This window comes from Glycine max, chromosome 20 (assembly GCF_000004515.6).
Source record: "Glycine max cultivar Williams 82 chromosome 20, Glycine_max_v4.0, whole genome shotgun sequence".
Classification (NCBI taxonomy): domain Eukaryota; kingdom Viridiplantae; phylum Streptophyta; class Magnoliopsida; order Fabales; family Fabaceae; genus Glycine; species Glycine max.
This window is the reverse complement of record NC_038256.2, coordinates 38,566,077-38,710,255: the sequence shown is the minus strand read 5'-3', so window position 1 is coordinate 38,710,255 and position 144,179 is coordinate 38,566,077. Positions and strand designations below refer to the sequence as shown.

Below are 144,179 nucleotides of genomic sequence, written 5' to 3'. Positions count from 1 at the left end.
CATAAAATTTGAATATAAAACTTTATTTTAAAAATTAATTTTAATTTTACTCAAATCAACGAACTGTTGATATAAATATTTGAATTTCATTGTATGCAATGTATTCTAACTATATTTTTTTTGGTCAGCAGTATTCCAACTATATTATTTTCCTCTCTTTTCTCTTGTAATGCCATGAGCCTTTGTTTGAACGAAATAAAAAAAAAAAAGAATGAACATATGTGTACAATGTTTTACTTCATAAAGTTGAACTATAATATTTTTCTGTTAATTCACTAAACCTATTCAAATTAATTAAATAAAAAAATCTCATAGCTTTGTCTCTTTTGACACATATAATAAAACACGCATCCAAATATCCCTTTTCATCATATCATCGTTGAATCCAAAATCGTTGGTTATGGTTAGATACCATAATGAAGATGCTATTGCATCTTCTAGGTTGTCAATACTCAAAGATAGAAGGAAGATAGATAGGTGAAGTTGATCGTGAAGAGTTCGCACATTCTAAAATGCGGGACCACTTCTTTTTTCTCTTTAAATATGCAATTACTATATATGCCCCAATTCTCTTTCATCAATGCAACAATTCTCTCCTTTACCAGTTTATTTGGATTATTCAATCTCTTCCTTATTGTCTCTTAAATCATTCACCCACAGGCCACATTCAACGATGCATAAACATAACCATGCTGCACAATTCCTACATAAAGCAAAAGCAGAGCCATCACCTATATTATACTCTCAAAGTAAGATTAGAATTAGATTAATCAATACAACAGTCTAATTTAATTTAATTGATTAAACATGATATGTATTTTATTGTAAGTCTTTAATATTATCTTTAATTTCTACCAATAAAAAAAATAGTTAACCAAAACTTCATTATATTGTTTGCATACAGGACAAATATTTGTTTTGAGATTTACTTGAAATGATGTTACCATACAGAAGTTTATTACAAAACTAAATATTTGAGCATATTGCTAATATAGTACTAGTACTTACTTTGCAAAAGAAATACACCAGTAAGTTATAATTTTATATTTATTGAGTATCTTGCTAATATATTTTTTTCTAAACAAATAATATATTTTTTCTAAACAAATTGAAGTGTATTACCGTTCATGATTATGTATTGGCATGTCCCACGAAATATTGTTTTTTTTTCCTTCCATTTATATAACCTTTTAATAAAATAAGATTATGCTTTTCTGATTAGATAACCTTGATTTGATAACTATGGGAGTCTACCCATTATTAATGTCTTTGAGAAATTCACAAGGCAGGGAATTGCAAATGGCCTTCCCCCAGTTGCCTTAATTTTCCTGTCTGCTACGACCTATACCTTGTATGCATCTTTCGCATTATTTATAATTTGTTACCCAGATTTGAATTTGATTAGACCCATTTTGTTTGATTTGTTCCCACCATAGTATTACTGTTCTTGCATCAGTCCCAAAATTCTGAAATTGAGAAATTCAATTCAAACTTAGTGGTGGAGAGTTTTGTTATACCTTTGACCCTATTACTCGTGTCTATTTTTGCAGGCTGCACTGCAGCAGCTGATTTTGTTTTGGCCTTACTTTTCTTTCTTCATGTCAGAAAAGTTCAACCATTTTTATTTGGATTGGACCTGCTTTTAATTATTATAGTTAACACATACAGATATGCTTAGAGTTAGTGGAGTTAAGTTAGTAATGTTTTTCTGATTTTTTAAAGTTAATTTATCTAAAAAGTAAAATAATAATAATAATAAGCAAGGTCTACACATCTTTAAATTTTAATGACTTTATATCACTATATGCACTAAATTAAATTAAAAGCGCATAGTTTTTGCAGTTCCTAAATAAGTTCAATTTAGAAAAACTTCATCCTTTTATTTTGTAGGGTGGACTTGGATGATGAAATGCCTCCTTTTCCTTGATAATAATAATAATATGTCTTCAGTTGCAGTATTGCTGTATCAACTTAATACATTTTCTATTTTATATCAAAACAGTTTTGACTAATAAGAGATACTTGAGAGGCCCAATAATTAGTGAAAGAAGGAAAAAGATTGGTGGCCAGTGGGGCTATGGCCTCAACCTTTGACGAGCTTATTCAAGAGACATGATAATTTTTAAAACTGATATAACTCTATATATGACTTTTATAGAAAATATAAAAAAAAGTCAATTTTAAATCTGTTAGTCTTAGATTCCAAAATAAAATTCCTAACTATTATAATTATTCGAGAGGAGATTCAAGAATAAGAAAAAAAGACATGGGTAAAAAAAAGAATTCAAACCAGGGAGCCAAAGCCAAAAGGTAATTTTGTTTTGGAAATTGGTATAATTTTCTTAAAGAGATATTGATTATTGTCGGTTTAACTTAATTGGTTCAATAGGATATATGATTTATTCGAATCTTTTAGTACTGTTTTGTATGATTAATGAAGGTCTTAGGAAATCAAAGGAAACAATAAAGTGAAACCCCCGAGTGATGGAAGACTGGAAGCTCCTAATGAATGGTTTTTTTACTCGAAAGTCTAATAATCACAAGACCAGTGAACACCGCGAGGGGAAAGGGGAGAAAGGAAGCCACAACACCACAAAATTGGGTGAGTTGCCATTGTATCCAAAGACATTCCAAGTCTAGCTAGGACAGAGCCGAAAGGGCCTCAAAGTTGCTTGGCAACACGCCATTATTCAGTGGCACTACACCTATGGAATCAAACGTCAACATTGCTCCATATAAAATATCTTTGTCACATAACATGGCAAATCAAATCTAAGAAAGACAAAAATTAATTTTTGAAATTGAAAGGATTCATTCGCGTGCCCAAAAATGAGACGCTTGTTTTCATTATTGTAGGGGCTTACAAGTTATAAGCCATGACACCACACGTCTACACCAGTTTACTATTACTTTCTCTTCCAAACATTCTTTGTCCAATAATTGAATACAATACTATAACATAATAACATACACAACACAAGGCCTTTATCTTCTTTTTTTTTTTTTTCTTCTCTTTCTTTAACTGCTTTTGCTTTAATTGGAAGACCAAAAAACTGGAAGAAGAGTGCAGGCATAGGAATAGTGTTAGATCTCACATAACAGTTAACAGTTCACATCCTCTATTCGCTTTGCTGACCAAGGGCAGCTTTGATGAGCTGACCGGGTCGTTTTATGCAGAAGCCTTAAAGCAAAAAAAACTACCTGCCCGTTGCCCCCTTGTCTTGAGCTAAGGTTGTCACTAAAAAAATGTTATTTAATACTACTAATAAAGCTCTTCTATGCTCTCTCTTTTACTGCGCTTTATTCTGTTCAAATTCGATACTTTGTTTTGTTTCCTGTGGTTGCAGAGAACGAGGAGTCTCTCTCTCTATATGCTTGCTGCTGCATTGTCTTGTTCTACTACTTCAGAATCTCTTCTCACTTCCACGCATTAAAGTGTTGTCTCTCTCTCTTTGAGTTGGTGGCGCTTTCTTTCATATTTATCGGAGTTTGCTTCCATGTTCTTACACTTTCTACTATACTAGTGTGGCAAGAGCACATGCAGCACCAGAAGAGGAAAGCAAGCAAAAACACTTAAGGCATTTCGCTCTGTTTTGTTGAGCTTCTCGTGTTTCTCTGGAATTGAGAAACAGAACAGCAAATGAGCCTGGTCTTGTTTCTCAGCTCTGAAACATAGATAGGTAGTGTGGAGATTGGAGAAGGGGTTTCCAAAGCAATGATATTTTGCTCTTTGAAATTCTGAGAAGTTTTGGATATATAAGCATACTTCTAAGCCGCAGAGAAATATCAGAGAGCTTGAGGAGCTGTATGAAGTAGAAGTGTGCAAAAATGAGAGATGAGAATTCCAAGAAAAGCAAGGTTTTGCCAATTTCCTTTAATACAAAGATGAATTCAGTTTCCGTTTTTGTTTTGTTTTTTTTTTTCCTTTTGTTTTTCCAGGGGAATGAAATTCAACATTTTGAGTGTGTTGGTGTTTGCATATTGCAAGCTGTTGACTGTTTGTCTTTCTGTTGCTTGATGAAGCTCTCATGGTCAAAGAAAATGGTCAGAAAGTTCTTTAATATCAAAAGCAAGACTGAGGATTCCCAAGAAAATGGTGTTGCTTATGGAGGTTGGTATCTTGGTTTTCTCCAAAGCTCTTTCTACTAGTGATCACTTTCTAAGGGAGCAACAAGCCTAGAATTAAATCCCATGAGAGATTTGTGATGATAGCACTGTCCAGTCTGATGCCTTAAACAATTTGAGGTTCTAGTTGGGCACCGGAGAAACCGAAGGAAGTAGATTAGTAACATCATTTGGAAAGAAAATTGAAGCCTAGGATCAATCGTCATGCTCTGTCAAATTTAGTTGTTATCTAGTGCAAAAGATTAAGCTATGCAAATACTATATTAGCTTTTCCTGAGGCAAAGATGTCTTTGTCTGAAGTTTTATGTTCTCACCAATTTTGTTTGTGGCTACAATTTCTTGGCATCCAAACAAAGTGCAAGCATACATACTTTGAACTCTGAAATACATGTCCATCAAATCCATTTGTTTTTTTTCTTCCATTTTTTTTCCTGATATAAAATCAGTTACTATAGTTTTTTTTGGTTGATGCATCAACATTGATTTCCTTCTTCAGGAGGTGACACGGAATATAGAGGTAGGAATAGCTTCTCTGAGAGAGAGCCATGCACGATCAAAAAGAGCAAAACAGGTATAGAATTACTCCCATTCCATTTCTTGAACCAAGTCCATTTAAAGATATTGGTGTTGTTTAAAATTCTGACTTTTCGCACAAAATCTTCATTGTAATAAACAGAAAAGTTTGGCAGGAGCGCAGATCAGGTGAGGCGAGCAAGAATGAATCTTGACCATCCTCGAATTATAGATGTGCAGAATTATAGGTATACTGCTTCTCTGATTTTACCTTCTTTATGGGAAAAAAGAGCGTTGTTCAGATTTTCATTAGTGTCCCTTTTCTCTGTAAACAGCATTTTCGTAGCTACATGGAATGTAGCTGGAAGATCCCCACCAAGTACCTTGAATTTAGATGATTGGCTTCATTCTTCACCACCGGCTGATATTTATGTTCTTGGGTAGGAATTGGTACTTGTCAACATTGTCTTCAATCAAAAGTAGCATTAATAGTAACCAGTAACATATTTCTACTTGTCTCTTCCAGATTTCAAGAGATAGTTCCCTTGAATGCTGGTAATATCTTGGGAGCAGAAGACAACGGCCCTGCCAAAAAATGGTTGGCTCTCATCAGAAAGACTTTAAACAATCTTCCTGGCACCAGTGGAAGTAGTGGATGCTATACACCGTCTCCCATACCACAACCAGTTGTAGAGCTAAATGCAGATTTTGAGGGATCAGCCAGGCAGAAGAACTCATCTTTCTTCCATAGGCGATCGTTCCAGACAACTTCTAGTGGTTGGGGAATGGACAATGATCCTTCAGTTGTGCAGCCACGACTAGATCGAAGATACAGTGTCTGTGATAGAGTAATTTTTGGTCACAGGCCAAGTGACTTCGATCCCAGTTTTAGATGGGGTTATAGGCCTAGTGACTATTCCAGGGCAAGTGACTACTCAAGATGGGGTTCATCTGATGATGACAATGGCCTTGGGGATTCACCAAGTACAGTCTTATTTTCACCAATGTCTTGTGGTGGTGCTGGACCTGCCTTTAATGAAGATGGATATGCCATACCAGGACACTCAAGGTACTGCCTTGTTGCAAGTAAGCAAATGGTGGGGATATATCTTACCATATGGGTGAGAAGTGAACTGAAGGATCAGGTTCAAAATATGAAAGTGTCTTGTGTTGGCAGAGGATTGATGGGTTATCTTGGAAATAAGGTGAATTTTTAGTCAGTCTTATTTCCAATTTTTGTTTTTCCTTAGATTAATTCATGGCAACCACGATTGTTACTTGAAATTGGCTTAAATAGAGGAGTTACTTTGGCTTTTATTTGCAGGGATCCATCTCAATTAGTATGTCTGTGCATGAAACTAGCTTTTGCTTTATCTGTAGCCATTTAACCTCAGGACAGAAAGAAGGTGATGAACTAAGAAGAAATTCTGATGTGATGGAGATTCTTAAAAAGACAAGGTTTCCTCGTGTTCAAGGTGTGGACAATGAGAATTCTCCACAGACAATCCTCGAGCATGAGTAAGAATCTGCTCACATTCATCTAAGATTTAATATTTAAAAAAATGTGAAGTGATTTTAGGCCCCCTTGCTAATATATCACCTTCTCCCTGTGTCTTAAGTAGAATGCACACTTCTGTTTCCCTATGATTGTTTTTTCTTTCCATTAACTGAAATTTTGCATTTTCTTAATTTGATTCCATTAATATAGTCGAATTATATGGCTTGGAGATTTGAATTATCGGATTGCACTCTCCTACCGATCTGCTAAGGCACTCGTTGAGATGCAAAACTGGAGAGCATTGTTAGAGAATGACCAAGTATGTCTGCTCACCCTCATAAATAATTCCATGTTTATTGCTTAACTTCAAGTGTATTATCACTGTAAAATAGACATAATGAGTCTCAATTATTGACATTCCTGGCAGTTGAGAATAGAGCAGAAAAGAGGCCGTGCGTTTGTGGGATGGAATGAAGGGAAGATATATTTTCCTCCAACTTACAAGTATTCAACTAATTCAGATAGATATGCTGGAGATGATATGCACCCCAAAGAGAAAAGGAGAACTCCAGCTTGGTAAAATTATCATTTATCACATCACCTACTAGGAATTTAGAAGAAACTCAGTATAAATGCTAAAAGAGGAAGTAAAATGATATGAAGATAAAAAATTAGATGATCTAAAACGAAGCATAAAGCACCATTCATAGTTTATGATTTATTTTTGTCAAGTTGTGCTACTTATGCTGATATGAATTTTTTCTTTCATAGGTGTGACCGAATTTTGTGGTACGGAGAAGGTCTCCATCAGTTATCATATGTCCGCGGAGAATCAAAGTTTTCAGACCACAGACCTGTTTATGGCATATTTTGTGCTGAGGTTGAGTCAACTCATGGCAGATTGAAGAAAACTATGAGTTGTTCTCGTTCCAGAATTGAGGTGGAGGAACTTCTGCCATATTCTGGTGGATACACTGAGCTGAGTTTTTTCTAAAGGAAGAAAGGTTGGATATACGTATCCATTCACATTCAGTTACACTATCTATCCCTTATGCACTTCCACAATCATGCTTGTGTTGTGAGATAGTGGAACTTAGGTATCTGAGTGATTTTTCTTTTTTCTTCTTAAGTTCATACAAATAGATAAAACTAAAAAACACGTGCAGGGCTCTTAGCAAACCTGATCATGCCCCATTGGCCCAAAGGGTGGCCTCAACTTTTTCTTTTTTCTTATTTTCTTGTTGGCTAGACCAAAAGTACTAGATTCCGAAGCTGTAAATGATATATATGGGGTTGAACATAATAGAGTGGAACCTGCTAGTGCAATCAAAACATAGAGTCTAAAAGAATATACTAAAATGATGTTGGGCATTAGGTGTATCTTGCTTTACTAGATATGCAAATTGATTTCATGAATTCGGAAGTCAATACAAACAGAATATGTTCACAGAATAATAATCTGAAAAGTATATATCTCAAATCTTTTTCTGCTTTGAAGTCCTTTGGTTCTTTTCTTATTGTCAATACAATTATTCTTTTCTCCTGAATTAGAAATCTTACATCCACCTATTACTGTTCAGCAATTGGTCCCCCATTACCAAGCTGGAATTACTTTGAAGAAAACTCATTCATGGAGGGAGATAGGGACAACCCATTTCCCACATACCCAAAAAGGTTAATTTTCTTCTCTTTCATGCTTTTCTCTGTGCTGCTTTTGGCCTGCTTCTTTGTCTAATTTTACCTTTACTTTATCTTTGTCAGTTTATAATCTGTAGTTTTGGGCTACAGTCATGCTTTGCCTAACACATGATCAGTACAGTACATCATCATCTTGGTAGCTATTCACATTTTTGCTTCAGTAATGTGCATAGTTTGATACCCAACTAACAAACACACAACCTTCCATTGTCTCAGCCCAATTTGAGTATTAACAGTCCTTCATTGTCATCAGGTACTACATAATTTTTTTATGCATAAAAAATTATTATTAAGCATGTACATCGGTGTTAATTCGTTAAAAATATGCTTATTTATAGTTACCAATGTATGCTTATTAATAATGATCAATGCTTTTTCCTTGTGCAGGAAGTTGATGAATTGAAGACGATTTTTTGATTCAGGATTTTTTAATTATTTTTGGAGAATATTTATGATGACTGAATGAAGGTGGAAGCTTGTCAGAATAATCACTTGGGCACTAACATTTTTTTAATGCGAAGAAATGAGTTTTTATTTATTTATTTTTTTAATCCTGAAAAAAATGAGTGTTTTGATGTATAGTGATTGCCAAAGTAATTGAGAAAAATATGTGAACAAACAAAAAAAGATTGATGTTCATGATAGAATTCCAGGGCCTCTCTTAATCAGTCCATGATTAAAATTATACCGATAAAGGTGGCTTGGTTTTGACATCAAAATTAAATAGTACTACTCTACAACATTCATTCCCGTGGCTCGTCTTTTCACTGATGTGGAACAGTATTAAAGTACAAAACTAAAGAGTGTTTTTGCGGGGTTTGGCAGGAATATTGGGGGTTTTAATCCGGGGTACTATTGAAAGATGCTATTTACATGCCCATCAATTGCTGTTTACTTTTGACTTGGTGGACTTTAGCCACTTTTTTACCTTATACCTGTTTTTATGTATGTGTATCCATTTAGGATCACTAATAAGTTGAAACAACAAATTTCAAAACTAGGGTGTTGGAGAAAAAGACTAATGCTAAATCGTTAGTTGTGTAATAATGCCGTTTTAAAAGGGAATGTAAATTTTGTGGCTTATCTTTGCCCATGTCGACTATTAAGAATTTGGGGTCTGACTCATTCCTTCGTGAGATCTCAACGGTTGAATGTCTTTGTCGCTGTGGCTGTTGGAGAGTCACTTCATGGAGATGTGTCACTCAGATGCAAATATATACTTGGTTGAAAATTTTTAGTACTGTACTCGTCTCAATGCCGAGTGAAAAACACGTCGCATGTGAGTAATCTATTGCTCCATGACAATAATAATAGTAGTAATAGTGGTAGAAAAATCTGATGAGACTGTGCAAGCTGTAGCTTAGTACATGATTCTTTTCACATCATGGGATATGGAGAAAGTCAGCCGTATTGTTTGCTGCTGTTACTAAATCTATTGATCTCATCAAGTTGCATTCAACAACTAATAGTGTATTTGTTTTATGTCTTGAGATAGATAAGCCTATCAACTTGTCAAATAATATTTAATAAATAAGAATTATTGTTTCGACAAAGAGTTGTACAATAATTAATAAATATCACATATTTTTATTATCTAAATTACAAATAAATAATGGTGATTTGAACATAACATTTAACAATAAAGATAAATCAAAACAAAACTATAAATTATGAGATTTTTAATAACAACCCAATAAAACGATATGAATTTTAAATGATAAATATTGTCAATGTTAGATATCACTGAATCAAACTCTTTTTACATTAAAACATGATATTCAACTTATAATCCAACGTTAATATCAATCACAATTTAAAAATAATATTCTAATTCCTAATTTCTTAGATGAAAGACCTATGTTTTTCTATTAAATATCAATTACTTGTATATTTAAATGTCAAGGTTGTTTTTTATTACTCTAAAATTTCAATTAAACGTCAATGATCATAAAACAAAACTTAGTGTTTTTTTGGAGTTGACAATCTCCAAACCATGGTTTAAGTAAAAGTTAGATAGAAGAGACAAGCTTTTGTCTAAACCTTAATTTGAGACTTTCTTAACCATAATTCAGACACTCGTCTTTAGAAGCATGTTGGCAACGTAAGTATATATAGAACATGTTTGGATTATCGTTTGAGAGGCACCAAACGTCCGTTTGCGTGTTCCAATGCATAAAACAGAGAAGTAACAACACCCTTGGATAAAAAAAACATGGGTTACATTTAACAGTACGGTAACCCAAAACACATAATTTATGCAAAATCACCTCACTTTTAGAGAAAAACGCATAAGCTACTCTTGGTAGCATCTAATTGGACACAGATCAGGTCTCACAAACGAGAATCTAAACACACTCTAAGGCTTTGTTTGTTTATGTGTTTAGTGAAATAGTTTTGAGACTCATACAAACACATACTGATATCTGATTGTTTTGTATTCCTGACTCCCTTTAGCTTAAAAGTGGGTTTGTGAAATCTTGTGATCATATTTCCTGTTCCCATATCGCATCCTTCAGCAATAGAGCTGAAATGATTATCTATTAATATCACATGCGTGAGTTAAAAAAAAATAAAAATAAAAGTTTCATGGGATTTTCATTTTACGGTTCCAGTTTCACAACTAATCAAATGTGTTGTTGAAGAAGCAAAACGGCATAATGACAGAGGCTTGTCTCTACTTCCATTTGACCTTGTTCCTTGTTTTGTTTGTATGCCAACTAGTCCCTGATTTTGGCCTTGCTAGTGGGGAACCACTTCAAAGGATTTCATCTTTGGAGTTCTGATAGAGATTTTGCACGCCATATGAATTGTTAAAGCACATTGGTGTCCTATGACTTTTCTTGATGCTCCTGCAACAGTGCTTCAACCAATGACAATTTTGTTAGACCTTTGCTTCTGCCATCCAATTATCCATTGCATTATATTACTCTCTTTTGATCTATTTTATGATTCCTATGACTTGTTTAGGTCTCTAGGACCACACCTTTTTTGTTTGAAGTTCATCATCCTCTTGCCTCAGTTGACATAATTAACCAAGTTGGTGTGCTGACACCAGCATTTCCAGTTCTTCATAATGGCTGGGAATCATTATTCCTCTGTGAATTCTGATCCAACTATTTCTAGAAATGATTGTTTATAACTCAACTCAGAGAATGTCTGCATTATCCCACAAAAAATCATAATGTAAGCAGAGAGTGTTGACAGGTAATCTGTAAAATGTTTCTTTGTGCTATTTAACAATTATAGGAACTCTATCAGTGAGTTGTTAATGTTAACTTTCATCTAAATAAATTGGAAGTTGAATTCATGTTTTTAATTGACAAATTAATAGCAGGGAGAAAGGAATTGAACCCCTTATATTTTCCATTAGTGAGGTCACGGAAAGATTAAATTAGTTACTGTGAATGAATTAGTTGAATAACTCAAAAAGCAGAAAGTTAATTTCACGCATATGAAAATTGACACTTCTAGTCTGGGGTGAGTGATTCAAGACTCAATTGAAGTCCTAAACAGAAGAAAACTAATTTGAAATTAGAATTGAGATGATGTAACTTGTTGGGGTATACACAAATTTAAACACAATAATCTTTTGGTGTCGGCAGGTTCCTCCTAGATCAAATATTTTTTGCTATATGGAAGTACAAAATCCCCATAAAAGGCCAAATGAAGGTCTCATCTTCCTGAACTAATAATACTCTCTCTCTGCTCGTGTGTGTGTATTGTCCGTGAAATGTATCTTGAGATATTTGAACATGTGATGTGAGGGCCTGCTTCACTCCAGGAAAAATTTTGATTGATTGAAAATTGAAAGTATTTGATGTTTGATGCTATCACATTTTAATTTTTTTAAACTAGTTTTAAATATTTTTCCAACTCAAAGTAGAAAGGAAAATGATGGGTGAACACCTCACATATTACTTGACATCTAGAGAAATACAAAAGATAAAAGAAAGAAAATGGTGTACCCAAAAGTGAAATCGTAACTATTCCAAGAGTGATACTACCACCTTCTCATAACTAATCTCTAAGGTTAATGTACATTGATTACGGCTTTATACTTAGCAAACAAACTTACAGTCAACCATAGTTACTGGGTTCCACCTTGGTTGGCATGTGATAATCTTCATGATACCGGTCTAAAATTCATTATGATTTTCTCGGCAACACCAAGATAGTTCCATAATTAAAACTCGTGTTTGATGTGTTGTCACTTGGCAATTGGCATGTATATATGGCTTTTTTTTGTTGGGTGGACGGCATCTATATGGCTAATTTGAGATAATGTAACAGCACAAGTGTACTTTGGGTCCCTCCGTGCCCAATAGACTAATAAGCCAATGGGTTCAGTTTCATTGGGCTTCGTCCTAATCTCTCAATCCCAAGATGTCTATTTCTCCACGAATCATTACATAACATTTTTATATACTCATCAAGAAATATTTTTCATTTTTTTCGATACTGACGATCATTCTTCTTAAAAGTGGGCAAGTTTCTCTTTGGAAAGACGAATAAGCATTCTTGTTTCTTCGGAATATTATTTTTAAATTATACACTTGAAATGACAGCTGGTTTGACAGGATTTGTAATTGTAACATAAACCCACATCAACATTTTGGGCAGAACCAATAGGCGGAACTAGTTGGGCTTGAAGATATAAACCCACGTCAAATTTTTTGCTGTTTCTTCCTGCACCACTAGTGCTTCTTGTACCCGCTTTTTGGGTTCTGGAATGCACCCGTTTTTTTTTCTTCTTGAATTTGAAATGTGATTGGTAAGTTTATAAGTTAGTTTGATTAGTATGAGACAATTTATTCAGCTAGTGTTAAGCAGTACTAAATTACCCTGATAGATGAAGATTCTCTAAAGTTTAAGAATTAAATACGTGATTTACAGCCCTCTGACTCACAGTTTTTATCAAACAAAATAGCCAGGTGATTTGTAAGGACTAACATTAAAACACACTAATTTTATATGAACTAAAAATATATTTAAGACATATTATTATTAAATCAAAAGGCTACTCATAAATTTTCTTAATTACAGTATTAATTTTTTCATTAGTTTAATTATCTACTTGTGAAAAGACTAGTATTACTGTGTTTGTTTGTTTGCATTTTTATTTTTGGAATTGGATATGTTACCTCTACTGTTGGTTTTTTTTATATTAATTTAATTAACACAAGAGATTGATACAAAATAGTGAGGTGATTTGTGATTTTAAAAAGTCTAAAAAAATTACATATCAAACAGGGATATGCTCTTTATTTTTGTTATTGCAAATTATTTTTTCTAGTCCTTTAAAAAAAATCAATTAGAGTTTTGTCTTTTTTATATATGAATTAATTTAGAATGTCTCTTGCATTATATTTTTTCTTAAAAAATACTCTTAATTATTAGTTATTTTTATTAGTTCAATAGGTAGTGATATGATCACGATAATGATTTTGATGACAAAAAGGATGGTTGTGGCACGATTTTTTCCTTCTTTTATTTGAGATAAGAAAAAAAAATATAGCAAAGCATTAATGTTATTTCTTAATAGAAATAATATAATTTTTTTTAAAACAACACATAAGTAATATAATCTATCATTATTTCTATAATTAATTTGTATAAATTAAATATTTTTTAATCTATGTAATAAAACCCTTAAAGAAATAAAATATGTGTAAGTAAACTTCGATTGTTTGATATCAACAAAGTAGAGAAGATTTTTTTTAAAAAAAAAAAATTGGTTTCTAAGTACAAATTTTTATACTCAAACAAAAAAGACCTAAAAATGAAAAGCTTTAACAAAACAATTATCTTTTTAACATGACGTAGTATACATAATCAATTATTTTTAACACAATCGATCATGTATAGATACGTAATATATATATAGTTATGTTACTTGTAGGTTATAAATGATAATCAGTATGTGTTGAAAAAAAAACTTCTACAACAAAAATCTGAAAATTACTTTTAAGGATAAAATAATATTTTTATTAATAATTTTGTCCGTTTCTTTCAAACTAAAAACCTCATAATCTTATTTTCTTTATTTCTTTTAAACTAAACAATCAATATTTCCATCATATTTTTCAATTATTTCTATTTTATTCTTTTCCCACCTACTTGTTTTCATTCTCTCAATTTCTCTCCATACACCTTAAATAACATACAGTACTCCTAGTAACAGTGGTTAACAAAACCGAATTTTTATGTATACGCAGACCCCAGTCATTGCTTGCCATGAACCTACCTTGTTATCTTTCATTTCCCAGCATGTACAGTTCACATTACCAAATGAGTGAAATGACATAATGATGACACAATTGTTTTTATTTTGGAGCCATCATTCAACGTCAAAAGAGTCATATACACCAAAATTCAAGGCTTCGGGCCTAATTGCTTCAATTCAAATATACAGAACCCAATAGCCGTTGTAAGTGCTGCGCATGGTGATTAGATGCAAGTTCCGAATAAGATGATCTACATGTTGTGGTACAAATCAATAAGAAATTAAAAGAATTATGCAACTGGTAAGATTGATTTGATACTTGAACTTAATTTGTGATCGTCCTGCAACCGTTGCTGATCTGATGCTTGCGCTGATCACTTGCCGCATCTTGTAAGTGAAATTACATAGAAAAATCCTAAGAAAACTGAAAGAACATACATATGATATGTATATATAGAGTAGCAATCACTGGGTCTGGGAGAATTAACTAAATATTTTCTACTGTGAATGAAGATTGAAGAACTTGCAATTCTTTCCATCTTTATTGTAGTTTGTAGTACTTTCGAAAATTATAATGAACACACTAATCCTATTTAATAGAGTCTAAATTGTAATTTTAATTCCTTATAATTTTAAATTTGTGATTTTGATCTCCTATTATTATTAAATGAAGATATTTAGTCTCTTTAAATTTATAATTTTTGAACAATTTTTCTCGTAAGCATTTGAAATCTTCTTCTTTTAACTTCTGCTAATAAAAAATTGTAAAGATATTAATTTATTTATTATTTAATTAAAAACAACAATAAAGTAAAAAAATTATTATCATTCTTAATTAAAATTGACTGTCAAATTAACTCAAATTTAGCAGTTATCAATGTGTCAGTGATTGGACATAATGACATAACACTTTGTCTATCACATCATCACTTAACGGAAGACAACTAATGAAAAATAGTAAAATGAAACTAAATTTTTTTTCTGAAAGGTATTTGCCAAAAAATGAATTTTTAGTAATATAAAAACGACCTATTTTTCAGGTATGAAAAACTTATTTAAACCATACATAATTGGTGTTTTGCGATCTATGATAATGTACACATGTAACATATTATGCCTTCTCTCACTTTTCTCTGGATCCAAAATATATATCTCACATTTGATCTTGTTGGTTCTCTTTTAATTTTGTTCAGATATTAAATGTACAAATCTTAACTTTTTAATTTCACCTTTAATACTATCTTATTCATATAGTTCAGTTGATTAAACATGATAAAATGATAAGTTAGTTATTATAAATTTCAAATAATATTTTTTTAATTCCTACTAATAAAAATATCTTATTTATTTAATGTATTTTTTTATTTTGAATGAGAGATTATCTTAAAAAAAGAAATAGGATAAAGTTTTTTAAGTTTATATAAAAGTAAATTACATATATGTTCATCAAGTTATTTTAATTAATTTTTAATTTTTTTACAAGTTTACAAATATTTAATCAAATAAAAGTGTTTAAAAATGATTTTTTCTTATGGACTTATAAGATTTTCTTTTAAACATAACTTAAATTTATGAATACCATTTTTATTTTCAATAAAATTTATCATTTATTATTTTATATGAAATTAAATTATTTATTTTGATAAAACTCTTCCTTATCATTTGTTAACCAAAAAATTATTTTTCATATTAGTTTAATTAAATTTTTCATACTTGAAAATGGACTGTTTTTAGATTATTACCTAAAAATTTATTTTTTGTCAAATAATTATCTAAATTTTTTTACTGCATGTCATTAGTCTCTTTCTGTTAAGTGATGATGTGACAGATGAAGTGTCATGTCATCACACCCAATCATTAACACATCATTATCACGTCAGTGAAGGGAATGATGTGACAATGAGGTGTCTGTGACAAGACGTGGTGGCATAAAATTCTATCTATAATGTCATCACTTAACGGAAGATGACTAAGACCATATCATAAAATTAAATAGAAATTTTTTGAGGTACTTCGTTGAAAAAAAAATGTTAAATAATAATATGAAAACGACCTATATTCCATGTATAAAAAACTTAGTTAAGTTATTTTTATTATAGGTTAGATATTACAAATGTTCTCTAATTTACTAAATGAGAATCTAATTCTTCTCGTAATATGTAACCGGATCCAAGACAATTTTGCTATAAAAAAATAAAATCTTACACACTATTTTGATAATCCTATAAGTTTTTTTAATTATTCTTATTGAATTGATTCCTTGTGCACTTTCTCTAATATTTGCTATTAAAATAAATTTAAGTCGGATCTCAAAGAATATATCAGTAACATTTTTCAAATTGTTGTATACATTAGTTGTAGAAACAATATTACTGTTTCATTTTCTTATACAATTCGAGCTTTGCTGTGATATTTTTATAATATATAGTTCATGGTGCATGCAGTTATCGGAAAAGATTTCGTTCATTAAAATCTTCCGGGAGAGCCAGCTGCCCATGAAAAGCGTCGTAAGATCGAGTAAAACTTGGGCTTTGCTAGTGTTAAAGGACACATATGGTATGGTGTCCTATACCTAGCTGGGGGGTTCATTATATTATTCATTTAATAGTACAATTGTAATCGGAATATCATTAAAATATGGAGGAAAACCGATTTATAGATTTGAAGCTTGAGCAGTTGGTCGAGGTAGTAAAGTAGGATGTGAAGTGAAAATCAGGCTATATCATATAGACGATATCATTTGCATGCAACTGAGCCAAATACAATCTATGTTACCTAACCCCTGCTACGAAATTTAGAAAGTAATTATCAAGCCCGTATATTAATCTCTTGCGAGCTAGAACTAGCTTTTGAACAACGTGTAATTCTTGGTTTTTCTAATACAGGTGCGAATAAAAAATATACGAGGAAACGGAGGAAAATAATTAAATTCTAATATACTGTATTATACAATAACGATATTAACAGAAAAATTTAAAATATTAATTAAATAGTTTAATAAGTTCAACTATTAATATATGTATTATAGGTTTATATTAATACTATAATACACTATTCAAACAGTAGGATGCATTGATTATATATCAATTTCTTTTATAAACAAAATTAGTATAAGCATCATAGTTTTAGAATAAACTTGTAATATTTGTACTAATAATTTAACATGTTAAATAAAGAGTATACCGATAAAAATAAGTAATACCTAATTGTTAGTACATATTTTTTTAATGATACATGATTAATTTTGATAAATTACACTACTAGAAAACATATTTTCTATGTCGGTTCTATAGTATATTCTATGACAGTTCAAAAACCTTTTTTAAAGCTAGTATCATTTCAATTTTTATGTCAATTTTCTTTAAAATCGTCTTAGAATATATTTTTTAAAATGTTAAAAAATTAATCTTTCTAAGACGGTTGTCTGGAAAAAAATCTTCTTAGAAAGTGTTTTTTTTTCCAGCATACCACTCCCTCTCAATCACTCTTGCCACGAGGTCCAGGTCTAGATCTGGGACTAGGAAATCGAGAGAACTGAAGCCGCAAGTGACCAGACTCAGGATTGACTTAATCAACTTTATAACCTGTGCCATCCAACCACAATGTCAACAAACACTGAAATTTAGGTACATAAAGAGGGGACTCGAGTAAGCCCAATAAAATACAAGTAGAGCATGCCAAGAAGTTTAGAATTTAAGTACTTGTAATAAGTTGGGAATAAGTCTTGCATAGAAAGTTGGAGTTGGAACCCCTCCCTATTCAACTATTTTGGCAAATGTTGTAGGCAATAATGTTTGATTCATATGAAGTTGAGGTTATGTTAACTACATCCATGAAGATATCAGTGCACCCTGCACCCACGCCGCAAATCAAATTAATGGTTGTCTCACTATTAGAAGTTCCATTGACATAACAATATGTCACGCCACTTATTAGAAATTTCATGTTCGAGAGATGGATAGTATCAACGAGTCTGCAAAGGTTATTACCTTTTGTGCGGTGTCGTTTTGTTCGCGCTCACCGCAACCACCGCTATCAGAGAAGGAAGCCTTACTTCTTTGGCAATGGCGGTGCATGACAAAGACAACCTCACAAAACCCCAAAACCCAAATATGGTTGGCTAAGGTGGCGCGCGACGAAGTCAACACCCTCACTCGCCATCAACGCTAAAGTCGAGTACAACAATGACAACAAGCACGAAAGCGAAGACGAGGGAGACCGCGAGATCGACGACGAGGGAGATTGCGAGAGCGATGGTGAAGGACATCGCGAGAGTGGCAACAAGGGACAACACTAGCTAGGTTAAGTTGAAAGTAATGAGGGTGTGAGTGAGAGGGAAAATAAACACGCTGTAGGTAAAAAATGAGAAAGCATTCCTAAACGGTTTTGTCGAAAACGATTTTGTAGATCGATATAACATGACAGTTTTGACGAAATTGATGTCGCCACATGCCAATTATTTACAAAATTACCACTAGATCTTCGTTTATGACGATTTTATCAGAACTGACGTTGATGGAACGTCATGGAATGAGTGTTTTGCAGTATTGTTGTTAAATTATGTAATTTTATACTAATTAAAAATACATAATTTAAAAATATTTTTTAGGGGAACCCAGCTTTGTATTGCCCTGTTTGTATATACAAATTATACTTATATATATTAGTAACTATTGCTTATTGTCATAATTTTTTCAACTCTCTTTTTGGTTTCAAGCAGGGGAGGTGACTTTGCTCCCTTGTTTCATATGGGGTATAATCGCTTTTTGTAATCTGTACCCGTTGTACACCATTTGCTCTATATATTTCAATATATGCATATAATTTCGCCTTTTAAAAAAATAGTAACTATTGCTTATAATAAAAAACTTATTAGTAACTACATTATAACAATAACAATAAAATATGTTTTGTTCATTAAGAAGAGTCATTTGCATCATAAAACAGAACTAATGTTCCACTCCAAATTAATTACTATATATGTAGAGAAATTATTGATGTTTAGGCCATTTTCAATGATTTTAATAGTTTGTCTAGGTTATTCATTTACTAATTGAATTATTTGATAAATCTGTTTTGTAAAGTAATTAAGTGATCATAGCTAAAAGCTTAAGTAAGCTAATTATATTTTGAATCATTTATTGTTTGTCATATGTTCGATTTTCTCAACTAATAAAAAATAACAATACTAATAATTAATATTTGTCGATAAAAAAGGGTTAAAATATATTTGTAATTTTTAATAAAAATCCAAATTTTACATTTATTTCTTAATATATATTTTTCTTTTTTCCAATGATAAAACAAATAATTTATTTTTAGTCTTTGATACTTTTTTTAGTCTCTTATAAATTAGTAAATTTTATGTTTATTAATTTTTTTTATTTATTAATAGTCCCTTTGAAAAATACTAATAAAAAATAAAAATTTATTATAAAACAAATACAAAATTTTTTAATTTATCATAATTAGAAAAAGTATTAAGGATTAAAAAATAAAATTATTATTTTATCAAGAATCCAATGTAAATTTTTATATTAGAAAGTAAATATAAAATTTAAATATTTATTAAGGATAAAAATATTTTTTAACCTAAAAAAATATTAGTTTTAAATATTTTTATACGATTACATCAATTTTGGCTACGTGGGTAAGATAAGATAAACAAGATTTATTGAAGCCGGGTTTACGTGAGGTAGTATGCAAGAATACTGCGAAAAATAATAATAATAATAACGTGGCTAGCTAGCATAGATACAACGCAGCAAAAGGTAGCTTCTAAGAAGGAGACTTGGATCACTCGTGGTATGGTTTGATTTTATTTCTAGATAAAATGTTATATGAATTAAACATAAAATAAAATTATCATTCAGTTTACATATAATATTAAATCTATTTTTAATCTTACATAATTATTACATGATTATTATATATGTTATATAATTTTAAAAATAAATTTATTTTTATTAAATTTTGTTTAACATATTTAGTATTAATATGAAATAATATTATTAACTCTTTTTAATATAATAATAATTTATGTATTACTTGATATTTAATATTATATTTTAATAATATTAATATATCTTTTTTGATATAAAAAATAAAATATATATTTTGATTATAAAGCAAATGATAAATAATAAATTATTTAATATTTATTATCAGTTATCACAATAAAAATTAATATAATTATAATATATGGTTTATTTTATTTAATTTGATTTTTTATATTAAGAACTGAAAATTGAACTAAATCGTAAAAAACATGTCATTTTTTTTAAAAAAAATTGTTTTCATCATTTTCAGTTTAAGTGATTTTTGATTTTTTTTTATTCATTAGATGATTTATAAACTATTTGGTTTGAATTTAAATGTGCTAGAAAGGAGATGGATTTTGCCATGAAATAATATCAAAATTTTCTTTACATATTAGTTAATCAAAATTAGAGGAATTTGCTTTGCTGAATATGATAGTATATGATTTGTCGTGGAGGTATTAGTAAGTTAGTCACTGTTTCTTTCTCTCTCATATAAGGAACAAAATTCACATGTAAATATGACGCAATCGGTTTCTGTTTTTCTGAGAGAACCTACAGAAACCAATTAAAGCTGCAGAAATCGTACAACTACTACTACTACCTCATGTTGTGTCATCTCTGTAGAAACTCTCTCCTGATTCTCACTCTCTCGAGGTTTTTATAATCATGACTGTGCTTTTTCAAAGCAAATCATTCTCTCTAATCCATATCCCTTCCCTACTCTCTCAAGGTTATATTATGACCGTGCGTCTGCATTTTCTTTCAATCAGCGTCTTCAGAAAATTTTAATGAACATATACCTGCTTTCTCTGTGGAATAACTGTATAATTTATATAGTGAAAATTGTATAATTTTTGTGTGTGTAACAAAACAACATGCACAGCCGAATAGAAAAAGAAAAATGTAACAAGATTAATTATGTCACAAAAAAGATACAAGGAAAAGAGAAAAAATATGATATAACTCTTAATGGTTATGTCTTATGATCATGTGCTATATATTTATAATTTCTGTGGGTAAATTGATCAAGTTTAGCTTCTTCTCTATTTAAGTTGTAACCGGTAGAGTACACACACTACAGTGTTTCACTCTTTTGTGCATGACACGCATTTCCAAGTCATTTGCTCTGATCATATCATGTTTCTCTCCTGGTATGTTATTTGTGTCAACATGAGCTTCTTTCTTTCTGTTTCATAGTTATTAGTCCCTGCAAAATACTTGCACCATTTCTTGTTTTTTTTGCATGATATATACCTTTCATGCCATTTCTGTATCTCCTGCTATAAGGTGCATGGTTCTCTACCTGTGCGAGTCACTACCTTCATTCTATATTGGGTGATTAAAGAGGAAACAACCATAAAGAAAAGAAAAGCCCTTTGTGAATCCGTTTTGCCACTGAGCAAATTTTAAGCCAGTGATTTAATTTCTGACATTAAGAGTGAGGAACAAGTCACAGATTATTAGAAAAAGATTTTCTGATATTGAGTAGAAGCAATTATATATATTTAAAAATGTCTCTCTCTTGGATTATGTCACTCTGTATAATCTCCACCATAGTAAAATTGCGTGTCTTGATCTCTTTAATTTGTTACACATCAACGTGAAGTACACAAGAATGATCGAGCAGGCAACATGATAGCGAGACATAAAATTTCTCTGGGTAAGAATCATTTACCTTTTAGTTTTCTCTTTTTCTGGGCTTTCTAGAATTTCTGATGGATCGAAAATTTTATCTCCCGATTGTAACATTTATTTATTCGTTTGAAATTTAGTTACTTTCTCTGAATGATGTAACCGTGGCCTCCGGTGCTGGCAACCTTACTATTCCAAATGAATTGGAATCGCATCTTCTTGGTAAGTCCCATCTAAAATCTTTCTTCGTAATTTCACTGTGATGTCTATACATTTTTTGTTTTACTTAATATTAAAAACATCAAACTTTTCTAGAATCTTAATTATCCCCTCTTTATTTTATTATAGTTGGGTACAACTCTATTGTTATTTTGATTTTGCTTGAGTAGTTCTTTTAAATGAGAATTTGCAAATCATAAATGCAAGCGTAAAAAGTAGAAGCATGAAAATAAAATACTGATCAAACCGATTTCAAGTCGAAAACACAGTTTGCATGGCCCATGGCAAAACCATGATCAGTTGTACGTACTAGTTCATTTTGCTAACGGACGTCCTGGTGTTCCTCCCAAGAAAATAGAAAATGAAAACTAATATATGTCACTCTGTGCTGTGAGACCGATAGTTTGATAAAGAAATGGAAGCACTAATTAAGTTTCTGATTGTCTTGATATAAATATAAATTTTTTATACAAACAGTTTGAATAAATTGCTTAACCACTACTAATAATAAAATAAAATAAGTAAAAAAGTTCAAATTTCTTGTATAAATTAAAAATAACTTGCACAAGTTTTTAATAACTCTTTCATTCGTTTCCTGCATAAATTATAATATTTTAGCCCTTAAAAAAAAATCAACAAATCAACTCCTATTTTTAAAATTATAAGAAAATTATTGACTTATCTTATATTTATCTTACGTGTGGACCCTTTCAAAAAAAAAAAAAATCTTACATGTATGACTTTTGATGTAACAAGAGTAAATGATAAGGACTCATTTTAGAATACTGTATCAATCTGTTTGACTTTTAAACCAACTTAAATATATCTAATAATAAATAATAAATTTACCTATTTGCATATTTATTTATCATTATATTAAAGAGGCATAAAATTATTTATGGGTCACCATATTATTTAATATAAATACACTTTTAAACCATAGGCTAAGAAATGATATTCATTACAAGTGTCCGTGAGTCAAAACGTCAAAGCTCAAAGCTCATAAAGCTTAAAGAAGCGGCAATGAGCTGATAAACCAAACATAGAATTGATAAGATAAGACCCGGAGAAGGTATGAGATTAGGCTGAGATCCAAGTAGCTGGTGATGATTACTTTGGCAATAGGTAGTTCGGTACCTGCGTGCCCATTCGGGCAACATCATTCCTACTCAGTCTCTAATCTCTATGCACAATACATTTTTTAAAAACATTTATTTTATTGAAATTTATAAGTTATAACTTTAGTATATTTAATGAGTCTCTTTTTTATTATAATTTTTAATCAAATTTAATCAATGATAGAATGTAAGTTATAATTAACGTCTTATTAACACTCTTCTGTTCACCTAAATGAAATTTCTCACGCTTTATAATGACTTTAATCATAATTCTTTTTTTTTTTTTATAGACAGACAGATAATTTTATCGTAAAAAAACAGGTGTTAAGTACAATATATACTCAACCAGTATGACTTTAAGGAGACGTTGAAAGTAATAAGTTTTTTAATTTTCTTAGAACCTTGAATTGAGGATTTCAAATTGAAAATTTTAACTTTTTTATGATTCCTATTTTTTTAAAAAAATAAAATTTTCAGGAAAAATAAATGAATGTATAAATTAATTAAAAATTAGATAAAAAGTAAGAGGTATAATTAAGAAAAAAATTATTTAATGTGATATTAAATTTTGTAAATAACAGATAAATAAAAATATTTTTTGAGGGTTAAATAATTAAAAAAATGAAAAAAAGAATAAAAATATTATGTTGCTTTTTAATTTTATAAAATTTTCTTAAAATTTAGTGTTGAATTGAAAATTACTTTTACATAGATTATAGATACAAAATTTTATATTAATTATATATATATATATATATATATTTTAAAATCAACATAATATAAACTTTTTAAAATATATTAAAATATAAATAATTTGATTATATATTTATTGGTATTCAATTTTGATTAAAATAATTTTAATAATATATAAATATAATTTAATAATTAGATGAATAAAAATCATATTTTATATGAAGTTGTTAAATGGTGTAAAAGTTATTTAAATTATACTTGTATAATTTGATATATATATATATATATATATATATATATATATAATTTGATAATATTTTCTTAAATTCATCATTAGATTTAAAGTATTTTTCATAAAGATCATACATATAAAATTTTATATTAATTTAAAATTATTTAATATCTCATTTATATATAAAAATTAAAATTGATGTAAGATAAATTTTTAAAATATACTAAAATATGAATTATTTAATTTTTTTTTAAAAATGATAATCTTGATAATATTAAATATAATTTATCAGTCAGATGAATAAAACTAAATTTCATATTAAGTTATAAAATAATATAATAATTATTTAAATTTATTGAATGACACGATTAACACCGGCCATTCTAGTCTATAAAATCATTAAATTGCTTCAGTTTAGCTTGTTTTTTACTCCTCCAGAATCGAAGGTGATCTTATTTGTCCGCAAGTACTCCTATTCAAGAGTCCCAATTGCCAACCTTGTGCGGACTTTTCTTAAGTTTGGTTCTTAATGTTCACTGTTCAAATAACACATATGCCCCTAGATTTAACGACAAGAATCTTGTATTCAGATAGCAATCTTATTTGACAACTAATGTTTTTCTTACCCAACCCGAGATATGAAACCGATCGAATATTCTATGATGAAAAAATAATGGAGGCAGGATAGCCTAATATCTCTGTTTAGGGCGTCAGAAAAATGTTTTTATTTATTAAAAATATTTTTAAAAAATTACTTAATAAACAATATTAACTTATTACGAGTAAATAGTATATTTTTCTCTCTCTTAAAAGTAGCCCCCTCATCCTACTTGTTATGACTCTCCTTTCTCATAAAAAATGTCTATTTGTCGCTTACAATTTTATGAAAGTTTGAAGCATAAATATCAAATAAAGTTATAATATTAGTAAAAACAAATATATTTATAATAATTTTTATTATTGTAAAAAGGGCTTATTTAAAGTTCATTTTTATACATAAATAAATATTCGGGTAGTCCTAAATGCAGGTGGTGAAGTTCTTAAGTTATCACTTGAAACTTGTCAACCTTTATTTATCTGCGTCGTAACTTAATTCTTTTGGCTAATTTGAGGTTATTATCGAGTTTCCAGCTGATCATTCACCAATTCGACCTAAATACCTTTGAATTTTAGTTGGCATGAAATCTTCACGTACTTCATGTCCAAGGATTAGTACTACTCCTACTTATATCTTGAAATCACCATTTAGAGCCAGTGACTGATTTCCAACTTTACAAAATTTAATTCCATTGTCATTAGTTCCATATAATCTTCACTATGGTTATTGAAGTCCGATTACATGTAATTAATACTAAGAGTTAATGGCTCTATTATTGGACGTTGACGGCAATGCTCCTTTTGCCTTATTTAATTTGTTCTAGGTATTAAAAGCTAGGCAAGTGCTAGCTCTAGTCTCTTTCTTGATGGCAGTTGCAACGTGCTATTAAGACATGTCATTTTGGGTGAAAGGGCTAACACTATCGATGTGAGACAGTGAGAGATTAGCAAAATATTGCGTAAACATCTTCCAAATATATTGTCGGCATGATATTTTTCTCTTACCGAAAAAGGATGGATCAAGTTTGTTCTTTCCATTTTGCCTAATAGTCCTAGTAAGAGGCCAGTAATTCCTAGGCATTTTAACTTTTTGATTTTGTCTCCATTATATATCTTTTTGGTTTATTGGTTCCTTATGACTTGGAATAGAAGTCTTGTTAAAAATGCTATAGATTTGACTTCCTTCTGCATGGTTAATTAAGAGATGATCTTCAATGTTATATGCAATTAATTGAATATGCATGAAACTCAGGGAAAAGTGCCCAGTAGACTTGTACTAAGCCACTAGACTTGTACTAAGCCACACTTCTCTGAAATAATGCTATAGATTTAACAAATCTAACACACTAAAGTTGTTCAGTGAGAGCTTGAAAGAGATGAATAAGAATTCAAACTTAATTAGACTATATTTATTAATTGTGATAGTGAAATTTGTAATCTGTTAGTTAAAGACGATCAACTAACATGAGCCAATGTGTATGAGGCAATCCTAGGAGGGTTTGATAAAGAGATTCTCTTGTTTTAAGTAAGGGTGTGAAAATGAGTTGCCTGACTTAGGTATAACTTTATAAGCATAATTTTATTGTAGGTTCCACTCGTTAAAAATGTAAGCCTTTTTTTTTTCTTAATAAGCTTAATTTGGTTCACTTTTAAATCAAATGATAACAGTTTTTTTTTAATTTTTATATATTTTAATTAAAGTAGTACACACATAAAAAGTGTGATTGAGAGCTCTTAAATATAGGTTTGAACATAACTAAGCATAATTTTTTTAATAGATTTATATATTATCTTAGAGTTTTTGAATTTAAATCAATCTTATAAAATTAATTTATAAGATAAGAATTATTTTTTAACTTTATATATATATATATATATATATATATATATATATATATTAACATTATTTTTAACTGACTTAAATTTTTTTCAATACTAAACTTACCATATAATTAACTCATAAGCTTAGCCTATCGAGAGCTATTAATGATTTAAGTTGGGGAACATTTGAATGACTTGACTGACTTCCAACCTTCTAATTCAAAACACATTATTGATTCGATATTTTTATACTCCAATAAAACAATTTCCCAGGATGTCGATCTCTGCGAAAGACTGCTAGTTTTGACTAGCAGATTACATACATCTGCACCTTGAAGTCCTACTACAAAGAGTTGCAAGTCAGAATCATAATATATATATATATATATATATATATATATATAACGTTTGGTTTTTTGTTTTACAAACTTAATGGGTTATAATTAAGCTTTTTTACGTTTTTAACTCTAGTTAAAACGCTGTTTTATATATGAATTTTATTTTTATCTAGCTCAACTTTGAAACATGTTGATTGTTGTACTTCATTATTTCCTTTCGAGTTTTTCCCTTTTGTTTCGGTGGCTGGATGCTTATCCCGGTTAAGTAATTGAACTAGGTTATTAACTGCCGATAGCTTGGCTCTTAAAATGAGTTTCTAGAATTTGTTAGTTTTGGCCCATTGATCATTTACAAAATATAAATTTTGTTTGTCATGATAAAAGAAAAGAAAAACTCACACGAGACATTGCTAGTTAAGCACAGGTGATTTTACTTTGGTTATACGAAACATTTAGACCATGGTAGTACGTATAGTTGCTTGGGCTTTACAAAGTAACGGATAGGGTAGGTAAATTTGAACCACTCCACCCGGCATCTGTCATATGGGGAGTGAGTTAGTTAATGCTTGGACTGTGTTTGACTGTGTTTTGGGGACCAACTGTGGGACGGATTTATACAATGGAAAATGATGCATGAACATGTCATATTAGTATGCATTTAAAGAGGAGAAAAAGTAGAAGAAAAATGTAGAAGTGATATATAGGTGACATAAGATAATCCTAAATCATAATGATAAACATACACTCTATATGGGTGGAAATAAGAGAGAGATTGAGAAGAAAAATTAAAGGGAGAGAATGATAGATATAACAAATATGTGATGGTGAATGAAGAGAGAAATACAAAGAAAAATAAAATAAAAGTGAGATGAAAAACTGTTTGTTCTAACAAAAACAAAATAAATGGAAACATTTTTATGGCAAAATCATATTCTCTACAACAAGTTTTGTCTGTAGCCAATTATGCAGCCAAATCGCAACTATGGAATGTTAGTATACAATAATCTAAGGAAGAGAGAGAATGTACGTAATGAATGGTTCAAATAATAAACGCAGAGAACATGGTGCTAGAGAGACAGTAGAGAATTCTGACTGATTTTTCTATTCAACTGCATTTTTCTTTCTTATATATTAAGTATTTACCGTAATAAAAAGAGGGAAAAAAAGATAAATACGTACCAATAGAGTGTTTCCCCTAATGAAATATTAAAAAATATTACTCTTATAAAATTTACTATTTTTGTTCTTTTTTAATTGTCTTTATGTAGAAATTAAATAAAAAATGTACAAATTTTCTTGATCTATTAAAATAGTTACATAATTTCCTATTTTATTCTTTTTCATTTCTATTCTACAATAACTGTATATTAGTTTTTATTTCTCTCACATTTCCACTATAAATGTGTAAATTAATTAGCGAATAAAAATAGCAATTCACAAAAGAATAATTAATGTTATCTTAAACTTTGAAAATAAATAAAACATTTTTTCTTTCTAAAAGTTCAGCACTTGAAAAGATACAGAGGGAATAACAATTAATTCAGGAGTTCAGTTTCACAATTATCAGTGTCTGCATTGAAGCCGCTCGTTTCACACTTACAAACACATTAGTTTGTTGGTGTTTGAAAATAATATTAGCATAAAAAAATAAATTGTTTTTGAAATGTTGATATGTTGGCTTTAACTCGATCGCGAGTGTTTGTCAGTAGAACATATATGAGGAAGGGACGAACCAATTGAATCTCTGTGGGGTTGGAGATGTAAGGTAACTAAAGAAATTTCCTTTTGGAAATGGGGCATGAATGGGGAAAAAATTAAGCGTGGGTTTCCACTTCCAGTTCTGGAGGAAGAAGAATTGGAAGAAAAGAAGTTCTGGGCGTGCATAAGACGTTTAAAATTAGAGGTAACATTTTTTCCTGTGTTTTTCAATTCCTTCCTCTGGTTTCCACTTAAGAGCTTCATTTAATGTTAAAATTAGAGGTTTGAGGCTTGACCTTAGACATTAATCAGATACATTAGAAATCTTAGAGATTAATTTGAGTGGTATTTATTATACATGTTTCAAAATTCTTAAAACATTACCATATATATTTTTTATAATGAACATTACCATATTTTTATAGGAATTGAATAAATATACCGTTGATATTTCGCATGCAGAATTATTGTATCAAACGATAGGGACTTGGTTGTAACAGTGAGTGCCCCAACTGGGAGGGGTCTGGATTAAGAAGCATGATCAGACATATAGGAAGGTGCATTAGAGAGGTATTATATATACATATTCTAGGAAAGAAGACGCTTTTATGCTAAGAGAACACTCGGTCAATATTTGCGTACGCGTATAGCACGAGAGTTCACTACTACTGTCGTACTATGGAACTCAATCTGCTGTTAGAGCATTTATATCTCATTTCTTCTTCCTGTCAAAACCGCAGTGTTGAACATGACAGATCCTTAGGAACTCTAGAATTAAAGGTCACTGGGGTACCGATACCATACATGTGGAGATTAATATCAAGTTCCTCCATATTGATTATTTTAATATCTAAAGAATAAATGTAATATTTTCTTGCCCTTCGAAATAAAATAAAAACGTTTATATTCAAATCAGCTATATTTATAATTTTATTTTATTTTATTTTTCGGCTCCCTTTCATGAGTGATTCTTTGTTTTTTTTTTCTTATCATTTCTGGATTTATCAGTTCTTTTATATAGAGCAAACTTGTATTTTTTTTTATTTGAACTAAAACAATATGTTCGTATTATACAGGTAATTGAAATATCCGAAGGCTTTAACGAAGAAAAGAATTGTTTTATAGAAATACCCTTTGGATTGTGTTCTTTTATCTGATTCCTGTCATTAATTGCAATTCATCCGTTAATAAATAAATATACATACGAAGGATCGCAAAAATAAAGTATGAAAACTGACTTCTAAGTAACTTTAAGACAACTAAGTTCCAAAAGTAGGGGGAATATGCAACTAGGTGTGCACTAGAAATAGAATTCAACCACTGCCACTTGAATTATTTAGTACAGCTCACCATGATTAGACACAATTCTTGTACTGAAAAATTTATTTGATTAATTTAATATCATATATGCATCTAATAATAATAATAATAATAATAATAAACTAAGAGTAACGTTAGTTAAATTTATAAATTTTGAATAGTTAGTAAAATATTAATACATTCTTTCTCCTAAATAAAAACTTGGAATTTAAAATTATTAAGAATGAATTAGACATTTACAATTGGAGTTTTTCTATAACAAAATGCCATTAAAATGTTTTTATTAATAAAATGTTAATGAAAATTAAAATTTTGAATTTATAAGTAATACAAATGTAAATTTGATGTTGTTTGATCTCTAGTACAATGACATTATTAGGTCATCGTATTTGAGGTGGTGTTTTTTTTAGTGCTTAGATGTAGTGAATTTAACAATGTTAATGAACTTAAAGTTGAATCTTTGGTGCTAGAAGGAAGGCTTAGACCATTCTTGTTCCTTAGTTTTGATTAAGAGACTTGTTTGGATATGTCAATATTATCACACTACTTAAAAGTTGAGGTCAATAGTAGTTTATTAATATTATCTTTCATAAGTCCATTGACACAATTTTTAAGAACAAAATCATGATGGGTCATCCAAAACCAAATCGAACAATACCTTTATTAAGCATGATACAACAACAATAAAGTCTTATCAACATTTTTTTAGGTCAAAACACAAGAAGTCATTTAGATCGGTTAAAGCTAAATTTTGAGGAATATTATTAGGTCCAAGATCTCCCTTGATGATTTTTTCTAACAATGTTTTTTTATTTGCTTCTTCCCCTTCTCACAAGGACTAAAAATTATGCAATATAGTATTTTAATTTAACTGACATCTCTTGTGACCTTTTTATGTTCATGCCCATATAACCTTAACCGATTTTATGCTATCCTTTAATTTTTCAGTGGCTTTACACCAATCTCTTATCATATATATTCATTTGGTATTCTATACTTTCTTATTTGACTACAAATCCATTTTAACATTTTCATTTTTGTTATTTTCATTTTTCTCTCATGTTATCTCTTTAGAGTCTAATATATTCATTACCATATAATATAATTAAATGTATAGTTGTTTGATAAAACTTGCTTTTCTGCGTTATAGGCAATTTGTGATCACAAATATATTTTTTTTTATTTCTTTCTCCATTTAAGTAATCCCACTTGTATTCTAAGTGTGACATCTTCATTAATTTTTTCATAATTTTATTATGATATTGATTCCTGATATTTAAAATTAGAAACATGTGGTATGAGATCTACTATTATTTTTACCTCTGACACAAAATCATCTTGTCTCTTGCTAAAATTGCAAGGCATATACTCTTTCTTGTTCTTAAGCGAAAAATCTGTATTTTCAAAGTCTGCCTCCAATGTTTAAGTTTATTGTTAATTGTTTCTCTAGATTCCTCAATCAATACCATCATTCACAGAAAGCATGTAATTAGGGATAATCTTTTATAAGTTCTTGATAAGCAGGATTAAACAAATAAGAAATTAAAGTTGAACCTTGATGTAATCTTATCCCAATAGAAAAATTCTTAGTTTCACCTCTTGAAATTTTCACATTAATAATTATTCTTTCATACATGTCTTATATAACAAAGATATAAGTCATGCACACACCTTTTTCCTACAAAGTCTTTCAACATTTTTCTTAGTATACAGAGTAATAAGTTTTTTGCAAGTCAATAAAAATCATTATTAAGCATGCAAGATACATGATATTAAAAGTCTTGATATGCTTAACAGTTTTAATTTATTTTAATCTTCATTGTTTGGTTAAATTTGTTATACACTATTTGGCATACGCTTTAAATAATATATATAATTTTTTTTACACTTTTATTTTTATCGCGCAAATAAACTTATTTTTCCCATAAAAAAATGTATAAATCTGTGAGAGGTTGAGAATGAAATAAAATAGAGATAATTTGCAACGAACGTTAAAAAGTTAAATAGTTTTAAAGGGCGGAGACCAAATATGACATTCATGAGAGAGTGGGGGAGTTACAGGTGATATAATATTGAAAAGAAAATGTAATAGTTCAGTGATATTTTTTTAGGCAAAGTGATATTATTATTATTATTCTGTGTATTTTATTATTTTAGCCCTGAACACATGATATTTTAGTAAGATTTAATCAATACAGAACTTTAAAAGTAAAATATGATAGAACTAATTACTGCTGATATCACACTAGTTCATCATTAATATTAATATAACGCATGGCCTTTGTAGTTAAACGTCAATTCAATGACTACTGATATCACAATAAACCTTTATTGATACTTGTAATAAGTCTGGCTTTTTAATGCCATCCCATTATTTTTATTTTTCTTTATAAAATAATGTAGAATTCAATCAGTACAACCTCTTCTTTTTAATAAATATGTATTTCTTTTCAAACTATGATAAATTCCACTAAACATTTGTACCCAAGGAAAACAAAACCCATCAAACAAGAAGTATTGGACCGTAGAGAATGTCTCGGATTTGGACTTTGGAAAAATAAAAAAGGATGGAAAGGCAAAATTTATTTCTAATAAATATTCACTACTTTAATAATTTATTAAGTAAAAAAAATAAAAAAAAACTAGAATAAATTTAATATCCCAATTTTTATTTAAAAATGAATAAATATTCAAGACATTATAAAAATAGAACAATTTGTCTTTTATTGTCCTTTCCTTCTAAATTCTACTCAAACATATCACACTATCTTAGATTTAACCAATGTTTTGTTATAAAATGCCGAAACGAGGTATTGGTATTGAGAAATGCTTGTAGCCCTCCGTCAACGCCAAGTTAACGTACACAAACTAGGCGTCAGTATTCAGAAATCAGTACCGTTGCATCTCTTTTATTATTAAATGTTGGGACTTAAAACCCCTAACTTAGTTGTGATTTTAATCTTTGAAGCGATAACAAGAGTTTTAAAGTTTTTATATTTTATTTTTGGTATATAAAGTTTAAGAGAGAAAAGTCAGTTCAAGTCTTAACTCATAAGACAACTTGTGACGATTCACAGAGAGTGTATGCAGTACGTATGTTTAGTAGTAAATGATTGTAGGAATCAAAGCAAACACTTTTATTTCAACCTTATTTATTCTTTTCTTTGTCATTTAATTCAACCTTATTCGTTAGTGGTTTTTAAGTTAAACTGAAAATTTTGACAGTTAATTTATAGGGTTCAGAATTTAGAAGAATGTATACTTAGAATAGGATTTAAAAAACTAAGGAAATATATAGTGAGAAAGTAAGGATATATTTGTCATTAATTTAATTCAAATCAAGATTAAATATCTTACGTATTATTTTTGTATATCTTCTTGTTTAAAGGAGCTAAATTAATTTCGTATGGGAAATGCACAGAAAAAGATGGGATGTGAAAAGTGAAAACTGAGTCTACTGCTTGCAGGATGACCAAGACAGCAAGAATCCCTACATTAGCAGAACAACAGAAAACATGCACCTAACAAAACAAGCCTGTACTAAAGCATCGAATCTAAGAAAAATTAATGGGTCAGTTGTAATTTATATATTGGTGTAACCCTTGAATTACTTTCATTTTCATAATTAGGGCCTCTGATATTGTCGTGCCTTACATTGGAGATGACATCAAAATATGGAAAATTCCAAATTGGTATATCTTCAAAATGAAGGAGCGCAAATTAAACATATACAATCCAACATTCAGTATGCTTGCTTATGATTATGTACATCATCAAATCTGTTTCTTTTTCCCTAAAACCAGCTCATTGAGCTTTAGGTTCAAGAAGACATTATATAGAATCAATTTATAAGTGACTTGTTAACTCAACCACTGGAAAGCTTGGTTTGTTTGTAAGCTGCCACAATTAAAGCTGTAGAATAGTGACAAGGTTCAAATTAAACACAAGAAGGAAAGATAAATGTATCTCTTGTAACAATATTGAGCATGTATAAATAATACCAGTTTGTAGGAAGGCACAGAATTATAATTACACTGGATTTCCATCCACCTGGGTGCATCGTTCAAGTGATTGTGATGGGTATGGAATTTTGATAGATGTCATAAGTTCAAGTTGTGGTAGCAACTCTTTGATACATCAAAATAATAATTGCACAGGGTATCAAAAGCTTAAAAAACTGTAAAAGATCATTAGGTCATCAATCATTACACCATCAGATTTCTCAGAAATTGTGTTGGCAAATATATTAAACAGTCATGCTCCAGTCAGAACATCAGTAACCTGCTGATCCATGCATGTTTCCATATCTTGTACAATAAACCTAATATAAAGTGGAGGCATAAAAATGAAAAGGAAAACAGGAACTCTATAGAGTCGAAGTGAACATCAGTTGTAATATAGATTGTATATATAGCAATAACAATTTGAGTGCATGAATTCATAAGTTCTAAACATCCATTTTGTTCTCTGCTCAGAAACTTGCAAATATAGTTACCAAAATCTGGAATGCGGTATCAAAACATCTTGGTGATCCAATGGATTGTAGCCATCTATCTATGACCTCTGAAAAGATATCAAAAGATCCATCCCTTTGAATTGAATAAACTTGGCAAGGAAATAATATGGATACAGTTATCATTCATAAGTATCAGAAAGCTAAAATTTCAAATCAATGCTTGGCATGCTAACATTGGAACATAATTAACATTTTGTTACCCATAATATTGCCTTAAGATATAAGGGTTAAAATTTTCAATAACTATATATACCAAATTACCAAAACAAGAAATCAATAGTTAATTCATTGTATGTTCTGTGGTTATAAAATTAACATATTTATGTTAGAAATAATAATAGTAATTAAAAAATAAAGAATTGTGAGTTATTATTAGTAGGTGAATGGGTGTGAGTTAATAGAAATTAAGGAATATTATTTTTTTGTAACTACTATGTATTGAAAGGGTTATGACATTGTGTCAATTTAGTGTCTTAATTGAATAGTTATGTAATGTCTACAGGTTGTTCTATTGTAAATAGAATATCAAACTATGTAGTATAGTGTGTCAAATAAAAGAAAATCTTTTCTATAATCTCTTGTCTCTTCATCTCTTTTTCTAACAATTTATGATTTTCGCAGAGAATGTAAATTAGCAAGATCCCCAACATCTAAAAGATTAACTGCAGTTTTAGCACCAAAAAATAAAAAACAAGGTTAACAGCAGACAAAAGCTGAATTTTTTTAGTTTTATCCTGATCCTTCTAAACCCTTATCCTGATCACCAAAAGTACATCAATAAAAAAATCCCCAACATCTACAAGGTTAACTGCAGTTTTAGCACCAAAAAATAAAAACAAGGTTAACTGCAGACAAGCTGAATTTTTTTAGTTTTATCCTGATCCTTGTAAACCCCTATCCTGATCACCACTGAAGACTACCCAATTACATCAATAAAAAAAATAAAAGCGTGAATAAAGCTGCTAGCGAGTTACATCATGACTTTTGATAATACATGCTAAATCAAACTTTAAATATTGGACAGATATAATACACGCAGGACGCAGGAAACCTTTATGCGAACTTTGACATGCCATTGGCTGATTATCAGTACAAACATTGTAAAATGGGAATATAGGGCAGAAAAAGTTGCTGATAGAGAGAAGAAACACAGAACTGTGAGATGATGTTGATTACAAGGCAAAGCACACTCGAGGATTTGATTCTGATCAGATTTTACCGAAAACTAGAACATTTTAGTGTCGACTCTGATTGATGCACTCGCCCCAAGAATTTTCCAAAGATTTTGAATGAAGCTCTACAAATCTGGACGCAGAAATCACTAAAACATCAACACAAGTTGAAAAAACCTGAAGCAGTTATTAAAATTAAGAAGAAATAAAAATTTAAAACTTACCACGGGTTCATGAAACATGTAGATAGATTCATCGTGCTTATTCCACCAAAGTTAACGGCCCCATTAGTACTATCCCAGTTTGGAGTAGTACTGGAATAGGGTAATAGGGGGAACTCATTGTTGTTGAAACTTGCATCCCTAGGGATCACAAGGTTTTGGTGAGATGAAGGCTTCATGTTCCTTTTTATCATAATAGATTCTTCGATGACGTTAAAGCCATTTCTTGGTGCTTCATTATCAATGAAATAAGGGTTATTATAATAAGGCTGAACCCATCTTGCACGAGGTTGATCTTCAAGTTCAGGCTGAATGGAAGACCTCAATTGGTGTAGCATTTGAGTGTTTGTAGTTGCAGGGAACCTTTCATCAGAGTCCTTCTGCTGCACCCTTCTACTACAGCTACACATCTTGTAACAAGTCCTTTCTCTTGCCCTTGCCCTTGCCCTTTCCCTTGACTCTTTTTTGTTCTGAACACAAACATCATCCCTCTGTGCCCATTTCAACTTCCTCCCTCGGGAAGCATCACCACCATCCACCAATGATTTGTTGTTGTTGTTTGAATCCACAGACGGGTAGCGGGAATACTTAATGTCACCCCGACTAACACTGCCGCTATGCTTACTTCGGGCTAGTTCTTTGATTGCATTCTCAGACTTTGTGAAGAGCCAATCGAAGGTGTTACTTGGTTTGTCAAACTCTAACATGTCCTGAAGATCAAAGAACTTGCGGGCTATTTCGCTTGATAATCTCACCCTCCGGTCCCTCAAACCCTGAGATGTGTGAATCTTACTGTGCCTGTCTTTTTTGGCTGTGGCTGCAGCAGGTTTCTGGGTGAGAAAATTGGAAACGCTGCTACCATAGTGGGAACCATAGTTAGTGTTTGCTGCATCGTGTTCAAGCATGGCGGCAGTGCAGTCAGCTGCAACTGCAAAATTGGCAACGGTTTCTTCAGGGAGTAATGGAGGATCATGTATGAGGCCGGCGGGAACAACAAGAGGGTGGTCATCAAGAAGGGTGTGGCTTGCAAAATCATTTTCAGGATCAATGAGAAAAGGAAGGATAGGGTAAGAAGACGAAGGGAAGTTAGGGAAAAGGTTAGAGGAGTCATATGTGGAAGAGGACATCTGCAGATTGAAACCAATTTCAGTGGGGTGAAAACCCTAGCTATTGTTCAGTGAGTAAAAAGTTCACAATTATAACACAGAGGTAGCTTCTCTGCTCCTACTTAACGGTCCAAGTACAGTTCTACTACACTTATATAATCATTTCCCGGTATTCCCCATCTCTATCTTTGAAAGGATCTCTATCTTTGAAAGGAGACTAGCTGCTATGTACTAATTATAAGTACTACTACTATAATGACCATTAAAGACTTATTATTTATTATTATTATTATTATTATTATTATTATTTTGTTTTTTAAAGTAAGAGAGAGAGAGAAGTGTGTGTTGTTGAGGAAAGTGAGGACAGGAGAAAGGGAGATTTAGTTTAGGCCAATAAAGTACTTTGATCATAATTTCATTTATTTTGTGAATACAACTACATTATTACCAATCTGGGTTAGGGCAGAAGGAGAAAATCCGGCTCAAGTATCACGACAGCACATCGATCAAAAGGACACAATAATTTTTTGTTTTGTGCCATATTCCAATAGCATATCCAAGGCCATCAACTGCTAGAAGAATATTATACAGAAATTAAGTACTTTGTGGATCTAGTTTAGATGGGTTTTATCCGAAAGGTAACCAACTTTTGAAGTTGCAGCCGTACAGGAAGTGTAAAAGAAAAGGTTGGTGAGAGGTTGTAATAGCTTCTCAGCTGTTTGTTCTGTAAAAACTAAACCGCAAATATACAAACTCGTCAGGAAAAATTAAAATTACATTTTTCATTTTCTGAAAAGTTGAAAGTAGTATAAATTGACTAAAAAATTTGGTGTTCTTTTTTAATGCGCCCACATAACTTCATTTCAATCCCGAAAAAAGCTCATTCATCTCTGACAGCGATTTCAGCTTCCCTGGGATACATATATGTACGTTATAGTATTTAGTATATGAATACGTAGGTGCTTAAATAAAACATTTAGTTATTTACATGCATATTACAATTTTATCTGTCTCTTTAATTAATTCGTCAAAAATTGATTTCATTCGCTAGACTTTTTAACGGTCTAGAAATCTTGTACAATATTCTAATTTTAATACGGAAAACTGAATGATATAAGTAAAATATAATATGCAAATTGGATATTTTACTACAAAATATAAGCCAGTACTACTGATATGCAACCTTGTTTGTCAAATTAAGAATAGAAATTGTTTTTTTTAACTACAATAAAATTACGTTGTAGCGTATCAGCTGGACTACTAGATATTTTATGCATGATACGAGGTTTTGCCTTAACAAGGCATTGCCAATGGGTGTTTTGGAGCCAAACATAAGTGCATGTGAAATTGCTGTATGGTTGTTGACTCATTGGCAAAGTCTATGATAAGCATTATATTTATTCAAGAGTTTACATGTTTTAGTTGGATGAACATGAGAGCACGAAGGACTATGTCAATTTAATTTGTTGACACACAATATCCACGTTATATATTGCTAAATTGTAAAATTACAATTAAGGTAGTATAATTTATGACATATTTCAAAACGAGTAACATCAATATAAGTATAACGTTGTGCTATATAAAATAGTATTCATCAAATTAAGAAATTTTATAATTAAAATTATGTTTTATAAAAGAATACAGAAAAATTAAAACCAAAGTTAGATAACGCAAAGGTATAATAACTGGAACTCGATCATTTTTAAAATATATTACATTTAATTTCTAAAACTCAAATACATCAAAATTAACTTTGATTTAGACTGGATTAGTGAGACAAAATGTGTCATAAACACTCTTAAAGTGTGTGTGTGTGAATATAAAATTTCTAAATAAAAATATTTAAAATCAATAAAGGTAAGCAAATAAAATCTTAACAAACTACTAAGGGTGGAATCTCTTAAATGAGTGCAATCTAATATATAACTAGATTTTTTTTTATAGAGACCATGCACGGTATCCTCCAACGACTCACATAATTAGAGATTAATTTTGTTTGCAATATATGACTGCTCTTAATTTAAGAAAAATTATATACGGAGAGAATGAGACACACATTGTTTCATTAAATAGATTATTTTCTTAAATGTGATGCAACAATATCTTGCATCACTGCGTCAACTCATTAGCTTCTAATATACAACTAGATGCATAGTAAGAAACAAATATTCGTTGAGATTCAGAAATTGAGTTATTCTGAATATTTTAGAATAAAACTATTTAAAATTAAGTTATGTTTTTAAGAAAGTATTTTTATTTGTTAAATTGATAATTGTATTGTTCATTTGTAATAAAAAGAACATTGAATTTTTAGCATGAATGGGACATGAAACCCACATCTTATCTCGTTGTGGCCATGAAAAATTACAAATAGTTTATCTAGCTAATATTATCATTTTCGAATCGATGATTAATACTCACTTAAAGCATTAGGTCATTTCAAGATTACATTGTACAAATTGAAATAAATTTTAAAAAAAATAAAAAATGTATAACATGTAAATTTTACACTTAAAAGTTTGTAAGATTCGTACTATATATCTTTAAAAATTCCAAAAAATTACAACACACCCATTCATCCAACCTGCCGAACACCAATTCATTTGGACTAATATGAGCTGCCAAATCACAGATCTCTAATTCAACAACGAGTCTCCAAGTTAAATTAGTTTGACCGGCCTCTCCAAGTTAATTTGTCTAACCATGTCTAGGTGGTAATTGCAAAAGTAAGAGTGCAAATAGATTGGGTCGAATAAAGTTTTTTTTTTAATATTCTCAATTATTTAATTGAAGTTTATTTTTTTAAAAAAGAGTTTGATTTATTTAGTAAAATCAACATTCAAGTTAGCCTAATACTTGTCAAATACTTTTAATTAAGCGTGATTTGAGCTTTTTGAAAACTTGACTTAGCTTATTAACCTACTTAGTTTTATATTAAAGCTTTTAGATATGTATAATTATATCTAAATAAATTAACCGATTAATAGGCCATTGGAAAAAATCCTATGTAAAAGTACTCCAGTTCTTTTTATAAGATCCAAATTCAACGAGACAAATAAAAAAATTTGGTTAATTTAGTTAATAATATTAAATTTATCCTAAATTTATGTTTTTTTAAAAATTATCTATAACATTAATGAGATATAATTTTATTATTTTTTAAAATATTTTATTAGTTTAAATTATTTTAATTAATTCTCTCATCATTAATATATCTATTGTTTTATTCTTATTGGTTATGCATGCCATTTTCTTAGCCGACTTCTTTCTTGGTCGTTACATTGAAGGTGTAAATCCTGTAAGTTGGAGTAATAGGAATATAAATTATGAAAACAACCAAAGGGAATATAAATTATGAAAACTAAAACCACTACTATTCAAGCCATGGAATATGAGAGAAAATATGTTGATTAAATCTGATAAGAATCAACCTTAATTTATTTATGTGATATAAGCTTAAATTTAATGTCTAATATGGCATTCATGATATTAGAAGTTTATTTTGCATTAACGCCTCTAGATAGGGCATATAAAAAATTTTCTTTCAATAGGATTATAGGCTTGATTCTATATTTAGCTCAAATGCTTAATATTTAAAAAGATAAATTAACATATAATTAACATATTATAGAAAGTTAATATAATAATAATATTAACAAAAGATTATTATTTATATTTACTTAATTATAAATTGACCAGACTGTTGAGTTTAAAAGACTTCTTAAATAGTGAATCTGGTTCAAATTGGTGGTAGAAAACTTCAACTCGTTCAGCTTCAAGAATAATGAATTTGGGGCTTTGCTGAAAAATTGTACGTAGATTGAACATTTAATTTATTCAAAACTTTAGTGTTAAGTTTGTCCATAGACATGGCTAAGTGAGTCACTATACACTAGTTAAGACATCTAGATTGTTTGCTAGTTCACAAGTTTTTAATTCAGTTCCACAATGTACATATTAAGTATGTTCTTAAAGTTGAAATAATATGAGATGCTTTCCTTAAAAAAAAGATTTTTAAATGATCTAAAATCTAATTTTTTTTAATCAAATAGGCCTTTTAAAAAGTCTCAGTCTAGTTTATTTAATAAATTAAAAAGTCTACGCTTAACGAAGATCCTACGGAGTAGCCTGGCATATTTTCACTTCTAATTTCATGTTATCGCTAATGTTTAGAACTTTCAAAACCAAATCAAACTAATTAGCTGAACCTGTCAACTGTTAGATTTGAGTAAATAACAGAAATGACCTAGAGAAAAATGGGTCAAAACTGATAAATATAATTTTTTCATAGCAAGTCAATACAAAAAAATTAGTATAACATTATTTTTATTTTTTAAAATAATCTAAAGTATTTATCATAATTTTTATTTTAGATGTTAACGTGTTATTGTTAATCAATAAATGTTGTTATGTGTTATTGAAACTTATTATGATATATTTTATTTCAATTTGTATGTACATTTAATGTTAAAACCTTATAAAAATATGTTTTACTTTTATTTTTTTAGTATTATAAAGTTATAGCATTACGTTTCTTTGATTTTTTTGGTCTGTACGTTTCTTTGATATTATTTTGTGTCTTACTTTTATTTAGTTATTGTTGTTATTATTAACCATAATTGAATCATTAAATTTTAAATTAGTACTATAATGAGTTCAATGACTATTCTGATTTTAACACACCGCTAATAACTCAAATTTTATGTTATATCTTAAAGTATAAACAAAGCATTCTATATTCTATATACTTGTTTGCAAACTGTAGTTGCTCTCTGAATACAATCTGGATTATTTTCATGTTTGGTTGTCAGATTTCAAAATTAATTAGAAATGAGAATTTGTTACTCATGCCAACAGTGATTTTAATAGTTTGACGACTTTGAGTTATTAAATACAATATTCATATTATCTTTATAAAAAAAACACAATAATCATAATTAAATTCAATTGATCATAAATTCAACAATTACTTCTCTATATGCATTTCTTTTTTAAGAAGAAGAAGCGCGCCAACTAAACCCTGCAAGAGTTTACTTATATACTGGGACCGCTAACCACTTTGCCCGGAATTTGTACGGAATCTAAATTAATAAAGTGTTGCGAGGAGATGTAAAAAACATTATTCTTTTAAGATTTTGCCAAGTTATCTAAAAAAGGGAAATGGATGGACCATGCATGTTGGGTGATACAAACCTCACAATAAGAGCTATGCACCCTACTGTCTCATAGTGGACCGGCTAGTTAACATAGCAATAATTGCATTGATAGCTAAACAACGTACAGTTGGCATCCAATCCATCAACAAAGAAACTAAACGTTTAATTTGATCTTTCTTTAATGTGCGTGTGAATTCACTACACTGAATATCTTTCTCATCTTTTATTTTGAATAAAAAATTGTGACATTAACATCTAAATCCGAAGTACAATTGGTCAATTGGGTCACCCGATCTGGTTCCGTCTGGATTTGTTGGGTCAGTGTAAATTTGAATCAGGTTAGGTTATCTTGTCTTTAATTTCTTGTATGTTACAAATTTGATGATCTAGTATAGCTTTATATCAAACTATATATATATATATATATATATATATATATAATATGTTTTAAGTGGAAAAAAGTGAAACTAATAAACAAGTTTGATTTGTGGCACCATAAGGAAGTCTTGCTTATTCATAATGGTTATTTATAGGTATATTTTTGGATTAAATAATATAAAAATTTATTATTTTTCTCTTCTATTTCTTTCTTTTGTGTAAATAATTATTATTTTAACACTATTTAAATTTTTGTGCAGAAAATATTAAAAATTGATAAATTTATGATACTTAAGTGAGTAAAGTAAAGTTCAAAAGAACAAATTGGAAATATGAAGAAGCACGCTTAGCAGGTCTAGGCGCTTGTTTGTACTTAAATTATTGCAAACCCAATTTTTAAACAATTGAAAGAAATAGAAGAGATACAAAATTGTGAGTGTGAAATTCAAGGACGCAAGTAAAAGATAAGAAAACAAGAAAAAATAACACTAATTTGAATGCAAAACATGAATTTAAAATGCAATTGCGTTGGAGCCTAACATACCAAAATTACTTGTGATGCAATGTTAATAATTTTTCTCTATCTAATGTTATCCTAGTTTTCACCTACATCTACTATGATATTTTATCTTTAATTTCCAGCATGAAGAGCCTAATTTATCTATTTTTCTCTCTCAAATTTCTTTACAAAGATAAAAACAATAAATTGTATTAAGATTAAAGAGGCATAAAATAGACTAAACAAATATCACTCTATTCTTAGCAATGATTTCATTTAGATGCTCTTTCCCAATTCTTAAAAAATAACCATTTTTCAATGCATTACCTCCTAAACAATACATGAACATGAGTGATCAGACCATAATCACTATACAATAAAGCACAGAAAAGAGCAATAAAAATTAGATTACATTAAATAGATAATAGGAAAGAATTATATTACAAGAGTTAGCCTGTCAGACTCCCAACAATGGGGGTTTAGCCTTTCATTGTCATGAGAGACTTTACACTTTAGGAGCTGATGTAGATAGAAGAATGAAAGGGATGAATAAAAGAAAAGAAGGGAAGAATGACCAGAGAATGAGGGTTTCCCTTATGAGAGATGCTCAGGCTTTGGATATATTCAATAAAGAGCTCTGAGACTCCGTGTGTCTTTCCCTTCTATTTTCTACTCCTTTTATAGGCCTAAGGTAGCTTAAAATTCACGCGACCTCGCTCTGAGTGTCACTTATGGGCTTAGCGGGAATGACGGTGTCATCACGCGCTGAGCGCAACAATGTCTGGGCTTAGTGAGCATGACGACGATCACGCGCTTAGCTTGAGCTAGTCGTTAAGCAAGGAGATGCACAGGGTCTGTCTCGTGCGTTAAGTGAGCTATCCCAATCTTAAATTTTTCTTTAAGTTTTTGCATCAATTTTCCGCCAAAGCACTTGAAATTTTCATAGTAAAGTAAAGAAATTCTAATCATTCTTAGCCAAAATTGACTTTCAATTAAACCTAAATTTCGCAGTTATTAACGCTCAATGTGAGGCACAAACTTAGCGGGAACAACACGCTTAGCGTCAGGAAGATAATTCTGGGAAGTGAAGGCTAATTGAGGCAAGCAGACTGATTTAGGAAAGAGTTGTGCTTAGCGCAAGGATGACCGCCATACTCGCTAAGCACAACAAGCGTGCTCAGTGCGAAGGTTGCGTAAAAACTAAGCCGATCTACACCTATAAAAGAAGGAGAGAGAAGAAGGAAAAACACACATAGAAAATCCAAGAGAATAAAATTTCTTATAGAAGGCAAATGCTAGAAGAAAGAAGAAGCAAACATTAGGAGTTATTCCTTTCCTCTATCATTAGTAGTAGCAATGATGATAGAAATACCAATGGTGATAACGATAGTGGTAGTGGAGGTGACATTGGTGGTGGTGGCGATGCCGATGGCGATAACAATGATAATATGATGGTGGTAGTGACAACAAGTGGTGATGATGATAGAGGTGGTGGTGGCGGCAACGCACGATAGCAATGCCAATGGTGTTAGTGGCGATGATGGTGGCAGTGACAATGATGAATGGTGGTGGTAGTGGTGTTGGTCGTGACAACAAGTGGTGGTGATGGTGGTTGCAACAATGTTGGTGGTGGTTGTGGTGACAATGACGATGAAGAAGGTGATATTGTTGATAGTGGTGGTGATAATGACGATGAGGACAACATTGATGATGATGGTGGTGGTAGTAATGTCGTTGGTGATGTCAGATGGCAACTATGGTGAGAGTGACAATGATGATAGTATGATGGTGGTTGCAACGACGTTGGTGGAGATTGTGATGTTATTTGTGGCGGTGACATTGATGGTGGTGGTGATGAAGTCGATTGCGATAGTGGTGGTGGTAACAACCAATTATGACCGTGACAATAATGGTGTTGGTAGTGACAATGGTGACAATGATGATGGTGATGACAATGATGGAGATGGTAATGACAATGATGAAGATGGTAATGATAGTGATAACAGAAAATATCAAATGTGAGATATGTGTGTTTTTAAACTAAAAATCAAGTTCAAAAAATCTTTTTTCTTGATTTTTAAAATAATTGTAAAAAATATTTTAAAAATCAATTCAACCCCATTTTTATCAAATACCTTTTATTTTAAAAATTATATTTAAATCAAAAATAAAAAACTTATGATCACTCCAACCTAACTTTAGATTTTCTTTCTTTTGACTCATGTCTTCTTAGGTCTTATCAACACAATTGAATAGTCTTTTGATTTAAGTTTTCCTTTTCTTTTTCAAATCTTTCCTTGATCTTCATCGCTTAATTAAAAGAAAGTAATTATTTTTTAGAGCTATTCATCAAAATTATAAAAAAAACATTTGTAATTAATTACTTAGTTAGTTAGTTACCAAACCCATGCTTATATAAAATGCATTAAATGATGAGATAAAAAAAATGCACGTGAAGCTCAATTGATGTCATTCACGCAGCTGTCTTTTCAATTTTTTTGGCCACATATTATTCGGGTTCTGTGACCTTTTCAAAATGACTGCTATTACCTCCTGACCTTGCTATTACATCTTGACCATCACTAGGCATTTAAAAGTATTAGTCATAGTCACATATTACTACAAAGCGAGATTGATCTCTCTAATCTAATGGGTGGGAAAACACTTATAATATATGATTCAAGAAAAGAAAGTAAATAAAACAATTTTATTATATAAAGACTATTAGGATAAAAAAAACCTTAAAAGTGCTTGGATTTGGACCAGACTTGAATTTTAATTTAATGATATTATAATATGTGAATATATTTTTGAGACAATTGTAAATTTCAGATAAAAAAATAATGTAATTAAAATTGTAATAACTATATCGTATACTTAATTAATTATTAAATGTGACAAAAAAGATATACATCAAAACTTAATGTTTCATGACTTTTTTTTTAATGTGTGTCCTAAATAGAAATTAAAAATAAAAATTATTATATCCAAATGAAAAAAACATTTAATACGTATTATTTAAGAAATAACAATATATTTATATTTTAATATGTATTCACATGTAAATTTAAAAACAAAAACAAAATTTCTCTTTTATTGATTAATTAAAATAATTTTATAACTACATTTATTTTCTATTATTATCAATTTTCTTCTGTTTTTTTATTTGGCATATATACCTAGACAAGTCAAAAAATGACTATTCTTTAATAATCAATCATTATTCTTACATATTGTTCGAACTACGAGTTATGAAGTGTCAATTGCACCTTAGTGTTTTGATAGGCCTCCATTTGCCGCTCATTAATTAATTTGATAACAGCCGTACCGATCAATTACTTATGCTTCTTCCATCGTAATTATATGCATGTCGGTTCTTTTAATCTTGGTACTCTCGAATGCCACCACAACACTGACTAGTCTCTTGGATCATGAGAAAAAGCCAAAGAACAAAAAAGACAACATAAAGAGTATCCTTTGCAAAAAAATGTCTAAGTTCATAAAATACAAACAAAAACGCAATCACACACAGTGGACCCAAAAGCCATGCACAACAACACGTACTCACCAAGGTGCAATCGTGCTGCCCAAAAACATTCACCAACTCAATCCATGATGAGCCCACACATTTGTTGTTTGTAACCAAATCTCAAACGCGGTGTTCTCTTTGGAAAGCAACCATATCAGCATATCACACTATCTAGTCTCTTGGATCATGCATGCGCAACCAAAAGACAACACATAAAGTATCCTTTCGAAAGCAATGTCCAAGTCCATCAAATAAAATTGAGACAAAATGCAACCTCACCCCACTTCACTATCCATGGCTGATCAAGATCGCCGCGTCCATGTAGGTCTAAATGCCATGCACATCAACACGTACTCAACATGCAGCCCAAATTGCTCACCATCGCTCAACACATTTCTTGTTAATTTCTAAGTACACTGCCTATGCGACTCTAACTCGATCACAACCATCTTCCGTCACATCAATTTTGTTCAATTCAACACCCGTCAACTTGCATGCCACCCCATGCATGCAAGTTAACAAGAGCTATATCTCTTCTATGACTATAAATACCCGCAATCTCGGTCCAGGTTTTCATCATCGAGAACTAGTTCAATATCCTAGTATACCTTAATAAATAATTTAAGATACTATGATGAGAGCACGGTTCCCATTACTGTTGCTGGGACTTGTTTTCCTGGCTTCAGTTTCTGTCTCATTTGGCATTGCTTACTGGGAAAAAGAGAACCCCAAACACAACAAGTGTCTCCAGAGTTGCAATAGCGAGAGAGACTCGTACAGGAACCAAGCATGCCACGCTCGTTGCAACCTCCTTAAGGTGGAGAAAGAAGAATGTGAAGAAGGTGAAATTCCACGACCACGACCACGACCACAACACCCGGAGAGGGAACCTCAGCAACCCGGTGAGAAGGAGGAAGACGAAGATGAGCAACCACGTCCAATCCCATTCCCACGCCCACAACCTCGTCAAGAAGAAGAGCACGAGCAGAGAGAGGAACAGGAATGGCCTCGCAAGGAGGAAAAACGCGGAGAAAAGGGAAGTGAAGAGGAAGATGAGGATGAGGATGAGGAACAAGATGAACGTCAATTCCCATTCCCACGCCCACCTCATCAGAAGGAAGAGCGAAAGCAAGAGGAAGATGAGGATGAGGAGCAGCAGCGAGAGAGCGAAGAAAGTGAAGATTCTGAGTTACGAAGACATAAGAATAAGAACCCTTTTCTCTTCGGCTCTAACAGGTTCGAAACTCTCTTCAAAAACCAATATGGTCGCATTCGCGTCCTCCAGAGGTTCAACCAACGCTCCCCACAACTTCAGAATCTCCGAGACTACCGCATTTTGGAGTTCAACTCCAAACCCAACACCCTCCTTCTCCCCAACCATGCTGACGCTGATTACCTCATCGTTATCCTTAACGGTGAGTATTATTTACTTAATAAACATCATCACTTGCTTCTGCTTCTTGTAAAATTATGATGATGAATTTGTTCTGTTAATTACAGGGACTGCCATTCTTTCCTTGGTGAACAACGACGACAGAGACTCCTACAGACTTCAATCTGGTGATGCCCTGAGAGTCCCCTCAGGAACCACATACTATGTGGTCAACCCTGACAACAACGAAAATCTCAGATTAATAACACTCGCCATACCCGTTAACAAGCCTGGTAGATTTGAGGTACTGCCCTTTCTTTATAAATAATTAATTATTCTTCTAATTTGTTTCCAAATTTGAAGATCAATCTTCCTTTTTTTCCCCTGTAGAGTTTCTTCCTATCTAGCACTGAAGCTCAACAATCCTACTTGCAAGGATTCAGCAGGAACATTTTAGAGGCCTCCTACGATGTAAGAAACCAACACACCATCTAATTTTCATTACCATTTAGTAGTTTATCCAACTGTCACACTACACTGGCTAATTAAATATTATCGTTATCCTTATATATTTGTTTCCGTGCTTGATTTTACAGACCAAATTCGAGGAGATAAACAAGGTTCTGTTTAGTAGAGAGGAAGGGCAGCAGCAAGGGGAGCAGAGGCTGCAAGAGAGCGTGATTGTGGAAATCTCGAAGGAACAGATTCGGGCACTGAGCAAACGTGCCAAATCTAGTTCAAGGAAAACCATTTCTTCTGAAGATAAACCTTTTAACTTGAGAAGCCGCGACCCCATCTACTCCAACAAGCTTGGCAAGTTCTTTGAGATCACCCCAGAGAAAAACCCCCAGCTTCGGGACTTGGATATCTTCCTCAGTATTGTGGATATGAACGAGGTAAGCAGAAAAACCATGTAGACAAACTGAACAGGACAATTGAGTTCTACTATTCACTCTCTTCTTAGTTAGAGAAGCCTATTATTGAGACTTTAAATAATGATTTACTTTTTTCTTTGTTCACAAATATAGGGAGCTCTTCTTCTACCACACTTCAATTCAAAGGCGATAGTGATACTGGTAATTAATGAAGGAGATGCAAACATTGAACTTGTTGGCCTAAAAGAACAACAACAGGAGCAGCAACAGGAAGAGCAACCTTTGGAAGTGCGGAAATATAGAGCCGAATTGTCTGAACAAGATATATTTGTAATCCCAGCAGGTTATCCAGTTGTGGTCAACGCTACCTCAAATCTGAATTTCTTTGCTATTGGTATTAATGCCGAGAACAACCAGAGGAACTTCCTCGCAGGTATATAATTTATATATCACAATCAAATAGAATATTGTTGTTACTTTTTTGTTTTATTGCATGTGAAACATAGCCGCCTGAGTTATTTCAAACCTAAACTTGGTGATTGAAAACTTGAAGGTTCGCAAGACAATGTGATAAGCCAGATACCTAGTCAAGTGCAGGAGCTTGCATTCCCTGGGTCTGCACAAGCTGTTGAGAAGCTATTAAAGAACCAAAGAGAATCCTACTTTGTGGATGCTCAGCCTAAGAAGAAAGAGGAGGGGAATAAGGGAAGAAAGGGTCCTTTGTCTTCAATTTTGAGGGCTTTTTACTGAATAAGTATGTACTAAAATGTATGCTGTAATAGCTCATAGTGAGCGAGGAAAGTATCGGGCTATGTAACTATGACTAGAGCTTCAACTATGAATAAATAAATCGACAGCATATGATGCTTTTGTTTTGTGTCCTTCAACTGTCTGCTTAGCTAATTTGATATGGTTGGCACCTATAATTATAAATACGCAGAAGTAATTTACTCTGAAGCTAAATTATCCGGATTATGATGATTGTATTATCTAAAAAATGACATTAAATCAGATATATATATATATATATATATATATATATCTTCGACAAAGTGTCTAGGACTACTTGAAAAGAAATTTATCTTGTTATTGAGTCTGTCAGATTGATAAGATCTGAAGTCTAAATAATTTTAAGAGGCATCATGTAAAATTTGAGTTTAATTGATAGTTAATTTTGGTTAAGAATGATTAGAATTTTTTCACTTTAACATTGTTTTTAATAAAATAATAAAGAATTTAATATCATTGTAATTTTTTACCAGTAGGATTTAAAAGAAGAAAATTTCAAGTGATTTGGAAGAAAATTGATGCAAAAACTTGAAGAAAAAAGTTGAAAATTAAAACAGTTCGCTTAGCGCACAAGACATAATCAATGCATCTCCTTGCTTAATGGTCAGCTCACGCTTGACACGAAGAAGATTGATGTGAAAGTACAAAGGCACACTTAGCATGAATCTCACGCTAAACACGTGATCATCGCCATACTCGTTAAGCCCAAAAGACCCATTTAACACGAGGTTGCGTGAATTTTAAGCTACCCTAGACCTATAAAAAGAGTAAGAAGCAAAGGAGAAACACACCCCGAGATTCAGAGCTCTCTAATGAATACCTACTGATCTCAACAAGGAGAAACCTTCTATCTATGTCCATTATCCCCTTCTCTTTATCCATCCATTCCCTTCTCTTCCTTTAGCCATACTGGCTAAGCCCAAAAGGCCCATTTAGCACGAGGTTGCGTGAATTTTTTAAGTTATCCTAGGCCTATGAAAAGAGTAAGAAGCAAAGGAGAAACACACCCCAAGATTCAGAGCTCTCTAATGAATACCTGCTGATCTCAACTAGGGGAAACCTTCTATCTATGTCCATTATCTCCTTCTCTTCCTTTATCCATCCATTCCCTTCTTCTATCCATATTAGTCCTTAAAGTGTAAAGTCTTTCACGGAAATGAAAGGCTAAACTCCATTGTAGGGAGCCAGTTATGTCCTATTATCTATCTAATGCAATCTCGTTTTTATTGCTCTTTTATGTGTTTTATTGATTATGGTCTAATCACCCATGCTCATATATTGTTTAGGGGGTAATGCATTGAAAAATGATTATTTTCTAAGAATTGGAAAAGGGCATCTAAATGAAATCATTGCTAAAAATAGATTGATATTTTTTAGTCTATTCTATGCATCCTTAATCTTAATGTAATTTATTGTTTTTTTCTTTACAAAGAAATTTGGAGTAAAAAATAGACAAATTAGGCTCTTCATGCGGGAAACTAAAGATAGAGTATCATAATAGATGTGGGTGGAAACTAAGATAACGTTAGATAGAGAAGATCATTAACATTGCATCACAAGTAGTTTTAGCATGATAGGCCCCAAATATTCTGAATTCATTTTTTTATCATTATCTTTATCTATTACTTTTCTTATCTTTTACATTAAAATCTCGTATCTATTTTATCTTCTACTTTTTTATCTTTAAATCTCTCATCTCTTTAGATTTTTATCTTATCTCCTAATATTTTATTTTAAATTTTTTTTATCATTCTTATCTTTTACTTTATTTGAATTTTACAATTTTTCATTCCTTATCTCTTCTATTGCTTGAAAATTGAGTTTGCATCAACCCAAGTACAAACAAAGTTCATATGCACTCGACACTCTGACTTTCATTTTACTTTATTACTTGTGACAATTTGAAGCATTTGTCAATGAGTTAACATGTTTGTACTTAGGTAGATGAATATTTGATTAGTAAAAGAAGTTAAAGAAAATTTATTTGAGAAGGTTATGAGAAAAATAGTAATTTAAATTGACATTAAATTAAATCAAACAAGAGAAGAAATTAAACAAGAATTTAAATTAAAAGACATAAAGATTAGAGAACCCAATAATATTGTAGAAGTAAATTCAGAAGATGAAAATGTTGGAAACTTAGCCTACAGAGCTACTTTTTGATGAAATGTTAATGATTTTTCTCTATTTATCATTATTCAAATTTACATCTACATCTATTAATATAATTTAACTTTGGTCCTCTGCATGAAAGAGCCTAATTTATCTATTTTCTCTCCCAAATTCCTATACAGAGCTAAAATAATAAATTACAATAAGAATAGAGATGTATAGCAGACTAAACAAAAATCAACATATCCTTAGTGATGACTTTATTTAGATACCATTTCTTAGTTCTATTAAAAAAAATGTTTTCCAACGCTACCCTTAAAACTTAACATGCAAATGGGTGATTAAGCCACAAGCAATGATATTAAGCACAAGAAAAGATAATGCAAATGTAATATTTATAAATAGATAGGAAGAGAAATTACATCAAGAATAGTTGACTGCCAAGTTTTCAACAAATGGGGTTTATCCTCTCATTGTCATGAAGACTTTACAATTGCAAGATGAGAATATTTAGTAAAGGGGGAAAAGATAAGAAAGGAAATGAAGGGAAGGAATGACTCTCAATGTTTACTTCTCCTTCTTCTAGCCTTTGCCTTCCATAAGGAATTGTATTCTCTTGAAACGTCCACAGACAATTTTGTGGCCAACATAGAGAATAATCCTAAGGAGGAGTGCAATGTAATTTTCATTAGGAGCCAGAGGATTGAAGATACTGAGAGAGAAAAGAGATCTAAGGGAGTATTGGAGTATGTGAGTAATGAGGAAGGAGAGAATAAAAAGAGAGAAGAGGGTTAATAAGAGAAAAATAAGAGTAAGGAGAGAGGTGATGAATCTTGCCTATTAAGACCAAAAGTCAGTTGGCCATGAAGACTAGAAAAGAGATACCCTCAGTCCCAATGAAGGACATCTCATATCCCTTGGTGCCATCAAAGAAAGACAAGAAACGATATTTTGTTCGGTTTCTTGACATTTTCAATAAGTTGGGGATCACCATTCCCTTTAGAGAGGCCTTACAGCAGATGCCTTTGTATACCAAATTTCTAAAGGACTTCCTCGCAAAGAAAGGAAAATATATCAACGATGAGAACATAATGGTGGAAGGAAACTGCAGTGTTATGATCCAAAGAATTTTACCTTAGAAATTCGAGGACACGGGGGATATAACCTTACAAATGACAAGTGTCTTGGTAAAAGTGTTTGAATTTTGAAGACACGGGAGATGTAACCTTACAATGATATTGAATTCTTTATTATTTCATTAAAAACAATGTTAAGGTGAAGAAATTCTAATTATTTTTAACCAAAATTAACTATCAATTAAACTCAAATTTTACATGATACCTCTTAAAATTATTTAGACTTCAGATCTTATCAATTTGAAAGACTCAATAACAAGACAAATTTCTTTTCAAGTAGTCCTAGACACTTTGTCGAAGATATATATATATATATATATCTGATTTAATGTCATTTTTTAGATAATACAATCATCATAATCCGGATAATTTAGCTTCAGAGTAAAGTATTTATAATTATAGGTGCCAACCATATCAAATTAGCTAAGCAGACAGTTGAAGAACACAAAACAAAAGCATCATATGCTGTCCTGTCGATTTATTTATTCATAGTTGAAGCTCTAGTCATAGTTACATAGCCCGATACTTTCCTCGCTCACTATGAGCTATTACAGCATACATTTTAGTACATACTTATTCAGTAAAAAGCCCTCAAAATTGAAGACAAAGGACCCTTTCTTCCCTTATTCCCCTCCTCTTTCTTCTTAGGCTGAGCATCCACAAAGTAGGATTCTCTTTGGTTCTTTAATAGCTTCTCAACAGCTTGTGCAGACCCAGGGAATGCAAGCTCCTGCACTTGACTAGGTATCTGGCTTATCACATTGTCTTGCGAACCTTCAAGTTTTCAATCACCAAGTTTAGGTTTGAAATAACTCAGGCGGCTATGTTTCACATGCAATAAAACAAAAAAGTAACAACAATATTCTATTTGATTGTGATATATAAATTATATACCTGCGAGGAAGTTCCTCTGGTTGTTCTCGGCATTAATACCAATAGCAAAGAAATTCAGATTTGAGGTAGCGTTGACCACAACTGGATAACCTGCTGGGATTACAAATATATCTTGTTCAGACAATTCGGCTCTATATTTCCGCACTTCCAAAGGTTGCTCTTCCTGTTGCTGCTCCTGTTGTTGTTCTTTTAGGCCAACAAGTTCAATGTTTGCATCTCCTTCATTAATTACCAGTATCACTATCGCCTTTGAATTGAAGTGTGGTAGAAGAAGAGCTCCCTATATTTGTGAACAAAGAAAAAAGTAAATCATTATTTAAAGTCTCAATAATAGGCTTCTCTAACTAAGAAGAGAGTGAATAGTAGAACTCAATTGTCCTGTTCAGTTTGTCTACATGGTTTTTCTGCTTACCTCGTTCATATCCACAATACTGAGGAAGATATCCAAGTCCCGAAGCTGGGGGTTTTTCTCTGGGGTGATCTCAAAGAACTTGCCAAGCTTGTTGGAGTAGATGGGGTCGCGGCTTCTCAAGTTAAAAGGTTTATCTTCAGAAGAAATGGTTTTCCTTGAACTAGATTTGGCACGTTTGCTCAGTGCCCGAATCTGTTCCTTCGAGATTTCCACAATCACGCTCTCTTGCAGCCTCTGCTCCCCTTGCTGCTGCCCTTCCTCTCTACTAAACAGAACCTTGTTTATCTCCTCGAATTTGGTCTGTAAAATCAAGCACGGAAACAAATATATAAGGATAACGATAATATTTAATTAGCCAGTGTAGTGTGACAGTTGGATAAACTACTAAATGGTAATGAAAATTAGATGGTGTGTTGGTTTCTTACATCGTAGGAGGCCTCTAAAATGTTCCTGCTGAATCCTTGCAAGTAGGATTGTTGAGCTTCAGTGCTAGATAGGAAGAAACTCTACAGGGGAAAAAAAGGAAGATTGATCTTCAAATTTGGAAACAAATTAGAAGAATAATTAATTATTTATAAAGAAAGGGCAGTACCTCAAATCTACCAGGCTTGTTAACGGGTATGGCGAGTGTTATTAATCTGAGATTTTCGTTGTTGTCAGGGTTGACCACATAGTATGTGGTTCCTGAGGGGACTCTCAGGGCATCACCAGATTGAAGTCTGTAGGAGTCTCTGTCGTCGTTGTTCACCAAGGAAAGAATGGCAGTCCCTGTAATTAACAGAACAAATTCATCATCATAATTTTACAAGAAGCAGAAGCAAGTGATGATGTTTATTAAGTAAATAATACTCACCGTTAAGGATAACGATGAGGTAATCAGCGTCAGCATGGTTGGGGAGAAGGAGGGTGTTGGGTTTGGAGTTGAACTCCAAAATGCGGTAGTCTCGGAGATTCTGAAGTTGTGGGGAGCGTTGGTTGAACCTCTGGAGGACGCGAATGCGACCATATTGGTTTTTGAAGAGAGTTTCGAACCTGTTAGAGCCGAAGAGAAAAGGGTTCTTATTCTTATGTCTTCGTAACTCAGAATCTTCACTTTCTTCGCTCTCTCGCTGCTGCTCCTCATCCTCATCTTCCTCTTGCTTTCGCTCTTCCTTCTGATGAGGTGGGCGTGGGAATGGGAATTGACGTTCATCTTGTTCCTCATCCTCATCCTCATCTTCCTCTTCACTTCCCTTTTCTCCGCGTTTTTCCTCCTTGCGAGGCCATTCCTGTTCCTCTCTCTGCTCGTGCTCTTCTTCTTGACGAGGTTGTGGGCGTGGGAATGGGATTGGACGTGGTTGCTCATCTTCGTCTTCCTCCTTCTCACCGGGTTGCTGAGGTTCCCTCTCCGGGTGTTGTGGTCGTGGTCGTGGTCGTGGAATTTCACCTTCTTCACATTCTTCTTTCTCCACCTTAAGGAGGTTGCAACGAGCGTGGCATGCTTGGTTCCTGTACGAGTCTCTCTCGCTATTGCAACTCTGGAGACACTTGTTGTGTTTGGGGTTCTCTTTTTCCCAGTAAGCAATGCCAAATGAGACAGAAACTGAAGCCAGGAAAACAAGTCCCAGCAACAGTAATGGGAACCGTGCTCTCATCATAGTATCTTAAATTATTTATTAAGGTATACTAGGATATTGAACTAGTTCTCGATGATGAAAACCTGGACCGAGATTGCGGGTATTTATAGTCATAGAAGAGATATAGCTCTTGTTAACTTGCATGCATGGGGTGGCATGCAAGTTGACGGGTGTTGAATTGAACAAAATTGATGTGACGGAAGATGGTTGTGATCGAGTTAGAGTCGCATAGGCAGTGTACTTAGAAATTAACAAGAAATGTGTTGAGCGATGGTGAGCAATTTGGGCTGCATGTTGAGTACGTGTTGATGTGCATGGCATTTAGACCTACATGGACGCGGCGATCTTGATCAGCCATGGATAGTGAAGTGGGGTGAGGTTGCATTTTGTCTCAATTTTATTTGATGGACTTGGACATTGCTTTCGAAAGGATACTTTATGTGTTGTCTTTTGGTTGCGCATGCATGATCCAAGAGACTAGATAGTGTGATATGCTGATATGGTTGCTTTCCAAAGAGAACACCGCGTTTGAGATTTGGTTACAAACAACAAATGTGTGGGCTCATCATGGATTGAGTTGGTGAATGTTTTTGGGCAGCACGATTGCACCTTGGTGAGTACGTGTTGTTGTGCATGGCTTTTGGGTCCACTGTGTGTGATTGCGTTTTTGTTTGTATTTTATGAACTTAGACATTTTTTTGCAAAGGATACTCTTTATGTTGTCTTTTTTGTTCTTTGGCTTTTTCTCATGATCCAAGAGACTAGTCAGTGTTGTGGTGGCATTCGAGAGTACCAAGATTAAAAGAACCGACATGCATATAATTACGATGGAAGAAGCATAAGTAATTGATCGGTACGGCTGTTATCAAATTAATTAATGAGCGGCAAATGGAGGCCTATCAAAACACTAAGGTGCAATTGACACTTCATAACTCGTAGTTCGAACAATATGTAAGAATAATGATTGATTATTAAAGAATAGTCATTTTTTGACTTGTCTAGGTATATATGCCAAATAAAAAAACAGAAGAAAATTGATAATAATAGAAAATAAATGTAGTTATAAAATTATTTTAATTAATCAATAAAAGAGAAATTTTGTTTTTGTTTTTAAATTTACATGTGAATACATATTAAAATATAAATATATTGTTATTTCTTAAATAATACGTATTAAATGTTTTTTTCATTTGGATATAATAATTTTTATTTTTAATTTCTATTTAGGACACACATTAAAAAAAAAGTCATGAAACATTAAGTTTTGATGTATATCTTTTTTGTCACATTTAATAATTAATTAAGTATACGATATAGTTATTACAATTTTAATTACATTATTTTTTTATCTGAAATTTACAATTGTCTCAAAAATATATTCACATATTATAATATCATTAAATTAAAATTCAAGTCTGGTCCAAATCCAAGCACTTTTAAGGTTTTTTTTATCCTAATAGTCTTTATATAATAAAATTGTTTTATTTACTTTCTTTTCTTGAATCATATATTATAAGTGTTTTCCCACCCATTAGATTAGAGAGATCAATCTCGCTTTGTAGTAATATGTGACTATGACTAATACTTTTAAATGCCTAGTGATGGTCAAGATGTAATAGCAAGGTCAGGAGGTAATAGCAGTCATTTTGAAAAGGTCACAGAACCCGAATAATATGTGGCCAAAAAAATTGAAAAGACAGCTGCGTGAATGACATCAATTGAGCTTCACGTGCATTTTTTTTATCTCATCATTTAATGCATTTTATATAAGCATGGGTTTGGTAACTAACTAACTAAGTAATTAATTACAAATGTTTTTTTTATAATTTTGATGAATAGCTCTAAAAAATAATTACTTTCTTTTAATTAAGCGATGAAGATCAAGGAAAGATTTGAAAAAGAAAAGGAAAACTTAAATCAAAAGACTATTCAATTGTGTTGATAAGACCTAAGAAGACATGAGTCAAAAGAAAGAAAATCTAAAGTTAGGTTGGAGTGATCATAAGTTTTTTATTTTTGATTTAAATATAATTTTTAAAATAAAAGGTATTTGATAAAAATGGGGTTGAATTGATTTTTAAAATATTTTTACAGTTATTTTAAAAATCAAGAAAAAAGATTTTTTGAATTTGATTTTTAGTTTAAAAACACACATATCTCATATTTGATATTTTCTGTTATCACTATCATTACTATCTCCATCATTGTCATCACCATCATCATTGTCATCATTGTCACTACCAACACTATTATTGTCACGGCCATAATTGGTTGTGACCATCACCACTATCGCAATCGACTTCATCACCACCATCATCAATGTCACCGCTACAAATAACATCACAATCTCCACCAACGTCGTTGTAACTACCATCACACTGTCATTGTCATCATTGTTGCCATCTCACATCACCAACGACATTGCTACCACCAACAATGTTATTTTCATCATCATTGTCACCACCACTACCAATAATATCACCTTTGTCATCGTCACCGCCACCACAACCACCACCAACATTGATGCAACCACCACCACCACCACTTGTTGCCACCAACAACACCACTACCACCATCACTCACCACTGTCACTATCACCACCGACATTACTATCATGCATTCCCGGCCGTCGCCACCACCTCTGTCATCGTCACCACTTACTGTCACTACCACCACCATATTACCACTGTCACCACCATCGGCATCACCACCGCCACCAATGTCACCTCCAATGCCACTATCGTTACCACCATTGATATTTCTATCATCACTGCTACTACTGACATTACCATTATCACCATCGTTGCCATCACCACACTAAAACACTTTTAAATTAATCTTAATATGATATGAATTTTTCAAAATGAGTTTATTTGAAGTTAATCATATTGTAAAAATTAGTTTAAATTTTTTTAAAAACTATAACTAAAACCTGGTTGTTATTTTAAAATTTTCAAAACTCAAAATTAAAAATCACCCCAAACAGTACCTAAGTTTTGTGAATTTGGTTTAGTTTTTAAAAACACATTCTAACCATCATCACCATACTACTACCATTGCCCCCACCACTGTCGCCACCACCACATTATCAATGATGTCTCCTCCACCACCACCAATCTACCACAACCATTCCACCATCGTGGTTGTGCTTGCGTGGTCTTTCTGCGATGTTATTTGGCAAGTGCACCGAGTCGTGCAAGTAATATAAAACGGTAAGAACCGAGTATTGTATCCACAGGGAACTTGTTTCACTCAGAAAATGTATGTTCAGTGAGCAAACATTTATACACAACCAAAAGCGAAGTAAATATCAAGTTGAGATTTTGTGTGAAAATCTAGGTAACTATAAACTAAATATCTACAGTTTGAGAAGTAAAAACAGTCAAGTGAAAAAGCGTTGGGTCGTTCTACTGAATCTACCTTGATGTTGTTATATATTTTTCTCTATTTAATGTTATCTTAGTGTTCTTATGCCGAAAAATTACCCAAACCAAGATCCCTCGAGTGAATGAACCTAACTCTATTTAAATCTCATCCTTGATCCCTCAACAAACTCAGCCTAAAAAAGTTGCATTAAGTCTACAACATAATATGGACTAGATCGCTGCACTTCATTCCTAGACATACAGTTTTCTAGTTTGCTCTATCAAGTTCTAAGACTTTAAAGCACTTTCGAATGCTAAAAATTCTAACTATACATACAAATGGGTGATCAAGCCAAAAGTATGTAAAAATAAGCATGGATAGAAGCAATGAACACATAAAAACAACATTAAATAGATAGTGAATGAATATTACATCAAAGATTCAGTAGAACTCTCCAACCAAGAAATTTAGCCTTCTATTACAAGTAATGAGCTTTCAATACAAATGATAGATTTTGAGGGAAGAAAATGGCTAAGAATGGTTGAGGATGTCTCCTTCAACATCTACAACCCTAATCTCACTCCTCTAACCTAGACTCTCTTGGTGGCTTCGTTTCTATCGCTAGCTCTAGCTTCTCCCTTGGTTCTGTTTTTCGACTCCTCCCTTTAGTTTCCGCCAACTTCAGTGTTTTAAAGACCCCTTGACGTTTCAGATTCTGAAGGCTCGCTTATCGAGGTTGGCTCACTAAGCGAGAGTAAGTGAATTTTGGCTTAGCGAGCTGGGCGCGTTGAGCGCGAGAAGAGACAAACGACTCGCTGGGCGAGCTTGCAATTGTAAAGTCTCCTATGACAATGAGAGGTTAAACTCCTTTGTTGGGAACTTAGCATCCAACTGGTCTTGATGTAATTTCTCTTCCTATCTATTATGAATATTACTTTTGCATTATTTTTTTGTGTGCTTAATTTTATTGTTTATGGTTTGATTACCCATTTGCATGATAAGTTTTAGGGGTAGTGTTGGGAAATATTATTTTCTAATAGAACTGGGAAATGGTATCTAAATAACTTCATCACTAGGAATTGGTTGATTTTATTTAGTCTGTTATACATCTCTATTCTTAATGCAATTTAACTATTTTATCTCTTAAGGGGATTTAGGAGAGTAGATAAGTTAAGCTCTTTCACTTGAGGGATCTTGGTTAGAGTATATAAGTAGATGCAGGTGTAAATTGGACTAATCACTAATAGAGAAAAATAATTAATAGGATTTTTCTCATGTTTTCTGTTTTTAAATAATTAATAGGATTTTTCTCATGTTTTCTCAAGATAGCTCTGGTAGGTTAAGTTTGCAACATTACTTTTATGTTTGTGTTTTCTTTCTTGTTAATTTTAATTTACTTTATGTCAATTTATTGTACTGTTTTCTTCACAACCTTTTAAACCAATGTATTTATTGCTTGAAAAAAATTTATATATTCACATATTTAAATACAAACAAAGTTCCTATGAATTCGACATTCGAACTTCCGTTTTAATTTTATTACCTGAAATAATTTGGTGCACTTGTCAATCGTCAACATTGGTATTGTTGGAAATTGTTTTCTTGGCATCAATTTCTGTCTCATTTGGCATTACACAGAAGCAGCGATGCCTACAGAGTTGCAAGAGCGGGCAGGATCCATACAAGCTACAACAATGTAAGATTCGTTGCAGGCTTGTTCCTGAGCATGAGGAGCAACAAGAAGAAAGAGAAAATCAGTAACCACACAAGGAGAGGGAACGGAAAGAAAAGGGACGCCAGGAGGGTGAAAAGGCGAAAAAAGAACAAGACAAGCGTGAGCAACCTCGTCCATTTCCACGTCCTCAAAAAAAAGCATGAGCATGAGGAAGAGCACAAATGACCTCATGGAAACCCTGAAGAATGTGAAGGCTTGGATGAGTCAGAGTCACAAAAACAAAACAACCCTTATCACTTCAGCTTTAACAGCTTCCACACTCTCTTCAAGAACCAATATGGTCACATTCGTCTACTCCAGAGGTTCAACCAACGTTCTCCACAACTTCAGAATCTTCTAGACTACTGTGTTTTGGTGTTCAAGTTCAATGCCAACGCCCTATTTCTCCCCCACCATACTGACTCTAAATTCCTCCTCATTGTCATTTATGGTAATTACTACTAATTGAACATCATCATAACTGTTTCAATTCTTCTTGTATAAATAACAACGGTAATGAATAATTTGTTTTTTGATTACAGGGAGAGCCTTACTTATTAATAATTTGTTTTTAAAAACAACGCTAAAGACTCCTACAACCTTCAGCCTGGTGATGCCCTGAGAATCCCTGCTGGAACCACTTACTATTTGGTTAACCCCCATGACAATGAAACACTCAGAGTAGTAACACTCGTCATACTCGTTAACAAACCTGGAAGATTTGAGGTACCGCCTTTTCTAATTCCTAATTAATTAATTATTTTTCAAATTTGTTTTCAATTGTGAATTTGTCTTTTCTTTGTAGAGTTTCTTCTTGTCTAGCACTCAAGACCAACGATCCTACTTGTAAGGGTTTAACGAGAATATTCTATAAGCCTCCTTCAAGGTAAGCTAGCAACACATCATCTAATTTACATTTCCATTTAGTGGTTTGGCTAAACGTCACACTAACTAAAAAATATCGTTATATTTGCTTAATTTTATAGATTGAATTCGAGGAGATAAACAAGGTTCTAATTATGAGTATATTTTGGGATTAAATTATATCGAAATTTGTAATTTTTCTTTCCTAATTTTTTCTTTTTGAACAAATAGTTGTTAAATTAATATCATTTAAGTTTTTGTATAGAGAATATTAAAAGTTATGAATTTATGATGCTTAGTGAGAAAAATAAAGCTAATTAAGGAAAGAAAGTTAATTAAGGAAGGCAAGTTAATTGAGGAAAACATGGCTAATAAAGAAAAGAAGAAAAAAAATAAAACTAATTAAGGAAAGAAGACTAATTAAGGAAATGAGGCTCGTTAAGGAAAGAAAACTAATTAAGAAAAACAAATTAATTCAGAAACCCACTAATTTGTGCACCTATAAAAGAAGAAAAAAGAAAAAGAAAAAGACACACATAAATTCCAACAAAATACATTTCCTTATGGAAGACAAAGGCTAGAAGAAGGAGAGACAAGCATTGGGAACTTGGCAACTAACTACTCTTGATGTAAAGCCTTTCTTATCTTTTCCCCCTTTACTAAATATTCTCCTTTTGCAATTGTAAAGCCTCCATGACAATGAAAGGCTAAATTCCCTTTGTTGGAAACTTGACAGTCAATTATTCTTGATGTAATTTCTCTTCCTATCTATTTATGAATATTACATTTGCATTATCTTTTCCTTTGTTTTATCTTGTGACTTGATCATTCATTTGCATGGTAAGTTTTAGGAGTAACATTGGGAAACATTATTTTCTAATAGAACTGGAAAATGATATCTAAATAAAGTCATCACTAGGGATAGTTTGATATTTATTTAGCCTGTTATACATCTCTATTTTTAATGTAACTTACTATTTTAGCTTCGCAAAGGAATTTGGGAGAGAAAATAGATAAATTAGACTCTTTCATGCGAGGGACCAAAGTTAGAGTATACTAATAGATGCAAGTGTAAATTGAAATAATTATAAATAGAGTAAAATTATTAGCATTACATCAAGAGTAGTTCTGGTAGGTTAAGTTTCCAACATTCTCATCTTCTGAATTTCCTTTTACAATAATATTATATTTTCTCATCTTTTCTGTCTTTAATTAATTAATTTACATTATTGTTTTTTTTTCTCGTAACATTTTCAAATCAATTTTCTTTAATTTCTTTTACTAATAAAATATTCATCTACCTAAGTACAAACAAAGTCCATGTGGATACGATACTCAGACTTTCGTTTTAACTTTACTACTTGGGATGAATTGGTACACTTGTCAATTCATCAAAGAGAGGAAGGGCAACAACAAGGCGAGCAAAGGCAACAAGAAAGAGTGATTGTGAAACTGTCAAATAGATCCAAGAACTTGGCAGACATGCCAAATCAAGTTCAAGGAAAACCATTTCCTCCGAAGACGAACCATTCAACTTGAGAAGCCGCAAACCTATCCATTCCAACAAGTTTGGCAAGTTCCATGAGATCACCCTAGGAAAAAAACCCACAACTTCGGGAGTTGGATACCTTCCTCAGTTTTGTGGATATCAATGAAGTAAGCAAAAAGAAATACCCAAATTGAAGTGGACAATTGAGTTCAATACACTTTCCTCTTAGTTAGAGAACCTAACTATTGAGACTTTTAAATAATGATTTACTTTTTTTGTTCACAGATTTAGGGAGCTCTTCTTCTACCACACTTCAATTCAAAGGCCATAGTGATACTCATTATTAATGAAGGAGAAGCAAACATTAAACTTGTGGGCCTTGGTAACTTCAAAATTTGGGTTTAATTAATAGTCAATTTTGACTAAGAATGATTAAAATTCCTTTACTTTACTGTTGTTTTTAATGAAATAATGAGGAATTTAATATCATGTTAAATTTTTACCAGTAGGATTCAAAAGAAGAAAATTACAAGTGCTTTGAAGGAAAATTAATGGAAAAACTTGAAGATTAGAATAGCTAGCTTAGCGCACAAGATAGGCTCAGCGCATCGCCTCGCCTAACAGTCATCCCAAATTTAGCGCGAAGAAAGCCCACGAAGAAGCCCAAAGACACGATTAGAATGAATCTGGCGCTAAACGCGTGATCACCACCATACTCGTTAAGCCTAGAAGACCTGCTTATCGCGAGGTCGCGTAAATTTTAAGTTACCTTAGACTTATAAAAGGAGTAGAAAGCAAAGGAATAAGACACACCGAAACTCAGAGCTCTCTAATGAATACATCATATGTCTGAGTATCTCAAATAAGAGAAATCTTTTTTTTTATATCCATTATCCCCTTCTCCTCTTCTATACATCTCTCTTCTTCTTCTATCGCCATCAACCCTAAAGCGTAAAACCTCTCATGACTATGAGAGGCTAAACCTCATTGTTGGGAGCCTAGTAGACTAAACTCTTGTAATATAATTCTTCCTTACTGTGTATTTAATGCAATTCGAGTTTTTATTGTTCTTTTATGTGTCTTATTGTTATTGATTGTGGAAAATGGCTATTTTCTAGAGAACTAGGAAAGGACATCTAAATGAAATCATGTTAGGAATAGATTGATGTTGTTTAGCCTATTTTATGAATCTTTAGTCTTAATGCAATTTACTATTTCATCTTTGCAAAAGAATTTGAGAGAGAAAATAAATAATTTGACTATTCATACTAGGAACTAAAGACATAGTACCATAGTAGATGCAGATAAAAAACTAGGATAACATTAAATAGAGAAAAATTATTAACATTGTATTACTAGTAGTTTTGGTATGTTAGGTTCCAACATATTTGCATTCTGAATTCGTCCTTCGCATTTAAAGTATTGTTTCTTTTTCTTGTCTTTTTGCCTTTTACTTTCCCCTTTAATTTCTCACTTACAATTCCTTATCCCTTCTAATCCTTCTAATCGCTTAAAAATTGAGTTTGCACCAGTCTAAATACAAATAAAGTCCATGTGAATTTGACATTCGGACTTCCGTTTTACTTTACTACTTTGACAAATTGATACACTTGTCAATGTTAACATGCCTTAAGGAACACGAGCAGAAAGAAGCAGCAATAGGAAGAACAACCTTTGGAATTGCGAAGGTACAGAGCTGAATTGTCTGAAGACGGTATATTTGTAATCCCAGCAGCTTATCCATTTGTCGTCAATGCTACCTCAAATCTCAATTTCCTTGCTTTTGGTATTAATGCTGAGAACAACCAGAGGAACTTCCTTGCAGGTAAATATATTATACCTCAAAATCAAATTGAATATACTGTTGTTACGTTTTTCTTTTATGGCATGTGAATTGTAGCTGATTGTGTTATTTCCAATCCTCTTGTGATTGAAAATTTAATGGTTCGAAAGACAATGTGATAAGCCAGATACAGAGACAGAGACAAGTGCAGGAGCTTGCGTTCCCTGGGTCTGCTCAAGTTGTTGAGAAGCTAATAAAGAACCAAAGGGAATCATACTGTGTGGATGCACAGCCTCAATAGAAGGAGGAAGGGAGAAAGGGTTCTCTGTCTTCAATTTTGGGTGCATTCTACTGAATAACTATGCACTAAAATGTATGATGTAAGAGCTCAGAGTGAGCGTGGTATGTATCGGCCATGTAACTATAATGACTTCAGCTCCACCTTGTGTTTTGTGTCCTTCGACTGTCTAATTTTATATGGTTGGCACGTACCAATATAAAGTATTTTACTTTGAAGCTAAATTATCTGAATTATGACGTGTATTAAATGAAAAAAGACATAAAATTAGATACATCTTCGACAAAGTGTTACGGTCTACCAGAAAAGCTATTGACTTTGTTTTCAAGTCTTCGAGACTGAAAAGATGTTAAGTCTAAATAACTATAACTCGTATTATTTTTTAACATTCAATTGGAAATTTTGTTTGAAATCTGACTTTCTTCTTTTAAAATGTTTGTTTTCTTCTTTTATTCTACTTATAATTTTCTTTTATCAATATCTTTATTAGGTGAGACCACTTATACATTCGACTTGAGCTTTTCTCTTCCATTGCATTTACCCTTTTTTTTTGTCAGCTTTGTACCTCCTGGGGCCCATGGTAGAAACATATGTCAGGTGGTTTTTAATCTGCATCTTCATTCTTCTCCTTAATATCAAGTTTCTTCAAAAACACGCGCATTTATGGTCTATTTTGGATTCTAATCCTTCCTTTTTGTCGTTTCCATTTTTAGTTTGTTTCTCCCTCATCAAATCTAAGGCATGCCTTTCATTTAAACTTTAATCACTTCTATATTTTTTGTATCTTTATTAATCTCATAAATGTTATGCTCGAACAACACTTTATATAGCCTTTCTCCCATAGTTGGGCATCACTCTAAAGATTTTAATCAATTTCAAACTTGCTAGCTTTTAATTGCAACTATTCTTTTACCTTTTACTGCAATGTATATGCTTTATTTCCATCTTTAACTTTGAAAAATAGCACTAGTTTTCTGAAGAGCTCTCTATCATAAATCATATGGTTTTACAAGTTCTATCGATAAGCCAAACTTTTAAAGCATGGCATTTCAAGTACTCCCTCCATCTGTTTTTTAGTAGTAGACTATTTTCTTATTGCCCCTTTAATTTGAAATTAATAAGTCAAGGTAAGAATATATCATTTTGATGTTACATGTAAGTTTCTGATTTTATTTTTCCATTATCAGCATCGGTTCTTCAAATCATGGAGTGTGATATTTCAGTGTACTTAAATATAAGTTACATTCAATTAAATTACACACTTCTGCAGTACTACAAAACAAACTCAGTCATGTTGCTTCCTTGCTCTGCTACAAAAATATAGCAATGCATATTACAGAGGAACAGAGACATGGCTGCTTCTCTGTACCAATAATCCTTCTTATTCTATTGTGATTGGTGATTTAGTTATTAAAATTATTTAGTTGGCTAATTTAACTGGAAGCAGCTCACCAAATTCATTTCATATCATTTATTAGTCACATGGACTAGCCATGACAAAGTAATCAGATTCAAAGAAAGAAATGAAACTCATTAGAGACCACGCCTTTTTGTCAGAATCTCTAATATTAGGCAAGTTCCTCAGTGCTTATAGGACTCTTGTATTAGGACTGTTTGGGCAAATTTATCCGGAATCAACTCTAGAAGAACGAAATAAGAAAAAAAAATATAAAATAAGTTTCTCCATAAATTAAAATGAGTCAACCATTAATTAATCATTAACCAATTTGTAAATGTCCTTTTCATTTTTTAAAAAGTTATATATGAGAGTTTTTACAAAATAACTAATAATGAGCTAATGAAGAGATCACTTTAACTTATGAAAAAATTCAAATTACTTTTTTTATTTTCTTTTGTTGAAAGTGTTTTAAACAATCTTATCCAAATACATCCTTATTCTCAATCATCATCATCGTCTTATTCTTAAAAGTGCTTAACCCAAACAACATTAATTTTCCTCGCCCTACTCCAGCCAAATAGTATTCTACTCACTGAAAATCAATCCTTAACAAACAATTATAATAAAAAGCAAAAGCTGAAGCAAACAATGAAAGAAAACATTAAAAAAGTAAAAGAAGGAAAAAGAATACCTCTCTTTGGTATAAACGACAGCGTTAACGAGTGGAGTGGGGCGGAGAGTGCGTTCTTGAATATCTGAAAACTCTTGCAGGCCCTGAGATGCAAAACCTGAGAAGCACAATGCACAACCAAATTGAACATTAGGTTAGTTTAAAAAAGAAAAGCAATTAGAGAGAGGTCAAGAATTCAGGCAGAAAAAGGAAAAAAGAAAGAGAGAGAACTTGCCCTAGTGAGAATGGCGGGTGAGTGAGGAGTGAAGAAATTGAAGAATGGCGCATTATATTCAAAACATTAAACATCCGAGGTTGCATTGACAAATTCCCTTACATTTGAAACACAACCCCGAGCAAGTTAAGAGAGCTTCTTGCTATGTTTGGTGGATAAAACAATACACACTGATACACCTAAAAGAGATAGATTTGCGCATAATAACCCGATTGAAAATGTTATTTATTGCATGTGACTCAAAATTTGTTGTTCAGTCCGATGGTTCGGTCTGATGAGGATTGTATGTTGTAATTAGATTGAGGAAAGTCTTATGTTCAATCAGATGAAACAGTTTGTTTCATTAATCTAATATACATTAAACTATTGAACATTTTTTGTTAGGTTTATGATGTTAAGTCTTTGTGACTTTGGGATCTATAAATAAAGGTCAAGAAATCTTTGTGTAAGTGTAATTATCGGTAATCAGAAGTGTGAGAGGTACTAAGATTTGTGAAAAACATGAGGAAACATTGGGTCCATAAGAAAGAAAGAGAAACAGAGCATGAGGCTTGGGTTCTTGTGGAAAGTTGTTCTTGAATTCAAGGGGCAGAATCAAGGGAGTTCTTAGTTTCATAGTGGAGTTGATGTCGGCCATATTGATTGAACCAGTAATTGCATTATATTCTCATTTTACGTTCTTGTTTTTTGATTTTGCATTTTCTTTCTTGTTACATTTTCTGGGTTTATTGTTTTTGGTTTAATTGTGTGCTTTCTTAGTAGTTTATATTTCTTTATTTTTATTGGTATTAGAATCAATATTGTTAATGATCTACCACCATAAATGACTACACCGATTTGAAGACTTTTTTTTTATCAAATTAGGATGATTTTGCTCTTAATATCAATGGTAATTATTATTGGAGGACGAGCCCTGGTGTAGCGGTAAAGTTGTGTTTTGGTGACTTGTTGGTCATGGGTTCGAATCCGAAAACAGTCTATTTGCATATGCAAGGGTAAGACTGCGTACAATATCCCTCCCCCATACCTTCGCATAGTGAACAACCTCTGGGCAATAGGATACGAAGTTTTTTATACTTTATCATGGATGTCAGAAGTTAAAATCAAATGACAATATATTTTTGAAATCACTTAATTTAATATATAATTTTACGAAACCATCTCATTTGATAACAAAATCCGAATCCAAAACCTTTACCCTCAATACTTAATTTCTTTCCTGTAGATCAATACTTAAATGTTGTACATAGTAAAAAGAAAATTAAGAAAACAATTTAAAAGCAACCTATTATATAATTGTATATTTAAACTAAGTTCAAACAACTCAATATGTCCTTTCCTCAGTTATACAAAAGAAAACAAAACAAGGTACAAATCAATCAGATTTCAATTTGCTTATTTTGTTTCAACTCAATATTTAGTTTTTAATAATTAACTAAGGTTTTTATATTATGTTTAGAATTTTTTTTCTCCTTTTATTTTATTTGCATGTATATTAGGAGTTGTCCAATGATAATTATTCTTTAATAATGAATCATTAGTCTTACATCATTAATTTGATACACATGTATCAGATGTCCACTCCATGTGTTCTTGTTAATTTGATGGGCATCCATTACTTATCAACCATCCGCCATAGTTATCTGGTTGTGTATTTTGTTATCTGTTGGTACTCTGGAGTAGCATGCATAACGCTATATTTTTATTTCTAGGATCATGCATATACGCGCAAACCAAAGAACAGAGACCGATGTAAAGACAAAACATAGAGTATCCTTTCCAAAACAACGTCCAAGTTCAAAAAATTGAGACGAAATGCAAGCACAGCACACATAAGTGGATGATCAAGATGGGCTCGTCCATGCCACGCACACCAACACACGTCAAGCAGCAAGCCCTCCCGTGGCCAAATGTGCATGCATACATGTTAACAAGAGCTAGCTTCTCTTGCATAACTATAAATAGCCCTAATCTCACTCCATGTTTCATCGTCCAATAATATATATACTATGATGAGAGTGCGGTTTCCTTTGTTGGTGTTGCTGGGAACTGTTTTCCTGGCATCAGTTTGTGTCTCATTAAAGGTGAGAGAGGATGAGAATAACCCTTTCTACTTGAGAAGCTCTAACAGCTTCCAAACTCTCTTTGAGAACCAAAACGGTCGCATTCGTCTCCTCCAGAGATTCAACAAACGCTCCCCACAACTTGAGAACCTTCGAGACTACCGGATTGTCCAGTTTCAGTCAAAACCCAACACAATCCTTCTCCCCCACCATGCTGACGCCGATTTCCTCCTCTTTGTCCTTAGCGGTTTGTATTTACTCAAATGTTGATCAGTAGTGTTTTTAGGACATTGATTAAGAAACCCAAAAAATAATTATTTTTATTGAAACGCATAAATTTATACTAGCCGTGACTGTTTTTATGTCCTTATATGATCTTCGCAATATATATTTTCTATTATAAGTTTCTTAACCAATGCACTAACTTACTGTTAACAAGACCTTATTATTAAACATCATCTATCACTTGGTTAATTGTATTCATTTGATGCATGGTAATGCATTACATATATACAGGGAGAGCCATACTTACCTTGGTGAACAACGACGACAGAGACTCCTACAACCTTCACCCTGGCGATGCCCAGAGAATCCCAGCTGGAACCACTTACTATTTGGTTAACCCTCACGACCACCAGAATCTCAAAATAATCAAACTTGCCATACCCGTCAACAAACCTGGCAGATATGATGTATGCACTTCTCTTTCTCTCTTTATATATAACACATTCTTCCATTCTTCTTCTTCTAATTATTTATTTATTTATTTCCAAAATGTACGTGATGACCATCAATTTTAATTTGTCCTTTCTCTCTCTGTAGGATTTCTTCTTATCTAGCACTCAAGCCCAACAGTCCTACTTGCAAGGCTTCAGCCATAATATTCTAGAGACCTCCTTCCATGTAATAAGCAACCAACAGTACTCTATCTAACTATTTGCATTCCCATTTAGAGATTAGTCTAAATTCATGTCACACTAATTAAATATTAAAATGATAGAGCGAATTCGAGGAGATAAACAGGGTTTTGTTGGGAGAGGAAGAGGAGCAGAGGCAGCAAGAGGGAGTGATCGTGGAACTCTCAAAGGAACAAATTCGGCAACTGAGCAGACGTGCCAAATCTAGTTCAAGGAAAACCATTTCCTCCGAAGATGAACCATTCAACTTGAGAAGCCGCAACCCCATCTATTCCAACAACTTTGGAAAGTTCTTTGAGATCACCCCTGAGAAAAACCCACAGCTTCGGGACTTGGATATCTTCCTCAGTTCTGTGGATATCAACGAAGTAAGCATAAAATTAAGAAAAACCATATACTCAAACTCGTGAACTGGACAATTCAGTTCTATTCACTCTCTCCTTAGTTAGCGAACCTAATTATTCAGTTCTATCAACAAATAATGATTTCTTCTTTTGTTCACAAATATAGGGAGCTCTTCTTCTACCACACTTCAATTCAAAGGCCATAGTGATACTAGTGATTAATGAAGGAGATGCAAACATTGAACTTGTTGGCATTAAAGAACAACAACAGAAGCAGAAACAGGAAGAGGAACCTTTGGAAGTGCAAAGGTACAGAGCTGAATTGTCTGAAGACGATGTATTTGTAATTCCAGCAGCTTATCCATTTGTCGTCAACGCTACCTCAAACCTCAATTTCCTTGCTTTTGGTATCAATGCTGAGAACAACCAGAGGAACTTCCTTGCAGGTACTATACATACACTGTTACTGCTTTTTTTGCATGTGAAACATTAGCTGATTTGGTTATTTATTTCCAATTCTTTGGTGCCTGATTGAAAATTTGAAGGCGAGAAAGACAATGTGGTAAGGCAGATAGAAAGACAAGTGCAGGAGCTTGCGTTCCCTGGGTCTGCACAAGATGTTGAGAGGCTATTAAAGAAGCAGAGGGAATCCTACTTTGTTGATGCTCAGCCTCAGCAGAAGGAGGAGGGGAGTAAGGGAAGAAAGGGTCCTTTTCCTTCAATCTTAGGTGCTCTCTACTGAATAACTACGTAAATGTATGCTGTAAGAGCTCATCGTGAGCGTGGAATGTATCTGCCCATGTAACTATAAAAACTTGAGCTCCACCTATCTTCTATCTACTACGAATAAATAAATCCAGCATATGATGCTTGTGTTTTGTAGCCTTCAACTGTTCAACTGTCTTCATATATATGCATGGTTGGCACGTACTCATATATATGCTAAAGTAATTTACCCGCTCAAGCTAAATTATCTGAATTAATTATGACATCTTAGAATTCATGGTTTAGAGATGGAAAAGAGAGAAAAGAAAAACTAGTAATTTATATCTCCAATAATCTCCCACAAGTTGGAAGGTGTTTACAACACTCCAGCTTGAAATAGACAATACTGAAAGAATATATATTAAAATACAATGAAACTAAGTAAAGGAAAAAGAAATAAAGTCTGAAAATTGGATTATAGCTAAATATACGAGAAATACAAGCCAAAATAAAAATATAAAGACAAATCAAAATATAGGTGTGATCATGATACATAGTTCCTAAAAGTCTTTGACCAACACTGACCTTCTTAATCCTCTTCCAAGAGTTCAAAGCAAGCATCAAAGGTCAAAATAAGCAAATCAAAGCTTAACCACCAAACAAAGGCAACAATAAGACCATTTGGCAGAAGCTTAAATCATTAAATTTTAACCATTAAGAGCAAAAGTTAAAGAATGTTTAACCACTCAAGACAGAAGCAACCAAGACTTAACCATCTATGGCAGAAGCTAAAATAATACTTAACCACCACGGACAGGAGCAAACAAAGGAATAGTGCTTAACCACCACACATGGCAGAAGCTACAATCATCAAAACAAGCCTAAAAGGCTGAAAACAATAAGCCAAAGCATGCCAAATATCAATGAAACAATGAAAAGATAAATCGTCAAACAATTGGTGTGAACCTTTCTGAAATAGTGTAAGACTTCAAACAGTAGCCAATATATTTTCAAAATCTTTAGAAGCATTTAATCAAACACCTTGTAGGCAAAACTGCGAAATGCTAGACATGGAAAGAACCTCAAGACCTACCAAATTCAAGGGCATCTAATCCAACATCAAGCCTGAGATAATAGTTCCATATGTATCATCGTCGGAAATCGCCACTAAGGTGGAGGAAGGCAGCACACGACTGCCGAAAATCGCCTCACGACAGTGGAGACCAAAAAGCCAAAGGGGTTTTGTTGCGGATGTAAAACGATGGTTGAAAATCGTTGTCGCAACGGAGCATGATTGCTGGAGATCGCTGGTGCGACGAAGCATGGTGGCTTGAAATCACTGACGTGGTGGCGATGGCAAATGTTTAGGGGTTTTGTTACGGACACAGAGGAATTGATTAGTGGTGGAGGTTTCACGAATCGCAACTCAGATTGACTAAAAATCAGAGGAATGGGAAAATGTTAGGATTTTGTGTTTTGGAGAAATTTTAGGAAAATGTAATTGAAAATTGAAAAGGAAAATATGAGGAGAAGATGAATAAGGATTGAACGGAGGTAGGTGTTGGCCGGAATCGGTGACTCGTGACAGAGGACTATAGCAACAGTGAACGGAGAGGTTGATCAATAGTGGCAGCAGAGAGGAAATGATATTGCTCTAATACCATGTTAGAATTCATGGTTTAAAGATGGAAAAGAGAGAAAAGAGAAATTGAACATTATTTTGGACAATGCTCAAATGAACAAATCAGTTTTTACATGAATATATTAAACCTTATATAACTAATACTAATAAATTATTATATAATTGGTTAAAAAAATAAATAACTTGTAACTAATTAAACTAACTAATGCTAATAACATTAGTAATCTATATATCTAATAAGTACATTAAATTAGATATACCAGAAAGTGTTATGGTCTACCAGAAAAGCAATTAACTCTGTTTTCAAGTCTTCCTGACTAAAAAGATCTTAAGTCTAGATAATTCTATCATGTAAAGCCCACCGACCATGTGGAATTCATGTAGAGTCAATGAGAGGACTTAAGATCAATTGAGCATTGCAAGGTGATCATTTAACAATGGAAATGTGGTTTCATTTATAACATGAATTAACATATATTCTCAAGACATTAAATTAAGCAAGATATTTTAAATTAAGTGATAAATTTCTCTAAAAATTTAAGATTAAGAATACGTGGATATATTATTGAGGTGATAAAAAAATAAACAAATTATGTAATTAAAATTTTGCTTAATCAACATGTTAGACCCTAAAAACTTGTTAACTGATTGGCAAGTGCACCAATTTTATGACAAGTAGTAAAGTACTCGGAAGTCCGAGTGTCGAATCCAAAGGGACTTTTTTGTACTTAGATTAATTCAAACCCAATTTAAAAGTAAAAGATAAGGAAATAAAATAATAAATAAAGAAAGATAGGAGATAAGATAAAAATTTAAAAGAAAAATAAAATATTTAAAGATAAAAATAAAAGATAAAATGTTTAAATTAAAAGATGATAAAGATAAAAGAAAATAGAAGATAAAGAAAGATAAGATAAGAAAAGTAGAAGATAAAAAAAATAACAGATCAGATGAAGATGGAATCAGAATGCAATGGTGTTGGGGCTTAATATGTCAAAACTACTTATAATATAATGTAATTGATTTTCTCTTTTATGAAATCCTTGTTTTCACCCGCATCTACTGAATTATTCTATCGTTGGTTTCCCGCATGAAGGGCGTAGTTTATTTATCCTTTTTCCCCAAATTTCTTTGCAGAGATAAGATAACAAACCGCATTAAGATAAGAGATGCAAAAATTTGTGGGAAAAATAAATGTCAATCTATTTCTAGCAATGAATTTATTAAGAAACCCTTCCCCAGTTCTTTACAAAATAACCATTTTTCAATGCATTATCTTCTAAACAGTATATGGGTGATCAGACCATAATAAAAGAAAAGTACAGAGAAGAATAATAGAAATAAAATTGCATTAAATAGATAATAAGAAAGAATTACATTACAACAGTTTGGCCTCCATGCTCCCAACAAAAGGGGTTCAGCCTCTTATAGCCATGAGAGACTTTACACGTCGAGGGGTTAATGGAAGAAGGTGATGGATGACTAATTACAAGAAAAAGGGGAATGGCTAAAGAAAGAGGGTTTCCCCTAAGGGATAGACCCCGTGTGTGGGTTGTGAGACTGTGGTTTTTTGCTTCCTCCTCCTTGTATAGGGACTAGATAGCTTAATTTTCATGCTGACTTCGGGCTTAGCGTGAGCTTACGCGCTAAGCGTGCCTTTGGGCTTCTTCGTGGGCCTTTTTCGTGCTAAGTGTGTGTTGCACACTAAGTGAGAATGCGCTCTGGGCTTGTCTTGCACACTAAGTGGGCTTTCCAATTCTTCCATTTTTTTCTTCAAGGTTTTTTCTTCCAATTTTTGCATCAATTTTTCCTCAAAAGCACTTGAAATCTTCTTTTTTTGAATTTTGCTAATAAAAAATAGCAAAGATGTTAATTTCTTCATTATTTTATTAAAAATAATAAAAAAAAGTAAAGAAATTACACTCACTTATTAATCCAAATTTACTATCAAATTTGCTTATATTTCGCAGTTATCAAACTCCTTCAAATTAAAACATTTGTTTGTCTTCAAGCAAAAGACAAGTTCTGAATGTATCAACACATGAGATAACTGCGAAACCTTTTCAAACCTTTCACTGACTGATCCTGAGCTTGCATTTGTCTTAATCTTGTGATGGAAGCATGAAGGAATACACATGGAGATGAAAAATGTTAGCAAGTAAAGACTTCATCAAGGCATACTTACCACACTTCATTCCTCACAAGGCTAGTGTTTCTCTCAGCACACAAGTGTCTCGGCTAAGAGTGTTTTTAATTCAACAACTAAAAATAATGTTCCCAATTTTACACTTCATCTTAGTTAATGTAATCGTACACACATACTGTGGATCACTAAGGGCTTTTTAGGCTTGTAACGTGGTTGGGCTAAGAAGGAACTCATGGTTTTTCTTTGGATTCAAAGTTAGGTTCTAAGAGAGCACCTACCTCATATTTTTCTGATAATCCACGACTTTATATTTCACAGCCCCAACTTTCATGTCTTCCATTCTTAACAACACATTTTTATTTTACATAGTTCCTATCAGTTTTTTATTTATTTGAAGCATACCTTTTTATTTTATTTTCTCTTTTTTTTAAAACTAAATTGAATTACACTGGTACTGTAGCAACTTATCACAATTGAGTATGTGTTGTTATTAGTATTGCTGAAATTAAATTGCAAGAAATCAAAATAAAGAAAAGAAATAACACAACTATCCTAAAAAAACAAAAACACATAATGCAATTAACAAAAGAGAGATAGGGTAAGAAATCCTGGGTTGCCTCCTAGTAAGCGCTTCTTTAACGTCATTAGCTTGACAGATCCAATGCCTTCAAGGTGGCATGAAGGTCACATAAAACACATCATTCTTGCATTTCGCCTTTCAGCTAAAGATTCCATGAAACTCATGTATCCCGAAAACACCTTCCATATTGTTGCAAGGGAAGTGCTGGTGATCAGGGAAAGAATGACACTTAAAAATTTATCATGTTCTCCATGCAACAACGTCAAAAACTTGTTAACCGATTGAGAAGTGCACCAATTTTATGACAAGTAGTAAAGTACTCGGAAGTCCGAGTGTTGAATTCACATGGACTTTTTTGTACTTTCAAACCCAACTTAAAAGCAAGAGATAAGGAAATAAAGTAATAGATAAAGAAAGATAGAAGATAAGATAAAGATTTAAAATAAAAATAGAAGATAAAATATTTAAATTAAAAGATGATAAAGATAAAAGAAAATATAAGATAAAGAAAGATAAGATAAGAAAAGTAGAAGATAAGAAAAATAAAAGATAAGATGAAGATAGAATTAGAATGCAATGGTGTTGGGGCCTAATATGTCAAACTACTTATAATATAATGTAATTTATTTTCTCTCTTTTATGAAATCCTTGTTTTCACCCGCATCTACTGAATTACCCTATTTTTGGTTTCCCGCATGAAGGACCTAGTTTATTTATCATTTTCCCCCAAATTTCTTTGCAGAGATAAAATAAAAAACTACATTAAGATAAGAGATGCAAAAATTCGTGGGCAAAATAAATGTCAATCTATTTCTAGCAATGAATTTATTAAGATATCCTTCCCCGGTTCTTTAGAAAATAATCATTTTTCAATGCATTACCCTTTAAACAGTATATGGTGATCATACCATAATAGCAGAAAAGTGCTAAACTATTGGAAGGTATACCAATTTGCACAAGTAGTAATTAAAACAGTAAGTCCGAGTATCGTGTCCACAGAGAATTTGTTTTACTTATATGTCGTATATTCAGTAGTAAACATTTTCCGCTTTGGTAATAAAAATAGAGAAACTCATTCATGGTTCGATTGTCTTTAATAAATTCTGCTAAACTCAAACAAATGATAAAGTGAACACAAAGTTGTAAAACAGAATAGTTATCAAAATAAAAGCGTCGGGGAGTATTCTACTGAACTTCCTCTTGCCGTACTAATAGGTTTTTCTCTATTTAACATTACTCTAGCGTTCTTACACCGTTGATTTACTCAGATCATGATTCCTCACATAAAAGAGCCTAACTTTCTTAGTTTTTATTCTTCATTCCTCAACAAACTCATTCTAAAGGAGCTGTAGTCCGCACGAGATGCAAAATATACTAGATTAGTGTATTCTATTCCTAGATATACAGACCTCTAGCTGCTCTACCAAATTCTAAGGATTCTAAGCATTTTCCAACACTCAAAACCTAACCAAGTATACACATGGATGATCAAGCCACAAGTACATAAAATAAACACAGATAGAAGCAGAGAACACTAGAAATAATATTAAATAGATAGTTAGAAGTTTTGCATTAAGAGTGTTCAGTAGAAAAACTCCATAGTAATGAAGTTTCTAGCCCTCCATTAGCAAGGAGGGCTTAATAAAAAGAGGAAATGGTGATTGAATGAAAGAAAATGGTGAAAGTATGAAGAAAATGTCTTCTCTTCAACCTTAGTGTCGTCTTCCTTCTGTCTCATGTAGTGTTCCTTCATTTCCCTTTATCTCAATATTTTAAAGGCTCTTGGGTTTCTCAGTATACGAAGGCGCGCTAAGCAAGCATGTCTCGTTGAGCGAGAGTAAGTGGCTGTGTGCTAAGCGGGCCTGAACGCGCTAAGTGTAACATCCCAATTTTTGTAATCTAGATTAAAAATGATTGTTATTTATAAATAAATAAAGTTTTAGAAAAATGATGAGATTTTATAAATAAATAAATAAGGAGATATAATTATTAATTAAAATAATGATTTGAGAGAAAATAAAAAGGGTATTTCATTTATTTGTTTGATAGAAAATAAAATAGAGTTTGTTTTATAAAATAAATAAATATATAGCAAATAATAGGCTGAGTACCCTAGGTATAAATAGTTATGTTAAGTTAGGTGTCTCTTTTTGGCCTCATTTTTGTTTTTCCCCTTCTCCTCTCAAAACTCTTTCTTTTTTCCGCATCCCACCAAACCTGTCTTAGAAAAGCAACAATCTCGGACTCGTTCACCGTTGGATCGTCTTTAAATTTGAGCACCACGTTCGCAGCCCAATTCCGAGCATTCTCACCGTTGGGGATTATGATATTATGTCTGAGCTTAGAGGAAAACCCTTCGCATTATAGCCTTTTATTTTCCCGCAGAAACCCAAAACTGTCTCGGCTAAACTACAATCCCGGTTTCTTTAACCGTTGGATTTTCATGAAATTTGGATATGTTGTTCGAAATTCAATTGCGCACACTTCCACCGTTGGGATTTTCGAGATAATATTTCTGGAGGGAGAAAAATGAATCGCATGAAAACAGTACAAGTGGAGGTTTCAATCTATTCTCCGTCTCTCTGACGTTTGGGAATTCTATCGGAGCAGTCGAAGGAATAACTGAAGGAAGGAATCTCAGGAGACCGCTAGAGATGTTGCTATCGCTGTCGGAAGACACGTGAGTCCGCTTAGAGGTAAGGGATGAGTTATTTATAATTGAGAATTAGTGAGAACATGTGTAGAAATCCTTAGAGATATCAATTGGAATGGGTTTTGGGATGTTTTTGCAATTTTCATTTTATCCTTATAATTATTACAATGAATTATATATGTTTGACAGACCAATTTTTGTGAAATTGATATGCTATTGTGTTGAGCGTGAACCCTATAAATCGAGTACTTTTTCTAATTAATATGAATTGATGAAATAAAGTAAGAAGAAATTTAGAGAAATATATTGATTTTGTATTTTCTCTTTTTCTTGTTGTTTAGGTTTTTATATATAATTTAAAAAATTAATATCATAATTGAAACTGACTAAAGTGTTCATATAATTATTTAGAAATTGTGCATTGAAAGCTTACTTTGAAATTTGTGATTCAATATGATGTATGCTAGTTTATAGATATAGAGGTAGCTATTTATATTAATAGTTGATGTAAATAATATTATAGAGTGTTATAGTATGATTCCAAAAATTATTAAGTGTTGGAGTTTGAGAATATTATGGTTAAGTTTCATGAACATGTGTATGTTGTACCTTATGAATATCATTGGGAATGTTATGAGATGGTTGATGTGATGTTATGAGATGCTAAAGTGTGAACATGATATTCGATTGTGAATAAGTGGATGTGTTAACACTTGATGTTACATTAATTATATCGTGAGCTATGAATTATACATTAACCCGACCAGTGTTTATGCGCAGTGTTAAAGAGAAAGTGTAAGTTTCCTATTCAGGAACCAATGTTAAATTGTAGCACAATGTGTTAAATGTGTTTGAAACACGAGTGTGAGGTCGGGGGTATTGTATAATTCGTAAACAGTGCTTATATATGAAATATGTGATGAATTGTGGAATAATATGTTGCCTTGAGATTATAATATTGTTATTGAGATTGAGTAAAAGTGTAAAGTAGAACAGGTGTTGAATTGTGAGATACATGAAAACATGTGATGGTGGATTGTGACATTATGAGATGTGAAATTGTGAATGAGTTTTGGTTGTAAATAAGTGTGTGATTAACTCTTGATGTGACATTAATTCTGTTGTAAGCTGTGAATTGTACAATAACCCGACCAGTGTTATCTTGAGAAAAGTGTAAATGCGCAGTGTTAAAGAGAAAGTGTAGGTTTCCTATTTAGGAACCAGTGTTAAAGAGAAAATGTAGGTTTCCTATTTAGGAACCAGTGTTAAAGAGAAAATGTAGGTTTCCTATTTAGGAACCAGTGTTAAATTGTAGCGCAATATGTTGTACGTGTTTAAAACACAAGTGTGAGGTCGTGGGTATTGTATAATTCACGAGCAGTGTCTGTGTGCTAAAATGATTTTAGGGGTTGGACCTGAATCAGGAGGGAGAGACCCTGACGGACTCTTCGAAGTGTACGCCTTGGGGGTCACCGGGTTTGAGTGCTCCTTTAATCCTATGCTGATCCCATATGATTGGAGCATTCTCGTAAAACATCGTGACCCTAACTGGTCTCCCTATGATCTTACTTAGTGAGAGTGACCTGACAAACCCATTGTGTGGTGTGTTTTGTTATGTACTCCTAAGCGCCCCAGGGTGGTTTTTCATTGACATGATACCACATTGCATATAGGCTTGAGTCTTAGCATAACTCTCTCATGCGCTTGCTAATTGTTTATTATGAAATTAATGTGTTATTATGTCTTGATCAGAGCATGTGATTTTTGTGTAATGTGATTGATGATTGAAAAGTGTGATTGATGGATGAAAAGTGAACTTTGAATGACAAAGTGGTGGAATTATGTGAATTACGTGTAAGTAAATTTTATTTGGTTTATATGATATGTATATCTAGTTGTCTTGTTTCTCTATTAGTTAGGAATGTGATAACTCACTCCCCGTGTGTTGTTTGTATTTGGATCCTGTGATGATCTTGAACTTTGTGTTCGGTGGAGCAGACGACTAGGTGAATTGATTTAAGGAACCTTATACTGAAGGACGTCGAGACACAACGCTTTGATAAGATGTGACATTGGAGTATAGGGTTTTATATTAATTGTATGAAGTCTTAGACGGTCTTGCTTAAACCGAGATAACTTTATTATTTATTTGGACAAGTTTGAATATGATGTAGAAGAAAGTGAATGTGAGCCTTTTATCCCTTTGAAAGACTTGTATTTACAAATGTAAAAAAAATACTATTAATTAATGTTTGGATTTTTATTCCTTTGTCAGTATATATGTGAAGGGTAGAGGGTGTTACACTAAGCGTGAGAAGAGACAACGTCCTCGCTGGGCGGGCTAGCTGCACGCTAAGCGTGCTGCTCTCTGGCTCAACATTCTCTAGGATTTTGTGTTCGCTTAGCGAGTCTGGGAGCCTCGCTTAGCTAATCTGGCTCGTTGAGCAAGCCCTTCAGCAACATTTTAACATCTTCCCTTCTTTAGCCTAAAAACCAAGTTAAATTCAACATTAGTCAACAAAAATGGAGTTTCTAATGTATAAGTTCATACAAGAATAAAATATTTACAAATCTCACAAAAGAAATCATAAATTAGAGGTACATTGCTACTTTTTCACTTATTTTTAATGCAGTTAAAGCTCTACAACAGTTTAGCCTCCAGGCTCCCAACAAAAGGGGTTTAGCCTTTTCTTTACACGTCAGGGGGTTAATGGAAGAATGTGATAGATGACTAATAACAAGAAAAAGAGGAATTGCTAAAGAGAGAGAGTTTCCCCTGGATAGATCCCGTGTGTGGGTTGTGAGACTGTGTGTTTTTCTTCTGCTTCCTCCTCCTTATATAGGCACTAGGTAGCTTAATTTTCACGCTGACTTCGGGCTTAGCGTAAGCTTACGCACTAAGTGTGCCTTTGGGTTTCTTCGTGAGTCTTTTTCACGCTAAGCGTGTATTGCACGCTGGGCCTATCTTGCGCGCTAAGTGGACTTTCCCATTCTTCCAATTTTTCTTCAAGACTTTTTCTTCCTGTTTTTGCATCAATCTTTCATCTAAAGCACTTGAAATCTTCTTCTTTTAAATTTTGCTAATAAAAAATAGTAAAGATGTTAATTTCTTCTTTATTTCATTAAAAATAATAAAAAGTAAAAAAATTACACTCACTTATTAATCCAAATTGACTATCAAATTAGTTTATATTTCGCAATTATCAATCCTATAAATATATTTATCATATAGATTATCTATTAATTTTATTTTAATTATTAATTTAAATTTAATTAAGTATACGAAATTATTTCCTTTTTTTCATAAAATATTTTTAATAAATACATATTTTAAAGTAACTAATTTTTTTAAAAAATAAAAGTTAAGAATAAGTAATAATATAATATTCAATATTATTATTATAGTATTTATATATTTATAAAATATTTAAGACTAAAATAATAACCATTAAATATATTTTTGTTTGAAAACTAATTACTGATAAGAAAGAATTAATAGTATATTATTATTATTATTATTATTATAACAATATGGGAAAAATTTTGGAATGAATCATCTTGGGTGATGGTCGATATCTTATGTTTATGGCTCTATCCGAGTATCGGCCACGTTAGCATATCATGACGTGTTCGCTGTATGATACGTTTTGTTGTACAAAAGGATAAAAAAAGTTAATAGAAAGAGAGTTAATGTATTGAAGAAAGATACAGTCAATGGCGTCCAAATACATTAATGTATTCTCCTTCTTTTTGGTTCTAAACTCAGTGTGTCAAATATTGTTTAAAATCATAGTTCAAAAATAAATAAAAAAATCAATTTTGAAAATGTTCTTTCTATCCATTCCAAAGCTACAATCTATTTTTGCATGCATCACAGCCACCTATGTTTGACTATGATATGCTTAAGAAATAACGGTGTCATCTTCTGAAACTTCAAACTTATCAGGACGAGAAGTTGGCTATGTTCAAAATTTGTCGATCCACTGGCACCAACTGATTTAGCAAAATTTCCAAAGCAAGAAAAATAATAATACAAGTATCTACAGTATTAAATATAGACAGATTTTTTGTTAAATCACACCATTTCCAAAGGTGACTGACTCTTCTTTCTCTCCAATTTTTTCCCATCAGTTAGGCTTAATTTCTAATTAGGCATCTATACTAGGGTTTCTCTTCATCACATTCACATCGCCACAGAAGAATTCTAATTTATCAACACTAGTTACGTCCATTTTTGTTAGTGAAACGTGCATCAAGGAATTGTACTTTCTCAATACTGTGGTTTAAACTTTTTAATTTTTGTAATCTTTCCAGTCGTATGGTTCCCGAGGAAGGTGGTGTCATTGAGTATTAGGACATATATAGCAGTTATTTTCAACAACAAAAAAAAAGGATATAGCAGTTGTTCTTGTTGACCCTGATTGAATTTTGAAGTGGTTTGAATTTTTAAGGCTAATTGCCAAAGAAAGACAGAAACTTGGTGGATTTCATATTTTAGAAATAGCTCAAATTCCATTGATAGAATAGAATAAATAAAATTGGTAGCTTTGTGGATTTAAGGTACATTTGGATGCTAATATTTTTCGTTGTTTTCCAGCATTGTAGGAGCTGATATCATGGCAGTTGAAAAGTCTGGAATAGCCAAAGATGTTACAGAAGTGAGTTTCTGCACTTTGATTACATTTTCTGAGTTTTTAAAATTGTGCTGTTCCCCTATTTCAGTGTTTCTAACTAGAATACATACTGATGCCTATTGTTTATTTTATGTAGCTGATTGGCAAAACCCCAATAGTATATCTGAATAAAATCGCAGACGGTTCTGTTGCCCGGGTTGCTGCCAAACTGGAATTGATGGAGCCATGCTCTAGTGTAAAAGACAGGTAATGATTTTGGTTTCTTTCATCCTTGCTACTATCATTTGAGTTTGGTTCTTGCTTTTACATGTCTTGGAATTACTTTGTGATTTGTTCCTATGATATACATTATATATGTAGGATTGCCTATAGTATGATTGCTGATGCAGAGAAGAAGGGACTTATCACACCTGGACAGGTTAGTACAAAGAAATCGCCTGGGATTGGGCATCAATAGTGAAGCTTCTAACAAATTAGTAAAGATATTATCCAGATTAGGAGCAAAGTGAAGCTGCTTTTTATTGCCAGGTGTTTAATTATGATTTATAAAATTGTCACAAATAACTTATCGTGAGTAGTTGAGCAGTCTAATTGTACCTTGGCTAATAGAACGAGAAGAAAGATATTCCATACATGCAGGATCACTACCTCTATTATTTTGAAGAGAAATCTATTTTTGAGTGCATTCTGTAATTTTATGATAGCTATGTCGCTTGTGTATGAAAGCCATCACATGAATGGTAGATGTAAGCATGTGGCCCTAATTGAAATAAAATGTGCAGTTTTCTCATATTCAACTTTACTAAATTTCATAGCAGTTATTTAAATACCAGGTGAATGATGCACTGTTAAGTTAGTTTCTGCTACAACTTTTGTGGAGAAATACTAGGAAGTGGATGTGTGAAAAAAAAATTGTTGGTATTAATTTGGGATAACCCTGAGTTTTCAAGTATTGTTTTTGTTGCATGTGGATTATCTTATTTTACTGAAGAGTATCCTCATTGAGCCAACAAGTGGTAATACTGGTATTGGATTAGCATTCCTGGCAGCAGCCAAGGGCTACAAGCTTATAATTACAATGCCTGCTTCAATGAGTCTTGAAAGAAGAACCATTCTTCTGTCTTTTGGAGCTGAGTTGGTTCTGACAGATCCTGCAAAGGGAATGAAAGGGGCAGTTCAAAAAGCAGAAGAGATATTAGATAAGACTCCCAACGCCTACATACTTCAGCAATTTGAAAACCCTGCCAATCCTAAGGTAATATACAAATTTGTTGTGTAACTGCAATAGTGGATGCTTGACAACTTGGGTGACACATTTTGTTATTGTTGTATTTGTAGGTACATTATGAAACCACTGGTCCAGAGATATGGGAAGGCACAAGAGGGAAAGTTGATGCACTTGTTAGTGGTATAGGCACTGGTGGTACCATAACAGGTGCAGGGAAATTTCTTAAAGAGAAGAATCCTAATATAAAGGTTGGTGTTTAAATTTGTATATATGTTTAAATATAAATTAAGGGGAATATGTGCATGTAATCTTTCCTGAGAATGGAAAGATATATTTTGGCTCTGGTTTACAGCTGTAGTGATTCCCCCTTCTCATTGTTTTTATTAGTTTTATTTTTATTCAGCTCTATGGTGTGGAACCAGTTGAAAGTCCAGTACTCTCTGGAGGAAAACCTGGTGAGTTATATAACACATGCTTTGATCCATTGTGAAAACTTATACACTCATTTTGATACTTTCTCACATGAACCATGAAAATGTTGCATGGCTATTAGATTTTTTATTTACTTTTCTATTTATTCATTATTAGGTGATTGCCTTACTTTTCCATGTTAAAGTGTATTCAGGAATGACATTTTTGTCTTGATCTGCTTGCTCATATTATTAAAAGGTGATTGCTAGTGGTTTTATTTATTTAGTAGAGCATTGATTGTATGATCCCACAAATTTTCACCTTTTTATGGTCACTTGAGCAGGCCAGAAGGACTTTTGGTGATATAGAAAAGCCTAGAGTACTCTTTTGGGGGCAGAGTACTCTCTGACTAGTAACTCAGATGCTATATGATGAAAAGGAAATCTTACTGTTACAATTATGCCAAAGTTGTGAATAACATAAGGCGTCTAAAGCGTACTTGTAACCCCAAGATAATCAAATTCATACACAAATCATAATTAAATAAAAAATCCTAATTTAGATTTAATTTCATATAATATGAAATACTAATTAAATCAAAACAGAAAATCTTAACATGATAATATTTTCGTATGAGCATAGAACATCAAAAGTAAAATCTCTAATAATAATGAAAAAAACTCTTATATAGGAGGAAATTCTAAAATTTCTAAGAATAACAAAATAATGCCTAAATAAAACAATCTTCCTTAAATATGTTTTTCCATTCTTCAGCACTTGGATTATCACATGCTTTCCTTAATGAGATTTAATTTTTTTGTTCTCTAAAAAATATTACTTTAAATTATGTCTGCTCTTATATGTTTTCCTGTTTGTCTTCCCTCCAGTAGTTACTTCAAGTTGAATGGTTTTTCTTTATAATAAATACTTAAAGTTGTGAACATCTAGGTCCACACAAGATTCAAGGGATTGGTGCTGGTTTTGTCCCTGGAGTATTGGAAGTTAGCCTTGTAGATGAAGTAGTTCAAGTAAGCTTTTAATGGTTTTTGAATAGTCGTCATACTAAGACTTGAAAGAAATATACAAAATGAAATATTATAACTTTATTCTAAAATTGTTTGGAAATGCAATGTGCAGTTTTAGAAACAATGTGATAACACCTGTGTATATGGTTATTGCATCTAATAATTGATAAATTACTTGAAATTCTTATACTTTCAATTAATATATATAGGGTTTGATACCGTAGTTTCTTGTTTTTATATCAATTTGGTGATATTGATGTGTTGTGTCTACTTTGACTTGAGATTTTTGCTACTAATTAAGCATTTCCAATTTAGGTTTACATTCTTTGTTTGTTGTTCAGTTAGTTTCTGCTATGCACTTTTTCTACATTAAGTAATATGGTTCTCTACTTCCCTGTGAAGTCCTAAGATGTGTGGGCTTTGGGGCAAAGTTTCAGTTTGTGGGGAAACTGCAAATAGCCAATAATGAACTTTTGGAATGGTGCCTCTACATCATGTCAGACTTAATATTGTTTTGGGTAGAAGGGAATCTTGGATGTCTTGAGGATTAAGTTCTAATTTCTGCACCATGGTGTAAAAATGGACACCTTTCTGTGTGAATATAATTATTAGAAAGATATGATTTTGTCATTATTTTGCGGTTTTTGTTTGGACATTTGTAACAGTTTAAGATTTGTTAAACAATGGATGTGTGATTTGGTAGATATCAAGTGATGAAGCAATAGAAACTGCAAAGCTTCTTGCACTTCAAGAAGGCCTATTTGTAAGTTCTAAATCTCTAGAAACAGCCATTATTGAGGCTATTCCTCCTATAGCTAGATATCTACTGAGTTTCCTTCAGGATTCATATTTGAATTTGGAAAATGAATAAGGAACCTATACTTTACATATTATTGTAGGTTGGAATATCATCTGGAGCTGCAGCTGCAGCTGCCATTAAGATAGCAAAAAGACCAGAAAATGCTGGAAAGCTTATTGTTGTAAGTTGATTGTTTTCCTACAAATTTTGGTAAAAGTGTATAGAAATGTCCGTTGAGAACTTGCAACAATATTCCCATGTTTTTGTTAATTTGTTCTCTTGTTTGGTTTGGTTTGGTTTTGATTGATGCCAACTGAGATTATGGGTCACTTAGTTGACAGTTATGTTTTGATATGGTACAGGTTATTTTCCCAAGCTTTGGTGAGAGATACCTATCCTCTGTGCTGTTTGAGTCAGTCAGACGGGAAGCTGAAAGCCTGACTTTTGAATCCTGATTTCAAGTGGTGGATTTTAACTGGCGAAACCAGTGATCCTTGTGATACAGATTGTGATTCTTAAATAAACATTACTTCAAAAGAAAAGAAAGGAAAATTTGTCATTATGCAACATACTTCTGAAATAATTTAGAAGGCCACTTTATTAATGGAATATGATGTTATCCTTTTCTTTTCGAATCTATCCTCATCTTGAAGAATTAATGTATTCAACATCTAGAAGAATAGCAGTGAAAATAACCATTCAACAAATTAAATTTTAGTATGTTACTGTTATCAGTTATCACCCTTTCCAGCAAATGACTCATTAGACTCTATTTGGACCTAATATTAACGGCTTATAGGATGACAAACTTGTAATGTGGATGGTGAAATTCTTTTTCGGGATTAATGTAACTTTTGCTAGAACAATGATACGTGCTTGAACCCAAAGAAAGAAAAAGAGGTGCTGAAAAAAGAGAAAATTGAGTAATGTTTTGATAGGTAATGTCTGTCTTAGACATTTCTACCTTGAAGGAATTCACTTTCTTTTAATAACTCCTGATGGAAACATAGAGATGAACAACTCTCTAGTTGTTTATTTTGACAGGAACAGGAAGAATTCGAAGGGGCTGTGCTTTTTGCAAGGTAATTCCAAATTTATCATCTATGTCCATATCTTGTGCTTCTATGCCATGTTCAAGCTTCCAATCAAAGGAGTTGATAAGGGAACCCAACATTAACAGCAACATCCTATTGGCCAGTAGCATGCCAGGGCATATTCTGCGCCCAGCACCAAATGGTGCAAGCTCAAAATTCCGTCCCTTGACATCAATGTCAGATCCTAGAAACCTGTCTGGTGAAAATACACTTGGATTTTCCCATAATGTAGGGTCCCTGCAAATAGTCCACGTATTAACCAAGACTTGTGCATCTTTTGGGATGGTGTAGCCACCTATATCCACATCCTTATCAGCTTTTCGTGGCAGTAAAAATGGAACTGGCGGGTGCAATCGTAATGTCTCTTTTATTATTGCTTGCAAGTATGGGAGTTTCCCAATATCTGCTTCCTCTATAGGATTATTACCTTTACTAATCATTTGCTCAAGCTCTTGCTTTGCTTTTGACATTACATCTGGGTTGCGGACTAATTCAGTCATTGCCCATTCAAGGGTGGATGCTGTTGTATCTGTTCCCGCAACAAATATATCCTATTCAATTCAACCATAAATTTCAGTTACTATAAGTCCATTATAGTCATTCATAAATAACATAATTTAAAATGAAAATAGCTAGGAGGAGGGAGGAGATTAATTACATGTGAGAGATGTTCAATCATATTCTTGTCCATGTACTTGTTATCTTTCGAAATGTTGAGCATGGCATCTAACATGTCATTGTGGACTTTCCCTTCCTCCCTCTGCTTCAACCGTTGGCTAACCAAGTCGTCAAACATGTCTAACACCTTCTTTACATTCTTACTCTGCCGCCTTTTGACGCCCTGTGGATCAACCAACTTTAACACTTGAAAAAAATCTGCCAAGTTTGGTGTTCCAACCAGCTTTGTGATATTGGTCACCAAGTCCTTGAACTCTTCTGCTTTACCTGTAGAGTGAATCAAATCCATAGAGAAGATAGTGTTTGATAAAAGATTTATGGTAGTCTTGAATGCTGCTGTTCCAATATCCACTGCTTCACCTATCTGGCTGCTTTGATGGATATCGGAGACTAGTTGCTGCACTATCTTACGCCTAACATCTTGGCTAGCATCAAGAGACTTGTGGGCAAATAACTGAGTGTTGCATATTTTTCTGAGTTCCCTCCAAAGAGGTGAAATGGGCATGAAGGCAAGGCTGTATTGTTCATGGTTTAGAACTGACACGGATTGGGGAATGGTTCGGTTTGACAAGAATTGGTCATTGGTTAGAAGCACCTCTTTGGCCATTTGTGCTGAAGACACAACAACAGTGGTTATTTGTCCAAGCTTTAGGCTCATTATTGGGCCATGTATCTTAGCAAGCTTTGCCAATGACTTGTGAGGCTTTTCACCCAATTCAAGGAGGTTACCTATGATGGGAACACGGGATGGTCCCGGTGGCAGCTTATGGTTTGCTTTTGTGGCCATTGCAAGGAATGAACCAAGAAGAGCATGAACTATGGCACATGTCAAGACAATGAGCAGTGCACAACTTGCAATGTCCATTATTGTCTGTAGGATTAGTGCGATGCAAGTGAATTGCTAACCAATTTCGAGGGAAAAAGAGAGGAAATATTGGTTTGGTGGATGCATCGCTCCATTTGCTAGCGAACTCAATTTATACATGATTTGTCAAACACCATATTGTTGGAAGCCCACGTTGCATTCAAGTTCCACGTTCTTTAATATTTTATTATTTTGAAAAATTTAATTATTTTTGGATTTGACCCATTTTTTATCCATATCTTTGCAAACAATCACCTTCAGTAACAAATTACGTACCCATCTTTTATCTCAATAACTCCTTATCTCACTTACTCTATAAATAGTATGGGGTGCTCTCATTTTTGTATCACCAAGGTTCGTGTGTGCGTCGCTTCCCGTTCAATTTGCAATGATTGAAGGTACGCTCGTAATATTTTTAATTTCCGTTATTTGATCTAAATATGTCATTTAAATTGATTTGCATATTTAGATCAGTATATATTCATTTTACATTCTCAGGGTCTAGTTTCTTATGCTACTTTTTATTATCAACGTCAAAAAGTCATAGTCATACACTACGTATATGACAAGTTCAGATTATCGTGAACATCTGATCTAAAGTTGACCTTCTACGTAGAGTGGTAGACTCATTCTGCCCATAGTTTGTGAGCTAATCCAAAATATGTCAGTAATGCAAAACAATAATGATTTTTGGATACTAAAAATGTTATTTGATATTTAGTGAAAAAGAGCTAAAAAAAAAACTTAAATATGTTTTGATTTTTAATGAATATTTGATTTTTTGGTTGTTTTATAATAAATTTGTGTTTTACATTGAATCCTTAATAAACTAATATTTTTATTTTTTGTGATTGATATTTTGTTTTAATCCTTGATAAATTAACGAATTTTGTATTTATTTCTTAATAAATTAATAAATTTTGTTTGTCCCAACTAATAACAAACATAAAAAATTTATAAAGAAATAAATATAAAATTTACTAATTTATTAGGGACTAAAAATAAGTGTCAAGGACTAAATAAAATTATTATTTTATTAGAGACTCAATGAAAAATAAAAATTTATTAGAAATTAAATGCAAAAAGTAGATATTTATTAGGAATAAAAAATATATTTAAGAAAAAAAAATATAATAAGTGATAGTGATATGATAGAAAAAGAAAGATAAAAATAAATAAAAAGTATTAATTAAGTGTTTGAAAAATTACCTTAAAAAAATGTTTGGAAAATTAGAATCTTCAAAATTAATGCCGAATGGTTGGTCCTCATTCCTATAGGTAGTGGGTGTGCTGAAGCCTGGGTGGGCTTTTCCAAACTAGTGTTGGCTTTTTTGGGTGTTTGAAATGAAACCTTCAAAGTTAATTCAATTTACAGGTTAAATGCATTGAATTTGTAAGTTTAAGCTTTGAAAACCAAGTTTTTTTTATTGTTTAAAAAATACAAATGAAATTAAACGAAACAAATTTTATTTCATTTCATATAAATTATTTTATGTTTTATTGTAAAAATATCTAAGTAATAACCTGAGTTTATTCTATTGCACTCCATTTATTTTATTTGACTTCACTTACTATTAAATATTGAATACTACAACCTAAGAGAATGCCAAAATTCTGCTACGTATGAACGACACAGTTTCTCCACCTCACATAGTGGAGGACCAACGTAAAAGAGTAAGACCAGGTCTATTTCATATATACTGATGAGTCCGTTTAATGTTGAATTTCTGGTTTGAGCTTTTCCATGCCAGATGGCTTCTTAATAGTTAAAACTTTCGCGAGAATGGAGCTGGAACCGTGCCTCCCACCGTGGATTGACATAATCCTTGCATCGTCTCGTTCTGCCTATAATTAATGTTCAAATATCCATCCCACGATAATTTCCAATATATTTCCACACTCATATTCTAAAAAAAGTCAAGCATCGTTCATATATATTTTTGGAAAGCTATAAGCTATTAATTAGATTAACTTGCAAATTGATGCTTCGATAACTAATAAACTGACATATATATCGAGTATTAGATTAAGAAAAAAGATCATGTATAAAATAATTTTTGGTCATTCAATCGTAAATAATCATTTATAATAAATTTATTAATTTAACATTATTTTAAAAGTCATACACACAATAATTTATAAATAAAAATATAAAATTATTTTACATATTGATTAAACTCGATATAAGATACGTAGTTTATGGCATAAGATATTGTATGACCGGATGGAGAGAAACATCGCTTCCATTTCCTTGCACTGATGTCAAATTGACGGGAGGGTTTGTGTTTGTACTGCTTATCTCCGTTGAATTGGTCATCGTCCTAACAATTTTGAAGACAAAAATAGTTTGTTTCATATCCACATAAAATTGGTGAGAAATAAAGATAAAATGAGAAACACATAAAAATGGGTGTGGAATATATATATATATATATATATATATATATATATATATGCATGCGCGCGTCACTCAATTTATTATGATATCAACTACACTTTTAATCTTGTAAGGCACACTCATCTCAGTGGTAGAATATTAACCCTGTCATCATGGGTTCAAGTTCCACGGTAGGCGTCAAATATTCCGACTAAGTTCCTGACAAGTTATTTGTCTTTCGTCCTTTTCTCTCGTCCTAGCTGGATCTCAAATCTCCTATTTTGGAGTGAGATGTATTACCTGCAAAAAGAACTCTAATGATCAAGTCAATAGAGTCCGGGATGTTTAAGTATCTATATGTGAAATGGTGAAAAATATATCTGATGATCTTTCTCTCAGGTCTATATACACATTTGATCTTAAAGTTATGTTTTTTGAGTTATGTAGACGAAGTATTATGTGTGATTGTGGAGAGTTGAGTGTGACACCTTCTATTTTACACATATATGTACTAATAATAAAAGAAATAAAAATGCAGAATTAATTAAAAGTTTTAAAACACATTTAAATAAAAATATTTTAAAGGGGTAAAAAATTCATATTCACTTTATCATAATAGAACATATCTAAATAAATAATAAAATTATCTCGGCTCAAAACAAGACTGTCCAAAACTCCAAAGAATAAACTAAAAACTCAACATGTGAAACAAAATGATACAAAACTTCATGCAATTAATACAGAAACTTATGTCCTAATATCACATCTTATCAGAGCATTGTGTTCCAACGTCCTCTATCATGAAGTTCTCCATAATCATCCACCTAACCATCTGCTTCCATGAACACAAGGTTCAAGATCATCACAGGATCTAAACACAAACAGCACACAGGGAGTGAGTTATCACATTCCTAACCAATAAAAAGAAACAGGACAACATGTAGATACACACTTTCATCACACTTCCACAATCCCAAGACAATACATTATCACGCCTCATTCATCATATACATGTCACACAGTAATAATATTAATATGTTATATTCATATGATTAAACACCTCAAACAATTTCACATAATCATATCAAAATCAAATGAATCAAAATCATATGTCAAAAACACTAAAAGCACTCAATTTTTTCAACCAATTCGCATCAGTACATCAATTGGCCCGTCAAACATAATAATCTCATGATTCATAAAGGCAAAATTACAATATAGTAACATCCCAAAATAAATCTCAATTTGATCCTCTAAGGATCCCTACACATGTTCATTTTAACCCCAATTGTGATAAACTAATCCCTTACCTCTAAGCGGGCTCACGGGTGTAGTCTGGCAACGATAGTGGCGTCTCTAGCGGTTTCTTAAGATTCCTCAAGTTTTGCTCTGATTGGTCTACTAGAGTTTCCAAATGTTAGAGAGAATGGATTGAAGCCTCAATTTCATTGTCTACGTGCGAGGGACATTTCTCCCTCCACAGACATTATTTGGCAAATACCAACGGTGGGGATGTGCTAAAATTAGCTCCAAACCTGTTTTTCAAAATTTACGATGATCCAACAATTAACGAGTAGGAGATCGTAGTTTCATTAGGACAGGTTTGGGTGTATGTAGGAAAAGAGAGTTACATGTGAGGGATATTTCTCTCACTACAAACCTTATTTCTCAAATTCTAACGGTGGAAATATGCGAAAATGAGTTTCTAACCTGGTGTTCAAATTTCACGACAATCCAACGGTTAACGAGTCCAAAATTGTAGTTTTATTGGGACGGATCTGAGTATATGCGGTGAGAAGAGAGGGTTTTGGGAGAGAGGGAAGAGAAAACGTATTTCGAATGTATGGTACATGTAAAAACTGACTTAATATGCCTTTATTTATAATTAGGATACTCTCAACCTATTATTTGCTCTTTTTATTTTATTTTATTATCTTATAAGAAGGAACTTTATTTTACTCCCTTTCAAATGAATAAATAAAATATCATTTTCTATTTTTCAAAAACATATATTTATTTTTATTTACCTTAAAATTATTATTTTAATTAATAAAATTATTTCTCTTTATTTATTTAATTAAAAAATATCATTATTTTTTAAAACTTTATTTATTTTTAAATAAAATATTTTTTTAATTTATTTTACGAAAAATAATGTGCTACATTGAGGGCTAGCATGAACCGAGTGCATACCAAGTTCATGGCTATACGGTACAATAAGTTATTCATTTTATTGGTTGAATGTACTCCTTATGTTCTATTTTATATAATGTTTAAGATTGTAACAGAATTATTCAGAAATATAATTAATATTTTAAATTATAAAATATATTACATAACTTCCTAATTAATTATATTTTTTCATTTACACAGTAACTATGGACTAATCATTGCTTGATTCATGACTTATGTATAAATATTATAAAATATAAACAACACATTTTGCACATGTTTATGTGTAAATTATAAAAATAATAATATTACTCAATTTGCTGCGTTAATAATGAAAAAGAAATACTTCCTATGATCCCAAATATATTTTGGTTTCAAATATAACTAATTTGTCTTATTTAATAAAATTATATTTAAAATATCATTTTGTAGTATTTAATAAGAATTTTATGTTTGATATCAAGCTCTGATGAATAGTAGTGAGGTTTATTTTTTAAGGGTCTTGCAGAATTAAAAAAAAAATGTCACAAAAATCATAAGAGAGCTAAAAAAAAGTCATAGATCTCTTAATTTTATGTATTTCAATAAAAATAATATTTTTAATTTTTTAGTAGGTGTTCACTGATTTAGCTATTTTTTAATTAAAATTAACAAAATTTCTACATGCAAAATCAATGATCATTCTATAGAGCTAACCCGATATATGTGCGCGTTAATTATTATAATAATCAATTCATTTAAATATAATTATAGTATGCAATACAAATGTGTATATTTTTCTATTATCTATTAATTTAACACCCTTAATTATTTATTAAAAAATTGCCTCAACTTAATCAAACATAAAAAATAAAGTCTCAAAAATAAAGATGAATACGTAGATCCTGATCACTAGAATGATAATGTATGGCCCTGTTTCTGTTGTATTTGACTCCCACGAATAAATAAAAATTCTATATGTTATGATATTTTAGTTCTTGACATTAGATAACTAACTTTTATTGTTTTGTTGGTTATTTTATTTTTTATAACTTTATTATTGTTTCTGTTAATTAGATGCCGCTAAAAAGATGTTTTATTACATCCTAAATATGTAATTTTCCAAATACACAAAATTTTATCTAGATAAAGGAAACAATGACTTTGTCACCTTGGCTAGTTAAAAGTATGTGAATCACGTAATTAGAGTATAAGTGATATGAGGTCACCAAATTAAAGAGTATAAGTGATATTTCAGCATAACTATCCTACTTCATTATGCACATGCTTATGTAAATTAAAAAATAATTATAAAAAATCATGTAATTTTTACTCAATTTGTTGTTACATTTAGAAATGAAATAACTTGAGTTTGGAAGGCAAATGAATCGGATAGCATACATTACACAGAGATCATGCCCTCTTTAGTTGTTTATTTTGAGAGGAACAATTCGAAGGGGTTGAGCTTTTTGTAAGGTAATTCCAAATTTATCATCCATGTCGATATCTTGTGTTTCTATACCTTGTTCAAGCTTCCAATCAAAGGAGTTGATAAGCGAACCCAACATCAACAGTAACATCCTATTGGCCAATAGCAAGCCAGGGCATATTCTGCGCCCAGCACCATATGGAGCAAGCTCAAAGTTCCGTCCTTTGACATCAATATCAGATCCTAGGAACCTGTCTGGAGAAAACATAGTTGGATTGTCCCATAATGTGGGGTCCCTGCAAATAGTCCACATATTAACCAGCACTTTTGCATCTTTTGGGATGGTGTAGCCACCTATGTCCACATCCTTACCAGCTTTTCGTGGTAGTAAAAATGGAACTGGTGGGTGCAACCTTAATGTCTCTTTTACTATTGCTTGCAAGTATGGAAGTTTAGCAATATCTGCTTCCTCAATAGGATTACCCTTACTAGTCATTTGTTCAAGCTCTTGTTTAGCTTTTGACATTACATCTGGATTGCGGACTAACTCAGTCATTGCCCATTCAAGGGTGGATGCTGTTGTATCTGTTCCCGCAACAAATATATCCTATTCAATTCAACCATAAATTTCAATTACCAAGTTAGATAGTGATTCATAAAATAACATAATTTAAAATAAATGACAATATATACGTAGGATAGGAGAAGAGATTAATTACATGTGAGAGATGTTCAATCATATTCTTGTCCATGTACTTGTTATCATTTGAAATGTTGAGCATGGCATCTAACATGTCATTGTGAACTTTCCCATCCTCCCTCTGCTTCAACCTTTGGCTAACCAAGTGGTTAAACATGTCCAACACCTTCTTCGAGTTCTTACTCTGTCGTCTTTTGATGCTCTGTGGATCAACCATCTTCAACACTGGAAAAAAATCTGCCAAGTTTGGTGTTCCAACCAGCTTTGTGATATTGGTCACCAAGTCCTTGAACTCTTCTGCTTTACCTGTAGAGTGAATCAAATCCATAGAGAAGATAGTGTTTGATAAAAGATTTATGGTAGTCTTGAATGCTGCTGTTCCAATATCCACTGCTTCACCTATCTGGCTGCTTTGATGGATATCGGAGACTAGTTGCTGCACTATCTTACGCCTAACATCTTGGCTAGCATCAAGAGACTTGTGGGCAAATAACTGAGTGTTGCATATTTTTCTGAGTTCCCTCCAAAAAGGTGAAATGGGCATGAAGGCAAGGCTGTATTGTTCATGGTTTAGAACTGACACAGATTGGGGAATGGTTCGGTTTGACAAGAATTGGTCGTTGGTTAGAAGCACCTCTTTGGCCATTTGTGCTGAAGACACAACAACAGTGGTTATTTGTCCAAGCTTTAGGCTCATTATTGGGCCATGTATCTTAGCAAGCTTTGCCAATGACTTGTGAGGCTTTTCACCCAATTCAAGGAGGTTACCTATGATGGGAACACGGGATGGTCCCGGTGGCAGCTTATGGTTTGCTTTTGTGGCCATTGCAAGGAATGAACCAAGAAGAGCATGAACTATGGCACATGTCAAGACAATGAGCAGTGCACAACTTGCAATGTCCATTATTGTCTATAGGATGAATGTGATGACAAATTATATGGCAAGAAATGGAACTGAAAGGCAAGAAAGAATGTTGGGTGATGCTTTTCCGTTACCTGGGAACTCAATTTATACATGACTCCTAAACATAAGTTGATTTTAAATTTTAAAATAATCCCACTTGTTACAAAGTAAACGTTATAAGTAGGTTCAAATCAGGCTATATTGCATTCTGAACAGAGGAAAAGAATGTAGACTCATTCTTCCCATAGATTTCGATCCCAATTCAAACGGAATCCGCTTCGAATCGGCAAAGCTCAAGAATAAAAATGTAACCATATGTTATTTGGTTTTGCCGACCAAAAAAAAATGTTATTCGGTGTTAATTAAGTTTTGTTGAATATACGTGTAAGAAAATAAATTTACAAAAGATCAAAAATTAAAAAAAATATATTAACATGACCAAGAATATATTTAAGTCAAAAAAATTCATCCTGATTCTCGTGGGTCGTAACCGAATTTTAGTACAGCTAGCTACAATTTTTTTCCACTCATTCCTTAAATTTTCTTACTATATAAACTTAGTATTCTATTTGAAAAACTCACATGTTTGCTTGGGTTTTTCTAGAATTATCCTGTTATGCAACAGCAATATCTTTGGAATATAGTTTGTACATCATGGCTTAATTACAAAGGATGGTATTTTTCCACTTCAAATATGATTTAAGTTCTAAAATCATGTTAAGTTATATATAAACGTAATCAATAATAATTTTCTCATTACCAAAAAAAATCTCAAATACTATAATTTTGAATGAAGTTCAATTTGCACACTTCAAAGTAGAATTTAAAATGTGTAAACTATAACTAAAGCAACTTTAATCTAGCAACAGTTCCTTATCATTTTCTATTTTTTTATAAAAAAAAAGTGTGAAATATTTTTTTTTTATAAAATCTATTATTGTGACGTGAAAGCGATGCTTATAGAAAGAACGGATACCTCTCCCTACTTTTTATTTTCCAAAATCTACCTACTACCCATAAGAATTAAGAAACGCTCGATGTCCTTATTGAGTAAGGTAGGTTTTTTGGTGAAAAGTAAGGTAGGTTTAATCCCATCCCCCCCAAAACCTTGGTTTGGTCCAGGTCCAACATTGGTTCGCTTAAAAGAAAATTAATTTCAATAATTGTGTGTTACTCGGTGAATCTCAACTATCTGCTAATTATATATGTAACATGACCTTGAAGTCACTTCTCATTAATCAGAGGAAGACTCCGTTTAATTAAACTAAGAGTCTCATTAATCATGTCTTAAGATCACTGGTTTGATTAAAAAATAAAATAAAAAGTATTTATTATAGAAATCATAAAAGAGTATTAAAAAAATCATACATAATATAATTTTACGTATTTCAATAAAATTATTTTAATCAGTGTTTGATGAACATTGATTAGTATTTGTCTTAAATTAATTACTAGGACTAGGTCTCATCATATTTTTTTAATAATTCATAATCATGTCTCACAACATTTACAAAAACATGCTAAAAAGAACACCACAAGAGTGCAACATATATATGAATAATGACAGACTAAACAGGCAGCTCAACACTAACAGTAACAAATAAGAACCTGAACTTACAAATACCAAAAGCAAAAAACCACTTTATCCCGTGTTACAGAGAAACAGAGATAAATCATATCATTTTGTTGAGCGTTGACATGCGTGACTGGACTTGGTCTTGTGCATGCAATGATGTTTTTATGTGCCAAACACACCCTTGCACCGTGTCTACCTAACAGATATGGCCACATCCACACGTAGGTAGACATGCCGTCCCTCTAGAGGTGCAATGGCCTGAACCAAACTTGAGTTTTTTGGATGAGTTTTAAAAGTTAAATATGATGTACTTTGATGATGAGTTCAGAATATATTTCTGGTTATTAAGACCAGGGACGGAACAAGTTTAAATGATTCGGGAGAACTATATAAATTAAAGTTCAATTGATAAGTATTAAAATTCATACAAAATAATTATAATTATGTGTTTTTTAAAGTGGTTTTAGAACATATAGTAGAAAATATAAAAGATAAATTAATTTTCTTTAAAGACCCAAGATTGCACATGCTATTAAGTATTAAGAACCTTTATGATTCTATGATAAAAAAAGTTAATATTTACATTAACAATATTTTTTTACAAAAAAAAGTCATTAATTTATTTTTCAAAAATATATTAATTTTGAATTAACTATGTTACTTATTAAGTTGTTTTTAGGCCAAAATATGCTTAAAATATATTAACTTAGAATTAACTATATATATTTAAAAAAATAGCACTGCATCAAGTAAGTCCGTCTATGGTCCAAACCCGGTCTAATGTTATTTATGTTTTAAAAAACAAGGTTTTTTTTAATGATTGTGCAAGAACAGTAACCTAGTCTGATAACTAATTTCAGGTTGAACCACCGTTTTGTTCAATATTCTCTGCCAGGTGCAGGGACGACGGAACAAAAAAAAAAGTACTTTTTTTTTAATGGAAATATCTTATCTCATTTTATTTATAATAACTGAATCAATACAAGAAGGGACAAAGTTAAAAACATGTCTACATAGCATCTTGACACTCTTGTTAGGCAATGAGCAACAAGATTGACTTGACGATTAATAAACTTAAGAGAAAAGTTTTGAAATACACTAAGATTTCTTTTGCAGCTCCTAAGAATACTACCATACTTGTTCAAAACTTTTTGAGAGAACAAAGAGTCAATGACGACATGCTTGCAGTCAGATTCGAAGATAATGTTGTCGAGCTTCGAATCAGAGACCCAAGCAATTGCTGTGTGGAGGGGCATTGCCTCTGCTTCTTGAGCTGTTGGAGAGCTGTGGTAGTGAGCTGAAAATTATTCTTTTCAGAAAAAAAAAAATTAACACATGAATTAAAATGATTTATACATCAAAATAAAAGTAATTTAAAATGTAATAATAAAAATCATTTTAAAAACCAATATATAAACTAGAAAACATATTTGAAAATAATGGAAGTAATTGAAAGTAATTAACATATAATTGCAAAAATTATATACAGCACATGTAATAATTATATCACTATAATTAATATAAAAACATAAACTAATTTAACGTATATTCAAAGTCAACATAAAATGAAATAAGTATATCTAAAACTAATATGAGCAATGAAAGTAATTAAATAATTATATAATTTTATCTACCTAATACATAAAGTTATTATTACTATTATAAATAAAATAAAAGTAAAATTCAATAACACAACTGACAATACCAATTTTTGTAAAAATAAAAAAAGATTATCAACATAAAAAGGGGGGCAAATGTCTGATTTCTAATTAGATGTTTAGAAAAAAATGGGGGGGGGGGGGGGGGGGGGGGCCCCCGGGGGCACCCACCCAATTTCCACCCAGGGGGGAAGCCCAAAAAAATTTATATTAAATCCCAAAATTTCATTTTTAATATAATTTGTACTTCTAATTATTGTTTTTCTTTAAATTATTAAAAAAATGACACCAGTTTATTTTAATATTTGTTGTATATATTACTAAAACTTATTCTGTCCTTCCCAGGAAGACTGAGCCCGTTGGTTATTAAGTGTTAATTAACTAAGTATTGAGCTTTTCATTCCATTTTAAACTAACTTTGTTTAATGATTGACCAGACTCTTGTTATTTGGTCAAACGTTTCAATAATCAACGTGGGTTCGGCAGCTTAACAGATGGAACAGTCTACTTCTTAGTGAATGTTGCCGACTTATGAGATTAGGATGCTTCCTTTCCAATCTCTTTGAGAAGACAAAAATAGAATCAATATAATAAAAAATAGTAAGATCAGGTTTTGTTGTATGCTTCAATACGAAAATGTGCATGAACGTAATTGAACAAGTAATGACATGTGCATGACCTGGTTCGTATCCCTTTTTATTTTAATGAATAATTGGTGGTTTGTACTTTCATGGGGAAAAAAAAATGCTCCAATCTCAACAGCATAAACTACTGCTTTATCAGTAAGGCCTAGGATCAGTTCTACTGTTTTTATCAATAAGGACTAGTATCTGCTCTATTATCTTTAGACCACTAAAATGGAATGTCACCACAGTAAGGTATAAACTGTGTCACTGAATTTTATAGCATCATTGATAATAATCAGATAAAATTTTGTGACTGTTTCCCTGCCTCAACCACCAAAAGAAATGCAATGCCCCCATCCTGGCATAAGATACCATTAATACCTGAAGCCCATGTTGCACTGAATACCTGAAGCTTCCCCATTCCTTGAAGTGTGCTTTTATAGGCAAGAAGAGAATGCCCTATACCTACACCCATGTTCCTTAAGACAGTTGAATCTGTCAAGTCCCTCTGCAGAAAAGAAAAATGAATATAGAAAAACAACAATGATTTCCTAGAGCTAATAACGATTAGACTATAACTGTCACTGAATTATGCTAATAGGTCAATAGATTACGAGGTTATCAAATCAAGATTCAAACCATGAATTGTCAAGCTAATTTTTTAATCTAGAATCATAAGATTCAAAGACAATGAAAAATAACTTGAAATATATCATATAAATGTATAGTATTCAATTCAATGTAATAACTTTAAACTTGAAATAGATAAAGCAACTTAACCATAAGTCTCATACAGCAAAATTACAATTATAAATTTGTTTGTCACACCTCTAATTTGGAAGAATGGAAACAAAGCAATGAAACAGCCAAATAGAATGCATGCACTGAATGAGTGAGTGCCAAATAGAGTAATGAAATAATCAAATAAGATAAGTTCAGTAGTGTTCCTGCAATTCATTTCATTTAACAATTTTAGTTTATATGACTTTTCAATTGCTTTCTTGAGAATTGGTGAAAGAAAAACGAAAAATAATGAATGGTTAAATCATGTGATTTGTATTGACAATATGAAATCATACATTTATTGATTCATTAATGTATTTTAAGATTTAAAATCATTTGGGATTCATCTTATGATACAAATAACTAGCTTGCTAAAATGCTAAATTGTACTATAGATTACAATAGCTTGGGTAACTCTTTCCATAGCATATTATTTGCAGTGTGTACAGAAAATTACCTAAACCAATTTTCAAAAGATATATTAGTAAAATCCTCTTGGCATCATAGTTTAGAATAATAGAAATACCAAAATGACCATAATAAAACAAAATAAAAATCAAACTCAAGGAGGCCTTCCCTGCCAACATGAAATCGGCAACTTCATGCTTAGATGAGACAGTCCTCCATTAGCTACACCTAGATTACGTTCGCTGTTCTCAAAATCAATAGGATTCACTTTGTGAGGCATAGTTGATGACCCAATCTCCCCAGCCTTGGTGGTTGGCATAAAAAGTTTTGTAAATGAAAAGATTATTGTCATTTGTCACTCTCAAAGTATAGCATTATACTCAGGTTTTTGCTACTACATCAGAAAGCTCACCTGCTTAAAGTAACCCAAAGATATATTATTGAACTGGATGAGCAAATGAAAAAGCTTTGCCATGTAGTCATGAGTTTCAATCTGTTAACCAAGTGGAGTTATATAATCAGCAGGATACATTAAGTTACCAACTCAAGTTGGCATCAGATGATCATGAAATGATAGCTCTAACTTAGCTTTGATTTTTTTAGTACTCAAGATATAACTATCAAATATAAGGACTGAACTTAAAAAAAAAAAAAAAAAAAAAACTAGCCTGAGCTTCATTAACAATTGATGAAATGTTCTAAAACAATGTATATGTACACACCAATAGAGATAGCAGAAGTCTAAAAATTTTATATGGTTGCTAAAAACCTCAATATTCATTTTAAAAAATTAAATTGCATAAACTTGAAGAAAACAAAAAAAACAATAAAAAAAAATAAAAAGGTAAAAGCATACCTGGGCAACATAAGGATTAAAAATTAATCCAAGAGATTGTAGAAACTGTTCTGCAATGTGAGGCCACTTAACTTCAGGATATGCAACATGTGCATTGTAATTTCCAACTGCACCAGCAAATTTCCCCAATATCTCGACCTGAGACAGTTCCTTCCTTTCTCTGCTTAATCTTGCAGCAAATATCGCCATTTCTTTTCCCAGGGTAGTTGATGAAGCTGGCTGGTGAATAGTGCAGGAAAATTACAAAGTTCAATCAAGACTGTTTAACAAAGAAGAATAACAACTAATGAAGTGAAAGAACAATAATGCTAATGAATTGCAATAGTGTTTAAAAAGGAACTAAGTAGTATCACTATCTACGACCTTTCATATAACAGGAGTTCAAAAGCCTAAAAACCAATTGTTTGTCACTACAAAGTTAAAGCATTTGCCATAGCCTAATTTTACAGCCCGCAATAATACATTGATTTTTAAATTTTCAACAAATGCACAAATGAACATTCCTGTCCATGAGTGTGAGAAAGCATTGGGACAAGAGCATTATCTTTAGCCATGTCACACAAAGCTTTGATTATTTGATCCATGACAGGAAACATGACAGAATTCATTGTTTCCTTCAGCATCAAGGCATGTGCAAGATTATTTATATCCTCAGATGTGCAAGCAAAGTGGAAAAACTCAAGCACCTACAAAAAGGTTTTAGAATAACACAATCCATCAGAACTCATGATTAAAACAGAAAACAGTGTACAACCGCATAGCACAAAGAAACACATAAAAGTGAATCCCAACCTTAACCACTTCTGCATTGGATTGACACTTTTGTTTCAAGAAGTACTCCACTGCTTTCACATCATCATTTGTGACCCTCTCAATGTTTTTAACCTCCAAGGCATCATCAACACTAAAGTCATCAATCAGGCCTTGCAAAAAAAGATTTAGCACCGTCACTGAAACTGGGAACCTCAACAATTTCAGGAATCCGAGATAGCTGCAGCAAGCATTTAATCTAACAGGAAGCATACACATATATACATCATTAGAGAGCAATACTACCCAAAAGAGAAAGTTCAACACAGAAAACAAAAAAGGGTTCTTCAATCAAAAGGGTCTTAAAAAAGAGGGGAATCAGCAAAAGGGTACCTCAACAAGAACCCGAAAGTATATTAAGCCATATTCACTCAGAAAAGGAGTCAGTTCCTTAACTTTGCTCCAATAACGACCATCCAATGGGGACAGAGCCGTCAAAACAGAGAGCTCAAAATCAGCGGAAGGAGGTCCAAAGGCTAGAGGTGGGTGTGTGGGTGTTGAGAATGGCTTTGCAAGAGCAACCTCTGCGAGAGGAAGAAGGGAAAGAAACATAAGAAAAAGCAAGAGGGTTTGTGTTAAACTTTGAAGGTTGGTTCTGCGGGGGTTGATGCTCCCAAGTTGGGAAGCGTTAGAGAGTGCCGTGAACTCCATGAAAGGCTTTGGAGGAAGAACGCACGAACCCTTTTACGACGAAATCACACTAATTGAACCGCACCTAGTCTCTATTTTTTTGTTTTTAACAAACTCCCAGTCTCTATCTGTTATCTCCTCAACCGATGCAAGAGCGACCACATCGGATAAAATTGTAACCGATGCAGAAGAGTGATAGTCCTTTTAATTTCAAAATTGTTTGTTTTTATTTAGGTCATAATAAGAAAATAATAAATAATGGAAAAGAAAGTCAGATAAAGAGAAAATATTTTATGGAAGATTAGTTTGTTAGGAAGGATGGGAGATAAAAACTTCATTTCTTTCACTATTTTTAACTACAACTTCAACCTATGTTAGAAAAGCAAAATCACCAATGTCATAAAAATAGTTTTCATACTACATTTTTTTACATAAATATTTTTTTATTTTTACATATTTTCGTAAAAGAAATCTCAAGAAAAGAGATCTTATATTCTTAATTCCAAGCAACAAATTAGGGAGATATATTCATAATATATAAAATGAATAATTTGTACAATTAAAATATAATATATATTGCTGTACATTATATTTTAATTTACAAATTATGGTATTGACTATTTTTTATAATACTATATATATATATATATATATATATATATATATATATATATTATTTCATCTTATCTATCTAATGTAATTTATATATTATTACTAAGAAAAGATTTATATAAATTACACTCGATAGACAGGAGAGAGAAAAAGATAAAAAAAGGACTAAGGACAGGAGAGAGCTTATCCTATCGTACTATCTTTTAAGTCAGTTTTTGTTTATGATAAACATTACACTAGACAAACACTGTAAAATAAGCATTATTATATTTTATTTGGCACAACCAATAACGAATTAAAATAAGAGAGTAATTCTGCTATACTATCATATCATTATCAAACGGACTCTTAAGAATTATTTTTCAACATAAGTATTTTTAGAAGAAGAAAAAAATAAAAAATTAATGAGTGCTTTTTAAATTATTTTTCTTAATTTTTTATCTTTTTCGATCTATCAATGTTAGCTTTATTTGTTAATTAAATTTTAAATAAATCCTTAGTAGTTTAAAAAATCTTATATTGCAATATAAATTATTCATATAAATTTAAAATACAATTTATATGTTTAAAAATATTGATTTATTACAAATTTAAATTATATATAATTCTTAAGAATTTTAATTATATAATTCTTTCTGAAACTAAAATTGTTTCAATATTTAACTAGTTAAATATGTAAACCTCAATCACAATGCTCTGCCTCCCAAAATCAGATTGTTCTGTTTGACAAGCATCATGAAATGGTCCAAACTCCCACATCATGAAATACCACCACTCCACAGCCCTATCTTTGCTGCCGCCTCCGGAAGCATATATTATTTTGTATACATGTGTCCAATGAAGATACCTTGCGTGTGTGATGCACTGGCGTACGTTTGTCTGAAGACCAAACTCCATAGTCCATAGATTTTCATTATCCACACCAGCTTTAAATTGACCTTCATACGGCTCTGCACAAACACCATGGCAGCTGCAATATCCCCCATAAAACACTTTCCAGTTTCCACACATTTCCCATCCTTGTATGAGAACTCCCTTGTAAGTTGTAACATCATCAGAAGTGGAACACCACCGCACGGCATGACCCTAACCACAGTAAGGTATAAACTGAGTCACTGTATTCTATAGCATCATTGAAAATAATCAGATAAAATTTTGTGACTGTTTACCTGCCTCGACCACCCAAAAAAATGTAATCCCCCATCCAATCCAGGCATAAGATACCATTAATACCACCAACATAACTACACATACCAAAACCAAATCAGCCCGTCACATACATAAATGATAATCCCCCCCTGCACTCCTTCATACCTATGCGGAATGGTACATTAGCCCCCAAACCCCTGCACAATTATTAGGCAATGACAGATGCACCGTGGAAGTAACAATTGATCGGTATACACCTCCAACATGGGTATAGAGAACGTAAACCTGATGTGTTGCTTACACCCCCATTGCTTACAACAACATACCGAGGCATATGAAACAGTTAAAATAATGAAAGTATGGAACTATTGCCAATAATTTTTACAAAGAATATACTAATTTTATCACAAATAATAAAGATTAAAATGAAAAATTGAGTGTCGAGTTCACAGACACTTTATTTATACTTAAGTTTGATAAATACTCTCAATTTATATGCAATAGAAGAGGGAGTAGAATAAAAAAAATAAAGAAAGAAATTAAATTTAAAAAGGCAAGAATAATAAAATAAACAAAAAGAGAATAAAAGATGATTTCATAATATAATTATGTTGAGGCCTAACATGTCTAACTAACCAGCTTGATGCAATATTAATGTTTTTCTATATTAATTGTTTTCTCAATTTTCACCCATATCTACTTTTATGTTCAATCCTAATCTCTTGTGATGAAGAGCCTAATTTATATATTATTTTTCAAATCTCTTTACAAAAATCTATCCCTAATAATGTAATGTTGAGATGTTTTTTTCAGTTCTTTAGACATTATCATTTCCTAATGTATAATCACTAAAAAAACAAATGCATGGATGATCAAACCACACAATAGAGATGAAGAGTAGAAAAGAGACAATTTCATAAGAGGTTCTACACTTCAGAGATTAATAGAAAAATGGGTTAGATGACTAATAACAAAAAAACGAAGAATGACTAAGAAAGAGGATTTCCCCTAAGGGATAGAATCAGTCTTTGAATAGTTCTAATACTCGATGTGTTTTTTCTTTTTTACTTTCTCCTCCTTATGTAGGCTCCAGGTCACTTAATTTTTACGCTGAATTCGAGCTTTCGCGACTTCACTTTGGACTTTCTACATACTAAGCTTGCAATGCATGCTAAGCCTGGAATGCGAGCTAAGCCTGGAATGCGGACTAAGCCTAGAGTGCGGACTAAGCGAGCTGTCCAATTCTTCTAATTTTTCTTCAATGTCTTTTCTTCTCATTTTTATATCAATTTTTTCTCTAAAGCGCTAGAAATCTTTTTCTTTTGAATTCTGCTAATAAAAAATTATTAATTTTTTTATTGTTTCCTTAAAAATAATAATAAAGTAAAGAAATTATACTCATTTATTAATCAAAATTGACTATGAAATTAACTCATTTCACAGTTATCAAATCAGTCATCCTTAAAGCGATGAAAACGATTATTATCTCACAATAATTTCCCTTCCAACAATTTTTTAGTTGAACTTAATGGCACCATGACAATCTACACAGATCCTAAGATTTTTTGTGATACGTATGGGAAATCCATGAGGTAGAGCTATGAGGCCAAAAGTAAGAGCAATCTTCTCACTGTGGTACCACACTTCTGAAGCCTTTTCTTTTTCTTCTTCTAAATCAAAGAGCGATAGATTGGTATCATGAACATACCCAGCTTTTTTCGTCTCCCCTTTCAGCTTAGCTAGCATTGCCTTAATATCAGAGTTCTTTTCATGAGAACTATCCTTTGCTTGGAAAACATGGACTCTATTCTTTACAGCAACCCAACTATATCCCACATTTTTTTTAATACCGATATCTCTCATTTCTTTCCTGACAATAGTGGCTTCTTCCCATCTGCATTTAGCAATTACAAGCATGAGCAAGAGAGCCATAAACAATGTTGAGTCAAAAGGAAGAGACAGTTTTAGTTTTGGCTAAATATGTTAAAGCAACTGCAGAAAAATGAAACAACAATAACAAAAGCCTTAACCCGCTCAATGCAGCAAATGAAAAGGAAAAAAAATCTTTGACTCTAATTTGGATGTGACAGGTTATGCTACCAAATAAAATGAACAATTCAACTAACTAGTCAAGGCTGTTAAAGAAGGAAAACTTGTTAGCAATGCTTTGAATTATTACCTGCCAGCAGATGCAAGCATGTTAGAAAACACTACATGATTCCCAGAGTCATCAGGATCAAGCTCTTTTCAGCTGCAAATTTTCCCAACTTTGCTTTCCCATGCATCTTAGGAGCCCCGAGTAGAGCTCCCCATACAGATATAGTCGGAAGAATTGGCATTCTTTTAATAAATTCATATGCACGATCTACCAAACCAGATCTCCCAAGAAGGTCCACAACCCACGCATTATGCTCAGCACCCGGTTCAATTCCATATCTCCCTCTCATGGATTCAAATATCCGCAAGCCTCTCTCCACTTCCCCTCCCCTACTACACGCTGACAATACCGAAACTAGTGTCACATAACTCGTGCTATACCACAGCTGCCCAATGCCATCTCCTGAAAGAGACTAAAGCCATGTCAACATCACCCACATGTGCATATCCACCTATCATTCACATCATAGTCAATAAAAGTTAATGCAATAAACATATTAATGACGAGAGACATTAAAAGAATTAAAATTGATAAAAATATTTTTAAAAAAGAATAAAAGTATGTCTCATTAATATCAAAAATAATTTATAAAAATATATAAATTTAATTTTTTGATATTATTAATTATATTAACTAATTTCATTAATCTTGATAAAAAGAAGCGAATAAAGTATGTCTTATGAACAAGCTAGAATGCGTGTGCGTTTTTGCATAATTGGTTGTCTTGTCTTTGTTTTATTCTTAATTATATACATAAAAAATGTTTTGTTAATAAAAATTATATATCTACTTTAACAATTTTTTTTCCAAAGAGATTAATTTCTTATTATTAACAAGAGATACCCTAACCAATAGTTTTTCACGTCAAACCCGCACACGTGGCAATGAACTCCAATAACAAATATTACATGCCTCTCAGTGGTTCATTTTTCTAGTTATCTTATTGATTAGTTTTAAGTTGAGTAGACTATTAATTTGCAGGACAATTTGTTTTAATAAAATTATTTTGCTTATCAAAACTAAAATTAAAAATCACCGAAGAATAACACAAGTAATCTATAACTATACATAAAGGAAATACACCATTTTGGTGATTTTTTTTCCTATTTTATCCTTGGATAACACATTTTGTTTTTAAAATTTATTTGAAGAGGAGCTGCATATGTACAAGGCCACCAAATGAGTAACCCTAATCAGTTTTTATCTCATTTTCTATAGAGTAACTGCCTTATTATCTCTTCATTCCTTTTTCTGGTTGTTTATCCTCTGCCTTGCCTTTTCTTTCTATCTATGAGTGGTCTTTTCTCTTTACAAATTGTCAAATAATACAAAATCTATATATAACTATAATTGTTAATTTTTACTTCTAACAATTGATTGATTGTTCTCTCATTTTTTTTCTTGCTAGTCTATAACTTTCCTATTCCCCTCTTCCTACCTTTATCGTTTTAGATTTCAGCTTCTTATTAACAATGACTTATGTGGACTAGGTAACATGTTGATTGCCTCCATCGTTTCCCATAACATTCAGATCATGATTTCAATAAACTGTTTTCTGTCTCCATCCCTTGACTTGTACAGAAACCCAAAACAGCAGATGAAGACTGCACCTCAGATATGTTACTGGGCATATACAACTGAGAGGAAACTGTGATCCTATTTCCATAGACGTCAGCTCAGATATAGGTGGAATCATCACATTAGAAACCTGAGTGGATGAAATAAGAAGTGACACATTATAAATTAATTTCTCTCATTCAATAAGAAAAAAATAGGACAAAATGTCAAATAAGCAATTACGAAAAACTATGAATTGATATATATTCATAAAAGAAAATAGATTACCATCAATATTAGAGACCCAAAAAATAAAAAATAAAAATAAACATACACATTTTGAGGAAAAAGATAAATTAAATATTAAATAGATAAACTAAAACTAAGACATATATGTCAAAAATTTAATTGAAATGCATATATTATAGACAGACATGTATTAAAAAAATATTAAACTAAAATTAACACACATCTATATATAGTAGGATAAATTTATAATATTTCAAATTTAACATAATAAAAATATAATAGGACAATAAAAATGCAGAGACACATCCACACCGATAATGCATGTGTTTTTTTTTTTTACTACTATACATAAAAGAAACATGAGAGGACATAAAACTATAAAAGACAGAAGAGGTGGATCTGTTTTAAAGAAGAAGAAAAACACAAAATAGGTTATAAATATAATCACCCTGTATACAAAGCATATGGATATATAGAAGCATCAAGCATGCAATTGACGTTGTCCTTATGTATGCAAACAAGAACAATGCCTACAAGTCTATGTAGCCCTTACAAAAGAAGAAAATGCTATTCAAACGGACGTGGAGAGAGTACCCATTCCCGAGGTTACAAAACATGGAAGAAGACAAAAGCACTTTTACCACTTCCAATATATCCTGTTTCACGAGTGTCAGAAAATGACGTAAATAACGTAGCTTTGTTTGATGCGCTGGCATACGGGGTTTACCAGATTGGATTTACCGATGAGTTTGATAATTTAATCAAATTAATTAACTAAACTAGATTGGGTTAGTTTAGTTTATAAAATATCGGAAAGCAAAAAAGCAACACAAATTAAATTTCAACCAAATTGGTTTTCGGATTTATCTTTGACAAATGTTAATTACACCTTCCTTCATTCTTAAATATATCATCTTTCCCTTGTTTTTCAAAATATTTTTTTTTCTCTTAGATATCCTTCTAATTTTAAACTATTCTTCTTAAAGGTTTCTTTCAAAAACCTTATTTACTCGTCCACGACACACCATCCTTTCTCTGCCACGTATGCACTCCTTCATGCATTCCTCCTCCATCACCCAATCAAGAGACAAGACAAGAAGTGTGCCAATCTCTTTTTTAAATAATAAAGGAAGAAAATCATATCTTTTGCGTTTTATTTTAATTTAAATATATATTATAATAAAAATATCTTTAAAATGATTATTTAGTAGTTTTTCATACTTAATTATTAAGAATTGAATTTTTTTTATTTTTGGCTTGTAAATATGAAAAGGAATGATTAAAAGTCAAAAAAATGCAAAAATAACAAATATTTGAAAAAAGATCCCGTCCAAGACGCGATGAGCGTACATAACACGTTCAGTACAGAAATAAGCAATGACGCTAAGCGAGGAAGAGGCGCGCTAAGCGCAAGTACGTAAGCTCAAGTTCACTCCAACAACTATACAAAAAGAATCAAGCCAAGGAGAAAATACACATCGAGTCTCAGAAAACACTCTAATACACACCTAAAACCTCAAAACTCTTCCTTAGGAAATTCTTTCTTCTCTTTCTTCATTTTCTGTCCCCTTTTTCCATCCCTTCTCTTCCATCAATTTCTAAACCCTTTTTTATGTGTAAGGTCCCTTATGACTATGAGAGACTAAAAGATGTATTGTATACTTCATATCTATCAATGCAAACAAGTGTTTTCTTTCCTATTATCCTTTCCTGCTTTTAATTTCATGTATCATTCATCCTTGTATCATCTTTGGGGTTTAGGTGCTCAACAAAGGATAATTCTTAATAGAAATATAAGGAAGATTTTGCATGCATTAGTTTTAAGAATTACTCACTTAACAAAAGATAATTTCTAATAGAACTAAAAGGAATAAGTATCTTAATATAAAATCATTGTTAGATATAGAGTGATTGCATTATGCCCATGTATCAAAGCAAGCATCTAGAAGTAGAACTTCATGCATTTTATCTATTGAATCTTTACAAAGATATTTGAGAGATAAATATGTAAGATAGATTTATCATTGTGAGACATCAGGGACAAATATCCTAATAGATGTGGGTAGGAAAAATTCACCTAATTGATAGAGAAAAATCTCAATTAATACATCTTAGGCAAAATAAGGCATATTAGATCTTAACATTCTCATCTCATTGAATTTCTTATTATTTTCTTTTGTTTTCTATTAATATCTATTATTTAATAATGTTCTTTTACATTCATCTTTTATGCCTCATCTTATTTTTCCTCTTATAAATTAAAAATTATCTAACACAAGTACAAAACAAAGTTCCTGTGAAATTCAATACTTGAACTTCCAAATCTTTACTACTTGAACATTTGGTACACTTTAATAAATATTGACTTAGACAACATAGTAATTACATTTAAGAAGAATAATTGTCTTTTCCAAGAAGAAATTTTCAGAACTATGCTTTACAAAAACAATAAGATGGAAATCATCTTTAAAAAAATATGTTTTAGATGAAAATCAACATAAAATTTAAAGAATGATGAAGATGAGTTGCAAAAATATGACTTAGAAAATAATGAAGATGTGGAAGGTGCATAATTAAGGGTTTAAAGAAAAAGTACATATGGGGTGTAAAATTAGGATTTTATACAGGTATTTGTATAAAAATGGTATTTGGTAATAAAAAATAGAGATATACTTATTGATCGATTTAGATTTGATTTTATCTTAAATCTAAACCAATTCAACCCATGAGAACCTATAAATTGTGGTTGTGAGAAAATGAATTAATTAAGAAAATAATAGGATTATTATTATTATTATTATTATTATTATTATTATTATTATTATTATTATTATTATTATTATTATTATTATTATTATATATACTCTCTTTTTTTACATCCTATTTTTATAAAAAAAAATATTTATCTCTTCTTTTCTCATTATATAACTTATTATTTTTCTTTATACTTTTTTTTTTCTCTTGCTATCTATCTCTTCTCTCCATCCCAATTAATCTCACAATGGAATTGACCTTTAGAATTTTTCTAAGTAATAAGTCTTGGTGACCATAACACAAGAGGCCAAACCAAAAAGCGAGTTCCATATATGTATAACTTATAATGCATCTATTATCAATGTTAACAACTACTTTTAGTGCATTTAGTTGAGAATTTATGAAAAATAATTTTAAATCATTAATATTAGAATAGTAATTAAACATATTTATATTCCATTTTTAACAAATGTTTAAAAATACTTGTTAATATAACTCATCATATAATTATGAATAAAAAATATTTGTATTACCGAATAATTTTAAGATCCATATATATATATATATATATATATATATATATATATATATATATATAAAGATATTATTTTATATAAGTTTATAATTCCATAATTCGAGATTTGTCGTTTTGTCTTTCCAACTGGCTATCTTTTTACTTACTCTAATATTCATATCTTGTGTTTACGAAATGAGGCTTTGAAGTTTGAACAGAGTAGGTGAAAGGATCCACTTCAGACATTTCTTATCTGCAGAATATTTGATGGCAATGGATTCAGATGAGCCAATCTAGCCTGATTACCCTCAATTGGACTCTATTTCTAACTTGTCCTCTACATTCACATTATTTTCAATTATAGGAGGGGTCGCGGTGTCAAATCCTGTCCAGACTTAAATTTAGGTGCTTTTTTTTTTTAGTTGTGTTACTTTTATTTTATAGAATAACTTATACAATAAAACTTTTTGTATATAGTATTTACTCAATTTTCTATTTCTTTTATTTACTCTCTTTCTCTCTTAATTAAAAAATTTAGAGTATTATATATATAAGTTGTTTTACAAATAACATTAATTTCTTTCTTTCTTTTTTAAACAAGATAATAATAGAACATGCTTACGACATTTTTATGATTGAACCATTGATGTGCTGGTTTCATCTTTGGTCAATAGAGGATCTAATTAAATCTAAAGTCACTTTCAATAAGATATGTTGCTTAGGGTGCTATCAGCTTGTATCTAAACTACCCCATGAGATTGATTACCTCTGTTTCATAATTGATGGTATGGAACAGAAGATAAACATTTCATTAAATCCAACTTCTCAATCATGAATCCTGAAACCAATAGTAGATTTTTTTATTTTCTTATAAGGTTAACAAAGAAACATTTGTACGTTAAAGGAATAATACACGTATTGACGTATATGTAATCTTAAAAAAATCATTTATGGATAGAAATTAAATGAAATGTTCATTCTCTTTCTTTACCAGAGAAAGAGATATATAATATTTGTACAAAAAAAAACGATATATATTGTAGGCTTTTAGTAGTGTTGAAGGTATAAGTAAAGTTTATAAGTATTAGGATCAAATGGAATGAAAGAGAGCATGATATTGAGGTTATTTTTGAATGACAATCGAAAATAATATAAATTGATTTGGTTTGATGATAAATCAAGAAAGTAAGACTTAGAAGATTAAAATTATCTTTGAAGATAAATTATTGAAGTTATAAGCTCTTTAAAAAAGGTACAGAAAAGATCATCGAAGATATGTTGTTTCGATCAAGTACACAAAGATAATTATCAAAACGATAGAAAGTGAAAAGATACATATGTGAATGTTATAAATAGTTAGTTTGAATAAGTTGTACAATTATATGAATTTTATAAATTGATCATTAAGTCAAATTAAACTATAAATAAGCATAATGGTGATAATTTTTCCTTAGTTACAAAAATCACACAAAAATCTTTATATCAACACGTTGTATAAAAAAAAATAACTACCGATTATCAAGACAAAAGTGTATGTTTGAACCCATACTCTTATGCAATCTATAATTTCTATCATTTATTTTCTTTGATCAATTTATATTTCTTGTAATTCTCTTCTTCTACATTTCTTCTCCAAACTCTATATTTCTTTCAATTTTCATTTTTTTCTCTAAACTCATACTTATTTACTTGTTCTTTACTTTTTATGTTATCTTAGTATTTCAATTCAATTTACATTTCGACATAGCTTCACTTTCCTGTCATTCTATCTTTATTTGCATTTGCATTTGATTTACTTGCAAAATATTTTACTTTACAAATCTTTTCATCTATTTATATTATAATTTTACTTTCTAATTGAATTTGATTATATTATTTTTTTCAAAAAGAATCTTTATTATTGAAAAACTACAAACCTAATAGAAAACTACTTTAGTCATATTGATAAAAAAAAAACGTATTTTCAATCTATAACATATTAATCTATTGATTATTGAAAATCATTTATGCTATAAGTTATAATTATCAAAATAATTATTTTTGATAACAATGCAATATGATTATATAATAAAATAAGTTATTTGTGATGGATAAGAATTAAGTGTGAAAACAATAACAAATTATATTTTGATTACTTAATCAAATTTCCATCATAAATAAATACTTAATAAAAAAAGAACATATATTCTTTCATTTCCATTCTTCTAATTGAAAAGAAAGAAACGATCTTTGATTATTCAATATTTAATTAAACCACATGTATGGATCATTGTCATTTTACTGTTATAGATTTTCTTTTAAAATTAATATTTTCTATTATGCACTGCCGCGCATGCCCATGATTAAAATATGTAAAGTTTTTATTGAAAAAGAAAATATTTGTTATATTAAAATGTAAAAGGATTCATTATATTTTTAAAAGTAATTTAAAATATTCAATATAATGCATTTATTACTTCCTAACAAAACAGAAAACATGTATATGATACCCTGCTCCTGTTCTTATTTTATGTGTTGAAACATAATTAAGCACAAGAATCTTACATGTTTAGGCTTTTCTAGAGCACTCCATATCATTAGTTTGTAGTATATTGTTTAACTACAACTGTTTCTAATATTAATTAAATCACTGGCGATCTTTACCACGTAGGGCTATAAACTCCTCTCTACCCCCACTCTAACTTAATAAATGGCATATAAACTTCTTGTGCAAATGAACATGGCATATAATAATAGTGCATGTACTTAAAGACAAATAGTCCGGTATATAAACTTACCTAAACCAACTACTTTTAATCCGTAATAATTAAAATTACTTAATTAATTATAAAACGATAAGAGCATCTTGTTGAAGCTCTGTCTTTGGATTCTCTTTGTTTGTCCCCAAGTTTCCCCTGCAGGGGGGGCATTAAACAAATAGTAAATTATTAAGCGGAGTAAACACAAATGTCTCTATTCTAATGCCATCTAAACGTTTTTTTTATGCCCAAATGCGAATTTTGAGTTCTTCAACGCTAACTCTAGACTCCGGCTAAACATTTTCTAGATCAACTGGGGATTTGAACCTGACAATAGCCACCACTGGACCTTGTGGATTTTCGTTTTAATTTGAAGCTACCTTTCAACACGCTTCATTTTTACCATTTTCTAGACCTTGTGGAGTATTTGCTAGTTAGTACTGTGTTTTTTTTTTTTTTTTTGAGAATGCTAGTTAGTACCTTTAAAATGAATCTAATTGGCAAAAGCAAAATGACAGAAATAAACAAAATAATAAGTCATCATTCTCGAACTCTTTTAAGTGCTCTGAAGTTTATTCTTTAATTTTAAGCATGGCACATAATAACCAAAAAAGTGATGTACAGTAGCAAAATAACTTAACGAATGCTAGATGTCATAATTGTTATATAACACTTCACTCAAGAATATTTAGGCACAAATTATTTTTAATTTTGGAATTTTTCTGAAGAAGGGAAATTCACTTTAAGGGTGTGATTGCTTTGAAAAAAAATGAAGGAAAGGAAAGAAAAAAGAGAGTAGAAAAAGATGATTTTTATACTGTTTGACAAGAAAAAAATAAGAAAAGAAAACATATATGTATATAAAATGACATAAATATCTTAAATAAAAATAAGATGCGTAAGTAAATAGGGTTTAGTATATTATTTTTTAATCATTGCCTTTAAGATAATAATTAGTAGTAAAATCGTTCTTTTAATATTTTTTTTTCACTTTATTCTTTTATGCAGTATTTTAAGATACAACTGTTTAGCATTTGCAATTTTTAAATTCATCTATTTTGTTAATGACAGTTTTCCTACTATTTAACATATGTCTTATATAACATTATCAAATTCAAGAGTTTACATAAATTTATGAGAGTTTCATAAACTCTACTTGGTGAATTCAACGTAGACTTGAGTCTATTTTATATAAAAATAATAATAAAATATCTATAAATAACATACCAATTAAATATTTTAATAATATAATAAAGTAAAATAATAAATTATAAATTTCACAGTATTTAAATAACCAAATCTAGTAATAGATCATTATTAAATAATAACTTGTAAATGTTATAGTAGTTATAAATTATTTCTATCAAGATTTGATGTTATTAGAGAACAAAAATTTGATGTTATTAAAGGAAATAATTTTTTTATTCGAGAACAACACACTAAAGGTATGTTGAACACTAAACAAATATAAAACAACTCAAAATGACTTACATTTTGATCTAATTTTTTTAACTTACTAACTCATTCATTTAGTGGTAATTTCGGTGGTTTAATTATGGTCTCGCATAAAAAATTTAAATATATTTAAACAACCAAATGTTAATTGATACCTAATGAGATAATGAAAAAAGAGAAAGAAAGAAAAATGATAGGTGATATATTGTTGACGGAGTCGAACCCACGTTTTCTACCAACAAGGGAAACTCAGGAACTCAACATTGTAGTGTGTATGTAATAGAGACATTGAAAGCTGGATAAGTGGAATGAAAATGCACAGCAGACGACACCTGTGAGTTTGGTACATTAAATTCACTAAACTGTTTGTTTCTTTTGGCTGTTATTCGCTAAGCAATTTTATCAAGATAGCTTCATGATTATTGGCAAAATGCGAAAGAACCTTATCTAGCCATGTTTTTTTTGTTGTCACTTGTCAGGTTTACTCTCTCCCTCGTCCTTGATTGGTTTTTGTACTTGTTTCTGCTTTTGATAGGTGCATTATTTTCATGGGGTAAAAAAAGCTGAAATGAAGGGGGAAAAGGAAGTCCTGCCACCTGCAACATCAACTGCACCTCCCAACATAATTAATCCCAATATTCCTTTTCATCCTTATATGGTCCCAATTTCCTTTTATCAACGATCAATCCCCACTTAAAATTTGAGGTCTATCATTGTCTCTACAAACTAAAATGAGATCTTATAGCCTTAAGCTCAATGTCCAAACTATCCAAACTCATTTCAGTTCACTTTGCTGTAGAGAGCAGTATTTCTTTTTTAATTTATTGAGTTAATTATGAAATGAATATTTCTGGAGAGACAAATTAAAGGCCACCCCACCATTGTACCTTACTACATCACAAGAAAACCAAGGTGCTCGTGAGTTTGTGTGCAGAACATCCCTCTCCTACCACAGCTACTTAATTATACCATTAAGGACCACACACACAGCAACAGCAACAACAAACACAAGGACAATAAACGAACCCTGCTTGTCTCCCACTATCCCCATCACCGACGTCACACAATAATTCCAACAAATTACAGCAAGCTTTTTTTTTTCTTTAAAAAAAAATTTAGATAAAGAGAACCCAGAGAGAGTAGTTGTATTTTAGTTATTTTACATGACAAAGTAGGAACAAAAAGCAGCAGCACTATTACGGGTACTCTATATTATAATGAAACGGCATTCATCCCTCCTTGGTTTCGCTAACTTTGTCTTTTTGATCATCAAAATACAAACGCCACCCTGCTCCCACTATTACCAAAGTTACAAAAATAATCCCAACAAAGCGGATCATACAACCCCAAATATATTTTTTTGAATCACGTATCACTTAGTGGAGAGCCAATGACAAACTTTTAGATTCATTTAAGGGATTGATCTCTTTCAACAGATTTTTTTTTCATACATACAGACTAATAATTGAATCTGATGATATGCTTAAGAAACAAGATTATCTGTGATATGTAATAACACCATGTTGGTACCACAGATATCTTCTTTTATCTCGTAAGAAAATAAAATGACTTGAAACGAACCTCGTGTTAATAAGTTAATGTTGTTGTTTTTTACAGCAACCTTCCGGAGAGACTACGGTGGCGTCGGTGGTGGTTGTGGTTGTGCGTCAGACACGGGGCGGAGGACAATAGTTGGAGGACGAGGTCGGTGAATGCGCGAAGGATGAACTTGTGAGTGTGTGTAGGGTTGAGAGCGAGGTAGCAAAGGAGAAGTTCGTGGAGATATTCGGAGTCTTTAGTGATGTCCAAGACTTGGCGAGAACGGATCATTTCCTGCATTGAGCGGAGGAAATCAACGTAGGGGTTGAGGGAGTACTTGGGGACTCTGACGCCGCCACCGGTGGGGATCATGAAGGTGCGCGTGTCGGGGGACTCGACGATGGAGTTGGAGGTGCCCGGGGAGGAGAAGAAGAAGCGCTGCGAGGCGAAGATGGAGGCGAAGTCTGGCTCAGTGGAGGAGCCGGAGGAGGTGGTGGTGGTGGTGTCGGTGAAGGGGAAGATTGTGGAGTTGTCGGAAGAAGAGGGTGGTGGGGTGTGATCGCTGTGGTGAGGTTGGCAGAGAATGGTGGGGTATTTGAGCTTCAAGAAACAGAGGTGGAGGTGTTTGGAGAAAAGGCTGGGCATCTTTGCACAATGAAAAATCAAAGGGAGAGACAAAACAATGAGAGAGACTTTGTTTCTGTGTGCCTTATATAAACTACTACAATTGTGTTTGGTGGCTCTTTGGAATGAGTAATCATGTATGGCCACATGCTACAGTGTAAATAACTAAATATTTATCAACTTTTTTATTTTTCATTACATGAGAAAAATAATGTTACTTGCTCATAATATTTTTTTTATAGCTCACTTGTTTTCTTTGCAGAATGAGAGAGAATTTATTTTTTCATTACATTTATCAACATTTTTATATCACAAGCAAACATGTAAATTAATTAACATAAAATTATTTTAATTAAATTAAATTTTCAAATTTAAATCTTTTATAAAAAATACATGTCATCTAAAAAAATACACCGATCTCATTGTAAATTTTTAACTTTAATAATAATTATCTCAAAAATTATATCAATACGATTTATTATTAATTCACAGTGTAAATTTCTTTTACGGCATAAAGCTTAATAAACTCTTATTACATTACGTCATTAGGTATATTATACTTTTTTTTTTTTTTATCTCTTTATCTCTTCGCGCGGGAGTAAATGAACTAAACTTGAGTCTATGGGATAGATATCAGTTAGTCAGATAGGTAAATAACTAACTTAATTTAATTCAATGTGGCAATGACATAAATATTACCACCAAGCAATGACTAAGTGAATATATATATCAATGAGAAACATTAAACAGAAGACTAAGGTCTAACAAAGGAGACCCCAAAGGCATCAGTTTACCACCAAGCTGCTGCTAGCAATGAGTTAATGAATATAAATATATTAAAAGAAAAAATAAATACTATATTCTTTTTTATAAATAAATAAATATATATATATATATATATATATATATATATATATATATATATATATATATTTGACCGAGAGTTGACCCAGACTATTGGGACATGATTTGGAACATTAGTAAGACATTTTTTTTTCAGACAGGATAATATGGATTTAAATAATACTTAGGATTGAGTTTGATAATTGAGATATAGGATAGGTCGTAAACACCATTATTCCTTTAATACTACTATTTAGAGCGAGCAAAAGACAGTTAGGATAAATTTACTCTAGTTTTTATCAAATTCAAAATTCCGATCTTCATTTAAATCTAATCCCAATTCCATCAATACTCAAAATATGTTAAAGTATCGAGATAAAATTGGATTAACTCGATTTTTTTACCGCAAAATACTATCTTAACATTATGCATAGTTGAGTTTTAGAAGAAAGAAGCATAAATCTTAAATTAAGATATATTTTCTAATAGATATTTTAAAATAAAAAATTTCATGTTTATGTTATACAAAATATTAATATTATTAAATAAAAAACTTTTATTATTAATACATAATTATTCAAAGAACTTATATTTTTTTTAGAGAATTTTAGACACCAAACAAGATTGGGACTACTCAAAGCACAACCTGAGCCATCCTAAAAAATGTATTAGGTCTATTTTCAAAACGTGAATTTGTCCAAATCAACTTTGGACGGAGCTGAGCTAGCAAACCAAGTTAGGTCATGCTCACCCCTAACACTACTTCAATCTGTAACATATATCATGATTTTGATATAGATGATTCTTTGTTAGAATCTCTAATTTTCAATTTATTATTTTGATGAATGAAAAATGTTAGGAACATAATTTTTAATACATTCTCTATTATTAGTTAAAATTTATAAAAAAATTATAATGTTCTGTGAGTCTCAATTCATAATTAATAGTCTCATTTATGATTTTATAGTTTAATTTTTAAAAAATTAATTAATAATAAATGATATATTTAAAGAAATATGCTAAAAATGTGTTAATAGTAGTGCTTCTATTTTTTTATGCTAGTATTTTAACTCGTAGGAAAAAAAACTAGTATTTTACCTCTTAACATTTTTGTAATTAATTTATATATAAATATTAGTAGTCGCTTGATGTTGATAGTAAAGAGCTATCATTGTATGTGATAGATTGAGGACAAGACACGAGTTAAAGTTAGAAGAGGTTTGTGTGGGAAATAAGAGGTCTAACGTTAATTTTCACAGCTTTTGGAGTTCACGGGTTTTCCAATAGTCTTTTAAGGGTAGGGAGCAATTCATAACTTCATTTCAGTGCCAACAACAAAATGTCTTCGTAAACCTCATGTCCCTTCGATCAAGGTAAAGTGCATTCATCATGAGCGTTAAATCACAGCCTGATGCTATTTTAGATAATTTTTTAATACACATTTTAATATAGGAATTAGATTAACATAAAATTATAAAACAAATTGTAAAACTAGTATATGATTGTTCTTTCATACATGGGGGAATCCCTACACAGGACTCGTACACATGGGTGGTCCCAATAGAGGAGTCAGACCAATTCTTGTTCCAGGATTGGCTTGAACATTTTTTTTAAAAATATATTTTTTTCTCACAAGTTTATTTGGATTGATTTTTTTTTTTTTATGTTTGATATTATTATTTCCAAAGTAATTTTATTAAAAATAATTTTATCTGAATAGTACAAAGTAAATACTATTAAATTATAAAGAAATACATTATTGCATATTATAAAGACTATTGTATTTTTTTAATTAAAGAAGAATATTACAACTTACAAGTTCAGATTGTATATAAGTATAATTTATATTTAATGTACGGATGCCATTATATCATTTTTTGTTGTTGTGGATATTATATCATTATACATGGGAAATAGTCAGCTCTTAAGGGATATAAAGTATAAATTCACAAGCCAAAAAAAGGGGGTGAGGGGACGATATTTACTGGAAGAGCAAGTCCGCACTTTCAGAATTGATTAAATTCTAAAAAAGTAAGAAAATCTGTGATCGTTGATGTATGCAAAGATATAATTTTTCAATTAAGTGGTAGGTGTTTTTAAAATTCTCTAATATGTCTCTGTATTCAAGGAATTTGGTAGCTTAAATTGTTGGTTTTGTAATGCTCGTGTTGAATCTAGCTAGATAGTTGAAAAGAAGAAGGAAGATCAAAATTGGAGTGAAATGCAAACGACATGATGAATCGAAACACAAACTGAATAAATAATGAGAGTCACCGCTATATTTTATTAAGAAAAAACATATAGAATTTTTCTAAAGAGAAGTCCCGAACCTAGATGTGCAATGAGGAGTCACTTACACAAAAAGGAAAGTATCATGAACATTTTACAACTACCTTAAAAAAAATCTAACATCTTCCGTTTATTCTACAACAATTACCTTTAATTTAATGTGTGAATAATCATTGTCTTATCCTCTTGTTTATTAAGCTTTTAAAAAATTATTTATTTATGAGTTTTAAGGAAGGGTTATTAATTCATTGTTGTCATACAACATAACTTTTTTTTTTTTGGTTTATATTTGAACCTAGAAGGAATAGTCATTCCCTAATTTTTTATTTTTTTATTTTGCAATGGCACAGCAAGATTAGAACATTGTACATAGTACTCAAACTCCACCAAGAGTCGACCCCTGCATTATTTCCTATTTGATTGAATGGTGTGAGCCTGTCCCATGACCAGACAATTTTAGTGGGCTTCATTGACCAACCATGCAGGCTTCTATTTGACCTCTCGTTTTTGTGAATTTACTATTTTTTTTACCTCTTATCTTCATTAAATATTATTCATTCAACATCTTTTTATAACATTTTTTTATAATAATATTTTTTATTTTTCTTTATTATGTCAATTATCTTATATGTTTTTCTCTATCTCTCTTTGTGATAGAGAGAAAAAAATTATAAATACAATTTTATCATATAGTATTATTATATATGCATGGCATGCAAAGAGAGAGTGGGATTCTGGGCGACAAAGTTGCCCCCCACACTTAAAACTTGTTAATGAGACTCTCTGTCATCTGCAGCTAGCTGTCCCATGTGAGTATGACTCTCCTTCCTTCCTCCTCTAATGGAATCACGTCCTCTAATGGAATCACGTGAATGCATCATCTTCTTTGTCCTTCTCATTTCCCGTTTCTTGCTATATATGCTACCAACTTATAAAGAGAGGGTCCGCAATATGCTGTGATTTTTGTGGCCTCATTTCTATTTAATTTGTCAGTTTCAATTCTTATTTTTGGGGGGCATATGTGTTCTTAACCGCTGGATGTGACAATGATTTCATCACCAATATAGTGCACATAGGCTTCTCAATATTTTCTCGATCTAACCCTGCCCAGAAATTTACACCAACAGATTGTATGCAATGAATTTTAGAATATAGGTTTGGTTTGAACTTAATTCAAACTTATAAAATCGAGATTGACTTGTAAGGTTTGTATTGCACTTATACTATTTGTGGCCAAAGTAAGACTTAGATTTTTCCTAATAATGAATTTGAGCCATTAAACTTTAAAAATAATTGATGTTCATGTTAGTGATTCTTGGATTGTTATGAAGAGATTTATCGTTAAAATGAGAGTACAATTCCCTACTGACTGCAAAGTGCAAACGGACGAGGTACTGTGGAAAGTAGTTTGCTTGGTAGTTATCAGCGCTTTAATCTGGTAAAGGTCAGAACAAAGCCATGATAATATTGACCGGACTCACCGGAGATATAGAATGAGCAGGCCAATCAGATTTTGTTTCACTTCGAGGCCCACTCCCCTCCGACAGCTAGGTCCATTGTACCAAAGTTTGTTTTTTCTTTAATTATATAAATAATCATACCAATATTGTTATTTCCAGAATTAAAAAAACGTAACAATCCAATTGTTGTTTCGTTTTAGTAAAATGAATGATTACTGAGATATCTCTATCCTATCATAAACAAACACAACTATAATATCTTATAGAATGCTGTTTTTTTGGCTATCCTATAACAATTGCAGTATATATTATCCCCAAACAATACATACAACTACAAATACAGTTTTCTAAAGAATAAAATATTATGACTAAAGGAAAAGGGTACGTAATAAATCCTCTTGACAAGCATTTTGGGATCTAGAATGGTTGCAAACAAGAAATTACAAGATTGGAGCACATATTATTAACTGATAACCACAGAAATGCATATAGCGCATAGTATACATACATCACCTTAAGTAGAGTCCTTAAAACCAGTAATTAATATAACTCACAAAGAGTACAAGAAAGAAAAACAAGATGTTGCACCACTTACACTTATTAATACACTATAGACTATAACACATCAACACCACACATCATGAAACAAAAGTATGATTATCAAGACACATAACATGACTCGTTACTTAACATTTTCATTGAGCCTAGCAGCAGCCGCAACAGAAGCGGCTACGCCACCGGGAGTGGCGGTGGCATCAGGGTTGTTCCTCACCTCAGCACACGCTACACCTTCAGCATCTTGCAGTGTGGCGGCCTTGTCCGCGGGCAACTTGGCTGTGGCTCCGGCCAAAATGTCGGCGAGCTTGACCTTGTCCTGGTCAAGCTTGCAGTCAGCATTATAAGCAGCAGCTGATTGAGCCATAGCCGCAAGTCCACCCGGCGTTATAACGTTACTTCCCGTTGCTCTCACCTCCGCCGCCTGAATCGCGGAGGCGTCACTCTGATCCACCGCTTTCTGACCCACAGTCTGTGCCGTCGCCTCCAATGCCTCTCCTATTGTTATGGCATTCTCCTTAATTGCACTGCTTCGCCCTGCCTCAACCGGAGTTGCCTCCACATACTGCTCCACAACCTTCAAATATAAAACAAGGTCTAACATTACTTAAACACAATTTGATTCAATCATAAACCCTTTTAGAATTTATCTTCATATAACTTTTTATTATTTTATAAAATATATCTATTGGAGTAAAAGCCTACAGGTAGAAATGAAAGAGTCGAATAATATGGAAGTGAAAAAAAAGTCACGTAAAACTGAGTCTTAATGTTTTAAAGAAGTGAAGTAATCAATCATCTTACAAAATTATAAAAGAAAAAAAAAAGAACCTGGCCACCAACAGCCTCGGTTATAATGCGTCTTCCAGGGACTTTAGTTTCTGTGACTGTGACGCCACGGTCGCCGGTAACGTCGGTGACGTCCCGGTGACCGACAAGGCCAGCCTGTTCATTCCTGGTGGCGGCAGATTGCATGACGGAAGCTGCTCCGCCGGGTTGGGTTTGTCCGAGCACTCGAGTTTCCGCGCTTTGCATCATGGCAGCATCTTCCGGTGCGACGGGCTTCTGTGCAAGGTCGCCGGAGACGACAAAAACGTCGCCGTATTTGATGGGGTTTTGGCCTTTGGGACGCCGTGGCTGCTCCTGACTCATCTTCTCCGCTTGGTATTCAGCCGCTGAATTACTTTTAGAAAATTAAAGGTGTTGAAGTTAGCTTTACTGTTTTGGTTTTGTATTGAAGTTGGGTGTAGCTTGCTGAAAAGCTGGTATAAATAACTTGTAATGGAGGTGGGAAGAGAGAATACGTGGCCAAACGTTACACTTGGCAACAATATCAGTGGTAGAATGGGAACGTGTCATGCTCATTTGAAAACCATCTAGCTTCTTTTGCTTCTTTTTGCATTTTATTTTAGAAAAGTAGATGCAGTATGAACATATTATTACGATGCCAATTTTTTTTTTTAATTGTGTGACTTGTTTTCAAATTAATATATTAAACGTAAATTAGTTTTCCTATTCGATTCCAAGAGAATTATCTTCCGTTAAGATCCACTGATCTTGGGAAAAAACGTAAATTATTTTATATAAAACTATTAATAAATATATATTTATTAATTAAAAATATAAAATCACAAATTTTTGTCTCGTATATAATTGGCGGTGGATGGTGGCAATTGCAATATAATTTGGGTATTCGAGATATTTCTATACCTTCATAGAAATAATAAGAAGAAACCAAATTGCTGTCCCATTTTCCTTTACTGTAGCATATTCCAACATTTTCGGTTCTGCACTGAGGTTCACATCAGAATCATATGTATCACCAAAATATATTAAATTAAGCGCAAAATACTTTCTAACCAATGCATGTATGTTTGCATTTAGATTTATACAAGCTAGACGAAAGGTCTTACAATCGGTTTTAAATTGATTAGGGCAATGAAATTCTTACATTATATATATATATATATATATATATATATATATTACATTCACTTATATCATTTTGGCACAGTCTACCAAAACAAGAGTGAAAGAAAGTAAAGTATGCAGGTTTAAATTAAACGATTTTTGAGCTCTTGTACGGTTCTAATTGATCACTTAATTTTACATATTTTTTTAAATAACTATAACTACACATAAACAAATTAAAAGTGTGTTTATCCAACTTTTTTTTTCCTTAAAAGGGGAAGTTGGATCAAATACTTTTTAAAAAAAAACAAGTAACCGATTTTCATTGAATAAAAAAATAAAAAAGTAGATTTTAAATGATTTTTTTTACCAAAGATTAAATGATTTAGTAGGGAGAACTTCTTTTATAGTTCACGCGGAGTTTATTTACGCGATTCTATTATTGAATCTCGCCGCGGCCGTAAATGCCTTTTTATTTTTATTTTTCAAGGTTTTCCAATTTTACAACTTCACCGATTTTTCCATTAAATAATGCTCCCAAGTTTTAGTTTATTTTAAAGGCTTAATTATATTTATAGTTACTCAAATTTAAAGGTGTCTTTTTTATCCCTCAACTTAAATTTATATTTTTAGTTCTTAAAATTTATAAAATATTATATTTAGTCTATGATAATTGATTTTTGATGATTTTCATGTGTAATTTGTAATAACTTTTAAATGTAAGAGACTAAAATAATATTTCAAGAATCGATAGAATAAAAAAGACAGACTTAATTAGAAGAATTAAAAATATATTTAAATTTATTTTAAATTATAATTATTTATTGCGAGGTCTTAATTTTTTTATATGATTTACTTTAAAAATAAAAATCTTAACTACTTTTAATTTTTTAAAACTTCATTATGTGAAATAAAATAACATTACTAAAATACGTAAATAGTATATTTAAATAAAAGTTTGGTACTTGAAAATATTTATATTTTTATTATTTAAATTTAGTTTATATTTCATATATATTTTTAATTTTGGTTTGTAGTTAAGTTTTTGAATTCTCAAATACAACAATATATTTGTTAAATACAAATATATTATCACCAGTTTTGAATGATTATGACAATTTTCCTTTTATCTCAAAAAAGTTTCCTAAATTTTTATTTTAAGATACTTGGTACATGTAATGTAGTTTACTCTACACCTTCCCGAGTCCTCGTTATAATCATTGTGCACAACTAGACCATGTATATGCTCCGTATTAACGAGTGCTTTCAAGATCTCACCATAACTTCATAAAACCTACATTACATGTAGATTATTTTATATTATAAAGTGTATATTATAAATCATACACTACTACCCAATAAAAAATGTAAAAATCTTTACGAGCTAAATTATAAGCTTAACTTCTCATTATATTAATACATCGTGTAACACCTTTTCTCATTGTATATATATAGGAAATGACTAAAATTAAAATTTATTTTAGTACGTACTAACAGAATTAATAAACTTTTATTCTTAATTACTTGTATTTCTTAATAAATTTTTATTCTTAATTACTTGTATTTTTTCATGGATCTTGTATCACAAAAATAAAGTTAATTACTATCACGTATTTCAAATGGCCAAATGAAAGTTACTATCACGAATTTATTTCAAACGGCTAAATGAACTTCCATTACCCTCAATGTTACATATACTAATCTCTTTGCTGAATCAAGAAAAATAAACTTTGACTCCATTGTGATGTCTAAAGAAACACAATAAAATGCTAGTTAAGTGTTTAAAAAAGATTGAACGTACAAAAATAATTTCTCTTTTTCAAAGAATAAAATATTGTGATTAAAGGAATAAATTCTCAGCACAACACAAGCATGCATTTTGGGATCTCGAAAGAATGCAAAGAATAAATTATTCATGATCGGAACACAAAATTAACTGATAACCACATAAATCCATAACATATTATACATCATCTTAGAGACCTTAAAAGTTAAAACCAGACCAAGTAATATATCTCACAAATATTCCATAAAGAAACGTATGATCCTGAACCACTTGAACCCAATAGACTACAACACTCCTTACATATACTCCTGACACAAGAAACACAAAACAAAAAGACAAGTATCACTAATTTATGAGCATATATAGTACATCACATGTTACTTAACATTTTCGTTGAGCCTAGCAGCTGCCGCCACAGAAGCGGCTACGCCATCGGGAGTGGCAGTGACATCCGGCTTGTTACTCACCTCAGCACTCGCCATACTCAATGGGGATCGACGCCTTAGCTGCTCCTGACTCATCTTCGTATTCTGTTGCTGAATTGCGTTTTGAAAGGTGTCGATATCTTCAGTGTTTTGGCTTTGTATTCTTGTTACACTTGGCAACAAGATCAGTGGTAGCATTGGGACGTGTCATGCTCATTTCACTACCATCTTGCGTCTTTTTGCAAAGTAATGTACTAGTATTTGGTTTTAGAAAAATAAATGCACTCTTTACATATTATTAATGACAATTATATATTCTGATTCGTGTGACTTCTTTTCAAATTAAGAATAAATTAACTAAATGATTAGGTATATTCAACTTAAAGTTAAATCTTTAAGTATTATTTGAGTTTGATTAATCGAACTTTAAATTAGTCAAAAGTTGATTTCTTTTAATAAATAAAAAAATTAAGAAAAAAAAGTTAAACATGAATTAGAAATTTTAAATATATTCCCTCCAATTATATATTACTCTTCTTACTTAATTGGTCCTTACATCAATCCCTTAAAAATTCAAATTTTCTTACGATTCTCAAGGTTTTTTATCCTTGGAAAAGTGTTCATGCAAATCCTATATGTCATTAGACCAAGGTAATTGTGACCAAGGTAATAAGATGTGACCAAGGTAATTGTGGTGAGATTCTTTGATTCTGCCAACCGCAGTCACCTAAGGCTACCAATTCTGCAACTGCAATCACCAAAGGTGACATCTTAAAACTTTGTAAATAATTTTCTCATTAGTAAGGTTCTTTCTCGATGAAGCAAGATGATTAATTATGTGAGTAAAGTGTTTTTGCATATCTCGTTTACTCCCATTAGATTTCATAAAAGAGTTCGTAATCATAAGATTATTCAATCTAGCTCTTTTGACTTCACTAGCACTCTCATGGGCGACTTGTGAAGCATCCTTCTTTTTTAGCAGTCTAATAATTTGAAATTCTAAAAAATTAATGCATAAAGTTATAATGTTTTTATAGCTTACAATTTGTATTGGGCCTTTTCTTATCATCATCAGTCCAATTACTTTTAGGCTTTTCCTTTTGTCCACCATTTTGGTATGAATGGATATAAAAGTTCTTGTTTTCAACCGCATCCCGCACATCCAGTAGCTTCAATAATAATAATAATAATAAATCATTCTTTATTTTCAGTAAGTGTATTTCAGCATTGAAGACATGAGCTTGGTTAATAATCTCGCCCTCTAAAGGATAAAAAATTATTAAAAGAGTTGGAATATCTTTTACCATGATTCAAGTTATTTATAGGTTAAGAAAATGCTAATACAAATATTCTAAGAAAAATATTAATTTCATAGTCGTTAATAATTGAAGTGAGAATGTGAGATACTGATAGGGACTTGGATATTATGGATTTCCTAAGTCTCACGTTATGAGATGTTTGATAGAGTATTTAAGAGCTTGGTTTTCCTTTATAACAGCTAACTTTTAAAGGAGGATCCTCCTAGTGTTTGGACGCTTACCAATCAGCACAAGGGCTTTCCACCATGGAGCAGTGCTATGATATGTATTTGGATAATATGGGGTACCTCAGTGGAGTATTTAAGTACTTAACCATGGAACAGAATGTTGGTATTGCAGCATGAGATACCTAAATTACATATTAAAGTATAAAAGGGAGTATTCGGCCAAGCTCACTATATAAGGGACGAGAACTTGGATGGGAAGTTTTTTTTTATTTTTAAAAAATAAAATCAACCGAGAAGGCGAGAACATCTATCTACCAGTAACCAGAAAATGAGATAAATAGGAAAAGGCGAGACGTAAGTAGAGAACATGATTCTCACGTAGTTTCAATAGTACAAAGTGGGCGAATAAAATAATATACTTTAGCAAAAGAGATGGGATTCAAATGCAAGTTAATAGGGACTTGGATTGCTTTGTTCAAATGCCAATAAACTATCTTAGATATATTAACAAAAAGTTATCTTTGTCACCTCACATAGGTAAACTGCACAACTATCAGTATCCAAAGTAACATATTTGAACCCAACCCCTCGACTTGCAGAAAATCGCACCTATGTCCTAATAACCTGTGTATTATACAAATCTGCAACTATTCCCAAGTAACATGCCATTACTGAATTTTAAATAAAACAAGTCACACAGTCTGGATATAAACCCCAAAGACATGATTATCCTTTGAAATTTACATAGGACAAGCCAGAACAAAGACAACCATATAAGGAAGCATGGTTACCACACGTAACACAAGTACAACACAACACCAATCATAGGACACAACACGGCTATGATACAACATATACAATTAATTTAACATTCACGTAACATAAAAAATTTAAATTACAAGACAAAGTTCATGTTTTAAAAATGAGTATAAGTCCTTATAAAAATATTAAAATTCTAAATTTATCAAATGATTGTGATATTCCAATCAATATTGATATGAAAATTAAAAAGAATAAGTAAAAAATTATAAAAATTAACCAAAAGTATTTAAACTTAGGAAGTGTCCAACAAGGAACAGTTACCATTTAAAAGTGCCCATACTTCGTATCAACCAGGCAACCATTATCAACCAAGATAACATAAAATCAAGAATTAGAAGTTCATTCCTTTTTAACAACAGAGTGCAAATCATTTTAGCAGATCAAGTGAAAAACCAAACAGGTCATTAGAAGAATATTTAGGAGCAACATCAGCAAAAAAGAGACGTCACCGAGCAAATACCCCCCACCCAAGTCTTTCATCAAATGATTACGATTCATAAAACCACTATACATTACAATCCTTCCATGAGAACAAATGAGAAAAGAAAAGTCCTGTCAAACATCCTACAATCCCGTCACAGGAAAATATGAAACTTTGGATTTCAAGCATTTTATCACAAGGCTCATCATGTGCAATGAAAAGAAGATGAAGTAAATAAAGAGGCATATAACTCCATTAAACAACCTCAATAACCACTTCCAATTCAAAGGACCAAAATAAAAATAAACTAATCATGGAAAATCATAAAAGTAGCAAGTAGAAGTTGAACAATGAATACATTATCCCAACTGCTCAGTTCTCTTACAAAAATGAAATAGAAATTTTACCTAACAAAACCTTCTACCAGTGTCAAATGTCAATGAATACCAGCTACAAGGATTCCAGGATTTTCTCTCTATCCCTCTCTCTTTTAGCTTTCTGTCAACTTCAGCTAGCCTCTTCTCTTCTGGAATCTTTTTTCTTGTGTAAAAATTCCCTAAACTCCCTTCCTCCTACTTAAAAATCTCCCTTTGTTTCTCTCAATCACTTGTTACATCAGCCAAGCTTTTCTTTGAGCCCCCCACCCCCAGAAAATCTCAAATTTGCAAAGTCCGATCCCTTTGAGTAGGTCCACATACTTTTCAAGATAATAAACAATTTAGAGTACAGATTTGAAAGGAATATGTTGATTTAGCAAACAATTTGGAAGGAAGAAAAATATCAGAATATCCTCCTCCATTCCTCCCTCCTCTTCTTTCTGTATTTCTTCCCCCATTTAAAGGTCACACTTTAAATGCCTCGGTTAGACGGTTACCCCCTTCAAATATCAATTTTCAACGTTCTGAGTAAACATTAATTTTAGTTCCTAAAAGACTGGGTTGACATTACTTTGATCCTTGAGAGATATAATGTGATCCCATAATCAAATAAAGTAACCCCAAAATCATCCTTAGTAGCCACGTGATCAAGAGACTTAATTGATGTCATTTTTTTCTCTTATTGTGTGAACTAATATCATTCCATCTTTTAGGACTAAATTGATGTCACTAATCATCCACAATCCAAACTAATATAACATCAAGACAATCTTTCAGACCCAAGACAAAAGATTCCTCCCTAAGATATGTGCCACCTTAAGCCAACAAGGCACACAACTGCCACATGTTTATCAATTTCATATCCAGAGTTACCTACGTTGTGTAATAAAAAAGAGCAAACACACAAAATGAGAAGAAATGAAAATCGAAACACGCCTCAGTTACACCTATTTTGGATAATTGCCATTGCCATGATGAATAAACCATTCTCCAGAATCCAGATAAAACATTTTTGTTCCTGACTGAACAATAGCAACAATAAAATTCACAGAGAAACTAGTTCCAACAACAACCTGAAATCTAACCGACATACTAACAAGGCCACGTTTGGAAAGGCCACAAGGCGTTAACAAAAGAATCATTCATTACCTCACCCACTCATTCATTCATTCATCACTACTGTACAAGCACAAGTCTACCTCCACCCATACCTCTATCACCATCCCCATCATTCTCCTCTTCGTGCCCCTTCGGCACCGTGACGATGAGCTCGCCGTCGACGAACACCGCGCTGGCGAGCTCCGGCCGAGTCGATTCCGGCAACCGGAACCTCCACATATCGAGCTCCAGCTGGTCGAGCGAGAGCTCCACCGAGCCGCCGTCCCTCACCACGATCTTCGTCACGCCAGGGTGGATTTCCACCGTGTGCGCCCTCACGTCGCCGATTCCATCGGTCTCCGCCACAAAGCGGAAGCAGTCGGGGGCTTCCTCCACCGCAACGTCGGCGTCGGAGCGGAAGGGCAGCTCCAGCACGCAGCTGAACACGTGCGGTAGTCGCCGGAGCTTCTTCCCGGCGATCCCCAACAGCGCCTGAGCCTCCGACATCGGGTTGCCCCCGTCGCCGCCAAATTGGATTGAGATGTTGCGTTTTCGAGGAACAGGGTGGACCTTCATGATTCTGTTTATACCGTGGAACGCTGCAGAGGATTGCACCACCAAGATTAACACCGCGATGATGACCAAAGGCACCTTTTCGATCATAAAGGAACGGTTCTTTCTTCTTCCCCCCTTTCTTTTCCGGGCGAAGATAATGAAAACCCTAACCCTAATTCCTAATTTCAATTTGCGCCAGCGTCGATCACGTTTTGCGAATTACAAAAGATATTATTATTATTCTCTTTTTTTATTTATTTTCCCTTTTCTGGAGAAAATCTGAGCGAGATTAGGATGCTGCAAATTGATTGATGAATTGAAATGTGTGAGCGGATAAAAGAAGAGAGGATGCTTTGGATTTGATGTTACTGTGTTGCCCTTGTGCTTCTTTTAATTTACTAAATTTGTCTCCCCTCAATTATTAACATTAAAAAGGAGCTAAGAAACAAAACTCCTTGCCAAAAACAAAAAGAAACTATTGGAACAACACTGAAAATTCTAGAGCTCCTCATACACACATGCCACAACACAATAATGCAATACTGTTCTGAAATTCAAGATGCTGTGGGTGCAAAATCTCAAATTGTTCAATTGTTATGATTTAATAAATGGGGAGTTTTTTGTCCAAATAAATGGTGGAGTGTTATAAACTAGGAGTATCTTGTACCCAAAAAAAACTAGGAGTATTTTTAATTTTGATTATAAGAAATATTGATTTATTTTAAGATGTATTACTACTTAATAGTATGTAATTGCGTTAAATGGGGTCTATATAAAAAAATACTATATTTATATAATTTTATTGTGAAATCTATTTTGAATGACTAGATATTAGATCAATTTTTTTTAATGAGAGACACTGGTGAGAAAATTTGTTGATTGGAATTAGAAATAATTAAGTTAATGTCATTAAATACGTTGTTACTTAAATTATTTAATTTTATTGATACTTTTGCAATAAAAATAAATTTTATGATATTATTGTTTATTGTTTATGTTCGTTTATATAAGTCATTGTGAGTCCCAAGTCTAATTTATCTAAATTTTTTTCTCAAAAGAAAAAGAAATAAATGTATTAATTGTTAACTTTTTTATATCCCTAAGTTATTGTAAAGTCTATTAATAAAATATCATTCATTTCACATGAAGTGAATACATCTATTGAACTATTAACTAACTCATACTAATTTATTAAAAACTTATTTCTTGGATTATGAGTAGTGTTATTATATATAATCATTACCTAAACCAAATAATTTATTAGTATTTTTGGAATATAATTTAAACCTATGACAATATTAATTAAAATAAATTAATTTTATTAGTTTTAATGAATTATATATTTGTTTCCTATATAAGAACGAAAAAAATATTAATTAAAATTAAATGATTTAATTTTTTATTGATTTTGATTAATTAGTTATTTCTGTCATAAAAAATTAAATATATTCTATAATATTGTAAATAAAATTACATTTTTTTAGGATAAGTTACATATTTTGATTGACATATTATATTGTTTTCAATATTCATTATGAATTATGTATATGTATAAGTGATTACAAAATTATTTCTTTTAATATTATGTTATTTTGTTATTAAAATATATTTGATCCCACTAGTTTATGAAATTGTGATTGAAAAAAACTTAAAATTCACCACCATTGATATGAACTTAAAAAATTATTTATTGTTATTTTGTTAAACTATCTCTTGACTTGGGCATTTGAGTGTTTCCATGAAGGAGCATTCCCTCTTACTCATTGAGATGTTCAATCGCTACTTACAAAAAGCCAACCTTTTATAGAACATTATTACCGGGAATTTTTTTTAATAAAGGCATTTTTTTACCATTTTATAGAACATTTTCTTGCTTTAGTATTTTCTTTTTGTTACATAAGATAAAAAAAACAAAACAGAAGGGAAAACTAATCACGCAAAAACATAGTGCGGAAGGCTTCAACTAAGAGCAGATGGCTTACGGAGGCTGGAGCAACACCTTGATTAGCTTCTGCTGTATTTTATAAATCAAAAAATAAAACAAAATTATTTTAAAAAATTTAACCAAAAAATAGATGTATTAAATCATATGATATACTTACATGATAATTTTTATAATAATATAATTAATTGATTATTTACCATATTTCTCACTATTTTATTTCCTAATTTTTTTTTCTTAATCTTTCTGTTTATCATGAATAGAAAATAAATAAAATGTGATTAATTTTTTTTAAAAAAAAATCAAATCAGATAATATTTAAATATTAACTTTAATACATTAATCACTTACCGTGTATCACTTAATTACCTTCCTCGTTTCTTTCTTCCAGAGTTAAAATTTATTTTCCAGTCCTTTTCAATACATAAAATATGTTATTGTTGAATTTTCTTTCTTCACTTTCAGAAAATTAGGGGGATAAAGTATTTAGATTTTTTGTTTCTTGTGTCATGTGTAAAGATAAAGAATGAATGAAGTTGCCACGAACCTTCCTAGAAAAAAAGAGAGTAAAGAAGACATTTTTAGTATGTTCATGATACGTGGATGGGTATTTTCATAGTCTTTGAGAGATGGACAAAAGCTATCCATTATGCAATGTAAGCATAACTGTGCAATATTTCTTTATAAAAAGTACAAAGGATAAAAGATCATTAGTTTTGTTTGATATTTTCTTTTGTCAATTCGTGATTCATCTTTCTTTAATTTTAAAATGATTGTAGACACGTGTCATTTCCGAAAAAAGTGAACGTAATCATTTGGAAATTCACTACTTAAAATTATTGGAATGACATTAGTGCTTAAAATTTACACCACTAAAAAGTTAGTAAAGTTTAAATTGAAAATTAAGCAATTAAATTATCATTACAAGATAGGGGTTTTGGGTGAATATAAGACCACGTGGGTCATAATCTTATAGACTTGTATAGTTGTGTGAATATATAAGGGAACGTGGGTTATAGTGGGGGTGATCGTTAAAAGGTAATATAAAGTCATAATGAGAAGAAAAAGAGGATGTTCTCAAAATTTCCAAGAAATTATTGATCTTGAACGGAGACCGGTTCTCAAATCTTCTCCATATGGTGATGATTTGATTCTCATTTCAAAGCTTGTATAATTCTAAGAAAACTCCGAACAAAGTTTTTGTTATTGCATCTTTTAATCCTTCATCTTTTTTTTTTCTTCTTGTTTTCGACTCTTTGTGAATTATCATTTGATTTTATAAAAATAACTCTTCTTAAGAAATTAAAAATATTTTTTATAAAAAAATGTTGCCAACCTGAAATTACATTGTTATTTTTAATAAAGAATTATTTATTGTTTTTTAATTAATCTCTTAAAGATACTAGTTAATAATTAATGTCCTTAAAAAATTAATCCACACTAATTAAAAAATTTAATTGACATCATTTAATTATATACTTTTCAATTAAAAAAACTTCTCTTAAATTTTGATATATAAAAAAAGTCTGTCAAAATACCCGCAATTAAATAAAGATTATTATGTGAATGAGTTCATTAGGTATATTTTATTAATGGGTTTAATTATATATACTATTAGTGGAATTAGATTGAAGAGTTTAGATTAAATTAGGTTTCTGATTAAGCAAAGTGATCTCAAATAAAAAGAAAAAGAAAAAGGAAATTAATTATTGACGCATCTCATTTTATACATAGAGTTAATGGGACCTACTCGCGTAACTGAGAAGTCCATTTGACAACACATGATCTAGGGCATTGGAATCAATTCTTCTCATTACAAAAGTTGAGCACGTAATGTAATGTAACATCAAACGTCTCAATGAACTGAACTTTTGACGTCAATTCCACATAGTCGTCATTGCCAGTATTCTTGCATCAGTTCAATGCATTGCCATCATTGCTGGAGAAACTCGGTGGACTAGCTAGCCTTCTCACACTGAAATCTATGTAGAGAATCCATTACAGGGGCCGCAATGCCTGTTGGGTAGGAACAAGAGGAACCCATTTTTCTTTTCTTTACGGTATGTATGTTTAGTCTTTAGCAATAGCAGGAGGGATAAAAAAAATATATAGATAATGGCGTATAGAAGAAAAAAGAAATGAAAATTGACTTTTAAAAATATTTTTTTCACTTTCATTAAGAAGTTTTAGCTGCATGTATAAAGAAAAAAAGTTACAGAAATAACGAGTGATAAAAAAAATGATATAAATAATATCTTTTTTTTAATAAAAATATCATGTAAAAAGTTTATAATATCACGTTATATTGCAAAAGTTTAAATTGTTGCGTAAATGCATAAAAATGTATTTTGTTTAATCTATCACAATGAAGTTAGCACCACATTTTAGTTAACACTATGGGATCATTGTACAAGCCAACCTTGGGACATGGAGAGCTTCGATCTGATCGACTTTGGACTCCTTCCCACGAGCAGCAAGAAGAGGATCGAAAACTTCACAACAATTAATTAAAGCCAAGGTATTGAACTCAAGTTAATGAATGCAATATGAGATGATAACTACTAAAATACATTTTACTTTTATTCTTGGAAAAAAATGCTTAACTAAACATGAAGGCATTATGCTCAACGATGATATCTGCCGTAATAATATATACTGCATCCTATAGGTCATAAGTTTGGTGTATATTTAATAGATATATTAATTTCTCTAGTTCATATTAATTATAGAGTTTGGAGGACTACTTTTGTATCTTAAAAATAATAAATTTGATGTATACTCAATAAACCATAAGCTCAATACCTAGTTGGACATATCCTATATTCACATGTCTCATAGTCAGACACATCTAGACACTATCTACATGACGAAAACACACGCGAACTAGGATAAAGTAGTTAATGAAATGTATCTTTCTTTTCACTTGATACATATACATACACAAGAGAATTTTAGACGAAAGATACATTTTACTCATCCTCAAACACACGAGTACCTCGAACTTAGTTAATTTGATCGTCAAAGTCGTTTTTGTAGGTATTGTTACCGTGCATAAAAAAGAAAGATAAGAGATCATACCAACACTAGAAGAAGATGAAAATTGAACTACTTAACTAGTGAACATGGTAAGAACATATATTTGTTTTAATAGATCACAAATATATTCTAATAAAAATAATCTTAATCAAATTAAATAAGATCATCATCAACATTGAAGTAACTAACAATAATTTAATTCATTGTTGTCATATGTATCTTAATCCGTATGTCTTTTTTTTAACATAATGAAATGTATCTTGTATAAGCAATTTGTTCAAGTTGAGTAGAATTAATACGAACAATAAAACTCTTTATTTAAGCATTTGGTCCTTTAGTATTATCTTATTTTCTACCTATGTTTTCTTATTGCCGTAAATATATTGAAATTTAGTTCTAGTCTTTAAATATTTTTATTTAGTTTGAGTCTTATTCTTTCGAAAGTGAATGATTTTAACACAATTATTAAATGCTAAATTGGCTAACATTTTCTTCCTCTCTGTTTTTTTTTTCTTTTTTCTTGTTGCCTCATCTTTTTCTTCACTATTTTCCTTACCCACCTTTTATGCCTCTCCCCTACTCTCATATTCACCACGCACTACCTCATTAGTATTGCCTTCCTAAACGACCTCTCTAATGCTTGCTTTTACCCTCTTTTCTAAGTTCTTACTACTGCATATCCTCTTCCACTCCTTTCCTTGCGTCTTCTGCTCCTTCTTCCTCTCACACGTACACCTTTGATTTATCTAATCCTCATTGGCTTTATGAGTGTTTTACAAGGAATATGTATGAGTAATTTATCTTTAGCATTATAAAATTAAAAAAAAATCATAGAAATGTTTAAAGAAACCTTAAGTTATAGATTACTAACTTTCATTTGTTGATATTAATTGCAACAGGGTCACACTCACTTAAACAAGCAACTATTTTTCATACATAATTGGTGCTACTTCCGTTTAGACAGAAAACCTGGGCTGACTTGTGTGCCAGATATCCCTCCCAACAGAAAGCATTTGGTTTAAGAAGTTACAAGGTTAGTTTGGTAATTGAAGAAAGAAGGGAAAGAAGAGATCGTAGATTAGAATCTCTCCCACTCACCCACTAATGAAAACTAACAAATGACGGAAAGATAGATAAATAAATAAATAAAGCATTTGGTTTACCTTAAGTGCCTATTGAGGGATGCTAACCGGAGCTTATTGCACAAACAACAAAAATTCATTAAATATCAGACCAACGAGGGATACTAATTGGAGCTTATTGCACTTATTTGCTAACTCTTCCTGTAATCTCCTCCCTTCCAGTGTTAGAATGTGAACTTCACAAGAATCAATGGATGTACACCCTCTCTCCACAATACATAAAATCAATGGATGATTTATTTTACCAGCTGAAAGGTTGATTCAAAATACTTTACTGAATTCCCAACTTGCTTCCATAAAGAAATTGCGATTATATATTGAGAGAGTAACAAAAACAAAAATTGTTTTTTTTTTCCTTCTTTAAAAAAAAAACAATTTTCAACCAACTGATATGTTTGGATTAATGTTTGAAAATTACTTTTGCAAATTCCAATACACTATAATGAATTTTAATGCACTAATTGAAGAAGAAAAAAAGTGTTGCTTTGAGAGTAAAAATACTTTTAAGTTCTCCCAACTTTAATCTAAATACACACTATTTTGTCAGCAATAATGATTATCTTCCATAAGCTAAAAGAAATCAGCTTTGATATCTATTGAATAGCATAAGAGGGACTCATACTACAAAATGTTAGAACACAACACGCATTAATTAGAGAGGATACTAAATAAGAATATAAAGACAGAACTCTAGAAAACATGTAGCTCGGTGCCTTGGTCGATTCACGAGCAATATTTAATTTACTTATACACAAAAGATATAAAGTGACTGCGACTTGAAATTCAATGTACAAGAGTAATATTCATCATAAATAAGTACCAGAATCATTAGAAAACTGAAGTCTCAGACCTGTCCATTATATAGAAAATGGAAGAAATTATTGATCCGCATGGTTATGGATAATTGAGGGTGATTGCCGAATATTGAGGGGGTTGGTTACGGAAACTGTTGCACGAGAGTTTGGGGTGACAGAATTTGAAGCGGTGGTTTCGGTGGAATACGGAAAGATGGTTTCCACAAAATAAACATGACGGGACGTGTAAATCTTTTGAGAGGGTGGATGGAAACAAAAATAGGCACTATGTGTGCGGCTATATATCTAATAAAGACACAAGGTTGAGATTTGAACAAAAGTTTATTTGTGTTATACGGGGCAAGCTATGAAAACAAAGAAAAAAAAAACACGTAATTTTGAGTAAATAGAATTTCAAAGGGTGACTTCATTTTGAGGACCGGTGTGGGCATATGATTTATTAAGTAAGCAGCAATTTACAAGGCATATGACCAAAAGGTTATCGGTAGTGATACATGATGAAAGAGGGTACGTGCGGTTTCAACAAGGTGGCGATGCTTGTGTTCGGGAAAGGCCATTATGTTGGGGAGTGTATGGAATTCCTTGTTTTTGAAGGAAAGGTCTAAGTTTAATGAACTTGCTAGTTGCTACCATTGTCACTATATAGTTGATACAAGCAAGAAGAAGAAGTTCTGGTTTCGAGGACCAGGACCTCCGAGAGAAGAATTAAGATAAGAAAAAGATCATTTCATTCATGTTTTTGTATATTCAATTACACTTATTTATACTAATTCAGCTAATAGAATTGCTATCCCTTTGGAATATTCAGGATAAAGTTTGTTAACATTGTCTCCCACGTGCATGAATGGCTCTAACGAACATCCTATGGGCTTATCCCACTCCTTCAGACATAATCTCTAAGGTATGCTGGCTTTGCTACTTTCCTTTTGGGCTTTTGCTCTTTGGACTACTTTGCTTGTTGCACCTCCTCGTGTTCATTGCTTGCCTCTATTATAGGTTGCCCTGTGTTGCTACTTGTCTCTGTTATCTTCTTCCCTGTATCACCCTTGGGCCCTTGGGAAAGCACCCTGTCCTCAAGGTGATAGTCTTGGCGCAAGGTTGACCAGTCCTCCCAAGAGGTTTCATCAGGAGAAAGCCCCTGCCATTGGACGAGAACCTCCCAGGTGGCAGCAAATGTTTGTCAGGAATCCAAAATTGTCGCGGGTTGAATGATAGGTTGGTCATTGTAGAAGTGAGAGGGCAGAGGAGGTATGTCAAGGCCACCAGGATCACCATTAAATGGTTTCAGCATCGAGCAGTGGAAGATAGGGTGTATTTTGGCTCCGGGAGGCAATTGCAACCGATAAGCGACCTTACCAATGGCTTCCGTGAACTGAAATGGTCCATAGAAGCGCTTTGCTAATTTCCCAAAAATATGAGGATGTTCTCGGGCAGAGACCTGATGATGAGGGCGAAGTCGGAGCAGAACCCATTGTCCCGGTAAGAAGGTTACTTCCCGTCGGTGGGCATCAGCTTTTCTCTTCATAGTTTCCTGGGCCTTGAGCAACTTCTTGCGAATCATCAGAAAGGTTTCCTCGCGTTCATTGAACATGGTGTCAATGGCGTCATTACTAGAAGTGCCAGCAAGATAATCCGGGAAATTAAATGGCTTGCGACCAAATGTGATTTCGTAAGGAGTGGCGCCGGTAGCAGAGTTCCAAGAGGTGTTATGAGACCATTCAGCCCAAGGAAGAAGTTTGCCCCAAGCTCGAGGATGACGGTGAACGAACGAGCACAAGTATTGCTCAATGACGTGATTGATGACCTCAGTCTGCCCATCACTCTGGGGGTGATAGGCAGAGCTCATGCGAAGGTGAGTGCCACTACGCCGGAAGAGCTCCTGCCAGAACTTGCTGAGGAATAAGGGGTCCCTGTCGGAGACCAAGCTCTGGGGAACTCCATGAATCTTGACGACCATTTCTAAGAACAAGGTGGCCACCATGAAGGCCGTATGCGTAGTGGGAAGCATGCCCAGATGGACTCCTATAGAAAATCAGTCAACGACGACCAGTATAACCGTGTGGCCTTTATACTCAGGCAACCCAAGGATAAAATCCAAGGATAGGTCCTCCCAGGGACGATGGGGAACTGGAAGTGGACATAGGAGACCTGCAAACTTCTTCGCTTCGTATTTGGTGGATTGACAATCAAAACAATTGGACACGAAGGTGACCACATCATCACGAAGGCCGAGCCAATAAAAATTTTCAGAAACTCGAGCAATTGTCTTTGCTACGCCAGAGTGACCCCCAGTGGGAGTAGTATGATATTCAGTTAGGAGGGTAGAAATGATTGGGACATCGCGGGGCAGCCATATGCGGTGGCGGTAGAGAATGAGGTTGTTGACAACGAAGAACCCTGGGTGGTTGGCGGGGTTGTTGACAATGTCACGGTGGCGGCGAATGTAATCAGGGTGTCGGTGGAGCTGAGTGCGAAGCTCGTCCATGAAGGAAAGGCTGGGTACTGAAAGCATCAGAGCGATAGAAGATTCAAATTTTGGAATGCGGGAGAGGGAATCTGTTGCCTGATTGGCGGCACCGGAGCGATAGTGTATCTCATAATCATACCCCATCAACCTCACGAGATACATATGCTGTTCTGGTGTCTGCACCACTTGAGTCAGGAGCTCCTTCAAGCTTCGATGATCAGTAATGATGATAAAACGGTGGCCCAGTAAATATTGTCTCCACCGCCTAATGGCCGCCGTGATAGCAAACAATTCTCTGACGTAAGTTGATGATCTGAGTAGCTTGGGACTAAAAGGCTTGCTGAAATACGCAATTGGGTGACCCTTCTGCGAGAGCACGACACCCATGCCTACTCCAGACGCGTCCATCTCAATTGTGAATGGCTCTAAAAGTCTGGAAGAGCCAAGACAGGGGCCGAGGACAGAGCAAGCTTCAATTGATCAAAGGCAACTTGTGTTTCATCAATCCATTGGAACGGGTCTATAGTGGTGGCCTTCACGAGGGGGGCAGCAATGGTGGCGTACCCCTTAATGAAGCGTCTATAGAATTCGGCGAGCCCAAGGAAGCTATGTAAGGTCTTGGTCGTGCGTGGAGGTGGCCATTGACGCACGACTTCCACCTTCTCTGCTAATGGTTCGACACCCTTAGTGGAGACCAAATGGCCTCAGTATTCCACCTGCTACTGCGCAAAGAAACACTTAGAGAGCTTTAAAGCAAATTGATGGGCCAATAATACCTGGAAGGCGGTTTCCAGATGTTGCAAGTGTTCATCCATGGAGGCGCTGTAAATGAGGATATCGTCGAAGAAGACGATGATGAAGTGCCACAAGTAAGGTTGGAATATCAAATTCATAGTCGCCTGGAATGATGATGGGGCATTGCAACATTTTAAAGGAATTGGCATATAAAAAGTGATGATGAACAGTTGACATATAAAAAGTGTACGTGATTATGAACTCTTAGAAGCAAGAAATTTTTTTCAGACTCTACGTGTATTCACGCCACCGAGAGTAACCTCTATTCGTCAATAGCTTTGATGAAAAAATAAGAATAAAGAAGTGAGATTGAGACCGATTCATCAAATCATTATTGATAGTATTCTTTTTAACAATTAACAATTTCTTGTTACCTTTTATTGCTAACCATTTAACAATTAAAATTAAAATAACAATTGTCAATTCAAACTTGTATCTAATCGTCTTTTCAACCCAAATTCTAAATACAAAATCATACATGTTTGTTTCTTCTTTCATCAAATCTTTCATATTATTTATACTTTGAGTGTTAGCAAAAATATA

The 144,179-nt window shown here is 32.1% G+C and overlaps 12 protein-coding genes and 2 pseudogenes across 19 annotated transcripts; 5 read left to right on the top strand and 9 right to left on the bottom strand.

Annotated features, from left to right (window-relative positions):
- Positions 1 to 2,991: 2,991 nt before the first annotated feature.
- Positions 2,992 to 8,553, top strand: LOC100810585 (type IV inositol polyphosphate 5-phosphatase 6). Of its 3 annotated transcripts, none has more exons than XM_003556011.5 (14): positions 2,992 to 3,231; positions 3,348 to 3,858; positions 4,024 to 4,111; positions 4,622 to 4,696; positions 4,802 to 4,886; positions 4,974 to 5,078; positions 5,165 to 5,843; positions 5,963 to 6,156; positions 6,347 to 6,455; positions 6,564 to 6,712; positions 6,908 to 7,140; positions 7,717 to 7,810; positions 7,898 to 8,087; positions 8,222 to 8,553. In XM_003556011.5, the coding sequence occupies exons 2-11, from the start codon at positions 3,829 to 3,831 to the stop codon at positions 7,128 to 7,130; spliced, it is 1,737 nt and encodes a 578-aa protein (XP_003556059.1). In that variant the 5' UTR covers positions 2,992 to 3,231; positions 3,348 to 3,828; the 3' UTR covers positions 7,131 to 7,140; positions 7,717 to 7,810; positions 7,898 to 8,087; positions 8,222 to 8,553. The 3 variants fall into 3 exon arrangements, with proteins under 3 accessions (XP_003556059.1, XP_040869242.1, XP_040869243.1); XM_041013308.1 differs by having other exon boundaries at positions 6,908 to 7,233; XM_041013309.1 differs by lacking the exons at positions 2,992 to 3,231; positions 3,348 to 3,858 and having other exon boundaries at positions 4,018 to 4,111; positions 4,815 to 4,886.
- Positions 8,554 to 34,020: 25,467 nt separating this feature from the next.
- Positions 34,021 to 37,703, bottom strand: LOC100806832 (transcription factor DICHOTOMA). Its single transcript, XM_041013565.1, has 3 exons — positions 37,677 to 37,703; positions 35,679 to 36,838; positions 34,021 to 34,087 (listed from the first exon to the last, which is right to left on the bottom strand). Exons 1-3 carry the CDS (start codon positions 37,701 to 37,703, stop codon positions 34,021 to 34,023), a joined length of 1,254 nt encoding a protein of 417 aa, XP_040869499.1.
- Positions 37,704 to 46,921: 9,218 nt separating this feature from the next.
- Positions 46,922 to 49,480, top strand: CG-3 (beta-conglycinin alpha-subunit). The gene is made up of 6 exons (NM_001249927.2): positions 46,922 to 47,761; positions 47,847 to 48,022; positions 48,109 to 48,189; positions 48,315 to 48,614; positions 48,747 to 49,026; positions 49,147 to 49,480. The coding sequence occupies exons 1-6, from the start codon at positions 46,978 to 46,980 to the stop codon at positions 49,341 to 49,343; spliced, it is 1,818 nt and encodes a 605-aa protein (NP_001236856.2). The 5' UTR covers positions 46,922 to 46,977; the 3' UTR covers positions 49,344 to 49,480.
- A 3,620-nt stretch (positions 49,481 to 53,100) lies between these two features.
- On the bottom strand, positions 53,101 to 55,639 carry LOC106794094 (beta-conglycinin, alpha chain-like). Its single transcript, NM_001349254.1, has 6 exons — positions 54,790 to 55,639; positions 54,529 to 54,704; positions 54,362 to 54,442; positions 53,937 to 54,236; positions 53,525 to 53,804; positions 53,101 to 53,404 (listed from the first exon to the last, which is right to left on the bottom strand). The coding sequence occupies exons 1-6, from the start codon at positions 55,571 to 55,573 to the stop codon at positions 53,208 to 53,210; spliced, it is 1,818 nt and encodes a 605-aa protein (NP_001336183.1). The 5' UTR covers positions 55,574 to 55,639; the 3' UTR covers positions 53,101 to 53,207.
- Positions 55,640 to 60,821: 5,182 nt separating this feature from the next.
- Positions 60,822 to 65,299, top strand: LOC100806302 (beta-conglycinin beta subunit 2-like; annotated as a pseudogene).
- Positions 65,300 to 69,347: 4,048 nt separating this feature from the next.
- Positions 69,348 to 71,579, top strand: CG-BETA-2 (beta-conglycinin, beta chain-like). Its single transcript, NM_001375854.1, has 6 exons — positions 69,348 to 69,680; positions 69,950 to 70,125; positions 70,256 to 70,336; positions 70,434 to 70,718; positions 70,861 to 71,140; positions 71,240 to 71,579. Exons 1-6 carry the CDS (start codon positions 69,380 to 69,382, stop codon positions 71,434 to 71,436), a joined length of 1,320 nt encoding a protein of 439 aa, NP_001362783.1. The 5' UTR covers positions 69,348 to 69,379; the 3' UTR covers positions 71,437 to 71,579.
- A 10,662-nt stretch (positions 71,580 to 82,241) lies between these two features.
- Positions 82,242 to 87,139, top strand: OAS-TL2 (cysteine synthase). Of its 6 annotated transcripts, none has more exons than NM_001251482.2 (11): positions 82,338 to 82,512; positions 83,018 to 83,078; positions 83,191 to 83,300; positions 83,415 to 83,472; positions 84,046 to 84,309; positions 84,393 to 84,530; positions 84,686 to 84,737; positions 85,642 to 85,721; positions 86,422 to 86,481; positions 86,618 to 86,698; positions 86,880 to 87,139. In NM_001251482.2, the coding sequence occupies exons 2-11, from the start codon at positions 83,037 to 83,039 to the stop codon at positions 86,970 to 86,972; spliced, it is 978 nt and encodes a 325-aa protein (NP_001238411.2). In that variant the 5' UTR covers positions 82,338 to 82,512; positions 83,018 to 83,036; the 3' UTR covers positions 86,973 to 87,139. The 6 variants fall into 6 exon arrangements, 3 of the variants coding, with proteins under 3 accessions (NP_001238411.2, XP_014627690.1, XP_014627691.1); XM_014772204.3 differs by lacking the exon at positions 82,338 to 82,512 and adding an exon at positions 82,523 to 82,682 and having other exon boundaries at positions 86,880 to 87,126; XM_014772205.3 differs by lacking the exon at positions 82,338 to 82,512 and adding an exon at positions 82,553 to 82,641 and having other exon boundaries at positions 86,880 to 87,126.
- A 22-nt stretch (positions 87,140 to 87,161) lies between these two features.
- Positions 87,162 to 89,446, bottom strand: LOC100807367 (geraniol 8-hydroxylase). Its single transcript, XM_003556005.5, has 2 exons — positions 88,270 to 89,446; positions 87,162 to 88,162 (listed from the first exon to the last, which is right to left on the bottom strand). The coding sequence occupies exons 1-2, from the start codon at positions 89,152 to 89,154 to the stop codon at positions 87,542 to 87,544; spliced, it is 1,506 nt and encodes a 501-aa protein (XP_003556053.1). The 5' UTR covers positions 89,155 to 89,446; the 3' UTR covers positions 87,162 to 87,541.
- Positions 89,447 to 94,880: 5,434 nt separating this feature from the next.
- Positions 94,881 to 96,791, bottom strand: LOC100805772 (geraniol 8-hydroxylase). Its single transcript, XM_006606002.3, has 2 exons — positions 95,831 to 96,791; positions 94,881 to 95,718 (listed from the first exon to the last, which is right to left on the bottom strand). The coding sequence occupies exons 1-2, from the start codon at positions 96,713 to 96,715 to the stop codon at positions 95,107 to 95,109; spliced, it is 1,497 nt and encodes a 498-aa protein (XP_006606065.1). The 5' UTR covers positions 96,716 to 96,791; the 3' UTR covers positions 94,881 to 95,106.
- Positions 96,792 to 99,218: 2,427 nt separating this feature from the next.
- LOC100805235 (adenylosuccinate lyase-like) lies at positions 99,219 to 104,195 on the bottom strand (annotated as a pseudogene).
- Positions 104,196 to 107,226: 3,031 nt separating this feature from the next.
- Positions 107,227 to 108,414, bottom strand: LOC102667031 (pentatricopeptide repeat-containing protein At4g14850). The gene is made up of 2 exons (XM_006606001.4): positions 108,003 to 108,414; positions 107,227 to 107,717 (listed from the first exon to the last, which is right to left on the bottom strand). The coding sequence occupies exons 1-2, from the start codon at positions 108,020 to 108,022 to the stop codon at positions 107,339 to 107,341; spliced, it is 399 nt and encodes a 132-aa protein (XP_006606064.1). The 5' UTR covers positions 108,023 to 108,414; the 3' UTR covers positions 107,227 to 107,338.
- A 10,210-nt stretch (positions 108,415 to 118,624) lies between these two features.
- LOC102666896 (transcription repressor OFP12) lies at positions 118,625 to 119,505 on the bottom strand. The gene has a single exon (XM_006606000.3). It carries the CDS (start codon positions 119,430 to 119,432, stop codon positions 118,860 to 118,862), a length of 573 nt encoding a protein of 190 aa, XP_006606063.1. The 5' UTR covers positions 119,433 to 119,505; the 3' UTR covers positions 118,625 to 118,859.
- A 4,939-nt stretch (positions 119,506 to 124,444) lies between these two features.
- PM25 (seed maturation protein PM25) lies at positions 124,445 to 125,794 on the bottom strand. Its single transcript, NM_001251038.2, has 2 exons — positions 125,390 to 125,794; positions 124,445 to 125,135 (listed from the first exon to the last, which is right to left on the bottom strand). The coding sequence occupies exons 1-2, from the start codon at positions 125,708 to 125,710 to the stop codon at positions 124,686 to 124,688; spliced, it is 771 nt and encodes a 256-aa protein (NP_001237967.2). The 5' UTR covers positions 125,711 to 125,794; the 3' UTR covers positions 124,445 to 124,685.
- A 6,933-nt stretch (positions 125,795 to 132,727) lies between these two features.
- On the bottom strand, positions 132,728 to 133,844 carry LOC100808440 (uncharacterized). The gene has a single exon (XM_003556007.5). The coding sequence runs from the start codon at positions 133,545 to 133,547 to the stop codon at positions 132,963 to 132,965; it is 585 nt and encodes a 194-aa protein (XP_003556055.1). The 5' UTR covers positions 133,548 to 133,844; the 3' UTR covers positions 132,728 to 132,962.
- Positions 133,845 to 144,179: the final 10,335 nt, after the last annotated feature.

Excerpts from the sequence above, each read along its gene's own strand:
- LOC100810585 (XM_003556011.5), top strand. The coding sequence starts at position 3,829 with ATGAGAGATGAGAATTCCAAGAAAAGCAAG. Across the intron at positions 3,859-4,023 it reads AGAATTCCAAGAAAAGCAAG|CTCTCATGGTCAAAGAAAAT; the intron begins GTTTTGCCAATT and ends TGCTTGATGAAG. Across the intron at positions 5,079-5,164 it reads GCTGATATTTATGTTCTTGG|ATTTCAAGAGATAGTTCCCT; the intron begins GTAGGAATTGGT and ends TGTCTCTTCCAG.
- LOC100806832 (XM_041013565.1), bottom strand. The coding sequence starts at position 37,703 with ATGTATCCCAGGGAAGCTGAAATCGCT. Across the intron at positions 36,839-37,676 it reads CCAGGGAAGCTGAAATCGCT|GGTTTTCACCCCACTGAAAT; the intron begins GTCAGAGATGAA and ends AACAATAGCTAG. Across the intron at positions 34,088-35,678 it reads ACATGTTTCATGAACCCGTG|GTTTATTGTACAAGATATGG; the intron begins GTAAGTTTTAAA and ends ACTTTATATTAG.
- CG-3 (NM_001249927.2), top strand. The coding sequence starts at position 46,978 with ATGATGAGAGCACGGTTCCCATTACTGTTGCTGGGACTTGTTTTCCTG. Across the intron at positions 48,023-48,108 it reads ACAAGCCTGGTAGATTTGAG|AGTTTCTTCCTATCTAGCAC; the intron begins GTACTGCCCTTT and ends TTTCCCCTGTAG. Across the intron at positions 48,615-48,746 it reads GTATTGTGGATATGAACGAG|GGAGCTCTTCTTCTACCACA; the intron begins GTAAGCAGAAAA and ends TCACAAATATAG.
- LOC106794094 (NM_001349254.1), bottom strand. The coding sequence starts at position 55,573 with ATGATGAGAGCACGGTTCCCATTACTGTTGCTGGGACTTGTTTTCCTG. Across the intron at positions 53,805-53,936 it reads GTATTGTGGATATGAACGAG|GGAGCTCTTCTTCTACCACA; the intron begins GTAAGCAGAAAA and ends TCACAAATATAG. Across the intron at positions 53,405-53,524 it reads CCAGAGGAACTTCCTCGCAG|GTTCGCAAGACAATGTGATA; the intron begins GTATATAATTTA and ends GAAAACTTGAAG.
- CG-BETA-2 (NM_001375854.1), top strand. The coding sequence starts at position 69,380 with ATGATGAGAGTGCGGTTTCCTTTGTTGGTGTTGCTGGGAACTGTTTTC. Across the intron at positions 69,681-69,949 it reads CCTCCTCTTTGTCCTTAGCG|GGAGAGCCATACTTACCTTG; the intron begins GTTTGTATTTAC and ends ACATATATACAG. Across the intron at positions 71,141-71,239 it reads CCAGAGGAACTTCCTTGCAG|GCGAGAAAGACAATGTGGTA; the intron begins GTACTATACATA and ends GAAAATTTGAAG.
- OAS-TL2 (NM_001251482.2), top strand. The coding sequence starts at position 83,037 with ATGGCAGTTGAAAAGTCTGGAATAGCCAAAGATGTTACAGAA. Across the intron at positions 85,722-86,421 it reads TTGTAGATGAAGTAGTTCAA|ATATCAAGTGATGAAGCAAT; the intron begins GTAAGCTTTTAA and ends GTGATTTGGTAG. Across the intron at positions 86,482-86,617 it reads CACTTCAAGAAGGCCTATTT|GTTGGAATATCATCTGGAGC; the intron begins GTAAGTTCTAAA and ends ATATTATTGTAG.
- LOC100807367 (XM_003556005.5), bottom strand. The coding sequence starts at position 89,154 with ATGGACATTGCAAGTTGTGCACTGCTCATTGTCTTGACATGTGCCATA. Across the intron at positions 88,163-88,269 it reads TGATTGAACATCTCTCACAT|GATATATTTGTTGCGGGAAC; the intron begins GTAATTAATCTC and ends TGAATTGAATAG.
- LOC100805772 (XM_006606002.3), bottom strand. The coding sequence starts at position 96,715 with ATGGACATTGCAAGTTGTGCACTGCTCATTGTCTTGACATGTGCCATA. Across the intron at positions 95,719-95,830 it reads TGATTGAACATCTCTCACAT|GATATATTTGTTGCGGGAAC; the intron begins GTAATTAATCTC and ends TGAATTGAATAG.
- LOC102667031 (XM_006606001.4), bottom strand. The coding sequence starts at position 108,022 with ATGCTTGCATCTGCTGGCAG. Across the intron at positions 107,718-108,002 it reads ATGCTTGCATCTGCTGGCAG|ATGGGAAGAAGCCACTATTG; the intron begins GTAATAATTCAA and ends TGCTAAATGCAG.
- LOC102666896 (XM_006606000.3), bottom strand. The coding sequence starts at position 119,432 with ATGCCCAGCCTTTTCTCCAAACACCTCCACCTCTGTTTCTTGAAGCTC.
- PM25 (NM_001251038.2), bottom strand. The coding sequence starts at position 125,710 with ATGAGTCAGGAGCAGCCACGGCGTCCCAAAGGCCAAAACCCCATCAAA. Across the intron at positions 125,136-125,389 it reads CCGAGGCTGTTGGTGGCCAG|GTTGTGGAGCAGTATGTGGA; the intron begins GTTCTTTTTTTT and ends TTATATTTGAAG.
- LOC100808440 (XM_003556007.5), bottom strand. The coding sequence starts at position 133,547 with ATGATCGAAAAGGTGCCTTTGGTCATCATCGCGGTGTTAATCTTGGTG.